The 113651-nt window shown below is 39.9% G+C and overlaps 6 protein-coding genes and 6 non-coding genes across 22 annotated transcripts; 9 read left to right on the top strand and 3 right to left on the bottom strand.

Annotated features, from left to right (window-relative positions):
- Window positions 1-254: 254 nt before the first annotated feature.
- Window positions 255-12037, bottom strand: ZWILCH (zwilch kinetochore protein). Of its 3 annotated transcripts, none has more exons than XM_014277062.3 (18): window positions 11905-12037; window positions 11429-11480; window positions 10139-10234; window positions 9912-10030; window positions 9042-9238; window positions 8470-8549; window positions 8007-8162; window positions 7694-7765; window positions 7257-7350; window positions 6338-6393; window positions 5056-5158; window positions 3898-3977; window positions 3525-3681; window positions 2479-2507; window positions 1945-2081; window positions 1555-1650; window positions 1347-1465; window positions 255-655 (listed from the first exon to the last, which is right to left on the bottom strand). In XM_014277062.3, exons 3-18 carry the CDS (start codon window positions 10160-10162, stop codon window positions 564-566), a joined length of 1611 nt encoding a protein of 536 aa, XP_014132537.1. In that variant the 5' UTR covers window positions 10163-10234; window positions 11429-11480; window positions 11905-12037; the 3' UTR covers window positions 255-563. The 3 variants fall into 3 exon arrangements, with proteins under 3 accessions (XP_014132537.1, XP_055573336.1, XP_014132536.1); XM_055717361.1 differs by lacking the exon at window positions 11905-12037 and adding an exon at window positions 11684-11853; XM_014277061.3 differs by lacking the exons at window positions 11429-11480; window positions 11905-12037 and having other exon boundaries at window positions 10131-10240.
- Window positions 11997-18080, top strand: RPL4 (ribosomal protein L4). Its single transcript, XM_055717364.1, has 10 exons — window positions 11997-12230; window positions 13684-13855; window positions 14715-14821; window positions 15261-15399; window positions 15941-16065; window positions 16458-16587; window positions 17014-17170; window positions 17334-17417; window positions 17646-17766; window positions 17859-18080. Exons 1-10 carry the CDS (start codon window positions 12228-12230, stop codon window positions 17997-17999), a joined length of 1179 nt encoding a protein of 392 aa, XP_055573339.1. The 5' UTR covers window positions 11997-12227; the 3' UTR covers window positions 18000-18080.
- Window positions 13512-13612, top strand: LOC114014909 (small nucleolar RNA SNORD16). Its single transcript, XR_003558612.1, has one exon. It is a non-coding gene; the product is annotated as a small nucleolar RNA SNORD16 (small nucleolar RNA).
- On the top strand, window positions 14563-14634 carry LOC114014906 (small nucleolar RNA SNORD18). The gene has a single exon (XR_003558609.1). It is a non-coding gene; the product is annotated as a small nucleolar RNA SNORD18 (small nucleolar RNA).
- On the top strand, window positions 15096-15195 carry LOC114014908 (small nucleolar RNA SNORD16). Its single transcript, XR_003558611.1, has one exon. It is a non-coding gene; the product is annotated as a small nucleolar RNA SNORD16 (small nucleolar RNA).
- LOC114014907 (small nucleolar RNA SNORD18) lies at window positions 16320-16387 on the top strand. The gene has a single exon (XR_003558610.1). It is a non-coding gene; the product is annotated as a small nucleolar RNA SNORD18 (small nucleolar RNA).
- LOC114014904 (small nucleolar RNA SNORD18) lies at window positions 16633-16703 on the top strand. The gene has a single exon (XR_003558607.1). It is a non-coding gene; the product is annotated as a small nucleolar RNA SNORD18 (small nucleolar RNA).
- Window positions 18081-18199: 119 nt separating the features above from the next.
- On the top strand, window positions 18200-20232 carry SNAPC5 (small nuclear RNA activating complex polypeptide 5). 2 transcript variants are annotated; one of them, XM_055717365.1, is made up of 3 exons: window positions 18200-18444; window positions 19055-19141; window positions 19385-19709. In XM_055717365.1, exons 1-3 carry the CDS (start codon window positions 18355-18357, stop codon window positions 19502-19504), a joined length of 297 nt encoding a protein of 98 aa, XP_055573340.1. In that variant the 5' UTR covers window positions 18200-18354; the 3' UTR covers window positions 19505-19709. The 2 variants fall into 2 exon arrangements, with proteins under 2 accessions (XP_055573340.1, XP_055573341.1); XM_055717366.1 differs by lacking the exon at window positions 19385-19709 and adding an exon at window positions 19716-20232 and having other exon boundaries at window positions 18257-18444.
- A 2397-nt stretch (window positions 20233-22629) lies between these two features.
- Window positions 22630-62752, bottom strand: MAP2K1 (mitogen-activated protein kinase kinase 1). Its single transcript, XM_055717363.1, has 11 exons — window positions 62418-62752; window positions 44775-44985; window positions 42607-42753; window positions 39407-39484; window positions 38823-38874; window positions 30885-31009; window positions 27814-28021; window positions 27261-27325; window positions 25553-25614; window positions 24515-24560; window positions 22630-23550 (listed from the first exon to the last, which is right to left on the bottom strand). The coding sequence occupies exons 1-11, from the start codon at window positions 62495-62497 to the stop codon at window positions 23437-23439; spliced, it is 1188 nt and encodes a 395-aa protein (XP_055573338.1). The 5' UTR covers window positions 62498-62752; the 3' UTR covers window positions 22630-23436.
- Window positions 62753-69947: 7195 nt separating this feature from the next.
- TIPIN (TIMELESS interacting protein) lies at window positions 69948-79540 on the top strand. 8 transcript variants are annotated; one of them, XR_008733124.1, is made up of 9 exons: window positions 69951-70519; window positions 70907-71066; window positions 72297-72384; window positions 73217-73292; window positions 74381-74503; window positions 75069-75132; window positions 76786-76998; window positions 77375-77671; window positions 79176-79540. XR_008733124.1 is itself a non-coding variant. In XM_055715889.1 (8 exons), exons 2-8 carry the CDS (start codon window positions 70934-70936, stop codon window positions 77527-77529), a joined length of 843 nt encoding a protein of 280 aa, XP_055571864.1. In that variant the 5' UTR covers window positions 69948-70258; window positions 70907-70933; the 3' UTR covers window positions 77530-78011. The 8 variants fall into 8 exon arrangements, 7 of the variants coding, with proteins under 7 accessions (XP_055571864.1, XP_027656031.1, XP_027656030.1 ...); XM_055715889.1 differs by lacking the exon at window positions 79176-79540 and having other exon boundaries at window positions 69948-70258; window positions 75069-75123; window positions 77375-78011; XM_027800230.2 differs by lacking the exon at window positions 79176-79540 and having other exon boundaries at window positions 69950-70258; window positions 77375-78011.
- Window positions 76044-76180, top strand: LOC114014905 (small Cajal body-specific RNA 14). The gene has a single exon (XR_003558608.1). It is a non-coding gene; the product is annotated as a small Cajal body-specific RNA 14 (non-coding RNA).
- DIS3L (DIS3 like exosome 3'-5' exoribonuclease) lies at window positions 78896-97382 on the bottom strand. Its single transcript, XM_055715888.1, has 17 exons — window positions 97199-97382; window positions 94424-94577; window positions 93487-93615; window positions 92698-92833; window positions 91517-91693; window positions 90067-90145; window positions 88928-89107; window positions 87764-87933; window positions 86835-86996; window positions 85903-86150; window positions 84985-85077; window positions 82916-83449; window positions 81933-82087; window positions 81648-81826; window positions 81157-81302; window positions 79498-79672; window positions 78896-79421 (listed from the first exon to the last, which is right to left on the bottom strand). Exons 1-17 carry the CDS (start codon window positions 97326-97328, stop codon window positions 79116-79118), a joined length of 3153 nt encoding a protein of 1050 aa, XP_055571863.1. The 5' UTR covers window positions 97329-97382; the 3' UTR covers window positions 78896-79115.
- Window positions 97383-113651: the final 16269 nt, after the last annotated feature.

Here is a 113651-nt window from a genome sequence, read left to right on the forward strand (position 1 = left end):
TTTGCATGAAGGAAAAAAATTAATTTGAAGAGGAAAGAGAAGTATATCCAAGAATACTCCAAAATATAAATACAAGGACAAAGAAAATCAAACTGTAAGAAGTTCAAAATGCCCTGCACGAACACTTCCCAAATATATCTGGATGATGAAATGTCACTTGACACCAGGAAAACATGACAATATTGCTTGTTTTGTTAAGATAATTCACACTTTGAACAGTGTCTGATTGCATTCTTAATGAATAAAAATAAAACTTTAAACCCCAAAGTGCAGAACTTTATTGAATGATTGTAAATATATGAACAAAAATATCTACTGTATTTTCAGGATAATTATACTGTACAGTTATAATTGCACAACCTTTATAAACAAACTAGGTGCGTACGGATGAACTATGGCTATTTATGTTACACTTCAAGCATACTAAAGCAAGTAACTCTTTTTAAAAGATACATTGCTCTTCCAGTCACAGGGTGTTCCTAAATATACTGTTGGGACACAGACAATACTGAACCTTCCCCTTTACTGTACCTTTCAAGTGCCTGCCTGCAGAGTAACATGCATTATGTGAAATGCACCTGACTGCACTTAGCCATTGTAATAAAATACATTTTTTCTTCACTGCTTTCTTTAACCGTGGAATCAGAAAAGAGACCTGCATAAACAAAAGGAAAAGATATGATGAGCCACTCTTCTTAGAAAGAGAAATTGCAGTGATTAGTTCACACAGCAGCTTCAAGAACTGGTTTCAAAACTTCAGGTTTACTGTAAGTAGCACTTCATTAAAAAAAACTAAGAATGACAGGAAAGCTTTACTAAAGCATTACCCTGTATCAAACCTCACCGCAAAAAGGCAAATTATTTCTATACCAGTCTGTATGTTTAATTCTTCCCCCTTCTCATGCTTTTTCACTTGTTCTACATTTGATTGCAGCAAGGCATGTCTTCTCTCTTTAGCACCTGCTTGCTTCTCTGACTAGAGACCAGCATTCAAAACCAGGTAAATTTCTCTTCAAACCCATTCTCAGATACACTGGCAAAGATTTTAGAAATAAGTTCTAAGTCAGCATAATGAATGCTTAATCATATTGTATTTGGAACTATTCCAACATTTTAACGTTAAAAACAACTCAGCAAAGGTGAGAGGGCAGAAAGTCACCACTTTCTGAAATTTTTTTAGTCTCTAAATACCACCTCACCCTTTTGTTAAAAGGCAAAACATCATTTCTCTTTTGCTGAAAAGTGTAAGTACGAAAACATTTAGACCCACCAAAACCCAGTATAAAAAATGAATTTATTTGAAGCATGTACTTTCACTATTTCATTTCACTACAAATATTCCTCACCTGTATTGTTTGATAGCTTATGTTCAGCTGGAGGATTAGTACTAACTTGCCATGTTGTTCTAACCTTCTGCAGTCCATGCCCACTACTTATGTCCACCTTCCATACTTCTGGTTGATCACTGAGAGAATAATCAAAAAATGTCAAAACTCAGTCATGTATTCTGTCACATCTGAATTTTAATGCTACAAACATTGAAGTTTCTCTTACTTGCGATAGAATTTCTTGACAAGAGCTGGTCTGATCGGCAGTTGAAATACATGTTTCTCATTCAGAGGGTTTTCCTTATAATACTTTATGCAAATTCTAGAACAGATATCAACTAGTTACTTTCGTTGGAGAAAAATCTGTGCAACATTGCATAAACCTTGTGCAAAATTAGCTATACTCTCTGATTTCAGGATTTCCTTTGGTTTACAGATTTTAGTCACAGAGCAAAATTTAGCAGGAAGATATAATTGCTGCTTCTCCAGTCTCATTATCATCAACATTAAGCAGGGCTGCTTATTTTTTTTTATAAGAGAGTTTCTTTACAACTGTCAAAAAGAATCTATTTGGTTTTGTCATTTAAAGAGCAAGAAGTAAAAAAGCAATAATTACTGTGTCAAAGGGAAGAGGTTCTCATGTTTAAACTCAAGTAAGACTGTACAGCTGAGCATTACTTCCAGCATATGGTGAAGCTTTTGAACACGATGAACTTGTTCTTGTAGATCTACTGATGTGGAAATGAAGTAATCCTGCAACAGCAAACAGCTTCTGCTCTTAACTGGACACTCAATTTCTACAGACACACAACACATCCTCAGTATACTGAAATAATTTTCCTGTTTCTTTTGAGAAGCTCGAATTTTAAGAATGGCCCAGCAAACTCAGAACAAAGTTCCATGCTATCAAAGTACAGGCAAAGGTTCACTGCCTTGCCTGACAATGACCCATACCAGATACCCAGGAAACAATATACAAATAAGGCAACAACATAATGACATTTCTGCAGTATATTGTTTCATCCTTACGATTTGCAATTCAGTTTCTCAGCTTATAGGAATGATATGACTTGCATCCCACCATCAGCCAGGTGTGCTCTACTTTATACTACTTTCAGAGTTAAAAAAAAATAAAAATAAAGCATCTCACCAAGTAGGTTAATGTTGCAAGTTCCTGGCCTGTAAAATGAACAGGGGCAGGGGGAAAATATTAAAATTTACTATATAGCATCTGATGAAATATAAGCAACTTTCAGGTAATCAAACAGGGAATTCTACCAAAGAAAAGCACAATGTCACTAGGACTGTGATACGATTTATTGACATGATTACTCACTCAAAACAAGAAAACACCTGTAAAGTGGCATGGCTGTATAGGCATTATTTTATTTACCACCAAGGCTGCACAATGAAGAAACCCACCACATACTTGGAGACAACCACCCTCCTTGGGACATAGATTTACAAATAGTGAAAATAAAAAAGCAAATGAAACCAAGAATGAAAACAGGATGAAAAGCAAAAAATAAATGAAGACATGAAGAGACAAGTGATGCAGGTAACAACAATGATAAACCACAAACCCCTTGCACAGATTAAAAAAAATAATAATATGAAAGCTGTAATACTGAAAACAAAGCCATGTTTTCAAGAGAAAAAACATGTAATTTACAAAAAGCTTTCCACCCTAGCTTTTGTTTCCAATATTATATATATAAGACTAATTAAAAATATCATTCTAAATACTACAGACTGTACAGACACAGCTATTACAAATAAATACCCTCGCCTCATTTCCTTTTAACCCATGTAGACCATAAAGGAAAAGACAGAAAGAACAAGAGAGTGCTATTTTTTCACCTACAGCAAACAGATAAGGAAACAAAACAATCCACAGTTATATAAATCTGATATTTATTTTATCTGAAGGTCAACTTAAAGGTTTTTTCAAATTGAAAAAGAAATACTGTTATGCAAGCTATAGTTATTTTGAAACAAAGTAATTCAACAAAAGTAGTTTTTTTTTCATTTCAAAACTATATACAACTTAGAAGTATAATTATTAAGGAGGCTGGAAACAGCATTTCAGCAGATGGGAGCAGAAGTGAGATCAAGGTTACCAAAACCTTCATTGTTTCCTGCATGAAATAACATGATTAGAGATTTGAAAGAAAAGGTAACAGCTATCAGGCTTACCGACGAAAAAATTGACATAATCCTTCTTCACCTTATCCAAACCAATCTCCAGGAGCATTTGAACTGGAGTGATGCCATCGAGGGAAATGACCTCCATCTTTCCATGATAAGACTGCTGAATCAATTTACTTAGCAAACTGCTACTCCCTTGATGAATCTAAAAATTAGAAAAGTTTTCTTGTGGTGTTAACTGTGTACAAAACATCATAAACATTGTTTAGAAGTACAACACCACGGAAACCGAGGCAAACTCTGATATGTGAGTTATTTACAAAACAATAAACACAGAAACGAGGAGCAGTTAAGTGACAAGCTATATTCTACTTCAAACAACTCAAAATTTTAACATATATTGTGAAATACAAATACATACCCACGGCTGCATCTCACCATGTTCCAGGGATTTTATGATCAGTGTGAAACAATCTATCAACTCTTGATAGGAACTGACACCTTAAGAAAAAAGATGCAGTATTTTATTTATCAGTCCAGGCTCTCTGTCTAGCTGTTAAGTCAGTAACAATAGGCCAACACATACTTGCAAGAACAAACCCCCTCATTTAAAGAGCGATAGCTGAAATGAGAGATTGCACTGCTTTTTGTTAAGTTTTTCATATCATGATTGTAAAAAGGGTTACTCTAAAGAAACAATGATCAAGAGACCACTGAACTGCACTTGACTGTTGAAGAACAGCACAGGGCAGAAGCAGATTGTCATGTAACACATTTTGGCTACATTCTTTCTATATACATTGAAGCTCGGCACATTTCATAAATTTAACTGAACATCTATCTAGAATATGAACTATTAGTGTCCATTTATCCAACTAACTGCTTCCTAAGCAAGAAAAAAACCTTCAACATTGTGCAGCTAACACTGCCTTTATGCAGGACACACTGCTGCAATCACAGTACATTTTCGCTATCTACAACTAAAAGAAAACCAAAAAACAATTGTAGCTATCTACAGCTAAACACAACAGTGGTCACACTAGTAGAAATGCAAGGGATTTAAAAGTTGCATAACTCCACCCCTCAAACAGAAAGAAGTTGTTCCAAATTCTGGAACAGCTTAACAAAAGTTAATTAGCAATCTGAAAATAAATTCATAAAAATATATTTTACTGAAGGATTGTGAGAGGTATTACAAAAATGATAAAGGTTCTGTCCAGCTTTATCAACTTAAAAATCGTCCTTCAGATCTAGAAACACAAACATTTGATAAAGTTTTCAGTCTTAGAGCAGATGAGTACTACCGACTCTTTATTACCTTTTACAATAAAATGAAATATAGTATCCCCTGCTAGATGCTGGTCTACCTTTATATGTTGTAAGGAAGTATATCATCTTACAATTCTAAAACTAGCTCTTTTAGAAAAAGCCTGTTGATAATTTTCTGAAGAGCTGACCAGTCCTTAAAACTCAGAGAAATTTATATACATTTCACAGAGAAAGCAGTACAGTATAGTAGATACACAGAACAGAAGAATTGAAGTAAAACATATGAGGCAAAACCCCACAATACACTTACTTCTCATTTTGCACCATAATTGTTCAGCAAAATCCAGGTCTTCTCGCTCACTGAAGACTGATTTTATTGAACTGTCCACCGCAGCTGTGTCACATTTGATTTTCTGAAAGTATTCGTCTTAAGTAAAAAAGGATGCCTAAGATTCAAAGACCTTATGAATTCAAATTTTCTCCAGAGATCAAAACCGGGTACATCACTAATTTTTCTCCTTTTCCAGGGAAACTACCACACAGAAACCACTAGCGCACAGTAATTTGGAAGCATATTTTTATTTAAACATGAGACTAATCCTCTTCAGAATGATCACACTGGATCACTGCTAGCTTTGGACCAGGAAGTGAAGCCTGCTATCAGAAAGACTTTCAATCATAGCCAAGTAAAGCTTGACCAGACTGCCTAGCAAAACCCAACTGCTTAGCTCAGGATGGTCCTTTTTGCCTTACAATAGCACGACACACAGTGCCCTGGGACGCCAAAATTCTCAGAACACAAGACTATCTTCCTGTTACCCTGATCCTAAATCCTTCTGGTTTAGCTGATACAGAAATCACTATATTTTTAGCTTATCAACAAAACGCAACTTCCCTCTCAATAGCAAAAAGACTCAAAACCTTTCCTCGTAGACTGAAAGGGAAAAAGAATCTTAATATAGCTGAAGACATTTTTCTAATTTGTATTTGTCCATTGCTTTAGAATATCATATGGCTTTAGACAAATAGAGCACATATCCAATTGATACTATTAAATTGGCCCCAAATCATTAAATTAGGCAAGAAAAGCAAATTAGCGATAGAACGGAATAGTGTAAAGATCAGAACTCCTGAAAGAAACTAGGACATCAGGAGACTGATAGCTTTAGGTGATGACAGACAATGGTGTGTGATTGCAGCTGACATAAACAGTTCAATTTGCAAGCTTTTGGTAGCAAAAAAGCAGGGTAATGAAGCAAATCAAAACAGCTCCACGCCACTAAGTTATATAAAGAATAATAGGCACTGGTAGATCATTCAGATAAAAAAAAAAGGGGGGGGGGAGGTTTTCTGAAGGTAAAAATTACGTGGACTTTCTATTAGAGAATAGCTACGGAATTCCTAATTTTGCCGTAAGGCCTTCTTCCCTTATTTTGACACAGCAGAAACAGAAAGCAAGAGATCTTTCTTTCTTTACATCTTTGTCTATTTGTATATATACCTAAATAATATACAAGACAGTCAAAATATGAAACAATTACAGTTATAAGGGAAACAAGATAACACAGCAATCAGTAGGAAATTGCATATACCTCCGTTTCATTCTTGTTCCCAGATATACAATATCCATCCAGCTTCTTCTTTAGATCTAGCAGACAACAAAAATAAATTTCATCATTATGAAAAAAAAATACCATCAAACCCATTGTATAAATCCCCAGACACATCATAATTAACAAATACACTGACTGGATGGCTAATAGACAAATTTATCCACTTCAGAATTGGTTTTACTGGGTAAGAATAGAGTCTGAAAAGATAATTTCTTCAATATTTTTTATTATAAGCTATAGATTTTCCCCATATACCTTTACTAAATTCTAAGTATTAACTTGTTACATTCCAGTGTGGAAGCAAAAAGGGGTAGTAAGTGGTCTAGTAAGTGTCTCTGGTTTTCTTCCATATGTATTTGTCAGAGTTTTAGCCTGTTGTATCTTTTGCCGAAATTTCATCCACATACTAAAAAAATTTACAGTTGTATTTGAAAATCTCTTGGTGCATTCCTACATATGATTCTCTTTTTAGACTTGTGTTCTAGTATCTTAATCTTCTGACAATACACATATTGTTCACAACAGTATTCAGAAGGAATCAGTAATTCACTTCATTTTAAGATGTCATCAAAGTATTGTTTTCCACCAGCAAAGGGACACTTAGCACATTTAGAAGCTCATATGTGTGCCAGATAAACTTGAAAGATGCATCCAGAAATCTCTCAATTGCTTTTTAAAGATAATTGTGTCATTTTATAAAGAATTACTACTTTTATAAAAGATATTAGGACAAAGAAAAATGACAGAGATGTACTTACCTATTTAACTACTTTGTGTAGGTAGTTATAGCATAGAAATTAACATGTCTAATTCTAATACTTTAAAAATTGTATGTGGAACTTCTTTTTTTTTATTTCTATGAAATGTGACATCCCCCCAAGTATCAAGCAGCAATTACCAGTCAGAAATTCCTGTACCAGTTTGACAGCTGAATCGGACTGTAAGGGCTGAGGCCACTCAGTCACACCTGTCTTCAAACCCTCGGCCAAAGCCTAAAGGCAGCGTGAAAATCAAAATAACACAAATCAGTTCTTGTTTGAGGTTCCACATGTGTCATACATCAAGATGTAGTTAACTTCTCCAAGGATCATACAACTCTCTCTGTACAGCTAACCATCAATTTAGAAACTTCTTGAATTTCCTGGCTTTGGTGTTCATGAGTTGTCCTCTTGGTCTTCAAGATTCCTAAAATTGAACTCAAAGTTTATTCTAAAATAAAAGCCTAAAGTTATCTTTGAAACATCTGATAAAGTTTTAAATAAAGTAAATTAACACCAAAAAAATATATCACGATTCCATGTAAATCTGAAATTGGAATTTCTCACTTATACTTACAAGAAGAAACTGCAGTTCCTTATATAGCTGATATACAGGACTTCGGGGGTCCCCGGACTCCACTGCAATATTCTGAAAGTTCCAGAAGTTTGTGTCAGTTTCAAACTTTCAAAAGCAAGAGTCCTAAAATCTTCATTAGTAAAACTCTCATTAGCATAATTTATGAATTAGCTTAAGAATACATTGTGTTGCTTAAATAAAGAATAATAAACACAAATATCAGGAGTCAAACTTACTTTCTATCCTTTACACTACTCATGATGTAAGCCATGGAAAGAGTTTGGGTTTGTTTGCTTTTTCCTTCTTGACTTACCAGTGTGGCAGCTGAAATTAGCGGGGGTGTCTGCAGAATCTTATCTATAGGATTCCAGGTAATATCAACATATATATTCCTTTCATATCGTACAATTGTGTCCCCTACTGCAGCAGCTCTACTAAGTTCATACTGAACAAAACCTTTTGTCATCACCTAAAATGAACAGATTAAATAAATTTAAAAAAAACCAGCAAAAAATGCCCAAGCCAGCACAACATCATTTTGTACGCATGCAAAATAATTTTAAAAGCATTTCAAGCACACACACAAAAAGGGCTAGTATCCGACAAACGCATTACAACATAGGGAGTTCAAAAGATACTTCAAACTATTATACTATAGAATCATATGAAAGTGAGCTTCTAAATAGATCTATAAAGCTTCCCAAAACCAGTATCATACACCCAAACCCAGAGTTTTGAAACTTAGATTGGAGTCATGACAGACTGTAAAAACCTACATTAGATGTGTGATGGGTCATTTTATGTGCCATTTTGAGCTCTTCCAGGTTTGCAAAATTGGTTTTATTAGCTGTAGGACCTAGGAAAGGAAAAAAGTAAGAATCAAAAGAACATTTGACAGAATTCAAGTTTGGTGCTTAAAATTAATTCTCAAATACTCCTTTCAGGCAAGTACAACTTGTGTTGCTTTTTAGAAGGCAGGCATTCTTCTTGCGTTTGTCCTATTGTTAGTAAGAGCTGGTGTTAACATATAAATGTTCTATAAGAGTCTGCTTGTGTAAGAAGTTGAATGGCAGCAGTTTAAGTCTGCTAAGTTACTGCACCTGAGTGAAGGTATCCTGCAGTTACTATTGCATTATGTTAAAAAGTTATCTCCACCACACACCATGGGTTAAAAACATCTTTTCTTTTCTCTATCTTTCTTTCCTACCTCCCTGTTTTTTTTAAAAAAGGACGATAGAGTAGTACCAAGCCAACATCACACAAAGAACAAACATAGCAGCACTACATCAACATTCCTACATTTTTAATCCTTCCTTATGTAATTGTATGTGTAACATTATAAACTTACTATCACATGTAACCATATACAGATTGATCCCTGTGATTTTGTTTCCAGCTTTCAGAGGTTCAGCTCCAAGCCAACAAGTATGTTCAGGATCAGAACCATCACACCTTATCCAGAGGGGAGGGAGCACAACCAGTTCACCTATCTGCAAGTGCGTCATATTTGGATTTTGTGCCATTGTATATAATGAAATCAACTGCCTAGAAATATGAACAGAAAAAAAATATATAAAGATGCCAGAAAGTATAGCTAAATCTATTCCTTACGTAAGACTCCTATCTACTATGCTTCATTAGCGGACATCAAATCATTTCACAAAAAGAATGCAGTATTATAATCCTCTGAAGTCACAAAGGAGGAAAAAAAATATCATAACTGAGAATATATTTAATATAATATTTTAATTTACACTGAAGATTCTGAAGTTATAATTTAATCTTACATTTTAAGCATGTTAAAAGGATAAGGTACTTAAGCAAACTAGTCACCATGTTTTGGTACCATGCCTTGATATTTTATTAAGAGCCAAAGATCCCAATCAGCTTTATTTATTTATTTTTTTAACAGAAGCTTTACAAAAACAAGCACTGAAGTCTTAGTAAGCTTTCTTTGCTCGCCTACACCCAGACAGTCCCATTAACCTAATGGGACAGCTCACAAGCACTTTTCCAGTACCTTGACTTTAGCTACTTTGTTAGGAATACTTTTAGCCAGGGGAGACCATTTTGAGGATGAAAAGTATCTACTCCCTAAAATAATTAGTAATTTAATTTGGGGGGTCTAGAAATAATACAGATTCTCAATATTAGCAAGAGAAACAAAAGTTGCAGAAGAAAACTACATCAAAAGGGGAGGAAGACCTTTGACACTTACTTTGCTCTGCTGACAGAAAGAGCCACTGGCCCAGAACTCTCCTTTGGTGAAAGCTCAGAAGCATAAATAGCATCATCAGTTTTTGATTTTTCCATTGGGTCACCTTCTTCATTGTGTCTCTAAGCAAAATGCATAGGTAAGTCAAAAAGTGCAAGGTATGTGAAAATATTTGATGGGAATTCAAAAGTCTAGATTACATGAAAAAAATCAACAACATACACACTTACTGCTTTCTGCAAAATATATATCATACTTTTTCCATTCCAAAATCCTCTGATGGGACTTTTGTGACTACCACCAATCAAACAGATCTCTACATCAGTCTGGAAAAAAAACCCAAAAGCAAAAACTTTTTAATACACTACATACAAATGCTCCATTTCAGCATTTTTTTTACACCAGAAATTGCAAAATTAATAACTAATTCCACAAACCATTTCCCAACCCTACTGTAACCACTCGTAACTCATAAGGCTTTCCTACTTCAGGAGAACACAGTTGCTGCATGCCAGAGGTGGAATCAAATCAACTGAAAATGCAACAGCTTTCAACTAACCAACACAAAAAAATTAATCTTTAACAGTTTGATTCTTTGAGAAACTGAGGTTTGGTTTGACGCACAAAACTTCAGATAATCCGAGACGTAAGGGATCATTGCTGTCAAGTAGCGACTGCAGTCAACAGATATCCTTGAGATGGAGATTGCTCGTTTAAAGTAACATTAAGTATCAATTGATCATTTCTCTGAATGTCTCATGAGAGCTCTAAGCACTGTTTGGAGACATTAAATAAATCAAGCCTGTTCGCGAGAACGAAGGGATATCAGTCTTAGGTTTTTCCATGCACACAGAGAAGTATTGCTTGATCCCTCACATCTAGTCTGTTTTTCACATTACTGTATATTTAAACAATCACTTGATTTTATTTCCAAGCTATTATCAAACCTACACAAATCCCAAGATTAACACAACTAAATAGCATTAGAGATTTTCCCGCCATTCCCATGTTCCAAAAGCCACTTGAAGCAACCGCTGTTCTCATACAGTTATCTTACCCCTCATAAAAGTACTTAGATAAAAAGCGTGCCACCAGAGCTGCAAGTGAAGCACAAAGCTCCCCCCCCCTCCCCCCCCGAGTGCAGGCCACAGCCGCGCAGGGGCTGCAGCAGCTCGTTCCGCTCCCACCAGCAGCCGCCCGCCGCAGCCCCACACTCGCTGGTGTACCTGATCATCACAACAGTTACAAACAAGATAACTGTTAACAGGTGCCAAAAATATCAGGTGGAAGGCGGGAATGAGCAGGGAGGTGCAGGCTGGTGCCGGCCCCGGGAGGGCGGCACTCTGGCACCGGGTCTCCTTCCCCCTCCTGAGGCAGAGGCAGACCCAAGGAGGTGTTGCTGAGGTAAATATTCTTTTTTATGCGATATCCCCACACATAATTCAGCTGTCGGTCAATGGCTGCGCATTTTAAACACACACACACAGGTTACGTGACTGTATTTTCACAGATATACTTACCTCGAAGAGATACGGATGTTCAGGGGTGCTTCTCCCCGCTTCTTCATATATTCTAAAAGAAAATAAAACGTTAACGTACGTAATATCTTTTCCTCTGCATTCCTCATTAAGCACTAAGCTTAATTGCGTAAACTACACCACCGCAGATCCAGAATCTGTGCCTCGGCAGCTTCCCCACACGCCGGGGCGCCGCTGCCCCAAGCCAGCCCCCTCAGCGTCACGGCAGCCGCCACCCCGCGGCGGGCCCGGACCCACCGGCGCAGCTGCCCGTACAGCGCGGCAGCCGCCCGCCACCGCGCCGCCGCCATCGCCGCCCGCCGCAACTGAACTGCGCGCCTCGCCCGCCCCCCGCCCCTACATCCGGGGCGGGTGCCCGACGGAGACAAAATAATTATTCTTTACTCTCCTAGGAGAAATTTTTATTTGTATTTATTCTCTCCGCACGCCTCCTCGTGGAGGAAAAAGAAAAAAATTACCTCAAAAATGTTATAATTTCTGTGAGACTGAGTGACTCGTCACGTTGAATCCCTCCGCCAGAAAGGAGTTCCCCGGTTTGGGAGGCGACTGAGAGCGACAGAGGGGCCGGGAGGGAGAGAGTTGGGCACCGCGCGGCGCGGCGCAGCCGGAAAGGCTCGGCCTAAGGCCGGGGTCCGGAGCCGACCGGCCAGCGCGGCAGAAGGCGGCGGGCAGGGTGCGGAAGGACATCGCTCATCTGAGGCGAGAGGAACGAGTCCTTCCTTTTCCGGTCGGGGCTGCGGCGGGGACGGGCGGCAGCACGAGAGGCTCTGCCGCCGCCACCATGGTGAGGCGCGGGCCGCGGGAGCGCGGCGGGCCGGGGGGGGCTGGGGCCGGGGCCGGGGCCGGGCCGGGTAGCGGGTCGGGGCTGGTGGGAGGCAGGCCGTGCCGGCGGGCAGAGCCGTGCCGCGGGCAGCCCGAGGGCTGGGGGCGTGGGGCGGCCGGGCGGCCGCCATTTTGGAGCCGTCAGCGCTGGGCCTGCCGCGTGGAGCGGTGTGGGGAGGCCGGGCCGGCCGGCGGGCTGGAGAGGGGCCGGGGCGGGCCGCGGCGGGGGTCGCGGCCGAGAGCTCGGCTCGGGACGTTAGAAGTCACGCTGTCCTCGGGCAGCGTGGGACGTGGGGCCCGCGTCACCTCCTGGCAGGGCTTTCTTATTTTGCTCACGTGTTTCTCTAAAGCAAACCCAAACGGATGCTTTGCACCCATGTAGAGTGAAAAAGAGTGATTTCTGTAAAACCCCTTTTGTTTATTTTAACCTTTTTTTGTTGTTCCGAAACAGGCTTTTTAGAGGCCTTGGTCTGGAACCAGGTCGCAAATGAACAACGTATCTTACCAGTACAACTGAGGTTTTGATATGGTTCCTTCACCCTGATCAAGTTTTTTTCTTGCGTTGGGGTCTCCACACTAACTGCAGCAGTCGGTGCCTTGCTAGTAACCAGTATTGGATACACAGATAGTACTTTGCTGTTAGGTGGTTAGTTCTGAGTCATGTAATATTTTTAATACCTCTAAAATGAATTGTGGATGGGAAGGGGAAGGAAGATGCTTTGCCTGTGCTATTGCCACGAGTTATTAATTAATAACAAATACAGTATAATGCTAAAAGATTATTTTTTTAAAGGGTGTTGGTCGTACCAGCAGGCGATTATTGGACATCTCTTCAGCTTTTGGAAGGGAAGCTGGTACTGCTAGCAGTTAAATTTTTCATCTCAAATTTTGAGGCATCAGGGATTGTTCAGAGTGCCCAGGCTTTACAATCTTACAAACTTCAGTCTGATGCTAAGTTTGGTTGCTTGTAGTCTATATTGGAGAAGTCGCTGCACCGTTTCAAATGTTAAACACAATCTAAATAACAAGCTTTTGGTGAACTGGATAAACACAGGTGGATTTTATATAGGCTCTTTTAAATGGTAGAAGGGAAGTAATTTAGAAGGTGTTTCTAAAGAGCCCAGAGTTTCACTTCTAGGTTAGTTTTGCTCAAATGACTTGGAAATCGATTGAATTTCAAACCTCAGGTACAGTTTTCTGAATGTGGATTGTGCTGTGGAGTACGATTTTAAGTGAAAATTATTGCTATGATGATGTAATTTGCGTCTTATCCAGTGTTCAGTGACAGTTGCCTGCTGTCAGCATGCTGGCACTGTTGAACTGAAGACCCCTTCATTCTGAGCAATATTTGATGAAACTGAGTGCTAACAATTGACCTTACTTGTGCTTCAGAGCTGGGTTTTTTTCTTTTTCAGGCTTGCGCTCGACCGTTGATATCAGTCTACTCTGAGAAGGGGGAAGCATCAGGCAAAAATGTCACCTTGCCTGCTGTGTTCAAGGCTCCCATTCGCCCCGATGTTGTGAACTTCGTTCACACCAATTTGCGCAAGAACAACCGGCAGCCCTATGCTGTCAGTGAACTTGCAGGTATGGCTAGACCACAAAATGGAGAGAAAAGCTTGTGTTAACCTTTGACTTTAATGTAGGTGAGCTAAAATTGAAACTAATTTAGAACTGAAATAAGAGAAGCTCTGTTCAGTGGGGTTCTGTATAGAAGGAGAGGCAACTCTTCTGGTTATTCAATCTCATTTAAAATTGTATGAAATTTTTGTAATATTCTGGGGAACAGCATGGTGATGTAAGTTCTTGATGCATCTGGGCTTTTATCTGAAATGTTGTTACCAGGAGTGCTGTGGTGCCTAGCTCCTTGAGTGGAATCTACATTCTTTGCAAGAAAAACAGAAAATGTCTGAAAGGATTGATCAGGCGCAAAACTGTGATGAAAAATAGTGCTTTATAATCCCTGCTCCGGGTTGACCACATGGCACTTCGCTGAGGCATTTGCCAAGAAGAAACCTGTGCAAATGGGCGTAAATAAAAAGAGTTGCTTCAAAAGCTTGCAGGTGCAGAGAGCTTCTGCTTCCCAATAAATTTGTGCTAGGAACATGCATTATCAAGTTTGTTTCTGATGGTGTTTCACGTAAACGTTTTAGCTTACTAGGAACAGCAGTGCCACTTTGGACCTCCAAATTGAGAATCAAGCTTAGAAGTTCATGTGTTAATGTACTTGATTCTACCAAAACACATCTTTAATGTGGTAAGAGTTAGTTTACCCCTGATCAGGATTAGTTTTGCTGAACTGATGAGATTCCACTTCATTGGTCCGTGTTTTTGAAACACATGATAACAGTGGAAGTTCTGATTGGTGTTCTTGAACTCAGTGTATCTGTGACTTTGGGAAAATTGCAGCGATGTCGCTATGTGAGTTAAAATGTTTCTGTTCCAGGTCATCAGACCAGTGCCGAATCTTGGGGTACTGGGAGAGCTGTTGCTCGTATTCCTCGAGTACGAGGTGGTGGAACTCACCGCTCTGGCCAGGGTGCCTTTGGAAATGTATCCTTTCATAGCTGCTGCTTGCATTGGGTGCACTGAACTCATCAAGCAGAAAAATTATTTTTTAAGTATGTAAATGTGAAATGGAATCTTCTACTTGAGGTAATGGCTACCTGCAGGGATCTAGACCACCAGGCTTGAGAAATTTGTAATGTGATTAGAACCTTCTGAATGCAAATTCAGACTTGCTTTAATGAACAGCAGCTGTCACTGATTTCACACACACACTGCAAGAGCCGTGGATGCCTTGAATCTCATGTGATGCATATTGTCTTGCCATGATGTCGTAATTTGCGTCCTACTCTGTGCTCAGTGACAGTTGCCTGCTGTCAGCATACTGGTACAGATGGTTGACGAACAGTTAATGCTGAGCAAGGACTAAAGAGTCTCACTAGAAAAATAAGCTTCAGAAAGGTTATTCTTAACTGTAGATACATAGATGTGTCGTGGAGGACGCATGTTTGCCCCAACCAAGACTTGGCGACGCTGGCACCGTAGAGTGAACACGACTCAAAAGCGTTACGCCATCTGTTCTGCTCTGGCAGCCTCTGCTCTTCCGGCACTGGTCATGTCTAAAGGTGAGAATTCTGCCTCTGGAAATGTTTGCTGGTGGTTCTGCGTTGCCTGGGCAGTACCAGTCACTATGTGATTACTCAAAACATTTCTCGTGGATAACTAAATTCTTTTTAGAGGCAGTCTGTTCCTGGGTGGCAGGGTATTACTGTTACATACAGCTCGGGAAGGTAGCGGTTACGCGGTGTGGGAAGTTAGGTGATGCTGGGGCGCTTTTGTGTCTGTTGCTGATGTGAATCTTGTCTGTGCAGTTTATGGAAAGGAATTGAATTTTGAATTGCACGGCAGTTCGGCTTGATTTCTGTTCATGGAAGCCAAAGGTTTGCTTAATACATACTTGGGTACGTAAAGTGCTGTCAGAGGCAGACCCATGAGTCCACTAAAATGTCACTGCTGCGGTGCTACTAGGCCTGAATATTAGATCATTAATTTAATTTCCACCGTTTATTGTTTTGTATCATTTCTGACTATGTAAGACAGTAACCCTGAGAAATGCATACAGCTGAGATCGGTGGGTAACTTAGTGTCTTGTAAAATCCTTGCTAGGCCACCGCATTGAGGAGATTCCAGAACTCCCTCTGGTCGTTGAGGACAAAGTCGAGAGTTACAAGAAAACCAAGGAAGCTGTTCTCCTTCTTAAGAAGCTTAAAGCTTGGAATGACATCAAAAAGGTGAGTTGATGGGGATGTTCTTAAAAGCAAAACCTGGGTGATTTGACTCTGCCTTGTCACAGTAGGAACTCAAAATAGTGTGTGTTTTGATGCTGCCAGTAATGCCTTGGTAACAAAACTAGTAGAAACTGTAAAAAAAAGAAGAGTTTAAGCAAAGTAAATTTCTTACTACACTGCTTTACTCTGTCTGTAATGGTCTTCATTTTGGTGTTAGTGTAACATTAATAGCACGCTTTTTTTTTTTCTTTAACTGTAAAGAATGATGAACTTCTCACTGGTCCGTGTTTCAGATACGCAGTGATGATTGTGAAGTTCTGACTAAAGCAGTTTTACTGTGTCTTACTGGTGGGATTTGGGCTATTTTGAATATTCACCGTGTCATTTTTATACAGGTTTATGCCTCCCAGCGTATGCGGGCCGGAAAGGGTAAAATGAGGAATCGCCGTCGGATCCAGCGCCGGGGGCCCTGCATCATCTACAACGAGGACAACGGTATCATTAGAGCCTTCCGGAATATCCCAGGTAATTTTAACCTGGGACACACTTGCTTTGGGGTTGGGAGACTGCCTAGAATGATGAGATTCCACTTCACTGGTCCGTGTTTCTGAAACACATGATTTTGTGGAAGTTCTGACTTGCTGAAGTAGCTAATATGTTCTAAGAATGTGTTCTGGTGATATGGAGGGTGTTTATGACAAATGTTACAGCCGTTGCTGACCCAAAACTGCATTTGGAGCAGTTAAAAATGAGGCTGTCAAGTTTGTTGCTGGTAAAAGGCTGATGATTATTTTTAAAACGTAATAATTTTTCATACATAGGTGTAACTAATGTCGAAGCTAAGAAGTACACTTAAACAGACAGGGGCTTTCTCATGTGTTTATTGCTTGGTTTTGCATTCCTTTATTTTAATCCCAAACTAAAGGGATTGGTTTGCCTGTTTTCCTACAGGAATCACTCTTCTCAATGTGAACAAGCTGAACCTGCTGAGACTTGCTCCCGGGGGCCACGTTGGACGTTTCTGCATTTGGACGGAAAGTGCCTTCCGCAAGCTGGATGATCTGTACGGCACCTGGCGCAAAGCCGCTACGCTGAAGAGCGACTATAAGTAAGCTCGGACAGCATGGGCGCGGCGGGGCTGTCACGGGCTCTTCCGTTGGGAGGCAGAATATTAGTGAGATGAATACGAGTACTTCTTCCTGAATGCCAGTTTTCATTGAACAAGCCATATTTTTATCACCCAACTTAACGCTTTGGACGTTGTTTCGCAGCCTGCCGATGCACAAGATGACCAATACAGACATTGGGAGAATCATGAGAAGCCAAGAAATCCAGAAGGCACTGCGTGCTCCAAAGTAAGAATTCTTACTTGAGGAATGTGAAGTGCTGTGCCCCTTTAGTAACTGCCACGCCTGAGGCTTTGTAGTGAGTTTGGCGATCTCTGCGCTGGGACGTTGGGTAGAGCTGGGGTTTCTTTAATTTCTGGGTTTAAATAGTAAGAGATTATGGTGCTCCAGACTTCAGGGAAAATGTAGCAGAATGTGAATTGTGAAATAAGATGGTGACACCTGTTTTCTTCTCAGGAAAAAGATTCGCCGTAGAGTCCTGAAGAAGAACCCACTGAAGAACCTGAGAATCATGATCAAGTTGAACCCATACGCCAAAACAATGCGACGCAACACCATCCTGCGCCATGCGCAGAATGTGAGTGAGCGTGGAAGCCGCTGGCAGCCGAAATAGGGTTTGGTGCTTCAGATTATGTGCTGATGATATTTTTGTCTTCTTTTATTTTTTAGCATAAACTTAAGGAGGAGAAGAAAGCCAAGGCCAAGCTTGCAGCCAAGGCCCCAGCCGAGCCCAGGGCCAAGACCGCAGCCAAGGCAGCCAAGCCTGCCAAGGCAGCCAAGCCGGCGGCCAAGGCCAAGGCTGAAGCGTGAACCCTGCGCGGTGCGCGCCCGTTGGGGCTGGGAGCGCGGTGCCGCGGGTTTGCAGCCAATAAATGCTGTCGGAGCAGGGAACTGCCGTCTTGTGCGTTCTTCCCGGCGCGGCCCTGCGTTTTCGAGCCGGTTTTCAAGTGGAAACCGAAGAGCAGGGCGGGGCCGGGCTGCCCGGGGCGCCGCTGGGGCCGGAGCGGGGCCGTGACGCCAAGCGGCCACGCGGGGGCAGCCGCTGCCCGGACACGTGCAAATGGCGGCGGCGTGACGGCGGGCGGGGGCGGGCGGTCCGCCCTGCCGCAGGGGGCGCTGCCGCCGCCCGGTGCGGTGCCCGCGGCGTGGCGGGGCGCGGCGCAGGATGCTGAGCCGCCTGCAGGAGCTGCGCAAGGAGGAGGAGACGCTGCTGCGGGTGAAGGCGGCGCTGCGCGACCAGCTCACCCGCCTCAAGGTCCGCGGGCACCGGCCGGGGCGGGGGCCCAACGCGGGGCGGGGGCGGCCGGGCCCGGCGCGGCGGGAGGCGGGGAGGGGGGGGCGCGGGCTGCGGCGGGGCCGCGCCTGCCTGTTGGCCGGGGCCTAAGGCGCGGTGCGGGTACAGCCTCCGCGAGCACCGGCGGCGCGGGGGTCCGCCACCCCTCCAGGCGCTTAGAAACCGCGCGGCTGCGGCGCTTAGCGGCATGGCTTAGTGGCGGGCTTGGCAGAGCCGGGTTAACGGGTGGGCTCCGTGGTCCCAAAGGTCTGTTCCAGCCTCGGTGACTGCGCCCAGCACCGGCGCTGTGAGCCAGCGGCTGCCGCGCTCGGGGGGGCCGTGCCTGCTGCTGAACCCCCGTGGCTTTTCACCTCGGCAAAATACACGCGAAGCTACACACAACTGGGGTGTCCCGTTAAACGCGGCTGGTGCGGGGTCGTCACCGTCCTGCCGTGTATTGAAGCTGGAAAGTGGTGAAACGCGATTTAAAAGCTTTCTGTTATTAAAAAAAATAGATTTTTTAAATATGTAGTACTTGAAATACAATGTCCAAGAAATAAAAGCAAAGGCTTCTGTGTTCCCTTGTTTGCAGGTGGAAGAGCTGGCGCTGCAGTCCATGATGAGGTCCGGGGAGGAGAGCGTAGCAGCCTCGTCGTCTGCTGCGGAGGAGACACAAACGGTAAGAGCAGCCCTTGCCGGGGGAAGGCGAGGCACTGGCCTGCCCTGCGCCGGGGAGAGCCAGCGCTGTGAGCAGCTGCAGGTGCTGCTGTGGGTGGTTTGCATTTAGAGTTCTTCACACTGACTGTCTTTATGCTGCTTGTGAACTGAAAAGCTCAGCTGCAAAACCTGTCTGGTTTGGTGCTGGTTTATGTTTCAAGGCTTTTGCCTTTTCCCATTCCTGAAAGCAGCCTGTTGTTTCCAGGGAGGTGGAGAAAAGCCTCCTTTCTGCTGGCGTAGCTTCAGTTTGCCGCTCATTAAGTGTTGTGCCGATACTCTTCAAGTGTTTAAACCAACCAATGGTGGAGGCACAGCTTCCATCTGAACTTACAAAATGTATGGCCAGCCTGAACTAGGCGAAGCTCTTCTGTGAACCGGTGCTTGTCAGTGTGATGGGCTCTTGCAGTCAGGCAGCAGTTCTAGCAATGAGGTTCTAAACGACCCTGTGACTGTGCAGTTTTAATAGCAATTGGAGAAGCATTCAGTATCGCTGCTCGTTTTGATAATTTGCAAGATAAACTTTTTTATTGCAACAGACTCTTGGGCAGATGGACAATGAGGCTGCTATCAATCAAACTGAATTACACCTAAGTCTTAAACATCATGAAGAGGAGGAGGAGGAAGAGGAGGAGGAATCAGATTCTTGAGAGAAGGAAAAAGGAGAGAAGGTTTTTAATACAGACTCAGGAATTTCTTCATCAACTGTAAAATCACAAACAGATTTTTGTTTTGTCCGGTGTACGAACAGTGTGATATGCCAGGCTCTTGGAGCCGAGGGAGGTTACTCTTGAACACATGAATGTCACAAGCTTGGCACATCTTGGCTTACATGTTAAAAGAAGGAAAATTTGCTGCACAAATACGTAGCATATAATCTGTTCCACATTTACAATCTAATGTAGCTTACCAAGTCTTTTATATGTGGATGGGAGAAGCTGTTAATCAAGTCTGACTAATTTAACATGTACGCTAAAAGCAATAATTTGTCTGTTCTTATTTGCTGATGCTGACAAATAAAACCAGGCCGTGGAGGCTGGTTTCTTGAATCAATGATTATATTATAACCTCATTTGCCTGAACTGGGAATTTTAAGATACACGGTGAGAAAAGATGTGTCCAGGATTGACTCCAGGCATTCAGCTGCTCTGTTCTCTGTTACGTGGAAGACTGGACTCGTGATGGAGAGGTAGGTGTTCCTACACGGGAGAAGCAGGTCCTGCACCGTCAAGCCAACTGTGATTGCAGTAATGAGGTGGCCTCTCTTCCTACCTACTGGTGCTCTTTACTCTCAGCCTGACTGTAGTAGTGAAGGGTTTTCTACTTTTGCTCTTTCCCTGTAGCAGCCACCTAGCCTTTTACTTGTCCACAAATCGTACAGTTAAGTTCTGTGTTACTTGTAATACAGAACTAATATTTTTAAATCAGTGTTATTTTCTTTTTTCCTCAAAGTAATTTCAGAAATCTACCTTCTGCTTTCAAAGTATCATCAAGGAGGACTAGCGGTAGTTTAGGAACTTAGCTATAAAATGGAAAGTGATGTGAAGTCTCCTCTGTGATTTCTTCAGTGGTTAGGTGATGAGCCAGTGCTCCTCTTACCGACAGAGAATACCTTCTTTCATCGCGCAGAGTACAGACACCATGTGGTGCAGGGGGTTATTTTATCAGTTCTTAAAGACTTTTTTTTTTTAAAAAAAAAAAGCACAGAAACCTAAACTGTTAAGCCAATAAAAAGCGAACAATAAAAGTAATATTCTAACTCAGCCACTTTGTCAGCTGCCTTACCAGTATCTAAAGGTGCTGTTGCTGTCTCTGGCATCACTCAGAGAAAATAAAAGCAAACTTCAGAAGAGTGTTAGTATTCCAAGAACAGGAAAGGAATGTTGAAAAGCATCAGGCACGGTGGGTGTGATCAGACTTGGATTCAACTTGCAGTGAGCACCTGCCATTGTCTGAGGAGAGATTGTTTATTTGGCTCGGATTCGGTTTGCAGCGATAGAAACTGAATGTAGCTTGATCCTGTACTAAAGACTAATTGTTCTTTGACAATCCTGCGCGTCTTAAAGGAGCTTAGAGCATGAGTGCAAAAGATGTAGCAAAGCTTTCACAAGACTGACAGGTAGTAAAAAAACCCTCCAAAAGTCCAAGGTGAAAATGTTACAGCTTCAAGCATGAAATAATTCTTTGACAGCATGTGTGCGAAGAGCTGGTTTGAAGGAGCTCAGCAGCCAGGCTCTCCATCCTTCACACGTTTCAGCTCCAAAGGCTAAATTTGACTGTTGAAAAACATTACTTGTCCCTAGCAGGGTCCAGAGTAGTTTTCATGGATATACCTCCTGCTGCCTTCTGTGAATGAGTCTTTTGGATTAAAACAGACCAGTTCTATTGCACATTGGAATAAAGTACTTTTCCTGGTGTCCTACTACGTATAACTGCGTAACAGCGCTTGCAGCGTTCCAGTTAACTGCCATCTGTGTAACAGACCAGTAAAATGGGAGTTAAATCTCTGAAAGCATATTTTTCACATACTGCATATTTCTTTGACAGAGTAGTAAAAAGTACTGGTGTAGTTCTTCTGTGTGTTAGTGTAATTCACATATAAAACCCAGGACAGATTTTAAATCAAGCACTGTACAGCTGTGTCACTACCACCACCAGTCACATTCAAGTGAGGAGGAGCTGAAGCAAACCTTGGATGTGTCAATGAGTCATTTCCTCTGTTGATGGGTTGAGGGCTACTCTATCCCTCTCTGCTACTCGATACAGTAAGGCCCAGTGGAAGTTCACATCTAGACTGATGGCGATTCCTTTTAGGAAAGAACTTCAGCCATTTCCTTGTCTGAAACATCCTTTCAAGGAGCTGAACTTTTTATAGAGTGGCTCAGCAAGGCTGTTACGGGAGCAGGGCATTGTGCTGAGGACACAGCTGCGCCTGCCTCTCCCCAGTCCGTTGCTCATAGCTGTTGCTGTACTGCTGCTGACAGTCTTCTGAAAAAAAAATAAGCTGAAGAAATGAGCGCAGTACAAACACCCGTGGTTAATGAGATGCAGGCAAGCAGGCCGTTCCCTGGCTGGGCAGATCACACCATTCCCATGTTCTATGCCACAGTGCTGGCTTGCCCCAGGGAAATGCCTGTCACACCCCACGTGGGGGTTCCAGCACCGCACTGAGCATCAAGTGCTGCTGTACCAGTTGTACAGAACAGAACCTCTGCGGTCTGGCTTCCCTCTGACAGCCCACAGACACCCACTGCGCCAGGTATGAACACACTGAATGGCGACCGCCTCAAGCCCCATCTCACACTGTCATTTTACACACACAATCTTGTACCTCTGGGAATGGGGGATGTTGCACGGCTGTGGAAAAAGACACAAAAGGGTGTGTAATGCAGCAATGACTTTGGACTAAGGCTTTGGTGAAGTTTTCCAGTTCTAAAAAAAGGCTTTGGCAAGTTACATGATAATATATTTATTAAGAGAACCCATTGCTAAACATCCGAGAGAATAAAACAATAGAGAATCTTCATACACTTTAGACACCAAACACAGTTGTCATGAAACTTTAGGTTAAAAGAAAGCAAACTGCCTGGATCTTTGTCTCGATTCCGTAGGACACTTCCAAGAACTAACTTTTAAAAATCAATTAGAAAGACATACATCACTAAATCCAAGTATGATGATATGTTTTAAAAATAAATATAGAAATATGAACAAGTCTACAATTAGAATATTGCCCTGTACATTCCAAGAAATGCAGAGCTCTTTTCTTCTTTACTTAGAAAGAGAGATCTCTAACAACAGCAAAACTGGAACCATTTAGGCCTAACTTTCAGATACAGTTTGGCAGCAGCAGAAGCATGCTCGACAGATACAGTTTTAGAGCATCCCTAACCCTTTCTGCGTAGGAGATCAGGTAAGCATGATTGAAGTACCAACGATTTACAAAGAATCTCGATAAAGTTCAAACAAGCTGGGGGTAAACACCCCCAGTGATATTTTCATTAAGAAAGAATATCCATAATCACTTAAAATCAGCAAGCACTGTAACTTAAACATCTTACATTTTTGGTCAGTAAACGCAGGTAATCCAATACAATACCAATTAGTTTATGACAAAATTTAAAACCATTTGGCACATGCTATAAAGACATTCTTCCTTAAGAGGTGAAATACATGTTTGAACAGGTACAAGCTGAGGAAATAGGACCAAAATAGCATTGTTGTTAACAGATGTACAGTACAGGATTTGCTCTTCCATATTCAGACTCCAGCAGCATGCGTGGGTGTACTCGGTTGGTTAAGGCCTATGGTTGAACAAAGCCACCCCGCAAAATCCACCTCCTCCGCTTCAGATCTCTTAATGAAAGCGTGAATCTGAGCAGAGGAGAACAACAGTATTAGTCAAGCACTCAATCTGTTAAATAATTATGTGGAAGAACATGAAATACAGTAAGTCCAGTTCACTTTCGGTATTCAAGCCAGCTATAACATCTGGCAAACCACATGAAGTGCCCAGTAGAGCTTTTCTGCAGGATTCCAGCAATAACATAACGTAACAGCATAAGAAATGTACACATCGCAAAGTATTCCAGAGGAATACTGCCTACACAGTGCCTATTGCAGAATACTCACACCGCAGTATGCGATAAGGATGTGACTCAGCCACCTAAGGTAATACTCTGGAAAATGTTTGCCTGTGCACAGAAAAGCTTTTTGTCATACAAGTCTGATTGCATTTTGCACCCATATTGTACGGCAGGGTCAGGGCAGGGCAAACTTGATTTTCTGCAGTAAAACTTAAGCCTTAGCATTACACTTAAGGCTGTGAAAAGATCCACTGAAACAGATAAGGTCATTTCATGCAGAAAAGATGCAGGATTTGTTTGTGTCTAGTAGTTCTAAAGATTTTGCAAGACAAAGCTGATGAGAAAAAGGCAAATAGCATTTCACAATGGATAATAAAAATGTATTTAACTAGTCCATAAGGTATGGCGAATTTTCTTCTTCCATCCTCCTAGAAGTAGTAATCTATATACTTTATTATTGGCTAATAAACTCAAGAAAGAATTATTTTGCTAATTAATTTAACAGCATTAGGTCATATACTCACTGTAATTACCAAATGGCAGACTCCAACCCACCACTTTTCATCTCCTTGACAGCCCCTGTTCTAGGAGTGTGTGGAAGCCTGCAGCCCCTCCTCAAACGGTTTGAGCTGCTTGTGTCAATGACCACAAATGACACCAGGCCATATGCTCCGATCCTGATCTCAGGTCAGCTGAGGAACCCACCCTGCATGCAAGAGTGCTCTTAGTTCAAGTTATGAGCTTTCACTTACCATCAGCTGCTTCAAATCAGCTCTCTCAGCAGGATTTTTAATTAAACTGGGAAAACAGAAAGTGTTACACAAGTTACACGCTATTATCTTTCAAAGTTGTCTCATGCTGGTGTACTGCCCTGTCCTGAAGCAGCTACCACTCTAGATAAAAGCAGCAGGTAACGTAGTGCCTCGCACACACGGATTGGGGTCTGTACGCAGTCCCCCCCTGTAGGTTTCACAGGTATGGCTAGAGGTATGAAATCCTGAGTTGTCCAGTACTGGTCGGTGGGGCAGGAAGGAAGGTCTACAACAAACTGCAGAGATCCAATTCCTATTTAAACAAAAACTCAACCATATGAACTACTTTACTCCTCAAGTTTCTTTTACTCAAGTCTTCTCAAGCTCAGTATCAAGCACAGATATTGTGTAACTGTTATTCCTTTTGGAAACAGTAAATACACATACATAGCTTTTAATATATAAACTAACATTTCAAACTGCAATGAACTGCCTCCCTCAGCACTGGATAAACTGGTTCAGTGCTGGTACCACTGAAGTACAACTGGAAAAGTACACAGATGGGAGAACGACTGCTGTGATAAAGATGTTAGTTCAGGGAAGGACTGGGAAAGAACACACATCTGGATCCTGTAAGACTTCTGCATCATATGGGACAGTCGCTGCAAAGGTTAACCTTAGAAGTAAGGATTCTGCTTTAGAAATGTGCTGTATGATCAGGGTCCCCAAGTACTACGGGGCCTTCAATACTGAGGAAGTACTCCAAATTGCACAGAAGCAGACATTGCATCTTAAAAAAAGCGGAACATCTCTCAGCTTTGGGATTCTCTTTGGATGTATATGCTGTCAAGCTGGTGCCTGTAAAATGAGCTTTAGTCACATCAACAGTCACAGAAAGAGGATTATGCTAATTGAAATGACTTTCCATTTGCCATGGCCTACAAGCAGGGACTCCCACTGATTGATATTGATAAAGTAATGCAGCAGGGCTGATCCCAAATGTGCCCTTCACAACTTAGCCATAGAGAAAATACTCACCATTTGTTAACAAAATCTTGAAATTCAGAGCCAAACACACCATTGGGCAGTTTTGGAGGTGGCTAAAATTAAAAAAAAAAACAAACACAAAACACAGCAGTCATTCAGCATAACTAATACATGATGATGCACAACCTACCCAGAGATCTACCAATAATATGTCCTACATCTGGGTAAAGCTGCGAAGCCCTACGCTACCCAGGCCGCCTTTTAAAGCTGAGCTCTGAAACAGAAGTCAGGCAGGCTTCAGCCTCCATACTTACGAATAAAGGACATGCTGTCACAGGATTTATAAAAGTAAAGATGCTGAGTTTATTACTGACTAATTTGGGTTATTAGTCTCACAGCTGGTGGAGTTTAGGTGTTTCAGTAACAAATCAGACCAGAGCTAGTTTCTACCGTTTTTGTTGGGTTTTGTATGTGGTGGGGTTTTTTTCCATAAACACACCTGAACAGGGTTAACAGCCTTGAGCTGTCATTAAAGAAGGCTCAGAGCAGCTGGCAGTGATTAGCACTGTTATTCTCTTTGCTACTAATCTCAGGTTTGGGATCGGGAAGATGCCCTGCACATCATTAGCTTCATAATCCTTTTGATCTAAATATGCTGTCCCAGGGAATGAGTTTGTTCAGGTTCTGAATTGAAAAATAATTCTGATGAAGACAGGAAAGATACTGTGTAGAACTGTGTATTACTGTCTTCTGCTCCATGACATTTGCTATATGGTCAAGAGTTAACTTTTCATGCTTACACCATGGGTCCTGCAAGCACTTACACACCAGTTACTTGTATGTACAGAGTTGAGATGTGGCCTGCTTTCCGTTACCCCTGCGGTACAGGCTTTGTTGGATGCAGCAGTTCATGCTGAATATTGCTTGCCCTACAGTAAAGGCTACAGAAGATAATCGTGCCAAATTCTCAACTATCACAGCTTTTCATCTTAAACTGCCCCCCCCAGGGACGCTCCAAACACGGGACCATAATATTTTAAGTAATCCAATGCTAACTCTATTAAATATATATCAAAACAGGTTTGTAATGTGAGAGGAGAATTGTGCAAGGAAATGAAGCAATTTATCAGTACATGTACAGTAGCATAAGCAACATTATTTGCAGTGACCTGCACACCAACTGTGCTTTTTAACTAGGTGCATCAGACTTTATAATTCATTCACCTGGAACAATGTTATCCAGCTGTTACAAACCACAGCTAACATAAGCATGCTTCCCCCTGCCCCCGCAAAGGACAGAAGCAGGGAAGTCACATCAATTTCAGTAGCACTTGTGAAAATACTGGAAACAGACTGGTATTTTAGAATTGATAGTCTTTGTTAACTAGCCTTGCAGCTTAACTATTTGAAAAATACAGTATTATCACTTAGGCTGTTCATAAGACTAAAACAAGTTAAAAAAAAAAGTTTTGTATATGCTTGACCATACTGTTTGCTATTGAGTTGCCTAACAGGTTGCATGATGCAGGCTGGACAAATGCATATAAACCTACTTAACTGACGCAGAACAATGAACTAGATTTTTCCTGGATGTAATTTAAAATCAAGCCAACACAAATAACAAGGATGTCTCTCTCACACTGCAGCAATAAAAAGAGCAGAAGACCTGGCTTATCCTAACACTAACCCCATAGCCCCTCAATTCTGGGATACTTAAAAATATACAATTGTATTAGTACAAGTGCAAATCGCCAATTACCTCATTGACGATGTAATCAAGAAGTTCAAAGATTGCCATTGGGGGTCTGCTGTCTGGTCCATAGGCTAAGAAGAAATTGTAGAAGTGAAAAAATACAGCGTTACTCTCCTTCCATGGTAGGGGTGTTTTAGGAAGCTAAGTCAGATACTCACTCTATTCCTACATGGCATCCAGTAAATTTACAGGGGAAAAAAGGAACAGCAACAGGGAAAGACTTTAATGCAAGACGACATCGTTTCCAGGTCTGATCCAAACCATAACCTTCACTAGGAATCATCCTACTGTACTTTGATCAGCACTGCATCTTAAGAGACATGAACCATTACAATAGACTGGGATCTTAATGGTGCTCGCGAACACTCAGTTATTAACTAAAGGATCTCTGGTCCTTGACCGTCAGGTACCTCCTCATAGTGAGACTGAGCCAGGTGCCCAATACAATCCTGATTTTTTTCTTTTTTAAAGTTTAAAGCCACACTGCAGACCAGTACTGGGTAAGGAAGACCTTTAACCTGACAAAGGAGGGTACTGGAAAAGAGTTGTTGTAACTTACAGCTCACTGGTCGACCAGGAGTTCTTTGCCTGGGCGAGGTCTCTGTGACTGGAGAATCTCCCTCCACTGGGCAGCCAAACATTAACTCAAGCTCCTTCGAGTCAGGAGGAGGAATCGGGTATCTGCCAATAGCCATTTCTACCAGTGACAACCCCATACTCCATATATCCGATTGCACTGAATAATGAGTTCCCTGTAGTCTTTCCGGCTACAAAATAATAATATAAAACAAATGGGAGGAGAGACAGTATTGTAACAAGAAAGCAAAAGACTGCATTCGGCAACAGCCTAGATAAAATGAAGGATGAAACCCCAAATTGTTAGCGTAACATTCCAGTGACTTATTGATCTTTTTCTTTAAAATATATCATCTGGAGTTCCAAAAGTTCCACAAACACTGCATACCACCACTGCAAATTACTTTGAGACTTTTTAAAACTGATGCTATTATGTTGATGTTTTATTTCTTTAGCATAATATCTAAATGTTACAACTATTAATGATGGGATAATTAAAAAGCAAAAAAGCAAAACTAGTATGGGCAACTAAAGATTCACCTGGTTTCTCTGAGAAGCTGTTCTTGGTTTTCTGCTGTGGGAAGGAGAGGGAAAGTAACTTTATTGATTTTATATGGGTCTAAAAGTGACCCAGTACTCTAGTAATAATCTTGTGGTTTGTGACACTTTCCAGCCAATACCGTTCGCATAGCTCCCTATAGCAGAAATGCATCGATGCAAGGACTATTATATGCATGCATACTGCCATTTTAGATCCATAAACAAGTAATTTCTAAACAAACTGTTGAGCTCTATAATCCAGCAAAATAATAATGAAACATAACATACAAATTGAATGATAAAGCATTATGTAGGGCACAGACCTTTCCTGGAGGTATAATTATTGAAAAATATATGTACCAGATAGGAAGATAAACATGTGTTCTGCCAGCTTAATCGCTTGCACATTCTGGCCTGACAAACAAAAAGGCAACAGGCTTAAATTTTTTTCTCAGAAAAAAAACCAAAACTGAAAAGGAACAAACAAATTCTAGATAGATAATAAGCACATGCTGATGTAAGTATCACTAAAACTTATGCAGGTAAGAGACAGCTAGAAGTATATTCTGTATCCTCTTTAGGAGACTTGAACACTGGAAAGATATTCAGGTATGGGTTTGGTTTTTTTTTTGGTCAGCTGAATCATGATTAAAACCATATGTGGATATTCCAATCACATTGTTCCACAGATACTCAGTTTTGGTCAACACAACCATTTTCTGTTTCTGCCTAAAATATAACACATAAGATTAGTCCTTAACTAACTCCTTTGGCTTAGTTTTTGCTCTTGCTTTATCAGTCCTACACTGAGTACTGAATGGTTTCTGCAATACATTTTTTAATACATCAATCTACATCATCCTTGAATCTGTTCTAAGGCTTCTCAAAGAAAACACTAACTTTGCTTTTCTGTTCTCTTTTAAAAGATCAAGCTCATATTTTACCAAAATGATGGAGATTCTTGCCAAACTATATGTGTACATGTATGTAATTTGAAACTTGCAGAACGTAAGAATACAGCATTACTGTAAAGCCTCTTCCCTCTGCCATAATGGGTGATAGTGTTGTTACATTAATTTTTTAACAATTACCGAGATTATATTTGAGCTTTCTTCAGTGTCCCACCTCAACTAGTTCCAAAGCCATCTGGATAAACTACACAATTGCTGAACAATGGATAAAGATACCCAAAACCAAAGACACACAATACATTTTCATAAATATAAGTGTAAAGGAAGAAGTGAGTGGATGAGAAAAAGCAGAACACACACACAGAGTACTAGTTACACAAAAATATTTTAAATCTAGAAAACACGTTCAAGTTAAATGTTGATTGTACACACCTTCAGATGGTAGCACAGGATGTTGTTCGGCACGTAACAATCCTATAGCTGTTATTTGAAAAAAAATGCTAAGGGACATACTACAAGAACAGGTATTTGAGACACTATCAAAAAGAATAAAGTCTCCATCGTGGCTTGGTCTGTGACATATGATGACAGAGAGCAAAACTAAATCTCAGTCTGTAAAAACAATGAATTGAAAATGGAAGGTAGAAAGCACTTTGCTCTCATTCCTTCTACTAGAAGAAAAAGGGAAAGCCAGCTGGATGTCAAGGGCCTAAAAGAGATGGAGCTGTGATTTTTTTGCTAAATAACAGCAGCCCCTAGATGTATGTGGGAACATAAGCCACAGTTTTACTTCAAGTATCTCACCAATATTAAATGACAAAAAGAAGAGATGTTGAAATGTAGGTCCCATGCTGAGCAGAAGCAGCATTATTATGCTTTTCTCCTTTAAAGTTTAAGCCCACACGGTTTCAATCAGAGCAGAACCTCTGAACACTCTGATTGCACAAGTTAATTGGCTGTATGCTGAACAAGGCGTGCAGTTTAGAATAAGAGACCTGTTATTCCATTAACTCTGACTTTCACATAATGCGTAGTTCACCTGAGGAGCAAGTTTCAAGGTATTCCTCCTATACAGGAATAAAGAACACCCTGTAAACAGTCTCAGATTAGCTGCTGTGGCCTTGTCCACACTAGCCACTCCCATGCTTTCTCTTCTTGCTGCAGCTGTGTTGGATCCCAGGGAGAGACACAACAGGATCGCTAGTGAGGCAGCAGCTTGCCTACGTAAGTGACTGCAGCAAAATGCTGAAGTGGAAGGAGAACCACACTTCACAAGGAAAGCAAGCTAAAAATACTTGGCTTTTTTGCAGACACATGTACACAAACCCCAAATGCATTAACCGATTTGATTCTGCAGTGTAGACACAACTGCATCTCTCTCGTAATGTTATAAAATATTCCACACGTTGCTTGTCTTTTCTTTCAACGGTTCCTTACCCCCACGCACAATCTGATATGACACTGGAATATTCCTGGAATGCCGGAAGCACTTGACTATGACAGCAGTAGTAACGGCAATAGTTGGTTTCTTGTTTGATTACTGGAAATGTGATAACTCTACCATAATGTATAGTAAACTCAAAGCTATAAAATCTGTACTTACAGACATGTAGGAGCGTGTGCCAACAAACGAGTTTGCCATAGAATCTATCAGTTGTCCACTGACACCAAAATCACAAAGCTTGATTTCACCTCTAGAGTTTACCAAAATGTTAGATGGTTTAACATCTGGAAAAAAATGAATGGATGATATATATTTATAATAGAAAAAATGGGAAGTTTGACAATGAAAGTAACATGAAAGGTGAGAATTACCATGTGTCTCCCTTTGTTTCCCTTCTAACTACGGCACAATTCTATCCCTTCTCTGGGAATACTCAGAGAAGAGATTTGGTTCCCTACCCAGGTCCATTTCACAGGCTCTCTATTTAACTACAGATAAATAAAAATAAATTTATTAAGTTAAAAGTGCAAAAAGCCTGTTAGTTTTAAGTTTTGATTTCATCCTGTTTCTTGGCTTTCAAATATTATGGCTTGGGCATCTACACCCTCTTTGCAGTGACTAACATTTGAGATAAATCTGAAAGCGTATGTCAGCATAACTCCTCTTTAATGATGTTCTTTTGCCTAGAAATGATCAGTAAAGAGGCCCTACACATTTATTTTTAAAAGGTCAATGAACTACAGCAGCCACATAATCAGCCCTAACTTAGTCTTCATATATATATACAAAGCATAAATCATCCTTTAGCAAAACATTGAGTGTGTGTTCTTGCTGTCCTGGGTTTTGCTTGTTTGCGTTTTTTTGGGGTTGTTGGGGTTTGAGAGTTTTTTTGGGGGGTGGGGGCAGTGAGTGATCTTGGTTTTGTTTGTTTGTTGTTGTTTAAAGCTCTGAAAAAATAATCATCTTATTATTGAAATTCTGCAGTTAATATACTTAGAGATTTTTACCTGTGATAGAACCCCCTCATGATTTTGAATTCATCACTTTTTCTAAATGGAAATTTAAGAAGGGTCACTGGTAGCTAAGCAACTAATAACAGCTCTTTGTGAATGCAAAGGTACAGAGAACAGTTGTTTAGTATTTCTTTTATAGCTGGAAGAAGTTTGGGGTTCTTTTAAATACAGCTTGTGGCTTAGCTGGTCATTACCAATGCATTATTGAGATAATTAATCAACAGCTCACATTTGCAAATTAATGCTACAGAAAAAAGGATACTATAAATCGGTTTTGAAGAAAGGTCAGTTCAGCCTATTAGAATTTCACTTTAGACTCTGCTGTTTGAGAGCAGAGCCAGAAGTCTGTAGCCTGTAGCGTATTTTCATTTGCTTTTTAGTTTTTAATACTTCATTTCAGCAGCTGAGGAGCTGACCTTAGTTTGTGATGTCAACAGGATGTCCCTGGAAAGATGATACTAATGTGACTCCTCATCACTGGAAAAAGATCTCCATGCAGAAAGCTATGCCTCACTGAACAAGATCCGTGGAGATTGGAAACAAAGACAAAACTGTATTTCAGCTGTTCCTCCCCCAGCCCCCTTTTAAAGAACAAAACAAAGCTGGACTGAAGTTACCTACTTTGAGAAACTGCAGCTGCATTTTCTGGTTCCTGACATCACCTCTCTAGGTAACTGAAACTGCCCAGGCACACTGGAAACAGGGGTTTTTCGTGATTATCTGTTCATATACAAGGTCTTCGAGTCTACAGCTTGTCCACTTCGCTTGGAGCAATCATCAGCCCACAGAAAATCCACACAGTGATCTAACACAAACGACTCCCTGGCCCTTAACGCTGAAGAATTCATGCCTGCGTACATCTTCTACCACAAAGAAAATCCTAGCTGCTTTTGCAAGCGGAATCTCACGGAGGGGTAAGAATATGGGCACATATTTTACACATACCCTTAACTGCCCATCCCTAGGAAAGTAACTGGCTTACAAACACTGCTCTGCTCAACAGACTTCCCTCCTGTGCGAGCAGCAGAGGTACTGGGCAGTCTGTGGAGCTGTTTACTAGGCAGGAAACAGAACGTTACGTACTGGTTAACTCAAAATAGGTCCTCAGTGAAGGGATGTTTTGGAGGCCTTCTGAGCATGCAGCTGAACCTTCTGCAAGTTTTGACTACTTGTAGAGACTTCATGACAAGTACAGTTCACAACAAAAAGGAAGAATCCAGTCCAGAAGTTTGATTTCCCAGTTTAAAATCTTAGCGGGGGCTGGGGGGGTGTGTGTGGGGGGAAGCCAAAACCAGAAAACAAGCAGATGGTGCAGTGAAGCAGTCAGCAGGGATTAGAGATTCCCAGCTACACAGGAACCTGCGCCTGAAGTTCTGTGTAAAAGCAAGGTGGAAAGAATGAGGTTTGCAAAACACACTGGAAGCACTGCACAGCCTGAACAAATTATTAGATACGGCCTCTAGATTTGTACTGCTTATCTATGCACATCTACTAGTTCTCAACTGAGAACAAAGACATAAATCTTTGCTTATCTCTACAGCTCATGAATACTTCAAGTTCACAATTAAATGGCAAAAAAATAAGGTTAGCATTCCACTGTCAGTGAACCAAACGACATTTCTCTTTATAAGCATCTTATGTACTCTAGAATCCACCTGGTCTTTTGAAGATTTAACTTTTACCTTCAGTGTTTCTACAGCTGATAATCCCACACTGTACCTTTCTTACAATAGCACAGCAAATCATGACTCCTTACTGGAGTTTTATATAAACTTGCCTTTCCCTCTCCATTTTCAGTTTCCTCTCAAGGTGCCCACTGCAATCAGAGCGTGATGTTTAGAAGGCTGCTGTCTTTCCACACCTCTAAATGTAGCACATTATGCAACTCCAGAGTGTCTGAGCACTTAAGCAGTTCCTCTGGAAACCAGGGATTTTTATTACCAAATGGAATAGGGATGCCAAGGCATCCTTCAAAACGTATGCTGTAACTTGCAAGAAACTGACAAATCTAGAAAGGAAAACCAAGTGTGCCAGGTAAGTATTTAAGTGTTAAGTAAAGTGAAAGGACATTTCATGTATCATCCCAGACAACCCAGAAACACGAGCAGTGTAATTCTAGAGAAGTCCTTAGCCGGTCCAGAGGGATGGATACATGACCCTAAAAAGGGAGCTAATTAATACAAAGAAGTTCCCAGGATTTACAGGATGCCCTGTAATCTCTGTAAGAGGCACGCCTCCTCTGCTGAGCCCTGCTCGCCCCCACAGGCACAAACCTAGCTCATTCTGAAAGAAAGGTGGCCCTGGACTTCATCGTAACACCATCAGGAAGAATTTCTTTTTGTACAAAAGTTACTGGCTAGCCAGACACTTGAGAACATATTTGTCTTGCAGCACATTATCGGAATCTTCCAACCAATTTCAATTCCCCTAAACCAGGATCTCCTAAGAATACTCCAGGAATTAACACACTAGAACAGACCACTGACAGCATCCCTGCTGCAGGGTACCTCCTGCCCTGGAGTTGCAGGCTGCAGCTGGAATTCAGAAACCTTACAAAGCGCTTCCTGTGCGAGACTAGGATTTCCAGAGGAAATCCCACTCCAGACTGTGCACGAAACCAACTAAAATCATGTTCTGATTAACTTTGAGGAGTTTTATTCAACCAGAGACAAAATACAGCAAAAAAGTTTGTGTCTTAACTTGCAGGACTATACTTTATAATTAGTTACAGGACATTTCTTTCCTTATTTAGTGCCTTCTGGTATTAACCACAAAGGTAAATAGGACCAAAGTAGCAGCATTTTCAATGACTTTCCCTGATACAAATATCTTTCACAGAATATGTAAAAATATCTACCACAGTCATGCTCCTTGCCCCTTCCTTTTCTATGCTTGCTTTGTATCCCACCAGTTTGTTTTCCAGAAGTTTTGCAATTTCTATCATGTCTTTTCTGGGAGGACCAAAACAAAGCGTGGCGGTCCAGATGAGCTAATGGTCTGTAAAACCACCGTATTTTCCATTCCTTCCTTAAAAAGCCCTAATGACTCCTTCCTTGAGCTGTCCAATGACAAGTAATGACATCAACTACACCAACATACAGAACTTCACAACTCTCTATTCAAAGAGGATACTCAATCTCTGATCTTAAAAAATAGTACTTTGATGAAGTTGCATAGCCTAAGAAAATTAGGTTGTCTTAAACTGCTCTGCGTGCACTTAGCCTATTGAACAGTTCATTGCAACACTAAGAGCTAGAGAAACAAAGCATTACCTGAAGCTCCTGACAACTTGATTTAAACTGATTTTTCTTCCCCAGGTTTATATACAGTGCAAAAAAAGCAGTGACACGAACACTTCAGTTAAAATCTACATTAATGGGTGAGACTAGTCCAGGAACCAAAAACCAAGATGGGTACCTATGTGTTTCAAAGTAGGGATCCCATACACAGATTCCTGCCCCTGCGCAAGTCTTATATTTTGTAGCATTACATTGCATCAAAAAAAAATAATCCCCAACCAAAAATATTGAGAATGGTGTGTTTATTTACTGGGTAGGCAACACAGCTGTTTTCATGCTAAACAGTTCCTTTTTTAAATAAAAGCATATAAACTCAACATTTTGCATCTTACTGTTAGAAGATGTTTTACAGCACCATACTTCTACTTTTCCTGGTAATCTCAAAGGCCAGGTCAGTATTACAAGCTTGCTGGTATTGCCATATCACACACAAGTAACAAAATATAGTAATGGAATAAATTCCTCCCTGAAAATGAGTTACCACGAGCCTTGCTCTCTTTACACCCGAGAAATTTTTTTGGCCTTATGTTGCTATGCACTTATGTTTAGTGAGGACATAATTTGTTTTTAAGTCTCCCACACTCAACACAACACAACCCCAAAAAACCTTTATTAAACCAAGCTCACCAACTGCACACATTTTTCCCCAGCAACAGGATGAGGGGGAACAAAGAGTACATGTTAGATGTTGGTCACACTATGTCAGTGCAGTGCTAGATAATCACCGAGGGCAAACTATAGGGGCTAAAGAAAGTAAACCACAGAAATCTGATTATTATAGCTGTGTCACCACAGTGACGCTGACCCGGTTATACCAGGACAAATGTGCTTGTACTAGTACTATTTATTTCAGCTGGGATTCAAGAAAGAGACAGTCTGGAAAAGCGTTGACTTTGCCAAAAAAAGCTTCACTTACACTACAAGGGTTTTCCTAGTGTAACATATTGCTGTTCTTGTACTACAGACCTGGCTCCATTTTGGCTTCACTAGGCAGCATCCTTAACCCAAGGCCACCTGACTTCAAGAGCTCTTAACACATCAGAAATTTAAAAAAAGCCTAAGTAAAATTATAGCATAGGAAGCTTTTTTTCTTTTTTATTACAAAAAGGCCAAGCATCTAATATACACTGACTTCTCTGTTATTTGGTATCTACAATGGTATTCTTGTATTTTGAAACCACATTTAACGTGCAGGCATGCATTATCTAAGCATGTTCTGACAATGCTAAACCCTACTGGCACCATTTCACTCTACATACTTTTCATGTATTACATTTTTTCCACTTGCCAATCCGTCCTTAATCATGAGTACCACACAACAGTACAGCCAGTAAACAGCTGAGCATCAGCCAACCTCCAGGAGAGAGCTGCACACAGCAGGAGAGCATCTCACTCAAATCTGATGTGCGAGAAGCTGAATCACTGCCCTCCTCAAACATAAGTTGCAACAGTCTAGTGTGACAGCTTACACATGAGGTCCAGCCTACATATGGGAGGTCTATGAATAACACACAAAGGGCAACCTGTAACACAGAAGCCAGCAAATTTGGCTCCATGTGTCAAGAGACATAAATGTTGTTCTGACTGGTTTTCCTTTTAGCTGCTAGCACCAGCCATGACCAATTTCCAAAACATCATTTTAGCTCCCACTTTATCAGACAACACATATTTCAATGTCAGCTTCTGCAAAAAGTATAAAAGTCACGTATTCCTGATGTTGTCAGAGCATACAGCATGAAAGCTGAGCTGAAAAAATGAGAATCACAACTTTTACATGAAACTACACGCTGCAGGACACTTTCAATCCAGTAACATTGGAAGCAACATAGAAGAGGAACCTTTGTTGGTCCATGCAGTTAAAGTATAATCTCTGATGCTGCAAATACTGTGAGTTAAGCTGCACCTAAACAAGATCAGGAGAACTTTATTTTGGATTTATCAGATTTACACGCTGTAGAACTGGAAAAAAATTTGCTGTCTCAGCAGCCAGCTGAATAACAACGCAAAAATGCCAAGTGACCAACATGGGAACAAACCACTGCTATGGCTGAATTGAGAACTACAGAATACAACAGTAACTCTTCCAGTACGCCCTAAACCAATATTACCTCCTTTCCTAAGAGTCTCCTTTATGCAAAGACAAATGACTTCACAACTACCACCAGATATCTTCACAGCCTACTCCAGCCTCCTTTCTCTGGAAAAGAGCTATATTTGATGGTTTAAAAAAAATAAAACAGGACAGAAACATGTAATAAATACAGTCTACTTCAGTCTAAGGTGATCCTACAACAGATTGTATAAGCTAGGATTGCCAATTACTCTTTTTGGTCTGCCCAACAGATGTAAACTCAGACACATATTAGTGTCTGATGAAGATATTTTTATCATATGAAGATTGATCTCATATGGTACAAAACTCACCGAACAGTTGGCATGGTTTATACACATTGCACGATCACCGCAATGAATAGTGCCATTCAAACAGAAACCATGAAACTCTCCGTCTCCAGCCTTCAACTTACACTCATGTCAGGAATAATATAACTTATTACTTTACCATATCAAGTGTCATCTTTGTTTGATGGAACATGCAACAAATTAATGAAAGCTGGATTTTAAAAAGGATGACTACGCTGAAAATAAGGTAGTGCATTTATTTTACGGTAAACTAACTAAAGACTGCAGGAGTATAGCAGCAACACTCATTTTACATAGCTTCAGCATGTTTTTAAAATCATTTAAGTATAAAAAGAGATACAATTCTGCATGACAGATGTCTATAAATAGCATGTCAATGTAAGACAGCTGGTAGAAAGACTGACTTTCTTTTAAAAGTTTTAATGGCAATAGTAAGTGTTGAACTGACAAATTAATTTTAGGCCAGAGGTTTTAACTTTGAATATTTCCAAAGATTGTTGTTGCCATCCTTATTAGATCTGTACTACCAAAAAACTAGCAGTTGTGATGAAGAAATAGATACAGTGGGACAATGCTTTTTAAATATACTTTTCTTCGTGAAGAGTTAATTATGCCACTACAAAACCCCATCTATAGGTATCTTAACTGCCTTTGGCTTCTCTGTCTCAACTGAGTACAGGAATGGAAGCTACATGAAGAGCTTACCTCCATACATGTTGCCTCATTTCAAGTGCTCTTTAAGAAAGATACCCACAACTGTACTACACAGAGTATGCCCTCCCTGCAGCTACACTCGGCAATAGTTAACTTGGACCTAGTGCCATTGCTGCAGGTAGAAATGTTTGAGAGCTTCTCCAGTGCATACTATTGTCCACGACTGCAGCCTGTTTCTGCACCTGTCTGTGTTTACCTAGAAGTTTACCATGTACTTTTTTGTGTGGAAAAAACATTCTTCTCTTCCCAGAAAACGCAGGAAGGCTTATTTGGTAATTAAGGGAAATAGAGACTGAATCACTCTGGTCCTTCAACATATTCCTATCCTGACTGCAGAGGAAGTACCTCTTTCTGGTCTCAAGTTAAGATTGCCAGCTCTAGTGCATGCTGCCAAACCAGCCAAGTCACTCTGCCAGCAAGCAAACTGGCAAAAAAAAAAAATATAATCCCAGATAAACCACAGTAAGATAGCAGAAGTTGAAGATACATGATAGTCATAGTAAGAAATTCAGACATTGCTTACACCCAAGAAAAACCCTCTGAACCAAAGCCATATTGAGCCATAAAGAACCAACCACAGAAAAAGCATGTATTGTAACTTGAATAAAAATTATATTCAAGAAAAGTTACAATGTAAAATTTTATCTCACCTCTGTGCATTATTTTATGCTTTTCTCTCAGATACGTGAGTCCTTTTATTACCTAAAGACAAATAAAAAAATTAATTTATGAAGCAGAAGACATAATTGCATGCTTTGTCTATAGAAGAATTCCAGCTGAATGCAACAGGACAGAAATCCCCAAATGTAATCATTGCAAATCAGTATGTTGTTTTAATCTGTACATCTAGCTCAGACTAGAAAAAGATAGTCAAGCAACATCTTGCTGGAAGTTTTGCATACAGAGTTTGTTGCACAATAGATATGAAGAGATAACCATGTAATTAAAATTTTAATGAAGTGCTAATTCTGTTCTTATCCAGAAGGATCAGCCGATACAAAAGCAGAAAATCAAAGCAAACACAATAGAATGTGTTACACATTCCAATGCCCTGATCTACCAAATGACATGTTACAAAGACTGACTTTTTTAAAAGCAAGTGACGTACTTAATCCGGTAATATTTCTCTCTCCCACATCCTTCAGTCCTGAAGTGGCAGCTTCCTGGATCTGGCATTACCACACAAAGACACACGTACCCGCTCCCAGCCTTCAAGAGCTACAAACACACTTACCGCAATGCTAACTTTGCCCAGTATCTGCTCTGGAATTCTTCCAGCCTTTTTCAGTACTTGATCCAAGGATCCACCATCCTAATAATAAATGTTTGAATAGTCAAGCTTTAATCAAATTACTCTCAAACATTTTAGACAGGACTGAAGCTTCAATTTGGTGAGGTAAAAAGCATTGATTTTCATGTTTAACATTGTTATGGTGCGTATCTGAAAAAATAAGTCACTTCAACAGGAAATAGTCAGGTTTATGTTTATTTTAAACAAACATTTAGCCAGTAACAACATCCTCTCAAATAAACACTTCACACAATGATCTTTCATACTAGCATTTCCATGGTTTGGAACTTGTTAAGGAAGTACTGTCCACAAAGAGCTGTCAACCAAGCATGAAGAATCTTACAACTGTCTGTAACTTTAGGTCCACTGCAATAACATACAAGTTTTTTTCTTGTCACAGCCATGCCATGACACACTCTCCCCATCCAAAAGTCAGAATTGATAGATTTTATGATCCTGATTACAGGGATGAAAACTGGAAAAAACAAGAGTTCTCCTCCTGAATGTAACATGTGCTAGTGGCACCCCATGATCATCATTAAACCTGGATCCCTGTTCCCCTCATCTCCCAGATGAGATCCCACACAGAGAAAGTTGGCCTCTTCGCTCTGCATATCGGGCCGACTGTCAGCTTCCAAGGATGGAGGGTTGATTTGGCATGGCTCTCAGAGCCAAAATAGGAAGATACATTTTTCAAGTTTAACAATCTTGCTGATCTTATTAGACTAAATAAATAAATGCAGGCACACACACCCCCAAAGTCAAATACACTCCATTGTTGCCAAGAGCTTTTGAGAAGGAAAACTGTAAAAAATGCTTTTTTAGCAACTAATCCAACAATAGGCTTGTGCATAATTCTAGAAAATCTAGAACAGAGAATGTACAAAGAAGAAATTAGAAAATTATCTCTCAAATTAAAAAAAAAAAACCACAACAGTATCCTGTTGTCTGGATCAGCATTTGATACCTCCTAGTACTCAAAGACAAAAATCCAACTAGAGAAAAGTAACTGTCTTCTACTTTAACCTAGCTTTTGGAAGTTTTCATCATCATCTGTACATGTAGAGCAAAAAGCTAGAATGCCAAGTTTTATTATTTGAGGACTGAAGTATAAAACTCTTAAGAGAAGGAAAGTATGTAAATACTTATTTGATCATGTATTTTTGTAAAAAACACACCCACATACACTGTACTCGATTAAAAATACACCAACAGAAAAAAGTCTATATAAAACACTTACATAACTAGTCTGTATTTCTGGACAGCTTTCTCAGCAGAGACCCCAGTATATTAACAAAGATTTCATGCAGAGAAACACACCATTATTTCCCACCCCCCTCCTTGAGGACTAGCTCCAGTCCTGGAAGAGGCCGAATACAATTCGACTGCCCAGTGCTGGCTGCAACCTTCAGTGTCCTTTGGAAGGAGACTCCAAACCTTTTGCCCGTTAAATACCTGCTGCTAAGCAAAGTTATGCACTGCTTTTGAATTTATATAGCTAAAAATATAAAACGCTCAAATCTTCAAGTTCCAAGCTTTTTCCACCTCCAACTTTTTGTTCATATTCATACTTATGTTTTGTAACTCACTGCTAAAAATAAGAATTTTGACTGACAGTAATTGAAAGATAGGTACAAAAAAAGACCATGGAGATTCTCATCTAATCTTTTATCCAAAAGGAGACCAAAAACTTCCACATAATCACCTGCATTAAGCTAACAGCTTAACGGCTTAATTAAGACTACAGTTTAAATAATCCACCTTCTCTTTATATTTCATACCTTACTGATCAACTGTTCTATGTGTAAAATCTTGTATCCAGTCCAACCTACATCAGATTCAGCACTGAAACACCAGACTTCATACTGCCTTCTCTTCAGCCTAAAGAGATGTCTATTGTCAGATGTATCATTCCCTGCTTAGCAACTTCCAAAACCCAATTGCTCCTGTTAATTTTTCATTGACAAATTGAGATTCTTTAGGCCTTTTATTTCAACATGTAATTATATGCCACCATCACCTCTCTTTTGGCATGCATTAACATATGCGCTCTTTTAGCAATTGCAGAGGTGCACACCTGGGACATTTAATAGTGTATTCTGAAGCAATGCTCAGGCATTTTTAACATTTATTTTCCTATTTTTCACTATTCTTTTCAGTTCTGAGAAACTAACTTCTGTATAATTCCCAATAGTCATTTGTATTTTGGGGTATGCACACCTTCTATTCGGCTAGCACATGCTTAAAAACTGGATCATGATCACTCGTTTCTAGGCAACCATCGATTTCTTCTAAAAATTTCCGTTAGAGAAGACCAGAGAAGCATTAAAACAATCACATGTACTTTCCAGAAAAAATAAGGTTTCTCTCCAAAGAAACATTTTTTTTCAGGGAAAAAAATAGAAAATGTCTTCAGCCTTGCTGTATTTCATATTGTTAAAAACATCCTCTACTAAGCAAATGAGGCAAAAAGTCTGACTGACCTTTAATTACAGAAAATTTACTTTTAGTGTTTGGCTCCATATGGTTAGAGAAAGGCAAACAGAAGTCGAGAAGTACGTGTACTTTTCTATTAAAATGAAACACAGTTAAAAATATTGTTGCTATATTAAAAAGTTGTGTAAGATCCTTCTGGACTTGTTCACTTCCTGTGCACTATTCTTTGTTTGCATTTTCCACAAAATTTGAAAAAAGGAGACAAAATATATGGATTCATCTAAATAAGAATAAACTACATTCTTATTATAATAACTACTAAGGACTATACAGCTGTAGTATCAGAGTGATTTTGTTCACTCTGCATAAAAACAAAACTAACCCCAAATCAGAACAAGTGTCTAAGCAGCAGAACTGGGTAAAATTTTTAAATAAAACAAAAGAAAAAGGGCCACGGATAAAGGAGAAGCAATTGGGAGGCTACATTTGTACAGCTTTGACTTCTGCAGAAGAACAGATACTGGAGAAGGGGATAAAACAGACTACCAATCCCAACCTCGGATTTGCAAAGTAAATCCAGAACACAGTATTTCATTCTTTATTCATGCAGGAAGGTCTACCTTGTTAACTTCAGTCCTGTTGAACTCAGGTTTTGCATTAATGGGCTGTTACTAGCTGCAAGCTAAGACAGATTTATATGTACTTACCATATGTTCCATGCAAATGCTGATTTCTCCATCACTGTAAAAAGCTCCATAAAAGCCCACTATGTATGGAGAGTTGCACTCATGTAGAACTTGCAGCTCACGAATGATCTGGTTTCGAATAGCCGGCTTGATCTCTAGATGAATTAACTGTAAAATAAACCACTATTATTTTCTGAAGTGGCAAAGTGCCATTCAGAAGGAACAGGTTGTTCAGAGAGGTTTTCAATACATAGCTGGATAAGGCCTTGAGCAGCCTGCTCTGATCTCACGACTGCTTCGAGAAGGTCAGATGCATGACCTCCTGAGGACCCTTTCAACAAGAATTATTCTGACTTAATTATAAAATAATTCTTGTTTTCTTAGTGGCAAAAGGAAAAGAAAACACTACAATACAGCATAAAGAAGGTTGAAACATCAGCACCCATGAAAAGGTGGGATTTCTACCTCTTCTTTTCCCAAAAGGCTTCTTTACTAGTAACTTCTTGTTCCAGCACGTTTTCTTCACTTCTCTGTTTTTCATGGGTAGTTCAGAAACTGAAGTTCTTTATGTTCAAGAAAAGCCATGAATAAATGTCTAAAGGAAATGTGTCAAAGACATACTGACTCAGAAGCAGCTGCTGAAAACTAATTGCATAGGTGTTTGTAAAGCCTTAGTAGAAGGAATGAGCTGAACCTTGAATTAAACACTCTGCAAACTGAATCTAAAGGGGAAACTAAATACTTTGTTCTACTAGACTGTTTATCTCATACAATACAAGTGTATTTCTTTTGTGAAAGGGAAGACTAACAGACATTATGGAAATCAGATTTTAGTCAATATATGAAAGAAAAATTGCAGTTCAAACACCTCAGTTGCATCAAATATTAATGAACTGGGGCAACACTTCCTGTTAAGCACACAGTAGGTGGGAAAAAAAAATCAATTAAATTGAGTTAGTTGAAGAAAACCTCAGTGATTTGCGTATTTTTTTTAAATTCTCACACCTCAAAAATGGGCATTTTTCTATGCTTCTCTTCAAACTGTCAGTGTACTGAGCATGGTTTATTCTTAAAACTAGTACATGCACATTTGCCTTTAGTTTTGCTGAAGATAACCGTGTCTTCTTAAGAGATACCTGAACTCTTTCAACTTCTGAATTTACAAACACAGAAGTATAACAATGCAATCTGGGATTTGAGCACAACCTGTGTTTTATCCTTCTGAAAGGCTGGGTGAACCACAGTAACCTGCCTGCCACCTCACCCGCTGCAGTACAATGACATACGTGCTGGCACACTGCCTTGAAGTGCCACCTGGGCAATGAGTTTTGCTTCCGGAAGGAAGAGGTATGAGGTGTCCTAATGAAAATAATCAGCCAGTATCAGAGATGCATGTTCCCTTACTATACTTGGTTCTGAGGGATATTCAGAGAAAGCAAAAGCTCCTCACAAACAAAATGAGAATTAAAACATCAAGCTATTTCAGTTAAAAAAAAATAAATCTCAGCTCTCTTACAAACTAGGTCACAACCACTATTAGTTGTAAAGCATAAAGCTGAATCATTGCAAAATAATCTCACCAGAAGGGCAAGCACCTTTTTGTACAGAAGCCACCAGCACCCCATGATGAAACTATAGAACAGGAGATGTCACTGTACTCCAATGCATTCCCTCATTCTCAGTTTTTTTGGGTTTTCTTTTTCCAGTATCATCTAGAGGCCCTTTTCTGGTCTACAGCGGTGAAGGAAGATCTTAGGACAGGTGATATCTTTTCCATTCCTCTAAACTTATGGCCCAGAATACAAGGTATTATCCCTTTTCTCTAATTTATACCTTTCAGCAAGTTTTTAGGCCTTCTACTCACTATAGAATCTACAACATTTTCTTTCAAAGACATACACTCACCTGAAAAGATAGTATTGTCAAAATGGAAAAAAAAAAGGGGTGGTGGTGGAATGAATGCCTATGCTTTAATTACTGACATATGGAACAATTTCTGAAAATCTGGGAAGTTTAGCATAAGCAAATGCAACCTTTCCTACTTTTTGAAACGCAACTTTTGTGAAAGTTTGCATTAGTAATGTTCTTGTGTTAACACCACTTACTTCTCTAAATAAAGTCACTGTATTTCATTGAAGACAGCCTCCTTTATAAGAGTAACCCCTACATTCCTATTTTTAGGCACTCACCTTTCTTGCCATTATGAGACCAGAAGGCTTGTGAGATACTTTGAAGACCACACCACCATTTCCTGCTCCCAGCTCACTGATCTTCTCGAAGTCATCATCCTTCAGCTCTCCAACTTTTTGTTTCTGGGTAAGGAAAGCTTCAAGGCGCTTTCGTTGCTGTTCGTCCAACTCCAGTTCTTCCAGCTTCTTCTGAAGCGCTTCCAAATTTGTCCTGTACAACACAGAACAGCTCTGTTACTAAGCTGTTTGAGCATACCCAGCAGTGTTGCAAGAGAAAGAGCAACAGAGTACTGGGGTCAGATTAAATCCACATGTTTGCACCTATATATATCTAGAAGGATCCAACATGCACAGTCATCCCCATGAGACATATTATTGGAATTCTGATTTAAGTAAACAGTATTTTATTCAGATGAAAAATGGCAAATACGAACAGATGATACCCAGTTTCCCCATCTTTGAGGTTCTGTCCCAATTCACGCATGTTAAGTTTCACTACCTATGGGAGTGGTTTAATGACTCAGCACTTATGATCAGAGATCTCAAGAATCACAGCACATCACTATTTTTAGTTTCGCATTTTCAAGAATAATGTTGTAATTTCCTACAGAGTTTGTCTAAATGTTTTATCTACTGATTTTCATATAACTGTGTAACTAATAATCCATTCAGAAGCTTCTCACTTACGTAGGACAAAGTTAGCAACCACAGCCAAACAAACATGTATTAAAAAAATACAGCCACTAGAAACACAGACGTTTCTGTGGGGTTTTGTCATTGTCGTTGGGGGTGGTGGTTTTTTTTTTTGTTTTGGTTTTTCTGTCTTTTTGTGAGGGTGCAGGGTGGGGCGTTGGTTGTTCGAGGTTTTTTTGGTTTAACTGGGGAGAAGCAACAGCCCAAAGGCTTTAAGCTTCCTTTTTCTTTTCTTTTCGGGCACATCTACTAGAAACCTAGGTTTAATATTATTAGGAAATACAAAACAGAAACACAAAACTTTCCACAGTAGTTAAATTTGGGATTCCAGGCAGAGGTTCAGTTTCCCAGGAAGAGGTTTTTTTTTTTTTTTTTAATAACTAAACTTCAGATCCTATGGAAACAATTCCAATAATGTAACAGCTTAAAAGCTCATTTAAAATTTTCCTGCTTTCAGCTGCAACAGTAAGTTGCTGCAAGAGTAAATATTTAAACAGCAAATAGCTGTTCTGCTTAGCAAAACTTAATGCAATGTTCCTAGGGAGTAACAGTGTTGCTAGGATGAAAAACTTGAGGAACAGAAACTACTTCTTCAGAGCCTAAATCACTTTCCATTATCAAAAAAAACTCTCAATGCCAATAATAAAAAAAACCACCCTATTTCTATTCATCACTTCATAAAATGCCCACTTTCAAAACATGCTTACAAGAGATCTCCCCTGAAAGCCCCATAAAGTGCCAGTCAGTTGAGAAGATACAAGGTTGATGCTCCAAGAAGCAATGACAGATAAGCCCCAGACTCAAGAGGAAGACAAAATTAGAGGATGAAACCCTCAACTCATTTATTAGACAGCCTGCACTGCCAGGCAGGATAACAAACTTGGTCTGACTGTATGTAGGGTTTAAACAACGCAAACAGAAATAATATAAATATTGACAGCTTTTTCTTACTACACAATCACTATGAAAGTTCAAGTGATGATGTACTCCTACTTCATTTATCAGTTTAAATATTAGACAGGATGCAATTGCTAAGCTAACTTAGGAAGTTATAAAGCTTAGAAGAGCTAAATAGAGGAAACAGAATGACACCTGATGGAAAGGGGAGTTCTGTTCAGTCTGTTATTTTGATGTTTTAACAGTCCAAGCGTAAAGATTACCAGGCAACATGTGTGAGCAATTTTCACAAACACTCACCCCGGGCAATATAATTTGGCAACGCTGTTCAAAACCAGAGCAGTCTTACATAGTAAATTTTTATGTACTTATTCTACTGTAGTTATACTACTGTAACTATCTTAGTATAAAAATCATTGCATTCTGGTGCAGATAGTCCATTTTCAGACTATCCTGCAAAGAGAAACATACTCTTATTTCTGTCCTTGTACCATGCTTTATACCAGTATGATTACACTGGAATATAATCATACAACAAATATCCTAGAGTATCCACAATGACAAGTTTCCTTGTGTAGATAAGCACAGCTTATAACAACATTTAAGTTAATCTGACTTACAGACTCCCTTTTAAGGAGAAGCCATTAAGAGAAAGACAGTTTTGAAATCTGATTTCTAAAATGCAAAACAAAGCAGATTAATCACTGGATTCTTTTTTCCCCCCTCAAATGTGCCCAGTAAAAACAAATAAATCCTAGCCTGAAGTCAAAGTAACATGTGTCTTTTCTAGGACACAGCTGAACTAGCTCTTCTTACACTCTGATTGCAAGATAAAAATTGGAGCAAAGTTAAGCACCCCTTACTTTCCTGCAATAAACTCTGGAACAACAAACGCCCGCCACAAACTCTGTCTTTTACCTTAGATTACTGTCGTGAAAAGACAGAACTCGTATTTTTCAAAGAAGATAGGCTGGCAAACTCTGCCCGTACAGCACTCTGATACGCTCCCCACGCCAGACTGCCTGCGGTCAGCAAGGAGGGGAAGTGCTCTAGTGCATGACTTGCAAGGCCAGGAACGCACCGCCGGCTTGCTCAGGTGGTTCGCTCCTGTAGTGGGCTTGAACAGAAAGCTTTCTACACACACTTGACAGATACATAAATTCAGTGTTTTTCTCTTGAGCACAGTATGTTAAACTGATTAGGGAGTACAGATTATTTTTCTTTATTCTATAAAACCATACACAACTAGCAGAAATGGGTAACAGATTCCTGGAATTTTTAGGGCCACTACCAAGACAGTATCCTTCAATTATTTCTCTGTATTAGGAGCAAAGCAACTTCATAGTTCACATTACTCAAAAATAAACTCTCTCAATAGTACCGTTTACCTGCTTTTACCCTGTGCTTATACGAAAATCATCACTGCCCAGAACATATGGCCTGCAAAACATAATCAATGAGGCAGTTTTATTGGATGTGACTTTTGCAGAGATAAACCTACTATTCTGTATCACTGCTTTAAAGGAGTCATGACCACGTAGAAAAGAGCTCAGCATCTACTACCTGGACCTCTTTCAAAAGAAGCCAAGCCAATTCAGGCTATACAGCAGATTTTGAAGGAACATCCAAATAATTCAAGAAAACTGTGGCTGTGAAGTTAAGTTAAATATCTCTGAAATACAAATATATGAAGCTCCTAAATGTACTATTTCAATATTAAATGCCCTTTTGATATATAGGGCCACATTTTCAGAGAAACTCAGCAAGCAACACCTTCAGCTCTCTCAAGTTTGCATATGGAATTAATGCCAAAATGGAACAAAACTCTCCCCTCCCCCCCAAAAAAATCTACCTTTACAGAAAATTTCAGTTTCCTTTGAAAAATTTGGTCCAGTAAGTCACAGCAAAAAATTATCTTTATGTGCAAGTTTTGAGAAGGTGCTTGCTGTCGTTTTTGGGATTGCTGAAGAAGGTAGGGCTACTCATTTGGAAAAATAAAGAAACTGGAGACACAGAAACAGGATGCAACACGCTTTTCTTGGTCTGTTTTGAAGAAAAAAACCCAAAAAGCCACTATTCAGTTTTTCCTCTGAAGCAGAAGGGGTTTTCTAGGTTTAGACACACCACAGAGATGCTTGAGCACCTGCCTTAGACCAGACAAAATGTTAGTGTGATGAAACAAAACACTCGATCATGCTGACGCTTTAGTAACAAAAAAATTTGCTAGGATAGCATTTATCACATCTACGTTAGTCTACATACATCTGTAAAAAGCTTTTTCTTTCCTCCCCTCAATAAACTTGGCATCCCCTTGCTTGAAAGTATAAATTATTATTGGGGTCCTTGCTCAAACACTAGTCAGAAGATTCCAAAGAGTGTCACAGATGGAAAAGTATTTCTCCCATGAATCTCAGTACCTCACATTTCTCCATCTAGAATGTGGCCACCAGCAAACATCACCAGAATGTTCTAAGATCATACAGTAAAACCTTCATTAGTTGCAGTGATGTGCAAGACAATGACAGCAATGAAGTTCTCAGATCTCACTTGAATTTTTCACAGCCAATTCTCTAACTGTAAATTAATCTGAAGACTTTTTGTGAAAGTATTAACCCAATAAATGCATTGTCAGAATTACTATTCAGAATGTAAGTAACATCTCCAGTTAGTTTTATGATAATTGAATGACAGACAGCAGGATAGATTTAATTTTTTTTCATTCTGATCCTTTGCTTGAAGCACTAAATTTTAATCAACTTAAAATGTGAATAGTTAAAACAAAAGAATAATTGTATCATCAAAACTGGTGGTGGTAATTACTCTCAATATTTCTAGGAGGCAGGACTTCAGTAGTTTTTGTTTTGAACTCAAACCACCATAAGAATACTATCCCTTGACCAATAACTATGACTTATCTGGACCCTCACCACATAAAAACATCACAGCCAAGATGCAGTGCAAAGCACATACAGGAATAGGTGGATAAGTAAATTACTGCACACCAAGTTTTACAACTGAAACTAAATCAACACATATGAAATACCGAAGAGGGAAAGCTTAAGTCAGTTCATCACTAGACCACCATAAAAACGTTAAGGAAGCTTTGGCAGCTAAAAGTAGCAGCACGCGAGTGTGCTCATGTCTGCCTCCAAAAGGAGCACTAGTAGTTAATCTTATATAAAACTTTTATTTGGAGACAAAGATTCCTATTAAAATTCATAACCATTACCTGCTGCAGTCTTGGAGTTGTTTTTTCACTGTCAAAGTGCTATGCCTTTGCCAGAGTTCCATCAAAGCAGGAAATCATCAAATCACCTCAGTGCTTCACTATTCCAAGCACTACTCTAAAGCAATAGGTTATCATTTAATTTATTGCTATCAGTTTTACAGCCAAGCACATACTAAACATATTGCACTAGGGAAAGAATCCAGCTTTCGTAATGTGATCATATGAATGAAGCCAGGGGGAGGTCAGTGCTGTTTTCTCCATTTGTTAAAGGAACAGTGTAGCTTCACAGGCTATCAATAAATACATTCTTACTCAGCTAGCAGAAAGAAGAAAGCATACCGTCTTAATTGTATCTGAAGTCCAGCAGTTATTACAAGATATCTCTTCCAGACTAAATGGAAAGTTAAAGATGCACACTCAGGACTATTTTTTGTCCCCCCTGCTCAAGTGCAGCACCAGGTGCTCTAGAGGAGGAATTATCCCCACCCACACTTGATCAGGTAGGATATTTCCTATTCCTAAGTCAACACCACTTCTTCCTTTTTGTACACAAGCAAGTATGCTGACAAGTGCAGTGTCCTCCTAGCCACACAGCACTTCTGCTTTTTTTTTTAAACTTCAGTTACAGAACAGAATGCACCCAAACACAGCCCACCTCCCCACAAAACAGTGACCCTCTGATGTGTGCAGAGAAACTTCACCTCTGCTACTGGCAGTTCACACTTTGCAACATCCCCGTTTTAGAGGCAGGAAGACAACTGCAATCTGACATCCTGGGGGAAGGCACATCCACCCCTTCTGCAGCCAGTCTGCAGAATATCACAGAGGGGAGAAAGGTTTTCTGAGGAGAATCACGGCATGGGATGCTGGGAGCTTTTCAGATTCAGTGCCACCCCCTCTGTATGGGCACTCATCTAAGACCTTCAGAACCATCTCACCTATCCCAGTACCTTACCTCATAACAACAGCCAGAAGCAGATGCTTAGATAAAAAATACTGGGTGGCAACAACAACAAAGGAAAGTCAGTACACAGCAACACCTCTAGTTACTGCTGGTGTACACGTTCTGTTTTCTGCTTCCCAGCGATGCACAGGATAAGCTACATCACAAGTACCATCACTTCCCAGGTTACCAGGTCACTTTCTGAGTATCATACTATTCCCTTAAGGTTTGGTTGTAGGTTTTTTCAGACTTTATTAAACATCAAATCCCCTGTGATTTACAACCACTGTAAACATGCGTGTATCACACACAGGTAGGCAACGTAGATACATATTAGTGAGTTTGGGGCTATTGAGCAAACCTGTATTTCCTACACGCAGGTTGGGCAGGGAGGAGCAACGGGTTCTGCAGAGTGCTCTCACCCTATACACAAAGGTGGGCAGAAGGCAGGAAGAGACTTCTCAGTTCGTGACTTTGGGGGCAGCCACCCCAGCACAGAAGAAAGGGCACCTGGCAGAGATGCATTAACATTTTAGAGCATACTAGCTCTCTTTGAACCAGTAATGAGAAGAAAAATGCTACTTTTAGTCTGCTAGTACATGATATAACAAAACCAGAAAATAAATCGTTACTCTTAATTCAGACTAATAATAGTCCAAATCTTTGAGAATTTTTGAATTCACACTAGTGATATTAATCATATACTCAACCCTACAGGCTACATTGAATTGTACTCAACCATGAAGTCTACTTTGCAGAGAAGAAAAAAAATGCAGTAGAAGGAAAAAAGTCTGATACAGCCTTTAACAGTAACTTGTCAAATAGTTGTTCAAAGTTATTACTATCAGTTTTGCAAGCTGAACAATTAGTATGAGTGAAAGCATAAAGAAGTACATTCACTTTCAGATCTACTGTCACATGAGGATACAGGCTTGGGAGTTGTTTTCCAGAACAGTGACAGTAATGCTTTCCCCAAGCCTACACAGCTGTCAATTTAGAGAAGAAAGTAGGCAGTTCACTACATAATTTCCATGAACCACCTCAATCAGGGAGCTGAAATAAAGTATCAGGAACATGGAAGACATTCTGTGGTTTTGAAAAGACAGACTAGTATTTTGTATGACTATACCAAACCTGGGCAATAAGACAAATTTATTTAACTTTTCCTTTAACCAAGATCAGTTCACAAAATAGCATGTAAGATAAACGTAATTACAGTACTCTCATAGCTTACTGCACACTTACAGGTGTGTCTGTGTCTGGACTAACTTCAGTGCAGTCTCATCAAACTTGCAGTTAAAAACTCAAAAATATCTAAGCTCACTGTAAGTGCAAAGGTGTCTTGTTTGGGAAAACCCCCAGTATTTTTCAATTCCTGCTTATTTCCAATCCTGGCAACATGTTAGAGGTCCTTCATAAGCAACCCTTACAATGCAGGTGGGATATGATTGCCCCACTCACCTGCTCGTTCTAGCATGAATTTTAACATCTGAAAATACAGTTTCACTTTCATGATGCAATAAGACATGGCAGGGCATATTTTGAGGTTTAATACTGCCAGAAAAAGTTACCCAGTAAGAATAAGAGGCAATTTGATTACGATCTGGTTCTTCGTAAACAGTATGTAAAATAAAACTATTAGAAAAGTATTGCTCTATCCAAAAAAGTATCCTGCTAGACTAATTCAATTTAAGAATTCTCACGTTTCTGGAGCTGAAAAGCATATACTTTGAAGAAGAAATATGCAATACAACTTCAAGTCTTGTGTTGAATCTCCAATCAATAGGAAAGCTTAACTTCAAAAACTCCTTATGGGCTGAGCTGCTGGGTAGGAATCTTTGCTTTAAGCTTCCTCTTTTACTTTAGCCTAAACACCATCCCATTAAACATTTCAGACTATTTTTTTCTTAAATAAGCTAAAGCATGCCAAAGAACGTGTTTGAACTGAAGACAGTTCACCCAAGAGAGTCAAGCCACAGATGCCGTAGCACAAATGGACAGCTATCAGATTCACACCCACGGTGCCTCTTCCTACCAGATTTCTCTGCAGCTGTTCCCAGCCACCACTTGGAGTTACAGCCCTTTATCCCAGGTGGCAGGCTCAGGCACCCCTTTCACATATTTAGCTCTGTGGCTAAACAATGCAACTGATAAGTTTTGTTGGGCTTAGGGCGTGGTTTTTTGGAGGTTTTTTCCCCCCCTCAATTAAAAAGGCCTCCTTAGAACTTACTGTAGCACTGAATTCAAAGTTTGCCACAAATGAACTCTGCCATCTCAAATTAAGAAATTCAAAAGGCAAACCTCCAGAACCAGAAATCCAAGTTTTCAATCTGCCTTTCATAAGTATCTGTGCACCTACCACTGACTTTTCCTAGCCAGCACTAAACACAACCAGAACAAGTAAACCACAGGGCAATTAACACTTCCTTACAGACAGAAAAAGGAACTTATTTATTGTTTATTTAAAACACAAAGGATAAATAGAAGTTATAAAATTCTGACTTTGCCAACACTTTTATTTATAAAGTCCTGCTTTTCCATTGTTTTTCTCTGAACTGTGTGTTAAAATTAATGATAAAAACAAGGCATGAACAGGTGCAATAGTAATGGTAACAGTATCTTCACAACTCCCTTATGTGGTGGATACACAGCTTTTAAGAGACTACAATAGTAAGAAAGATGAAGTTACAGTATCAGTTTACAAGGCCCGTGAAAAAGCTGGGATTAGAACTGAGATGCCTTCTGTGCAAGAGCTCAACAAGGAGCACAGGATCACAAACTTCATCAAAAGCCACAGTCAATACATCAGGGACTGGGAAAGAAAATTGCCAGAACATGCAGTTGAAAATATACAACAAAACCTCCGTAACTGGGACTGAGATAAAAGCCATGGATGGAAGGTTTGGATCCTTGCCTGTATTTCAAATGGAGGGACTGCATAACAGAGAACATTTGCCAGTATAGCCATTTAGAGGAATAAATTAATAATTTTTACTTAATATATGTATAGACTGTACCAACACATATAAACACACACATCTATACCCAGACAGAATAATTTTCCCAAAAAAATGTATTCTTCAATTATTATATTTGCTACATTATATCTGCTGATTCATCTTCCCACCACATTGAAAAAAGTTCTAGAAAAACACAGAACAATGCTGAGCTGTAAAAACAACACTGAAAGAAAGAAGAGTTGCCAGGAATTTTCAACAGTTCGTTTTAAAAACTCGCAAGTAGATTTTTAAGATATTTGTTCATCCAAAGAATCACACACTACTGGAATATCTCTGCCCTAGTTCTGAGGGTGTAAAGTAAACAATCTGCTTTTGTCCTTACTCCTCTTGCATGTGTCACCCAGCCAGGGACACCACTTTACACCTCCTTCCACTGGGTGCTTGTGAAGCGACCAAATCCAGCTGAAAAGAGCATGTCAGTAGGTAGATGTTCTGCTGGAATTCAACTCTCCTCTTGTTCAGACAAGGCTCAGGATGCCAACAGCTTCTCAACAGATGTTTGCAAAGAGATACTGAGCAGTGAATTAGTCTTTCCCAGTTGCTCAACTCCTGTGGGCACTAACTGGCAGAAAGCCTTGCACATTCATTCCAAAGTATAATCAAGATTTTGTCCAAGTAATATTGAACATACATCAAATCAGAAGTCATCTGATTAGTAATTTCTACCAACACATTAGTAAGTTTAAAAAATATATATTCCATTCTTCCAAAGATTACTTCATTTTTTAAATTTTTTTTTCAAAGGAAGCAAAGAACCTGTTTCCAAAAAAAAAAAATCAGCAAGCTAGCAACCAATGCTGCCAACTAACATTGCTTCCTCAAAGACACATTTTTGTGCTTTGGCAGTGGAATCTGTACACTTTACGAATCCCAGTCAATCCCCAGGGCTATTATGGGAGAACAAACGCAGCTGTAAAAAGGGTAACATAGGCAAGAAGGGGTGGGGGAAGCCTTTTTTACTGGAAGATTTAGAACTTAATAATTTAAAGGAAACATCTAGGTTTACCATACATAAAAGAAAATTCCTTCCTCAGTTCATGTCACAATGCTTCTCTTGTATACACTGAAATAGTCAATATCCACTGAAATAACCTGTCTCATGTAAATTCCCAATAATTTCCCTTTTTTTTTTTTTAAGATAGTGCTAAAGCAAAGACTCTTTGCTCAGATTAACAACAGTAGCACTGTTGTTATGCCAAATAAATAATTCAGCTACATACTTGGTTTACCTAGCCCCTTTCAACCTTTTTTTTTTTTTAAGTCTTTGGTGACCAGGTAATACTGCAAGGTCTCAGAGGTAATCTATTCCTCTTGAGAAAGATCTGAGACTATTCAATTAAAAAAATGTGCTACTCATTGTTGTAATTACTGAATTTCAACATATCTTAGTAGTATCTCTCAGGTTCCAAGTATACTGTCACTTCATCCTGCAAAAGCCTGGACTCCTGCCAGAGGAGGTGGCTCTGCCTTACTTGTACCCCTAGCCATTCATTCCTAAGCAACCAATTTGGGTAACAGACTCATTTAAAAGTTAACTAAAAAGTACTGCAAATTCTCAGCCAGATTACTCCCCTGCTTAAGTTCACTGTGCAGCTACATCAATGCTGCTGTGAGCAGAAGAGGGCAGCCCTCCAAAAGCTAACCTGGGCTTCTTTGGTGGGCAAGTCCTCAAATCCCTATGCACATCTGACTCACTGTCTGTAAAAGTTAATACAAGAAAAGCATCGCGAAGCCACAGGCACAGCAAAGAGAGGAAGGGACTTCTTCAGAAGGTGCAGGATTCCGCACCTGCTTAACTGTGAAATCACATCTTCGTAATTATCCGCAGAATGGATGTCGTAAAGGTCAGAAAAGGAAAAGTGGCTGGATTCTATTTAAAGCCTGCTTCCCTTACCTTTCATTTCATTGGAATACAGCAACATATGTTTTTAGACACAGTTTTTATTTAACTGTCCTAAATGGTTTAGGCTTTTCGGAAAAAAAGACACCATAATAACTAAAGTATACCTCCATTCCTATCATTATATTTAAACATACATGTAAGTACGTAACATTTGTTATGTACTCAAAGATTTGTTATTTACTGTCACCTCAGCATTAAGTATCTTAAAATCTTTCCTACATCCATAATTGTAAACTAAAAGCTGCTTATCAGGTAAGAAAACAGCACAGGTCGATTTGCCACTTGCATTGATTTCTATACTAGTCACATATACTTCATTATTGACTTCCTATATTATTTCTGGATGAGGGTGCTGAAAATTTATAAGGTGATACAGGCTCTTACTTGTCACTATTGTAACAGATCATATGTTCTACCAGCTTCTTAAGTATTATTAAAACCCTATTTATAATTCAATAAAGGACTATGCCAAGTTCATGCACATTTAAAGAGAATGCTATGAGCATGTTTTAATCTAAATTTGGAAGATTTAGTGAATAACAAAAAGCTCACAGTTTCCTTGGAATTACCTAGCATTTACGATTGCCTGACTAAAATGCATTCTCTCATTCCACATGTATTTGTACACTTGGTTAATCCTTCATTAGCAGGGGGATGAAAACAAGTTTCTGATATTTTTTTTTTCTTAAAAATATTTACAAGGTCGCAGTAATTCCACATGCATATTCAATGCAACCGCAGTCCTGCCAGATCTGTCAATAAAATTCCAGGATCTAATCTTCCTGAACACTACACACAGGTCCAAAGCTCCCCTGAAGCCAAAAGAATTCCATAGAACAGCTGCCCCTCCTCAGAGACTTTGTGGTTTTAGAAGGAAAGAAAAAAAACTCTCCCCAGAACAAAGGCAGAAGCGACCCAGCAAGCATTAAAATTAAGAACTCTGAAAATCTTCCTTCCATTTAATCTAAACTCACACCCAAGAAAACTCACAAAAAAAATTACTTCACGGAGGACAAATCCTCTTGGAACAAGGTCTATGGGGAAACAGTCCACTGGTTCTGCTGCTCCCTCATGCTACTCCACAATGCCAACTTAAAAGACAGAAAACCCCAAAACCACACTACAGATGATGGGAGTTAATCCCCCTTTCTACTCCTAAAAAGCCCAAAGTGAAGTTCCCTTGAGAAAGATATTGGAAAACATGAAAATTACAAGATGCATAGTAAGCAAGCAACTATTTATTTTGCAAGTTGTAATATAAATTGAAGTTCAAACCAGTTTTGCATAATGCCCAAGTTCTTCTTTGACTATCAAATACAGGCAGCTGTACTCAGAGGTCATGCCAGCTGTTCAGGGGCTTCTTTAAATGCAATGTAAAGAGAGCAAACTGAAAGAAACATCAAGAAAAAGCTAGCAAATTAACACCACAGTTCTTAACCTGTGATTGGAACTTGCCAGTCATCTATTTCTACAGAATTACTCTTTGGTTTGAACAGTTCTAAGGCACAGATGTACTATAAATTCGAAGTTTTTACAGAAGAAAACCCAGAACTGCCCATCATGAGCATAAGGACCACCAATAACAGCATCATGCCTCATGACCTGTTTCCACTCACAGTTGTTGGACTTTCAGGCCTTTGAAAAAAATAGTTCCTAAGGTGGAAAAGACCCATAGACAGTACCTTCTTAAGTTCCTCTCATAAATCTCGTTCTTTAGAGAATACTAAAGGAAGATGCAAACGCCACTATCTACTTTTTTTGTTTACATTTTTACCTAACTAAACACAAACCAGAAGCCTTTTTTCATACCATCCTCACTCCTCCTTGCCAAGAATATAATCTTACTCTGCTCATTCTACCTCACAGTATACCTCGCTGCGTCACATTTAAGATTTGCTTGGCCCCATCTTCCTAGAGCAGAGATGGTAGCTGAAGCTTGATCTGGGAAGACACTGGTTGTTGCTAAAACACATACACGGTTTGTATACTTTATAATTCTTTAAACAGAGCAAGGGGGAAAGGACATTTCAATCCCAACCACCTTCTCAATGTCAATGCTTGTACAACAAGAAAAAGTCAGTGGCACTCAATTTGAAAAAAATTATTTCATTTTTATATTTAATCAAAGTCCCAGGCACTTCTGGAAGATTCAAGTTATAATACCAGAGACAGGGAAGTTGTCTTTATTTAATGAGTCAAGGTAAAAGGTAAGGCTTTAGAGCAGTTAGTTTGTAAACATATTCAAGTGTAACTGATGTACAGGAAAAGGAACCAGAAAGAGTCTCTTCTGTAATTATGAGTTTTAAGCAGTGACAAACATTAATAGGCATTAACTGCAGCAGTAAACTCTTCCAATGTAGACAAATGAACTAAAAAAAATAACTATAATGCTCATTTGGTGGCTTGTTGGGATTGTTGTGCTCTATGACAAAATATGTTGTATTGACTATTACACTTTTTCAAATAAGTTACAACAGGCTGTGAATATAGTCTACATTACAGGCCAAGATATTCTATCTCATTAAATATAATTTAGGATCTCAAGGCACAGGCTCAATCAATTTTTTTTTCCCCTATATGTGCACTTCTGGACATGGGCATTTTAACTAGTAAGTTTTAATACACTTTCCTAAGATCAGTGCAACACTTCAAAGCTCATTATGCACTCTAACTTTTAGACATTAGGTTTTGATCAATAAAAAAGTACCAATTTTTTTAAAAAATTATAATATAAGACTAACTACGGAAGTCTTGGGTTTTGTGCCATCTCAGTTAAAAGCAGTTTAAGTAAATTAATCACGTTTAGATATTTGGTTTGAATTAAAATTTATATTTAATGAGAGACAAATAGATGCTTGATAATTTTTTTGTTTAAGACAACAAAACAGTTAAAAATCAGTAAGAGTTTGACAGGCTCATAATGGATTACTAATAGCATCAGCTGTTCCAGCGTTCAGTGATGAGCCATTATAAGACTAGTGCATCAAAGAAAGCAAGAGACCGAAGCTGGAGAACAATAAGGTACCTTAATTCTGTTCTGCTATGCAAGAGAATCGTTAGGTGGCTGTTTAATATTATGTTTTCACCCAGGAAATAAAATCAAAAATCCACACATAAACACTATGCACCTCAATATAAAATGCTATTTGAGACAAGACAGTGGAACATCTGTTTCAGCACAGGCTGTACATAGGATGATACACGTCCTTATCCAGCATTTAGTGGAATACCTACAGCAAGCTAAAAATCCACTTGTACCTTATCTTCACTGGCATTTTATATTAAATTACCTTTCTCAAGATAAATATGATCCCTCGCTTACTTTTTTTGTAAAGACACAATTAAAGAATGACATGAAGCAACTTTCTTTTCACATGAAGAAAAAAGGTTCTGTAATACAGGAAGTGGCATTATCTTGAAACCTACCCCTTGGTCCTTTGTAGAGCTTCTGCTTCATATTCTGGGTCTAGTTTGGATTTAGGGAAGACAGAAATTGGGTAACAGCAGTCAGATATTCAAAGGGACGGGGAGTGAGAGGTTTGAAAGGAACAGAAAGTGGAAATTTTGTTCTTGTTTCTTTTGGCTATTAAAACAAACTATCTGAGCACGTTCAGTCAAATGAGAAGTATTCCTTTTCTTAATTTTCTTTCAGGTTTGTTTGGTGTTCTTCCCCCTGCCCCGATTTTCTCTGCAAAATCTTTGCACAGGTGTAACTGTGCAGCTCCAAAAGTAGCAGAATAAAATTAAGCCTGCAGCTGGCCAACGTCATCTTGGTTTCATTCTGACAATCTGAAGCAACACAGAGCTCAAGAACAGCAGCACAGGTTCGACTCCATGCAACTGCTTTTCAGCGGGAAGCATCAAAAACAGAAATGAAGCTCACAGCACAGGAAAATCTTTCATTAAGTTGTCTCTATTGTCCAGCAGGGTAGCTAGGGATTTGGATGGCCCTAGAGAGAACCACAACATCCTGTACAAATAATTAACCGCTACAAATAACAAAACCTGCTGTCAGAGAAAAGCATTGTGAAATTTTCATTAAGATATTTGGTATACATATATTTAAATTGCAAGTACTCTAACTCTCCTTTATACAAGCTTGCTAGGGAAAAAAAAAGAAAAAAGGGGGGGGGAAAGCATCAAGCAGGTGAAAACCAGGCCTCTTATGCATACTTCTTAAAGCCCTACACCTCATGCTATAAGCTTTCTCCTACTCTAGTCAATGAGTTCCTATCACCAAGGATGAAGATGGAGGGCAAGACATGAATAGAAAGCACAACATCCTGACTCACCCAGCCCCTTCTTCTTTCATTTCCTCCCTTTCCCCTTCCTTTCTGCCAGGAAGTCAAAGTATCATATGTTCTCATTCCTAAAAGTATTAAGCTTCAGTATTTTAAAACTAGCAAGAGATTCTGGGGATCAAATACCCATCACAATATGTTCTAGAACTTTCCACCATGACAGCTAGGAAGTTTCTGAATGCCAGTGTACAACTACTGATGGCCAATATATATCCATTGGGTTTTGGGCCTAAATAGCTTACTTCCTTCTGGATGTTTAGGTCCTTCATGCATTTACAGATGGTAATCATATCACCTAGCTAAGTAAAATAACGATTCAGAGTTTTTTTTCATTCTTTCTCTTGAGAGGTTCTCTCCTCTGAAAAAGAACAGGGAAGCATCCAAGATCATTTGCAAAGTGACAGGTTTGTATACAGTGGAAGCAAATGAGTAACTGGAGACTCACCTAGCCAAAATTCCATTATACCAGGAACAGAGCTTTAGAAAAGTGTTAATATGGTAGCCCACAGATGCATAGCATACTTGAAACACTTGACAATGTATACAGGCTGACAAACACCTCTACTGTTGATCCCAAGCAGTAACCAAAGGAGGAAAAAAAAAAGCACAAAGCAGGAGAGGGGGGAAAAAAAAAGAAACAATCTTACAGATGAAGAAAAGAAAAAAGTTTTCAATTTAATTCCAAAAACATTTCCAAACTCTGATGCAACTATTCTTTGCTATTTGAAATCTTTCACAATGATGATTTAATGTTAGCAGGATGAGGGGATATTTCCATGATTAATTAATTCTGGCTTTTTATAGGACAACAGATTGCTGGATTTACTTTCACTAAGCTACTTCTTTTAGAAATACTTGACACATCTCTAAACCTGGCAAAAGCTGAGTATAAGGTCTTATATATGACAAAGAGCAGAAGTCTAGGAGACACACATGCCAAACAAATCAACATAAAGAGAAAACTGAGCAAGATAATTCAAAGTAAACAAGATTCAACATTCCTATGAATTTCCAAAGGTTTCCAACAAGTAAATGAGTATCACACATATAAAGGTGATTTAAACTTAACATTTCTTGAGTGAAGAAACACAATATTTAATATATTGCATGTTTGGTGATTAACTTCAGGTGCTAAAATCAGCAAGTGATAGGTATGTCTGATTTATTTGAGAACACAAAACTAATACGCAGTAGGGATCCCTGAAGACTAAATCAACATATCCCCAACTACCTTGCAGAAAATAAACTAGAAAGTGCTATACAGGCAAATATAAAAATAGTATTTTCCCCCCATCAATCCAGAACAAAAACTGCATAATATTCAGATCATAATGCTTAGATACAATCAGTAACTCCTGCCAAAGAATAGTTTTTAAACAGCTCATCTCTCAGTTAATCATCAAAAGAGTTTGCTAGAAATGTCACAGCTGTTAGATGCTGAATTTTTTTTTTTTTTTTTTTTTTAAGGTGTTTGGGTGGTTAAATGAGATCGGAGCCTGTCTGAAAATGTGGCAACAATGACACATGCACAGCACTTTAAAGCCCAAGCCTTGTACGTCTCACTGCAGCTCTGTCTCGCACACCCTCTGTCAGGGTGGTACACCAGCTTATGAGAGCTCAGTTTACATACCCAAGAGAAGACCGAACTAACCATACAGGGGCAAGAATCTGTTCTTCCAAGACACATCCTTCTTTTGTTTCAAGGCTCAGTTAAGAGCTAGCCCATCACCTTAATCTAAAAATTAAGCGGCAAACACAAACCTGTTAACCTCAAAGAAAAACCTCTTATGACACCTCACCACTTTAAGGTGCTGGCACTGTACCTGCACAGCTGGAGCCACCACGCTCACCCAGGACCACAAGCAGCCTGTAACAACCCAACACTCAGTCTTCCCCCCCACAGAAGTGCACCCATGATTAGCTCAGACCTACCTTCCACACGTCTGTACCATGTAATGTTTGTGTTACACGTAGGAAAGCTCAGAAGCAGTTTCTCCAAACATTCACTCATGTACCTAGCACAAGGTGCTAATTACTGAAAAACAGATTTACTGAAACTAGCATTAGTTTGGTTTAAAGCCAAGGACAAGGAGAAAAAAAAAACGAAATACCACAGGACGCCTTTTTTACAAATCGGTGATTTACCATATGAATTCTCCCACAGATGCACTTATGAAAGACGCTATCGGAGATGTGTAATTTGGCACTTACTAGGTAATTATATAATCTAGGAATTCAGTGGATACCAGCACGGACTACGAGAACAGAGTTACCCAAGTTTTCCCCTATTTTTTCCCCCGGCTTAATTACCTCGCGCGTCTGACAGAAGTTCACCATCCGCTTCCCCGGCTGCAGAAACTCATAGCAGCTACCGCGGCGGGGGCACGCACCCCCGGGAACCCACTATCTGATTTTTCTGGAAACCAGGCCGGGCCGGTTTACAGCGAGGGGCGAAGGGGAAGCCGGCGCGGCGGGGCCGGGGCCGCTCCGCGGGTGGGACCGGCGCTCTCCCAGCGGGGCCCACCCCCGCCCCGGCCGGCGGGAGGGCTGCGGCAGGGGCGGCCGCGCCCCGCACCTCAGGGACGCAGGACGGCGGCGGCCGCAAGGCGCGGGCAGCCCCGCCGGAGCCCCGGCCACCCCCGACCGGCTGCACTCACTCTGCGGAGCTGGTCCCGTTGACGGCGGAGCCATCCGGAGCGGGGTTCAGCTGGATCGGCCCGGGCTTCTTCTTCGGCATTCTGGCCCCCAGACGGCGCAGAGGCTAGCGGACGGAGGCGCCCCGGCCCCGCTCCAGCCAGGTTCGGGGGACTTCCTGCGGCGGAGCAAAGTTGGGGGCTCCGCTTGCCGCCGCTCCCCCCGCGGGCTGCGTGGGGCGGCCTCCTCAGCAGGCGGGCACCCCTGCCGCCGCCAGACCCCGGCCGCGCCGCGCCGCCCCCCCCCCCGCCCCAGTGCCGGCCTCCCCCGGCAGAGCACCGCTCAGCTCCCTCCCGGGCAGCTCCCGGGCTCAAAATGTGCCCTTCTTCGGGCCTGCGCCTGCGCGCACCCCCCGGGCCGCCCGGCGCGCAGGCGCGGTGCGCAGGCGCAGGCGCGCTGCGGGCAGAGAAGCCGCCCCGAGCCGTGCCCTCACGGCGCTGCCCGCAGCTGCGGGTGCCGGGGCGCGGGCAGCGCGGGGGGCCCTCCCGCCGCCTCGCACGGCCAGCGGCGTGGTGACAAAGTTTGCGCGTTGTTTGTCTTGTGCTTTGGAGAAGTCTCACAGCGGTTAATTAAAACAGCCGCTCCCAACCAGCAGTATCGTTTTGCCCGCAGAGCCCCCCTCCCCCGTTGGTAGAACGGGGGTTATGGAGCGGTGCATTTATCTCCCTGTATGCCATCGCTGAAGTACCCCGATGTGGAAACTACTGCATTGGTAATTAAAACATAAGCCTCGTCTGGGGTAATAACGGCTGCTAAATTTTTCCCAAAGTAAATGCCTGAATTAAAAATGGAAACTGAGGACTACAGTTACAAAACTGTGAATTATAAATAGTAAAACGAGTATGAAAATTAAATACCCGAGCTGCGTTTGTTAAAGCGTTGCTGTAGCCTCACGGAACGGCCGGATCTGGTCATGTACGTTTCACACATTCGCACCATGGTGGTGTGTACATCACTGTGATGTTCTCACTTGCATCGCTCTGATTTTGGGGCTATCTAGGATTTTGTAATAACATTATTTTAGTGAACCTAAAAATATAATTTTATTTTCCAGGCACTATCATGTTTTAGCATACAAAAGCAAGAATATATGCCTGAGAAAGTATGATTTATAAAATAATTTTTAAAAATCTATGTTGTATATGAGGATTGTACTTTATGAACCTGCTGCTTCTTTTACAGTTTTAAGGTTAGATGTAAAAGTCCTGAACATGCAAGTCCTGAACTATTAGAGTCAAGGCTGTGCCCCCATACCATGGAAAGAAAAGTGCCTCTTTTATACGGGTAATTCTGGGGAGGAAAACACTAACATAAATAGGAGGTTAAAGTTTCAATGAACAAAAAGCCACCTTACTGCTGAAAAAAGCTTCCACGCTGGGATTTAAACCGAACGCTGCATTGCTTTAACAGCTTGCTTCCACACGTCTGTCCCGGGCTGCAGGTCAGGGGAGGTGATCCCTCCACTTCTGCTCCGCTCTGGTGAGACCCCACCTGCAGCACTGCGTGCAGATCTGGGGCCCCCAACATAAGAAGGACACAGACCCATTGGAGTTACTCCAGAGGAGGCCACAGAGATGATCTGAGGGCTGGGACACCTCTGCTGTGAAAACAGGCTGAGAGATGGGGTTGTCCAGCCTGGAGGAGAGAAGGCTCCAGGGAGACCTTCCTGCGGCCTTTCAGTACTTCACAGGGCTTAGAAGAAAGATCTGGACAATTTTTTTAGTAGGTCATGTAGTGACTGGACAAGGGGTGATGCCTTTAAACTAAAAGAGGGTGGATTTATATTAGATATTAGGAAGAAATTCACTATGACAGTGGCAAGACACTGGCACAGGTCACCCAGAGAAGCTGTTCTTTTTCCAAGAGGGAGAATTTAAATGTAAAGATTCCTGTTATTTAGTTGTACATCTTGGCATCTACCAATGGCCCAATTTGGATCAGCAAAGCCAGTCTGGACATTACACATGTGCAGAGTAACTATGACATTTATATGCTAATTATATGATAAAATTAATGAGATAAAGGCAATTACATGTATTTGACTTTCATTAATAGAATGACATTACAGTCATGCCTCTGCTGCTGAGATCTGTGAAGAAGTTTGGTAAAGGCTGGGCTTCTCTGGAAGATTAATTTCTCATTGTCTGAATCTGGTGGAAGTTAAGATGAAAACTCCTGTAAGGAAAGGCTGGGCTTCTCTGGAAGATTAATTTCTCATTGTCTGAATCTGGTGGAAGTAAGATGAAAACTCCTGTAAGGCCTGTACCCTGAGAAGTTAAGCATTAAGAAGGGCTTGCAGATTCCTTCTGCTTTCTGACACAGCTGAGAAGTTCTTTCCGTTGCTACTCTTAAGTTTTTGTACTGTACAGCGCTCTGTCAACTAATGTGACACATCTAGAAGGAAAGACACTACACTTACTTGTAAATTTGCTTAAGGGGTAAATTAAATCTCTCACAGAAACACGTCAGCCAAGAACTGAAGTAGTACAGAATAACTTGGTGCTAAGGTGGTGGTTAATGGTTTGATACTGGGTAGAAGAGTGAAATACCCGTTTCTTTGGCAGTTCCAGCACTAACCACTATAACTAGTATTGTATTTCTCTGCTTTATTTCCTTTGCCTGAGAGCAGAAAAAGATCAATGCCCAGAAACACCTTTCTTCCTTGCTAGGCAGCTGCTCCAGCGGTAGCTTCAGGACTGTGTCTCGAGGCTAGGAGTGGGAACGGCTCACGAGCTCCCGCAGCATTCAGTGCCTGTAACAAACACTACGCGTGGTTTCAGTGCAAAGGCAGTGACCTCCATCTTGCGAAGCAGTTCTCGGTCACACGCTCTTTATCACTCATTCCATAAACCACATATTTTGCTGAGGTTCCCTAACTTTTGAAGCAATGTGGTCTTTTTTCATATACAATGCAGACATATGAATACAGCACTTAGATCAATAACTTCCTTACAGCTGTGGACAGGTTTTATACTCCAGTAAGTTGATTCGTCCACAAATAAAAATATAAGAAATCGGGACTTATATAGTTATTTGAGAATTTCTAATTATATGTTATTTTCCTTTCTTTTTTGCCACAGTACTAAGGTGCTACAATAAAACTGAATGACTATCACGGTAACTCATGAAATATCAAGTCCTTCTATGTTAATATCAGACTTTTTCTGAAGAAGACATTGAGTTGGAGCTGAGGGGGTTTTATCTTTTACACAACTGTGTGCGGGGAAACACAAGGACTCCTGTGTCTGAAACACTAGACTCCTTTGCAGAGAACACGTGAATATCAGACAGGTATCAAATGCACAATTACTATATATGCTCCATATAATTGCAGTTGCTCTATGCCGTAATTGCCCACATGAGTTATGCAACTACAGTTATTCTGCTGTGTTGCGAAGTATGGCCTCTTTTTCTCTGAAAAGATTATTGCAAGGAAGTTTTCATTTAAATATTTGGACTAAACAAAGAAGTATTGTAGTCGTAAATTGTGAATTTTCATATAGAGTTTGAATTATTTTTCTCCTTGTAACATTGCTTGGTTTTCTCCATCAGAAAAAAAAAAAAAAAAAAAGCAGATTACATAAACAGATGAATGACTGGACATATCTACCGAAAACAGAGGTTTTGGTATGCAAAATTTTTGAAACACAGCAATGAAGAAGTGTGGATCACGTTGATTCACTCAGCTGACAGTAAAAACGCAAAGTAAATTCCGTAACAAAAGTTATATTGTAAGTATTTTGCATAAAGAAACACTCTGAATTCCACGTTTTAAATTTTTGTGCTTTGCAAAAAGTAAAAGTGTTTTTAATCAAAGTAGTCATTAATGCTTTTATAGAAATAGAAAATACAAATTAATTTCCCTATATTATGCAAAAATGCTGTATTGTTCCTAAAGTAGATTTATAAAGTAGAAAATATTGAATTATTATTTTCACAGCTTTGCAGTTCAAGGACACACTCCCTCCATCCAATTCCAGTTATTAAGAGATAGCTCCCCCCCCCCGGAGCACTTCATATCTGCACTGCAAACACCATACTGTGGAATCTTTGGAAAATTACGGAATTCACTCATCTCTTTTAAAGTCACTTTGACCTACAGCACAAAAACAAAGATATTTTGAGTTGACTGAATATAGAAATAAAGTCATGTGCACATGGATTGATGCCACTGCAGGAATCATTTCTGTCTAACTGCTGCTGCCACCACCAAGTTGCTCAGGCGCTATCGTACACCCAGAACCTTTGAGGGACCCAAGAGCAGGGTGGCTTCAGGGCTTTGCTAAAAGCCTAGCAGGACACCTTCTTGGTTTTGTTGTGGTTGATTTTTTTCAAATGGTTGTCACACTGATCTATATAGACATACCGAATGACCAGTTTTCATTTATGTGATTATATAGCACATTTAAAGTGTTTCGAGATCGTTGTACGTTGGTTTGAACTTCTTAACTTCAGTGCATTTGCAACTAAGAATTAAGCACATTTCCCCAGCCAAAACAAAACACATGTTCTGGGAATTTGAATATTCTCTGTGGAAGGAACTGTGTTTTGCTTTACAGACAGGTGTTTCTGAAGGTGGATCACAAAGGAAAAGAAGCAGAAAAAATAAAAGGTAGCGTAATTTCTATGAAAGACTTCTGAGCAGGGAGATTTTCTGATTTATTGATTCCACCGCTGCTTGGACAAAAAGAACTGAAATATGTCTGTAAATAGAAATGGAACAAAGAAGCTTGGCTTCATTACCACTTTCTTCCCTCATGGCAACCTGATTTTTGTCTAGTTTCTTGCAGGAAAAGGAAAACTTGATTACTGTACAGATAACTGCGTCACTAAATTAACCCAAATTCTTAAATGCAATTGCCACATAATGCTGCATATTTTACTGCCAAAACATATACATGCAAACTCATATTTGTAAGATTCAATACTTCTTAATCTATTTTGTGGTTAAAGCAATTTAAGGAAACAGTCCCATAATCAATTGAATTTAAGAAACCTGATTCAAATTTGATTGAAACTGGCCAATAGGATCAAAAATTATCAGAGAAGCAGACAGATGGACTTTCAAACAGCCAGAGATCACAACCGGTCTTGTACATTTTGTCTTCTTCAAGAAGCAGGGATTGAAAAGAACGCTGTGGATCAGAACCCATTCTTAATTGTTTAGTAATATTCTAAAAGCTTAGTAATGTTTAAGATGATTATATAATATAAAATTTACATTAGATTAGATAAATCACAAATAGCTGAAGTTTGCTCAGTCCATCAGATGTGATCTCCAACTAGCACAGCTACAACAGTACCCATTTTGCGTAGGGTTTATTGCATGCACAGCTTTGCCAACATAAGTGGCTTTTTGCAGAACAAGTACTGCTCCCATAGGAGCAAAACCCTTCAAATGTGGTAGCAGTCAATTATCCATTTTACAGATTTTCTTTGTCATATGTTATGGGTAACATAAAACAGGAAATGAGACTGAAATAATAATTAAGTGCTAATTTTCTAGAGCTTTTCTAATGAAATTACACTATTCAATACAAAAGCGAGTACCATTACCATTTCACCTAAACTAGAAACCAGAAGTGTTTTCTAGAATAGAGGCAAGGGGTTTGTTGGTTTTATTTTTTTCCCTGAGTTGTTATTTTATCAGCATGTGGCTGGTTATTCATTTCCTGAGGAAAAAAACAATAATCAATGCCTGCCAGCATATGCTTTTCATTTAATTAGGAACATAGGACTGGAAAGAACCACCTCGGTCATCAAGTCCACTCTCTAATTAAACACTCTTCAAAAATATTGATTAATCAAAGTTGCATAAATATGGTAGGTTTTGTAACGCTGTACTCCTCTGCAGAGACTGTAAGTAGTCTTCTGCTTTAGCCTTTGTATAGTATTTTTATACCTTTCCAGCACTTTTTTCGTATCTGTTATCAACCTATTCTGGCAAAGACCAGACACCACAGGACAGAGCTCTGCTTGTGCAGACTGGTTGACCTGGGTATACAGAGACTGGCCAGCCACATAAATTAATCCTGCTTTCTCGCTGCCTTTGCTCTCAGAGAGCCCTACTACGCTACTTCTTTTCACTTTTTTCACAAAATCACTAGTTGATTTTGTAGAAAATATGAAGGGACTTAAGGGAATTTTGAAATCTTGAGCCTCCAAGTTCAGTTGACATTAGCAATGTATTTAAAACCAATTACTTCACATATAACACCCCCCCCCCCCCATTAAATATTAAGGAAAACATTTACATGGAAAGATGTATCACACTAATAGCTATGAATCAGATACTTAGATTACACCCCCAAAACCTCAGTGGCTTGTAAAGATTTTTTTAATATAAAGAGTGACTAGTATTTTCAATGCAAAGACCTTACCATGTAGACATTGGATTTTCAGTAACTTTAACAAAACTTTAACAACCTGTTTTGAACTGGAAATCAGCAGCCACTTGCTCTACAATTATTAGTATGTCTTTGTGTTTATTTTCATACTTGACGTGGCTGAGTCAATTGAAGAATTGGCCATATCTAAAAAGTTAAGATAAATGGATTCAATGCTAACAAATCCATTAAAGTGTTCTCCCTATATTTAATGTATTCTACTCTATAAAAGATGCTGCTTCATTTGGGAGTACACATTTTAAGCAGTATCTGTTAAAATAATTTTGACTAGAGGAAAATACATTTTGGGTTTTTTTTAACTGGAAAGTAACGGTGATTGATTTTCTTTGTCATGTTAGAAGGAATACCTTACACTACCAGAAACATTGCATGTCAAATGTGAATTTATAGAAATAAAGCAAAACCAATTCCTTTAATGTGTAATATTGGACATCATTAATTTCTCTCATTTTGCTTAAATGAAGAGCCTATAATTTCAGTGAGATACACTTCCATGGACCAACCTGTCAAAATAGGAAAACAGCTTTCTTCAGATGCAACAGCACTGGAGACCACAGCCCGGAGCCTCTCCTGTTGTCCCTGCAGCCTGCAATCCAAGTCCTTAAATGGCATTTTATGCGCACAACTGCCTCGTCTCAGAGGGTTTGGTGTGCTTATTACAGCCTGGAAAACTGCAAACCGTTGTCTTAAATCACCATAAGGCTTTAGCCAGCCTCCGTATGGAGAAAAGCTTGGGATCGCGACCTGGGATGGCTCTTTAGTGAGCCTTTTCCTAAGAGGCAGGGAGCGAGAAAAGGGCTCAACATAACTATTTTGAGTGCCATGCTTAGGGTTGACTTGTCGTGCCACCTGCCAGCCTTAGTGCTTCCAATAAAACTCTCCCGCTGCGACCTTTCCCTGAGGACGCGCCCCCACCCCGCCCGAAAGGCCGCTCTGGAAGCGCCTCAGCAGCGCCGCCCCGCCCGCCGCGCTTTGGCGCCAAAACCCGCCGCGCACGCGCCCTGGCCTGGCCGCGGCCGCTTGACCTCCGCTCGCTTCAGCCAACCCGCCCGGAGCTCGCGAGACCTGGCCCTCTCGCGGCACCGGGCGGGGCGGGGCGCGCCGGGCGCCGGGGCTCGGCGGGGCGGGAAGCGCGGGAGCGTGAGGCAGCGGCGGCGGCGCGGAGCCGCGTCCCGAGAAGGCGGGCGGGAAGCCCCGCTCCCCCCCGTCCCGCCGGTGCGAGGGGACAGCTCCCCCCTCAGTGCGCAGCGCGCCGCCGGGCTGCTCTGGCCGTGTGCGGGGAGCGGGGCCTTCGTGGCGCCCGGCGGGTGCTGGGGCGGGCCCTGGAGACGCCAGCCGCCTGCCTCAGTGCCCTCCTTCGGCTCCCTCAGCCTCCGTGAGGGGTTCGCAGCCCGCAGGTAGGGAGCTCACCTGCGAAGGTCGGTGTAAGACGGACAGACGCGTTGTCTTCTTGTTACTAGAACTGTCTGAGAAACAACTTTCCCTTAAGGAAAAAAAAAAACCAAACAAAAAAAGGTGTTCCTGACGCCTTGGGAACGCAGCCGTGGCGAGACTGGGCCGTCCTAAACCCGGTTGTGCAGATGTGGTAAAGCCGGGAATTGGATTTGTGTAAGGAGCCGGGAAAGGGGAATCCTCCAGCGTTCTGCGTTCCTACGTGGGTAAGCTGTAAATCAGAGAAATTACCACCCACCTCTGCCCCGTAGTTTTTGATTACCAAGGATGTGAGTGGCAAACAGCTGTCTTGATAAGTGCTGGGGTTAAACATCCGTTTCTTTTGTTTTATTCCTGTGACCCGTACCTGCCACTCCCAAGTGACTTTGAGGAGTTTAAACATGACAAACCCTTATTTTATTCGGCCTCCTGAGGCTGGATCGTGTCATCCCTCTGTATGGTATCAACTCTTTAATTTCTGTGATGCTATTTGTTCTGGTTGGCAATTTTTTTCTGGTAAAGCTGTGGACATACTGTATACAGCCGATGCCTGTGCTTCTGCAGCAGCTTTTTCTTCTCACTAGTCTTCTGAATGCTTTTGGTATTTCTGGCAGGAGGGGATAAAAAGCTTATCTGCGGCAATGATAGATCCTTTAGAGAACAACTTGTTTGAACTTCCTGATTATGAGAATACAGAAGATGAAACGTTCCCGCCTCTTCCACCTCCTGCCTCTCCAGGAAGAGATGATGCTGAATGGGCTCAAGCTAATGGAGGTGAACACTTGTGACCCCTACAGATCCCATTTTGCAGTATAGACAGTGAAGTGCTGTGAAATCAGTCCTGTTGGTGTTACCCTTCACTACTGGAGTTTACTGCATAAAGATAGTCTTGTGTAGATAAGAAAGCAATCTGTAGAATTTAAATTGTTATTGATTCTACATTTCCAAGCTTGTGGGAGAAGTTTATTTTTGTAGATTCCATGCAAATGTGTACACAAATGAATCTTTATAAAATTCAAGCTCTTCGGACCAAATGCTGCTAAAGATAATTATACAGTGGTGATCTATAGTTACCCTTTATGACTTGGATTTTGGAAAAGGTAAGTGTTGAAGGTAGTATTCCACGGGTATGTTGATAGATTTTGTGGAGTGTGTGACCTAGGAAAAATCCAAGATTCTTCAGGACAGTAAAACTCAGAAATATTTGTATTTGGAAAGATCTCACTCTATACTGAACAAGCTAACAGGAAGTATAAAGATTTTCTTTTAACTATTGTTTACTTCTACTCATATTTGCCTGTACTGTTAGATGTATGTTTTCCTTGATCCCTGCTCTGCCTGTTCACTAGAAAATAGGAATTTGAATAGATTTAATTCCTTGATATTTAATTCCTGATGTTTGAACAAAAAGTACACCAAGAAATCACTATGATACCTAGCTGCTAGCTCTGAGATGAGTGGTGCCTTGTCTTTTGCAGTCAAATAAAATATATGCGTGATAATCAAAAAGTACATGGACTTTGGTTCTTAAAAGACGCGCTAATTGTGGTCACACATCACCTCTTTCTGTTTCTTGAAGGCGATGCTGGTGGTTTAGGTCTGTCTTTCAGATCTCTTGGTGGAAATTTTGGGACCTATCATTATGTTTATTGATAATCTGAGTTTCTTAACTTTTAGAAGCATCATCTACTCTCGGTACATATCTCATCAGAGATATAATATAAAAGTTCTAAAATTAGGAAACGTCCCTTTCAACGAACCTACTTTGCTACAAAAGTTGAGTCGTCAGTATTACTATTTTGAAGAGATGGTGTATTTCTAACCTGTCTTGTGGGAGGAGCAAGGTGAAATAGGCAGGCGTTTGTTTGGACTACTGTACCTGCAATGGAATACTTGTGATGCTGTCTTTGATAGCGTAGAAATTTAAAATTTGCATGATGCAATTGTAGTTGATATCGATTGATTTTATACTTAAAGTATGTTATTTTTCTTTATTGGAACCAGATGGAAACCAGCAGTCACAAACAAAGGATTCTGCTGTAGCTACACGGAAAGCAGTCAAAAGGCCAATGCCTAAACTAGATGCCCAGAGGTAATTTTTTACAGAGTATTTCTTTCCTTGATGAATTTGGTATACGGCTGTGGAGAACAATTAAAGTTACTGTGATCCCTGTATGGTCATGGCCAAGTCAAAGATCAGGAGTTTTGGAGATAAAAGTGCCTTTTGCGTGCTGTATCTCAGCCTTTTTATTCCTTGCCTACCTGTATAATGCTGTAACTGGTCAAACTTTCTTGAGTCTCCTTGGGACTTTGTTAACAGATATTTATTATTTATGCATAGGACTCTTCCACCGATGTTTTTAATTTTGCTTCAGATATAGTACGGTAGATTTCTTTCTTTAATTAAGGTCTGCTTCAAAATAAAAACTCAATATAATTGTGATTGTGGGGCACTACCTAAAATAGACTTACACCTGACTTACATACAAACTAGATAAACTGTATAAAGGATTTTAATAGTTTCTTTGCTGTTATCAGTAAAACTGGTGTGAAGTTCTTTATAAGTAATGGAAAGAGTCTGAACTTTCGGTTTCTTCCATTTTAAATAGTCTGATGAAGTTAGTGATACCACAGCGATACCAGAGGGTCATGTGTCTAACTAGTTTTACTTGGCCATTATAGACACTAGAACTGACCATGCAGTTTAAAAGTCCTGGTTCTTGCAGCAGTCCTTATCCTATTTTGTGCATTTTAGTAATGACTTCTAATTCTGTAGATCTTTCAAGGAGAGCTCTGTTCAGAGGAATGTGAGGTATTTTTGTTGGCGCGCTGGTTCTTTTTTGTTTGTTTGTGAGGGTTTTGTTGGTTTTGTTAGAGTGAGAAAGTATGAGTTTTAAATACCTTCCCCCATTTCCTATTACCAGGTTAATTTCGGAAAGGGGACTTCCAGCCCTAAGACACGTGTTCGACAATGTAAAGTTCAAGGGTAAAGGGCATGAGGTAAGACATAATGAGCTTTTGTTTTGTTTCCTGGGAGGTCAATCTAGATTTTGTAGATTGCTGCCCATCTGATATGGGGAAAATTGATGTTACGCACTGGGTAGCCAGCTTTCTAGCAGTGTTTGAATGTACTCTGATGTGGTTTGTAGTTGCAAATTTAAAAAATCAAACATACATGAATGTTTTAACAAAATCTATGTTTTGGTCTTAAAACTGTTTTCGTCTACTCCGAAACTAGAATATCACATGTGTGACTCTTTGTATTGTTCATAGAAAGAGGTTTCTGAAGTTGGAGCAGGCTGGTAAGACTGTCTGCTATGTCAGGAATGCCTTTACCATCTCACTTCGTGGTCTGTTTCCTCTCAGTGAAAATACTTGGCTGTTGTGACACCTCTATCCCAAAGCTTTTAATATTTAAAAAAAAAGTGTGAAATACCACTTAAGCAAAGAGGAAGCAGTATTTTCTCTACAAACTGTCTATGTCTTGGATACACGTATCTTAAAAGATACATTTTAAAGAAAAATAAAAACCTTCTTTTTCTTTAAATATCATCAGACTATTGGCGCACTTGCAAGGATGCCTGTGCATCACTGGTTTACAGAGAACAGTCATGGTATAAATTTTCTCTTTACAACTGGAGGCACAAAGAGACTAGGCAATACTGCAGATCTGACCAAGAATCTTTATTAAATAAGATTTTTTAGATGTACGTTTTTCTGTATGTTCTAAACATTTAAATAAATGCCAGCTGTGGCCCTATGGGGGCCACATTTTTATTATTTTTTTTTCAGTCTGGGTTCAGACCTAGGTTGCTTAAGGGTAACTTGAGAAGCCTGTCAGATACTTTACAGTATATGTAAATGCAGCTCCTGAACCTGAATTGCTGTTTTTCTTATAGCTTGAAATTGCACCTACAGACTTGGCTGTGGGAAGAAAGATTACCCATGCATTCATATTACTTAAATTTTCAAGAGACTTTCAAGCTGCAGATGTTTAATATTTTTAGAAATGTTACTGTCCCGTTTCCCTCGGCAGTCTACTGACTTAGTCAGCTTTTACTAGCTGGATGTCTTCCTTTATGCTCTAGGCAGAGGACCTGAAAACACTCATACGACACATGGAACACTGGGCTCATAGACTGTTTCCAAAATTGCGGTTTGAGGATTTTATTGACAGAGTAGAGTCTTTGGGAAACAAAAAGGAAGTTCAGGTATGTTTTGCTCTGTCAGTTTCTCTTCATGTAGTATGTGAATATCCATGAATAGTCTAAAAGGTAGATTTAGGAGAGCAATTACACACCAAAAGAGGCCTTTAAGTTATGCATACTGCTAAGGAGTATTATGTTATTCAAATTAATTTATCTCTTTTTAAAAATGGCTCTTTTCAATATTTAAGTTTACATTTAGCTATAACCTTAGTACTTCAGAGAATTGGCTTCAGCTTTTTCAGGACATCTTCAACCAAAGTAATTTGCTTAAGAGTGCTTGAACTTGTTGGATTTAGGGGGGTGGGTTGGTTGGTTGTTAATGTTTGAACCTCAGAAAGAAGACTTAGGACAAATGCTGCTTCATCTGGCTAGATGGTAGGTGAAGAACTAGGCATATGATCCACAGCTTTAAAAGTTGTGGGTCAAACAGACATGTAGTGAAAGGAATATTTTTTTTCAGAGTAATAAAGTGTAAAAAGAAATTTGGAGTAGTGTTAAAAACATATCTGTAACAAAATCTTTTGTGCAACACTGCTGAAGTATCAGTGCTTTAACCTCTCATTTGCAGACCTGCCTAAAGCGAATTAGACTTGATCTTCCTATTTTACATGAAGACTTTGCAGGTAACGAAGGTATGCTCATTGTGCTGTTTGTTGAGTAGTTCAGTGCTTAAAATTACTTTACTTTCCCTCCTACTGACCAGAAATGAATGAATCATGGTATGTTTTTGTAATGTAGAAGAAATTCTTGAGTGGTTCTCTATTTTAAAACCAAGCTTCTGTGAGACTTCCAATAACAAAACTGAGCTGGTTCTTGTATTAAAATGCTATATATAAATATAAAATAAATAAATGAATTCGTGTGGTGTACTGAAAGGAAATGGAAAGTGGGTATTATTACCAGCATTGTTAGAAATATGCTTCAAAAAAACTGCTAAACCCACAATTATTAAGTGAACATACTGGTTTGTATTGTACTCATATGAGCATGCTGTCTGAAGATTTCTTGGATCTTGTTAATGCAGAAATCAAAGACTCGTGGTACTGTTTATACTACAAGCTGTTGCTGTGCAGTCAGGCTGTAGTGCCTTTTACAGAGAAAGCAGTTATTAATGCTTGTGGGCACCCTTGTGTCTGTTTGTCAGTCTTGGCATATAGCAGCTATTGAGCATTTCTTCTTCCAATATAAAAATGCAGCCACTTAACAAGTAGGTAATTTAACAGTCTCTTGCAATCAGATTATAGTTTTTAGACTAGAAGGAAATAGTTTTTTTAAATTTAAAAAGAGCAGAGTTCATCTGGTACTTTGAAAGAAACTTTATTAGCAGAAATGAATTTCAGTTGTTCCTAAGATCCTTTGTAGGTGTTCACACTTCCACTGTGAGTCTCTCTTGGAAAATTATCTACCCGTTGTCCAGTTTGTTTTCATGTGAACCTCAGCCTCCAGACAAGCCAGTGCCTGGGGAAGGTCTTCTGGTGGATGAGTTAACAGATGGTGAAGCCTTGCCTCACCTGTGGGACCACCTTTGGGCAGTCAGTGAGATGTGGCTGCCTTCACTGTTGGCTGCATTTGCGAGCGATGGAATGCAGCCGTAAGCAGCCACAAACAGTAAAGCAAATGGTTCCTGCCGACAGTGTCTGTAGAGCTATCAGATTTTTCTGTGCGATGGTTCCATACACTTGTATTTAAATGCGGTTCTGATCTGTTCCTGAACTATGGTAGCGAGAGTACTGCTACAACTGGTCAGTCTTCAGTTGAAAAACTTGTCTTGCAGTTTTGAAATAAAAACTCAAGCTAGAATATTGTATTAAAAACCAAATCCTTGTTGTCACCTAACTTCTGTATTCACAGGCTTAAAGCGGTGGCAGAGGCACAAGCATGCTTGGCCTTAGGTACTCTTTCAGAGTGCTCTGCTTCTCTGTTGGTGGGTGAAGTTTGAATAATGGAGTTGGACAGCCTCTGTTTTGCATGTGTTATGTGGCAAATGAGTTAATATTCCATAACAGTAGCACACTGAATTCAAAACTGACTATTCGGTGTCAATGTTTGAACCTCTGTCTGATTCTGGTAACTAGTCCTGTGGCTTCCCAACAGACAGTGTCCTGTTGATAGGGGTGGGAAGAAAATTATCTGCCCTTTCGGTAAGGTTTGCCTGAATTGACTGCTTTTCACCATCAGGCACAGCTCATGATTGCTAACGTAGTAGACAGAGCTATGCCTCTCCTAAACCAAGGCTTTTATGGTTGTATGTGTGAGATCTCCCACAAGTGTTTGTTTCTAACCAGGTGGTGGAGGGGAGAGCAATGGGCTGGACACGGCCATTGAAGATGAACCTTCCTGCCCTGGAAATGCAGAACAACAACTCGCTTCTCTGTCTGGTACAACTCTTACGGAAGAGCACCAGCAGCGAATGATGAAGAACAGGCAGCTGGCCTTGGAGCGTAGGCGAGCAAAGATGCAGTGTAACAGCCACTCGCAACACAATGGTAATCAACTAGGTAACTTCGGTGTGTAACTTAAGTGGTAATGTTTTAAGGTCAGTAGCCTGGGAAGCTCATACAACTGAGCTGCTGAGTGAATTTAATGGAAATGGTAGTGATTGCTTTTCTAGTAAGTAGCAAAATGTGTAACTGAAACTTAAACTGTTACTGTAGTTGGACAACTCCAAAGCCAAGTCAGAACTGCTCTCCCTACTTAGTTGTCATGCCCAGTTGTGACAGCTTGGTCTCTGAAATGAAACTCAGCTTGCTGGGCATCTCTGGGGCTGGCTTTCCCGCAGACTGATTCTGGTGGTAGAAGCTGCGGTTAAAGACACAGAAACAATGTTTTCTCATGGTAGGAAATTGATTTTTGTTTTGTTTGGGTTTTTTTCAGCAGAGCTCTCCACTAGTTACTTGGCAGAGGAGATTAATACCCCAGGGGCTCAGGATCCTGCTGACTTTATTGAAGACATGGAAGGTACCACAGCTGAGGGTGCGGTTACAGATGCTGAAGATGAAGAGTTGGAATATGCCACTGAAGAGCAGTAACTGTTCCCCATACTTTGGGCCACTTTCTTGACCAGAAGACTTTGAAGTATTATCATTATATTGAAATGTAGCTGGCTCTTTGCATTCTGACTCCGGAAGTCTTCACTGTGACTTCTGTATTGCACAGAGCTTCAAACTGCAGGTGAGCAGCTCTGTACACTGGGAAGCAGAACAAGGCTCTTCATCTGCATTGGAGACATCTTTTCCACCTCCTGCAGTGTTCTTCAGGAAACGTTAATGAGTTTTTTGACCTACTTTGAATTTTGTTTACAGTTGATTTCAGACTGAATTAGCTGGGATGTTGACAGGTGCTGTTTCTATTAAAGTTGTATTGTTTAGGGGGGGTTTAATAGAGGGTATATATAATAGCAGGTGGTGTTATGTCTGAGCAGATGTCCTGGATTTTTTAACTTGCTTATCAAGTACCTGCATCTTTTTCCTATAAAATGGAAGCTATTAAATTTCAAAAGTCAAACGTGAAATTCTTGTACGGAGCTGTTACAGCTACAGGCCCTGCAGCCTTCCCCAGCCCTTGTGCCCGTCAGACATCTCCCCGGGGACGGGCACAGCCCCTGATACAAACATGCTTTGGCTTTGACCACATGGGTTATCTCCTTGGGCTGATAGTGCTCTCTGCTTTGAGGCTGTTATCCTCCTCTTACAGCCTTGCTTCTCTTGCACACACTCAAGCTTTTTTTCCCTTTTGTGGAATGAACAGTCACTGTGGTAATGGTAAAGCCCTGCGCCACGAGCACAAGGCAGACTGCTGTGCAGAACAGAACCTACATTTCTAGAAACTTAATTAAGACAAGAGCAGCACTTGGATGAAGTAAGTTTGTCACGGGTGTTATTTTATGCTAGATATTTTGCCTGTGTATACAAGTATCTTAAGGGTGAGTGCTAAGAGGATAGGGCCGGGCTCTTTTCAGTGGTGCCCAGAGGCAGGACAAGGGGCAGTGGGCACAAACTGCCTCCCCCGGGGGTTCCACCTGAGTGTGAGGGAAAAATTTTTTACCTTGAGGGAGACTGAGCCCTGGGACAGGCTGCCCAGAGGCTGTGCGGTCTCCTCCTCTGGAGCCATTCCAAACCTGCCCGGCCGTGACCCAGTGCAGCCTGCTGTAGGGAGCCTGCGGCAGCCCGGGCCAGGGCGCTTCCAGCCACCATGATGCTGTGATACGCAGCTGGGGGATTTCAATAAACAAAATGCTGTGTTCTGGTTAGTATGAAGGAAACTGCTTTTTATATCATTGTAGCTATGTGTGCAAGGTTGCCGACAGCTGTTGGAAATCCTTAGGTAACTTAATTTTTGGACAACACGGGAAAGTCATTTTTGGAATGATAAGTTAAAAGAATTCATGACACAGTCTTTAGCCTGGAAGTTGAGATTTATCATGTATAAAATCTTTCAAAACTCATATATGTTCATCACAGTCAGATAAAAATAATTCTTATTTAAAATAGACATTTAATTTCTTATTAAAAGGACTTGAATCTTTTAAATAATGCTTTTAAAAAAAAAACCCCAACTTCATGATACAAAGTGAATAGGAGCAGAACATGAACAAGCAGATGTGCTAGGTTATAGTTCAAGTTCTGATGTCAGCTGAAACATCTAATAGTGCCAAATCCCTGATCTCCTCCAGCAGCTGGTACAGGCTTGCCCCCTTGGTCTGGCAGTACTCCTGATAGTCTTCGTCAATTGCTTCAACCCTTGCTGCCTCTTGCGCACGCTGGGCTTCGGCAGACTGACTGACTTCTTTTACTAAGTCAGACTTCACCACGTGAAAATTCTGGGAAACCTCTGCATCTGGAGTCTGGTATGGTGTGTTCCTGATTATTTCCAGCTTGATCGTGTCAGCATGGCAGCGGGAAGTCTGCACAAGTATTTTCACCTTAAAAGCAACATAAAAAATAATTTTATTTCTGATAGCGCTATTTCCTTTTACTTCCCTCAGATTAAATACTCACTGTAATATGATCAAAAAGGCTTAATGTAACTGATTCTCCAGTAGTTGTAGTGGAAGTAATTTTGTTCTGAAAACGATGGAGTGATCCAGGCTTCCACTCACAGCTCCTATCACCTTGACAGGAGATGACTAAGCCTTCTTTGTTTTTCATATATGCAGCACCTTTGATTCCATATCTACAAAAGAGCAGGTGAGTACACAGAAACTGTTTTAATGATTTTTACCGTTACCAGTTCTTTTACTTTTGAAACCAACAGATGGCTACCTACGATTATATAAAAGCAACATCAGGGGGTAAACACTGTAGCCTGATAATCTTGCTTCAGGGTCGGTGATGCGCATTGTCAAAGCAAGCCCCAGAGCATGAAGATATTGACTGAAGTGTTTTGAAAGCAGCGAAATAAAATATAGTCAGTGATCCATGATCTTGTGTGTTGGGTGGAGCCTGGAATGCCCTGATAACAGAAGAGAAGCAGCATTACAGGTTCTTCCAGACAGCACGGTGAGGAAAGAGTTCTCTGCTGAAATTACTTGAAGACCAGCAGCATGGCTGCAGTGGGTTGTCTGTAAGGAAGCCTCTCCTGGTTAGGTTCTGGCTCTTTGGCTGTGCAGCCAGCCAAGCCATCTGGAGTGCTGCAGGTGACAGGCCTACATCGAGCTGGTTTATATCCAAGCTCAGTCTGGGGCCAGGATCGAGCAGCCCCTGGCGGTATTCATGGAAGCTGAGGGTATTCGTGTAATGGTTTCCTTTACCTAACACCGCTCTAGAATGGTTTTTAGTTCGCTTCTGGGTTTGTTTTTTTAAAGGAGAGATCTTGTGCCTTATTTCTCATACCTGTTAGCCAGCCAGGCAGACAGTGTTGCTACAGTAACGCACACACACAAAGATCATTAAGTAATCCAAACTGTGCAGAGCCAGCAAGGGAAAGGCCAGGTAGTTCTCTTCCCCCAAGGCTGGGGAGCTGGCCAAGGCTTAGGAAGGCAGCACTCTCCAGTTCTGTGGTGCCGAGTGCCTTCTTATATCACTCACTAGTCATTTTTATAACATAAACAGTGCACTTTACAGATTTAAAAGCTCAGAAATTAATAGGTAATGTTAGCATCACACAAAGAGTTGCTTTCTACGACAGAGGCTGAGCTGAGGTAGAGGCACTTCTGGGAGCCCAACTACCATAAACAGCACCATGTAAACATTTCTTCTGTTTCCCTGCTGCCTGCAAGGAGTAGCTGTTGAAAAGGTGCTCCCAGCTGCATAACCTGCAGTCTGTACAGAAGGGAAAGAGTGCTGAAGAATGCATGGCTTTGTGATTTGGAAAATCACTTTCTATTGTGTTTCTTTTTTTAAAAAAGGGAGAAAAAAATATTCCAGTCCTTGTTCTGCCTTAGCAGCTGCTTTGGCAGAATACGGCCTTTGCCCTTTTAATGTTTTGAGATACATACTGTGCAGCATAGTCTTACCATTTCCTCATAGAAACTTTTCTTCAGAGTCAAAGCACAGAAAAGCACTGCTTATGATTTACAACAAAAATCTAAAATGCAGTCATCTGTCAACACCAGACCACGCTGCAAACACTTCTTTTCTCAAGGACTGGTGATGTCCTGACAGCATTCTAGTAACACTTCTTATTTTTAAGCTCAGTTCAAGCTCCAATGAACTCACCTTGGTACAAAAACAAGGACACCGTTTGTTCGAATTGAGTAAATAACACCATCTGCTATGCAGCGCTCATCTGTTTCCGGGGTTTTGTCTTTGAAGTACATGCACTGGAAGAGTTCAGTGGACTGTTTCTGAGCACGCTGGGCTGCCTGCAAGCACCCGCCACAAAAAGGAGACAAAAAAATTCTGAATAAATATTTCAACGAGCTTGTTTGGCTTCAATTTCCATAGTTTCTTTTTCCCATTACTTCCTTATCTGTGCCCTAGAAAAATTTTACCTAAAAGGAAATCCTACAGGTAGCACACGTGAAATATGAAGTCACATTTACTACCACCCTCAGAAGAAAACTGACATTTAAGTAAAAAAACCCCAAAGCATTACAAATAAAAATGAAGCGATGCTATGTCATTGTAGAACCCAAAAGGTCAGGACTGCTATCCCATCCACTGGGCAGCATACAAATGTACGGAGACACACTCGATGACCATCTTACCCGGTTTCTGTTATTAATGTGTCTGCACAGCTCCTCAAGATCCTTATTACTGAATATATTACTCTTCACATCTCCTTTAGTTTCCTTCAGAGTTGCTGCTATCAAGAGTCTGTGGACAACCATATCAGCATATCTTCTAATTGGAGAAGTAAAATGAGTGTACTTCTCTAAGGCAAGTCCTACAAATAAAAAAGCAGTGATAAGGAATCAAAGCAATGAACTGCCTCCCCCCAGCAGTTCAGCAATAATAACGGGAACAGCATAAAAAATGAAGTGACGAGATACCATAATGATGAAACTCTTCCTCAGAACAAGAGCCGGTTGAGAAGTACAACGCGTTAGACATTGCCTGAGTGGCCATAGATCGCAACAGCTGATTTACAACTGGATCCAACGGGTCATTTGCTTTATCCAGAGACTCGGCCAATGTTTTGTTAGACCTGTCAAAAAAAAGTGTTAATTCTGAAGATTATGCCATCTTTGATCAGAATAGCTTATAGGTAAAAATAGCATACAAAACCATGTAAAAATTGATTAATAGGTATTAATGGAAAAATATGAGTGACAAGCAGAATGATGTTAAAACTTTTACCACAGTTTACTAACAGCTCTGCTCTAGAAAAATGTTTACAACCCCTCCAGTTTTCACCAACAGACCTGTCTCCTGCAACCTGGAGAAGGAAGGACAGGCACAGAGCCCCATTCCATGCAGCACAAACCAGACGGTGAGCTGCTCCAAAACCTGTTCTATGGGGAGAAGGTGACATCCAAGTAAACAGAGCCACTACTGATGCCTCTCACGCTCTGATGTCCAGAAATGATGCCTCCCAATGTGATGAAGCTCATAGCCTTCTATCATCTTGAAAAATTAATTCTGAATTGAGTCATTTAAAATTACTATATTGCACAGAATTAACTTGATTTAAACAAGTACTGTATTACGCTGCTATTACAGGAAATACGGTGCAAACAAGGCTATTGCAGAGCTTAACCGCTCACAGTGACTGAACAAATTATTTTTGGGTATGTCTGAAATTATCCAGATACTGCCATTTTCAGAACAGCTGGCAGCGTGCAGGCAGCACCTCCTGCTTAGATGATCATCTCCTGCTCACAGGAAGGTTAAGGTAGCGGGTATTTTTAAGAATTGCTATGCAGCATCTATGAACATTGATACTCAGAACTGTAATGATTTGTAATGATAAGATACCTCAATAGTTAATTGCTTAACTTGAATTAAGTGCTTAAGATAAATAATAAAAAGATACCGTGTGTCCATTGAGAAACCTTTGGCACTGGCACATTCTCGAAGTTCAGTGAAATATTCCTGCCGTGGTGGGGGGTGTTGACGCAATAGAGCTTGGTGAGGAAAATTTTCTGAAATCTTTTTTGCCACCCAGTGGTTGGCAAGAATCATACATTCCGCTACAGTCTCATGCACCTCCAGCGGCTGCTTAGGGATGAGATCGTGGATATTATGTTTATCATCCAGTTGCACTCGGATTTCTACCCCTTCCAGTTCCAGAGCACCACAGCTGTTCCGCTTAGCTCTAACGTGTCGGGCTATATCGGTGAGTTTTGATATTGCCCAAACCAGTTCAGCCACCCTGGTCTGTCTTGTTCTTTCATCCAAGTTTCTCAGCTCTGGGATATCACCAACAACACTAGTGTCTCCATCTAATAATCCCTGTGCTGCTTCATAAACTAGCTTGTACGCAGATCGAATGATGGTTTTGTTGTAGCAGACACTCAGAATTTCGTATGATTCTTTTTCTAGCTCCCACAAGACACTTACAGCATACCTGAAAGATAAGATCACAATTCTATAAATAGTTCTAGTTGACTTAAACTAGCATTTCAAGCACATCCAACTGTTACACATTTACAAGTTCAATTATGGGGGTTTTTTTTACAGGAAACATCTTTTTCTTCATGAAACAAACCAGCGCTCAGCAATGCCACTAATTAATGCACTTCCCTCTCTCTCTCATGTATCATAACTTAAATGAGGACCAGCTACATCAGCAGCATTTTCAATCCATCTGTTGAAGCAGAGTACCCCTAAGATATAAGGCCACATCTATTTTAAAGCACAGCTACACTGCAGCAGTTATTTTTCTTCATTTTTATTTTCAGTCTGATGCATTCACAATGAGTATCTGCACCCTGCATATCTTCATGCCAGCCAGCCAACTAACCCTGTAAATTGTAATAAAACAGGCTAACAGCATGTTTGAGGAATAGGACAATAGTGAAAAAAGCAACCATTCATATGGGTACATGCCCTCCAGACCAACACCCATGTCAAAAAACAAATGAAACACAAAGATGCCTTCACCTTTAGGCTGCTGTTTAAAAATAATGCGAATTGCTAAGGGTATAGGTAAACATTATGGGAGAATGAGACAGTCATTGTATAATACTGTATTTCTGCTTTTTGTGACTCCTTACTACTTCGCTTACAAATAGTAACAAATAATTCAAAGAACAAGTGCACCTAACTGCAAAGAGCAGTTACTATGGAATAGGTTAACACTAATGTTAACATTTTTGGGCACCCACAAAGTGTTCACAATGGGTGGGAAACTCACCCTCCACACACAATTCCCCCTCCCCCAGCCAAATCAGTTTCTCATACAGTGACACGACTGCTAAGGACAGCCTAAAAGCAGCACTGGGAATCTGCAACTGGGGCAGAATTGGGGAAGACTCACCCTCACTCTCTCTTTTGTAGCAGCATGGTGAGAATATAAAACTGATCATAGAATTACAGAGGTGGATATTCAGTATTTAGAGTTAACTCCCCCTGAAAAAAATGTCTACATAAAAAAAATAATTTGTGGTGCTCTCTGGAAACCTCAACAGGGCTAATGTAGGTATGAAACCTTGCTTTTGCATCAGAATTAATCTGTCAGTAGTTAATTTAATCCAAGAAAAGATTTAACATTGATGAAAGGTAAATATTACAAGAGTTCTTCTAATGGGGCGATGTGCCCACAACTAATGATTTCAGGAATGCATTTATCTTGTTTAAAAAAAAGGTCCATGCCTCAATCTTCTCAGTGATCTCATTGTTTGAATCTTGCATGCACTACCTCTACGTTCAGCTGGACTGTCCTGCTCAAACGAAATGCTTCGGCAGGGTAAAGCATTACAAAGTGTTCACCCTACCTAACTATCGTAGATTGAAAAGTATTTTTTAGTGTACGCTGTTCTTTCAGTTGAGGATTTAGTAATAACGCAGAAACGTCCAACCAACTGATAAACACAGAGACTGGCAGTGATAATGAAATTACTTCTAAAAATCTCCTTCCTCAGAAATATTATAAAATCTTACCTATCAACTCCACTAAGAAGAGAGCATATGTCAGCACTCAAGACAGAGGGCAGCATGTCATAACGACGATCCGCTAAATAGTAAGTTGTTGCCCTGAGGAATAAAATACATTTACTATTGTTTTCACAAGGACTCATTGGTGCGTATCTCCCAAGCACTTTGGGGTATAAGCATAGCTTCACCAAAACAAGACACAGCATGATTTTAAAAGGTTATTCTTACAGAACAAACACATGTGCAATACCAAAGTCAACTTATTAAGGCCAGAACTGGGGCTGTACAAAACAGGCTCAACTAAGAAGAGATCATTTAATGGCTATACCTAACGTCTCTGCTCTACAGTTTACATTTCTTTGCATCTACAAAGAATACATTTCATAAAGTGATTCAGCAGTTTAAGTTCAAAGCAATGGCAATGAAAGTAAAAAAGGAATGCACTATCTGGCATATTAAAACACAAGGCTGAATATTACAACATAAGCCTGCCAACTACCTCTAGAATTGAATTCATGTAAGACTTAATTCCATTTTGTGGGTGTTCTGTGTGAAGATTCACCCCCCTTGGAATGCAAACACGTGGTTTGTAAATACTTCAAATCTCAAATGTTGAAGTAGACTATAAAGCAAACAGTAGTGATTAGTGAAAGATAAACCTAAACTGTAACTCTGTGGAAAAGAGCAATTTCATAGCAAAACAGCAAAGCAGTAGGTCAGATAGCAGTTTCTTCCCCAGCAGGCCTATTTTATCCAAATAAATGCAGAATACCATTAGTTACACATTAGTTTTAATATGCTGTTTTCATGACGTGAAAGAAGAAATAATGTTTCCTTCCTTCCAATATTTCTCAATGTTTCCTTAAGGCAGCATCACGAACTTCTAAGCTAAATACATTTTCTAATTTTTAGAAAATAATTTACCTTGCTCTGGCCTCAACATCAGTGTAAGAATTTGCTGCCACAAAATGGGTTACATCTGCAATGTGGACACCTAACTCCAGATTCCCATTAGGCAGAGTTCTAAGGGAGAGTGCATCATCCACATCCTCGCAGCCTTTTGGGTCAATGCTGAATATCAAGTGTGTATCTCTCAAGTCAAGACGTTTTTTTTCCTCCTCAGGATTCACCTTCCATGGATTCTTTGAAGAACTCACTGGCATTTCACTCATCTGTATAAAAAGATGATTGATGACTATCTTCTCTACAAAAACAAGCCAGCCAACAAATTAATTTAGCTTTTCTTTTTCTACACTTTTAATTGTTTTGCATGCTTTTTCATCCCTGACAAATTCTTCTTTCCTTCCATTTTCCACGTCAGTCTATTACATGTACTTTACGGAAAGTACAAAACAGAATTGAGAAGAATGCTACAATATTGTGGTGATATTGCAGCTCTGGCAAACATAACCACTGCATGCTGGGTTTTTTTACATTCTTTCTCTTTCAATTAATTGTAAGTATAATCAAAGTAAGTTATCTATGAGAGCTGGTTGCTCTCCTGGTTGAAGACAAAAGGATTTAAGACAATGATTTCAGTAGGACCAGGCCTTTAGGATCAGTCACATAAACACATATTGAAGACAGCAATATCTTAAAAGTCAACCTCAAATTACAATTAAGAATTGTCATCTCATAGCGAACAGATTATCTTAAAATCACTCTTGATTTGAAAATTTGTAGTACCATAGAACCACTGATCCAAAAGTAATTTCAGAAAAATTATCTATAAATAGTTTTCAGCTTTCAAAAACCTGTTGGCAACTAAGGCATTCAGCTCTAAGAGGGTCCCCCTCTTTGAGAAACAAGACCCTGGAAATCAACAGAAGAGAATGTATCTAATCACAAAGACTAACCTGCATTTCTGAGAAAGGGGCAACACAAATGCTGTTCTCCACCAGAATAGCTGCAATTTCTCCCTCAAGATCTCCAATTCTTCCTAGCACTCTCACAAAGTGTCCATTTGGATATACGGAAGTTGACTCCCAAGAATCAATACGCACGACAACTCTATAATCCTGCAGCAAAACAATTGTTAGAACAGCAATCTGTTCCTGACAAGCAATCAGGGGAAAAAAAATGCTATCCAGAGTCTAGCAACTCTAAAACCTCTATAGAAAGGAAAAAGAAACCCACACAATGAGAAGCATAGAGGCAAATACTGAGAATTACATTTCTTTCCTGTCCAAGACACACTTGAGGTCATTACATGGAGAATCTCTATCTTAAAGTATAAAGAATGAAAGCAAAACCAAGAGGTACACAATTATTCTTATACCAGAAAAGACACAATTGGAATTTACTTCTTGGCCATGAAGAAGTACTTAACACTACAAGGTAAAAGCAGACAGGAATGAACAAACTTCTCTCTACAGCAATGGCAGGTTAATCATCGTAATACATTATCAACTTGTTGAAAAGCTCTCCCTACTGCTTTCATGAAAGTTATGTATAGTCACAGCTCCAATAAAGCCACAAGAGCTATTACAATTTACACCCCCAATATGACCTTTAATTTATCAGAAAAAAAACAAAGCAAGTAGTATATAAATGCTCAGGGTACCTGGACTGTGGCCCAAACTCAGAACTCAAGGAAGCTTTAGTACCTGAAGCTGACGTGGTTTTCACCAGAATTGAACATGTTCCTTCAAGGCAGAAATTGAACTATTCTCAGAGACTTAACTTTATTAATAGTTTTACCCATGTTTTTGCCAAGGAAATCATTAGAGCATATACACCCACACAATTTTGTAGGAACACAGGATAGAGAAAGACTTCAAATTACCTGTAATGCTTCAGCCTGCTGGGTACTGATCCGAATTTTGGGAATTCGGTAGTCCCAAGGTGTAACAAGGATTTTCTGAGCATTTCTGCCCTGGGACTGGGTCTCTTCTTTAGAGGGGAAAGTGACCACATAGTCCCTCCAGTTCTTCTGAAGGATTCCAACAACTTTACCTTTTAATAGGGGACATTGTTGGCTGTACATTAAAGAGTTAAACAGGAACATGAAAGCAAGTATGTGGGAGGTACAGAAGATTCATTGCTTTGTAATATGAACTAATGTGTCCACAAATCTGTACTACACTTGCTAACAACATATGGTATTGCAGACAACAATACAATAAATTATCATTGGCACAGCTAGAATTTAATGAGCTTTTATTTATGCAGACTAACTCACTGTATAGATTTCAACTGACACAGTACATAAAGTATTCAGAGAGATTCCCACCACGACTGAAACGTGGCCAATTCTAGTAAAAATTACAGAACATTCTTAACAGCAAAAATCAAGATCAAATAGCATTTTCTTGCAGGAAGAGAATTAACCTCCTAAAACTTTTAACTCTGACCTCAGCAAACTTTGAAGATGTAGCTATACTTGCAGAGTAATATTTTCAAGTCAGGCTCTAAGTTTCCATGGTACACAGGCATGTCACATTTTAACGGGAGTTCGATACTTCACCTAACAAAATTTTTTTTTCATCTTGAACATTATTTATCATCAAGGAGTTAAAAGGATGCTGTTATCTTTCTGTGTAATCAACAATGACAGTTGAGGATTCGAGCACACCCTCTGGTAAATTAGTCTGTATTAGAATGTTAGTTCGTCTCTTGAAGAGCTGTGAAGAGTGACAGCATGCATTTGGGTAGCAAAGTATTCCAAACTCAGTATTTCTGGAAGAGAACTACAATAATTCAGCTATTTCTGAGAATGAATTTGAAGGAAAACAAAGGGGTGGGTCACATATAGAAAGAATTTAGTGGCCTTCTTGTTGGGATATGTTAGAACGCTTTCATTTGGGATAACCACTTCAAATTTACTAAGGTGCAAAAAATGTGACAATCACAGAAATCAAGGGGACTATGTAATAAAGAGTGCAACACAGCTTGGACCAAGGAAGTGAGGTAATCTTAACAAAGCATTTCATCATGCTATCTACTTTACCTGTGGGCATAGGGTCACCAGTGGTGTCTGCAGGTGCTTTATCCTCACTCTCATTTTCACAAAGGGCAACAGTCCTTCCTTTCCATTCATGCAAAGGCAGTAACTCAACAGCTACCACATCACCATGGATTGCACGGTTTCGAGCTCTGGCCTCATAAATAAGGATGTCACTTTGGAGTTCTAGATTTAAAATAAAAAGAAACAGAACTATAAATTGTTAATTCTTCCACTCTTGGCAGCGTTCTGCTGAAATAACAGAAAATGACATTTGCAATGTATTTTTTTTTAAAAAGGACTATTGGCAAGTAATTAATATTTCAAGAAAATTAACCCCCCCTTTTTTTTAAAAGGAGATATTACACAATTCTGTAAGCCAACTCTTGGATGAAAAGCAGCATAGGCTGGCTGAGTTCATTGTTTTTAAGCAGCAACTTTAAAAACACACAACATAGTTAAAATTGTGGAAACCACTGCCACAGGATTCTGAAGAGGGTCCAGAATAAAGCAAGTTTTTAAAAAACTATTAGTAAATCAAACACTGGTTGACTGCAGGGCCTGTCATGGGAACATTTGAAAGTACTTATTACTGAAAGCTGAACTAAGTACTGCACAAAATACTTGCACAAAGATCATGGGCTGTTCCCTCAAAGGTATTTATTACTAACTCATACCAGAAAGACAGTACTGGTGTTCCAATCTGCTCCAAAAGGCATTTTTCCTATTATGTTCACAATGACCAACTTCCTAATCCTGCCAACATCTATGCAAACACTTATTTCAGTCAAATGAGTGGTCACCTGAAGGCAGAACAAAGCACAGGGATAATAAATTTGCATCAGTATTCAACCTCCAAAAAGATCTAGGGAAACCTGTTAGCAGGACAGGAGTCCAAAACACAGCCGAAGGTACTAAGAAAGATGAAGCAGGACATAAAGGGTATTGCTTTCTCAAGAGGCCCACCCTCTGGGTTATCTTCAGCCTCCTTTCTGGCCCACGACAATAACTCAAGCACTGCAGTATCTTAGCTTTCATCTTGTTTAGTAACCGGACAGCTACATATGTATGGCTGCACAGCTTCATGTAAAAAGCACAGACTGTGTCAAAAAGGCATTGAGTACATCCTCTCATTGTCTTTTCACCTGTTTCTTTGCTGCCAAATCCCTGAAGTCGAACAAAAGCTTCCAGTTGTGCTCTATGCTTATTGACATTCAGTGTACCCTAAAAGAAAATAACAAACCAATAAACAGAATGAAACAGTCACACCTCTAAACTGCCAACTTCAAAATATAAAATGTTGGGGGTTACGATTATTTTTACATAAAATAGTAGTCATTATTGATAAGTGGGGTATTTTGAACACAACTGTTCTCTCTATAGGGGGAAAAGATACGATGCAGAACTTCCAAGTACTTGCTTCTGGAAAAGAAAAGGAAATTCTTTTAAATGCTCAATTTAATTGTGAGATGGTAAAGATCCTTTCATTCAAAGCATAGGCAGTGTAAGATTACTTTTGCTGCCTGCCTTAATATAGAATCTGGAGTTACTCCTACAAGAAAACCCTCATTATTTTTGTTCATATTCTGTTCTTGCCTCGCTGCTGAAATTGTCAAGAAAGAAGGAAATTACTACCCTAATTCTTTAAAGTATTTTTAAGACAAGGACACTTGTCCACCAACAATCCATAGTACAATGGATCTGTAGCTGGTACAGTTCTGTGGTTTGGATTTAGCATGAGAATAATGTCGAGAACACACAGATGTTTCAGTTTTTGCTAAGCAGTGCTTACTCGAAATCAAGGACTTTTCAAGTTTCCCATGCTCTGCCAGTGAGCAGGTGCACAAGAAGCTGGGAGGGAGCAGAGCCAGGACAGCTGACTAGAACTAGCCAAAGGGATATTCCATACCATAAAATGTCATGCTCAGTATATAAACTGTGGGGAGTTGGCCAGGGGCTGCTGATCACTGCTGGAGGACCGGCTGGACACAGGTCAGTGGGTGGTGAGTATTGTGCATCACTTGTTTGGTTTTTTCCTCTTGAATTTTATTCCTCTCTCCCACTCTCCTCTTCATTACAATTATAATTCTTTTCAGTTATTAAACTGTTCTTATCTCAGCTCATGGGTTATACCTTTTCCTGATTCTCCTCCCCATCCCACTAGGGCAGGAGGGGGAGTGAGTGAGTGGCAGCGTGGTACTTACTTGTTGGCTGGAGTTAAACCATGACACTGACCGAGAGATCTCTGTACAGTATTATTTATATTTAAGAATGAGATCTAGCTGCTAGTTTCTCAATTTAGAGGTGTATCACATATCAACCTGAGGAAAAATCCATAGCAAATTTAATATTCTAAATTACTAATTATGATTTTAACTTCTCCAAGACAAAAAAGAATCCATGTGTTCACAAGATGAAGTAGGGGAAATACGGAGAATCCTAATGCCTTCCATCCTCTTACTCCTGTTTTTTTTATTTTCTTTCCTCTCCCCACTATAGCAATACTTCTTCAGGTAACCAGTCTAATTCGGGCAACTAAAGAGACCAAGCACAAGACTGCACTGTTCTCTGTATGCTCTCTATATAGCAAATGACCTGTATGTATCTTCCAGATTTGATTCCAGCTTCCAATATTTCCACAGGTAAGTGCTCAGGATATTCTTTCCCATTGTTTTCTTGGCTTTCACTCTCCCGTTCACGCCGAGCTTGAAGTATAGAGTCAAAGAGCTCATGGGCAGCCTTTAAGTCAGGCCAAAAGTTATCCAAGTAATTCTGTGTGCACATACATAAACAAACATGAAATATTTAGAGATCTGTTCTTTGAATAATGCATTTGGAAAGCCCATAATGGACAAGAGCTGTCTCAAACGCTAACTCAACTAGCACTTCCAAGTGGTAATGGTGTGTTTGCTCTAAACACCACAGATTTGTTCCAGGTTCAACCTAACTCATTTGCTAAGTACAACAAAGGAGGCATGACTGTTAAGACAGCATCCTAGACTAGAGATTCAAAAACTTTTTCTACCAATATACCCAATTCAGGCCACATACTTCTTGCAAAGTGCCATAACAGAAAAATCAAACTGGCAACCCACTATTATGTTTACACTTCTTACATGACTTTTTATGCTACATTTGCTCCACTTCCCATTGTCTCATAGCAGTTAAAAAACTCAAGCATCATCATTTAATATAGCTTTAAGGTAAATCTGTTTGGTCCTGTTTTTACTTAATGTCTTTTCCCAGCTAAACATAAACATGCCATCCATATAACCTACTGAATACAAGCAGTATCAGAGATCAACAACTAAATGCAGAATGAATTATCTTCTCATGCACCACTGTATCCTAAGTAGTCAAGGCTAAAGTAAACTGGCAGAATAACGCTGATGGATATTTATGCTACAGCTGTTTATGGACTGCTTGCACTAAAGATTTAGACAGCTGGCTGAGGTAACTGATCATTGTTCACCAATGCCAAATTCTTTAAAAACAAGGAAAACAACGAGAAGGGCTCCTAAGACAGATGAACTCTAGCTTTAAAGCTGCCATTTTTCTTTTCAGTTCTCTGGTTCGCTCACTGCCACCATTTTTTATGACATTCCCATGACTGACATCTTTGCTTTCTTTGATAAATGAAGACATGAGTTACCATCATAGTTTTCTTAAACATAAAGTCTGAAATGATCCGCACCATACATTGGGCTTTAATGTACTTGCTTCATCCATTTGATATAGCATAAAGGAAACCACCTTCTACTTTTCTGGCATGTTACCTTGAAGGAAATCACAAACACTCCTTCTGTTTCATTTCCATACTGCCTGATAGCATCTTCATCTTCTGTAACCATAACAACTGGCATCTGACCCAAGCAGTGATTATAGTACCAGACTGCTGCATTGTAAATACTCCTAGAAAAGCAAAGTTTGAAATAAGGTTTCCGATATATCTCATTTGCTACTTGCAAGACATTTGCCAGCTTTGTGTGAACAAGATTTTGGTTTAACACGTATACTCTTGAGATATATACACCAAGCTATATAAACCTTATATCTGCAAAAATTTTTATGCGCAGTACATAAGCACCAAGAGACCAGAGGAAAATGAAATGTTTCCTCTCCAATATATCTGCTTGTGCCCTAACTGCAATGTAACATACTGTTCCTCTGAGGGAAAGTTTGTAAAAAGCAAGCTGGCACTGCCAAGACTCCAATGCTATGGTGTTTACAGGCTATCAGATATTACATCTAACAGTCCAGTAAGGTTCACGTGATATATTTATTATGCTAAAGCATCCTTTAAAATGGCTGCGCACCTTGAAAATGATCCAGCATTTTTTAATTCAATTGCATTGAATTAAGTACATTTTTGTCTATGTTTCTAAGAAAACAATGTTGACACTTTCTTAATCACAAATGGACAATCTAGACTTTCAGTTATTGCCAACTGTTCCGGAGCTAAGCAGAGCAAGAGTGTGAACTCTTATGTACACAATACATGCTAATATTCCTAAATACATTATCACAATGTTGTCCAGTGTAGTGCTACATAAGTTAAAACAAACCTGGTCTGCCATTTCTCCATGGATTCTCCCTTCTCTCTTGGCAAGTAAGAATGCTGGTGGAACTCATTAGCAAACACAATACAGTCATGACGGGCATCCTTTACTAGATTTCGTAACTTGTTGTACAGTCTGTAATATGAAAAAGGTAAATATTGTCTTGTGCTTTCTTTTGCTAATGTTATTTTAACTCCAGATGAAAATACAGCTGAAAAACTCAAGGAAAGGTATTGTCACGCACAAAGAAATTATCTCATTGAATTACATCACTGGTGACAAAACCTAAAACATCATCTGTAAGTGAGCTTTTCATGATTTCCATTATCAATGCTTCTGACTTTTAAACATTTGTTATTCAATGAGCCCCACAAAACACTGTAAGTATTTAGGAACTTATTTTGTCACTGCTGGGACAAGAGCTATTTCTTCAAAGGCATTTGTGTTTTAGAAATGTAGGAAGACTTTGGTAACACTCTTAGAGGCTATGGCAATACATCGGTTAATGTCTGGTAAGGTAAATACTACATAACAGTATTAATTGCTCCCCATAGACAAGTGCTCAGTCTTTAATACAGCAAACCAAAACCATGTCACAATCTGGTTGTGGCACATGATCCATTGCTACTGCAAAGTGTCCTCAATTCCTATCATAAGCTATCTGACTAGTTAATAATGCTACAGGTTTAATATTGTTCCTATCAAGCAAAAACTATGACACATTGATGTCCATGGACCATAAAGGATTACAGCTCTTTCCCTTCTGTAAAAGTATATTATAAAGACACTTGAAAGACCCAAAACCAAATTAAGCACAGTATATTTGCTGACTTTGGGTTACTGACACTTGCTGACTTTGGGTTACTGTGCTTAAACATACACTTCACAAGCTAGTATCTTTTTTTCAATCTGATTTTAAAATAAGATATAATAGGATAAGTACCTGCGTCCTTTTTGATGTTGCACAGCTTGACATGCTGTCTGCATGAAAATAGTACCCTTCAGCTCTGGAAACTCGAGAATCTCAAGGTAATCTTGAACAACCTTGCAGTCGGGGACAACATAATGTGTAACATCATCTGATAACAATTTGCCATCTAAAAAATAATCCAGAATTTAAATGTTTAAACTTTCAGTGGCAATACTGGTTTCTTAAAAATACTTTCAGATGTCAGGAAATTAGAGTTGTGTAATCTCAACAGTATACATACCTCTTTTCTGAATGAACAAAACTATGACTACTGTGGTACAAGCTCTAAAATTTATGAGATAACCCTTTTGCATCCACTGATGCCAAAATTTAGTGCAAATTCTATCCAAATGAGTGAAAAAGATCCACTTGCTTTATGAAAAGGACGGAACTTAAAGAGTGCAGGTAGCAGTCTTTTTTCTGTACTTCCATACGAAGAAAGACAATGTATACCTGCCACAGAAAATCTTTTCATGGCATTTTCAAAGGGTATAGAATTATGGATACTTCTGTTACACTGCTTCCACAGATATCTCTATTAAACACTATCCATTTATAGCAGGCTCTTTTTATGTATCTTTACAAAAAAGAATACAGATAAGGGTGTATGTGGAGAAAAGCAACGCTACTGCAAAGAGATGTTATTGAATCTAAACTATTAACCATCATTATTTATTTCCTCTAAAGAGATTCCATCCCTTAGGAACACACCATCAAAATACCACGAACAACCATCACAGATGACATCTTAAAATGTACCTAAAACCTGACGAGTTTAATTGCTTTAGATGTTTCAAAGATTACCCAATGAACTTTTGGGCGGGAGGGGATCTGTATTTTCTCTCACTGCCTATTCATCCCTTATGACTTTATAAACACTGAACTGCTGAACTTACCGCAGTGCAGGCAAATTATATATAATAAAAGTATATAGATTTTGACAAGTTATGTTATTTTCACGTATTTCTCAGAAGCTGATGCAGGACAATCTGTCTATTAACTGTGATCACTAGAAGTGTGAATCCAGTAGGCAGAACTCTGCATACAGTAATATGGCTACATCTCACACTGAAGGCATATAATGGATGATGGCAGAATGCATACAAGAAAGGTAATATTTATCAATAATTCAGAAGAGCATTAAAAGTGAAATGTCACTTGAAGATTTATGTAATCTGCCCATATTAAGCTATCCTTGCCTAACCTATACATCTAGATCAGAATAACTTCTAAGTAGGCACAGCACACTACAAGTATCTGTAGATGTGATTTATGCAGGCAGTCTCTCACAGTGCATGAAATAAGTTTGCTCAGCACACTGTGTAGAGTCAGGAATGAAAACAAATGTTCACCTCACTTCTGAGTTACCTAGAATAATTACAAAGGGACATATCCTGACACTTGCCTGCAGCACAATTTACATTTAAGTCCAGAAGAGGGGAAGTTAGGCATGGCAAGAGAGGCAAGACTTTTTTTCTGGTATGTGCCTGTAACTTATCCTTAAGGAATTAATAACTAAATGCAATACATTGGGGAGCAGTAACTATCACTGGCCCTGACATCCTGGATAGCAGTAATATACTGCACTACCTTCTGCTCGCAATTACCATGGGCACCTAATTCAAAAGTGACAACATCTATGTCAATCACAGTTCAGAAGAAGGAAAAAAACCCCAAAACTATAGAGTTGAAATTCTCCACCTTTTCTTTTAGGTAAGCAGTTAAGCAAACAATTTGGTCGATTCAAATAGGCTGGATATTATGTTATTTGCCAGTTTCCTGCATCAAATAAATTGTGTTATTTAACAAAACCAAAAAAAACAACCCCTTAAATATCAGCCAAAGGTCACATGATGATCTATGATGCACATAATAGCACCACGGTATGTAAAAACAACAACAAATCTAGACATCACAGGGACTGGCAGTCTTCCCGTGTCTGAAATGACCGGATATAACACAGGCAATTACATTTAATTACTTAACAGAAATCACTGCTGATGCAGAGTTAGTCGCTTCAAGATAACGGCTTGGCCCCACTGCAGTACTTAACAGGTATGTACAGCATTTAATTAATGGTATAAACCACCACCCTGAAAAAACTAATACATTTTTTAAAGATCTTTGTAAAACAGGGAAGTGTGAAACTTGCATAATCCTTTAGCCTTTTATCACTGTCTGTAAACTGCTCACAGTTAAATCCTGTAACAATCAACTTCTCAATTCCTTTTTCTCTTAATGCCTGGTTTATTTCCGACAGGTTTTGCTTTGAAAGGGTACTTTTGCTATAGCCTTGCTTTGGTACCGTCTGTTTTTTCCACGACTTTTACGCCGCTCTTCCGCACCGGTGGTGGCCGGCCCGGGAGGGCCATGGGGGGCCTAGGGCAGACCCCAGCACCCCGCAGCCCACCCCGGCCCCCTCCCGCCGTTCTCTCTCTTTTTATTCATGGCTCGTCCCGCTCGCTGCCCCCCCTGAGCTGCTCCCCGCGCCCGCACCGGGGTCCTGCCAGCTCCAGTCAGGCCTCCGCGTCCCGGCCCTCCCCGCCTGTCATGACCTCAGCCCAGGGATCGCCCTCTGCACCCAGCTTTGGCCTACGGAACCTGAGGCACAACGGCCCCCCCTCCCGGGGCAAGCTGCCCACAGCTGCAGCTCGCCCCCGGCGCGACCGTGGGTCTGGCGCCCCGGATCCCCCCCCGCCTTTCCTCACAGGAGCCCCGACCCCAGCCTCCCGCCGCCGGCCCCCTCACCGCGAGGACAGGCGGCCGGGCACAAGGCGCTGCGGCACGGCACGTCGGGGCGCAGGTAGTGCTCCCGCACGACGCGCACCGAGCGGCCCTGCTGGCCCCGCAGCTGCAGCACTTTCTCCGTGCGGAGCATTGAGATGGCGGGAAGCGGCAGCCCCTCGGCCAGGCCCGCCGCTCCCAGAGCGCTTGCGCATGGTGCGCGGGGCGGTGCAACCGTACGAGGCAGAGACTCGGTGGAGGGGCGGGAAACGAGCGGGCTGGCGGTGCTGGGGCGTGTTGGGCTGAGGCGAGGGAAGCCTGAGGGGAGGCGGGCACTTGCTGGGGGGACCGGGGCTGCGGCGGAGGGGAGGCGGGAACTTGCTAGGGGCAGACGGGCACTCGCTGAGGGAACCGGGACGGCAGTGGAGGGGAGGCGGGCACTTGCTGAGGGAACCGGGGCGGGAGCAGCAGGCGGGTGGGAACTTGCTGAGGGAACCGGGGCTGCAGCGGAGGGGAGGTGGGCACATGCTGAGGGAACCGGGGCGGCAGCGGAGGGGAGGCGGGCACATGCTAAGGGAACCGGGGCGGCAGCGGAGGGAAGGCGGGCACTTGCTGAGGGAACCGGGGCGGCAGCAGCAGGCGGGTGGGAACTTGCTGAGGGAGCTGGGGCTGCAGGGGAGGGGAGGCGAGGCGGGGACTTACTGAGGGAACCGGGCGGCAGCAGCGGGCGGGCGGGCGGGAACTTCCTGAGGGAACCGGGAAGCGGGAACTTGCACTTGCTGAGGGAAGCGGGGCGGCAGCTGAGGGGAGACTCTGAGGGGCTGGGACCAGGTGGAAGCTGAGGGGGAGACTGGCCATTGGCAGGTGCTGAGCCCTGGGAGAGCCCTAGCTTGTGTGAGTAGAGAGGACAGATGCTCTTTTTGATGAGAAGAAAACCGAGAGATATGGAGGACAGTGGAGAAAATGCTGAAAAAGTGGCTGGGATGTCCATGGAAGGCAAATGGGAAGCTCTGTTAGGCTGCAGTGGTCTAAGGATGGGGTGGTCATGGTGAAGATAGATGCAAAGGTTTTCTGGTTTTAGGTTTCTTTTTACAAGGGTGGGTGATGTGGGGTTTTTTAGCGTTAGAGCCACTGGAGGATCAAAAAGTGTCCAGGGAAGAGCAAGAACAGAGCAAGGCTGTCTTGCTTTGCCTAAGCTGTAGTCTCACATAAATTGATATGTGTGAACCTCAGTGGTCTTTCATGGCATCTTCTAGGAGAAATCCCAGGTCCTTACCTCAGATCATCTGGTTTTGTGTAATCACCTGCCAGCACTTAGGGAGTTGAGATGGGGAACAGGGCTAGGGTGTGTGAGGAGTGCAGGCAAACACTAATGTCAGCTAATTTTACAGTAGACACCAATATTCTTCGCATATATGTAGGGAAAGGTAAAGGTACTGAAAGATTAAGTCTAGCTCGAGATCAAACAGAAAAGTAGCAGAAGGTCATGAGTGCAATGCACTGTTTCTGGGTCTGAGTAAGTGCTCTCTAAATAAGGCTGTAATTGTGTAAGCATGGCATTTTGGGATTATTATTTTGACTATTAGAAAAGCATTCATACTTACAATATCAATTAATTGCCTACATCATAACCTCACTTGAACATAAATACGTGCTGCAGACTAGCTAGTATTTGTCCTTATGAGGAAAAAAGACTGGCAAAGAGCCAAGGCAGTATGTCACTGTATGTGCCTGTTTATTCTACTTCTTATTTTTCACATGTTTTATGAAATTTGTATCTCCAGTGACTAATACTTCTAAGTAACCAATTGGTGCCAGTAAATGGAAGTACCATCTGTAAGAAACTGATTTGCAGAAGCCAACTTCTCAAACATATGAGGAGGAGGAGGTGTTATAACTTAGTGAGAGACGACCAAAGTGTAGACTTGGTTTTGGTAGTCAGGATGATTTTAGACATATTATGTAAGCAGGATGTGAGAGGAAAGGAGAAATGGAGACGAAAACGACAGAGCTCTTGTTCAGTAAGAACAAAGATGAAATAACCAGTGGTGATGGGAAGAAAACCACAACATTTGGGAGAAAAGATATTTAATTCAGTTTGAAATGTAGCAGGTGCTGATTGCTGACACAGTGAAGAACACAGACCAGTGTGCTTACTCAGTTTCATTCAATGACTGCAATAGCGTGAAGGTTAATTAAATAAAAGTGACTGAGATCACTGCTCTCATTTTATCACTGTTTCACAGAGAAAAATCTAAGACCTGTGGGCTAAGTTCATGCATTGTTGGTACTGTTGAGTAGCTGCATGATTATTTCTAATGTCCTAGTCAGAATATTTTTTTTTTTTAATTCTCAGTTTCCCCCTTCCCTTCCTTCTTGTGGAGAGCAACCTCCTATAAGTAAAAGGCAGAGAGAACTGTTTTTGCTTTATCTAACAACAGTTTTTCCCAGTGACATCAGAGACAAAACTTCATGCTTGTCTGGTAATTATCCTTATACATTGCAAGAAGTTTGTGTGTGGACAGCCAAAACTAACAGGGTAACAGAGCATCTTTAAAATAAAGCTGCAAAAATGTTCTAAGTATCAGAAGATTGTATTAAGTGTTGAGGAATGAAGGTGGAGCGCAGCACAGCTGCAGGATGGTGGGACATACATTTCCTCATGCAGTTTTCCTTCATTAAGTGCTTGAGAAAAAAACCATGGTAGAACAGAAAGCAAGCAGTACAAATATTCTTTTCATAGAGTATTCCTTACTTCATACTGTGCTCCCTTGGATAACACCACTGAGTGCTAGAGAAGCTTTTATTTTAAATGAGTGAGAAAGTATCTTTAAAGTTCAATTGCATGTTTGTTCTTGTTTATGTTGTGAAGTGTGAGCCTCTCAGGAGGTCTCCCTGCTTGGAAAAGCATGCTAGGAGATGCAGTACGGAATTTCAATGTAGTACCTTTTGATAGAAGTTGCTCAATATTTTGGCAAATGTTTCAGGTCATTGGAGAATACCAGCTTTTGGCTCAAGTTTCCCAAGCTTGAAGCCTGACTCATCTGACCAGTGCCTGAAAACACTATGACCTAAGAGACTAATTTTGAGTGCAGAAGTGTAAGTTTATTATGTCGATCATTAGGCAGCTATACGGGGAAATGGAATGTGCACAAGGCAAAAACAGGCATACAAATATAGGCGTAATACATTGTTCAGCATTTAGTGTTCACCTGCTTACCAGTATTTGTCAGTTGGTACCACATGGGTATGTCTTTGCTATGCCTCACTTCCGCCTTGGCAAAGCAACTGCTGTTTTCTTCTTGCAATGGGACTTCTTCCTTGGATTTGTAAAGCCTGTTACTATACCCACCTCCCTCCCTCCTGTTGCGAGATGGGCTGCATAGCTAAATTTGGCTTAATTAGCCAAGTTTAAGATGGTGACAGAAAAATAAGTAGAAATGTATATAGCAAATTATATTCTGGTCAGCTACTGTGCTTATAAACAACTCTACAGTAAGGATGGGGTTATGTAAACTATGAGGTCTAATGCAGGCTGTTTAAAGAGAAGGAAGATGGAGTAGCATAAATGAGACAGAGTATTAAAGTCTGGGATCCACACAGCCATAGAATCAATAGAAATCATATCTTTCCATTTGAAAAAGCCCTTTTTTTTTTTTTTCTCCAAGAACTCCCATTACTGAGGTAGAGGGTGCAAGATGTGATTACCTTACAGCATCTTTGAAGTTGGTTCCTCCATTCTTAAAGCAATTTTGAAGCAACTGGCAATTCAGCATCTGCTTCTAACTCATAAAAAACTAAATAAATGCTGTCTTTTCTCTTGGAAATTCCTTCTCCAATATTGCTGGCTCAGTAAAAGTCAAATATTGTAAAAATACTACTCACATCTGGAATGTTCTCAAGATTAATATGCCATTCCTTGCACTCATAAACAAGTGTAATGTACAGTTCTTGCCCGGTCGCACTCTGGATGCCAATACATAGTGACTTTTAAAGCTTTGGTCTCCTTCCTACTAAGCAGCAGAGATAAAGGAAGCTGTCTGTATTTTCTGAACGATAGAATGTAAACTCAAGATCAGTATCCATGGCTCCATTACACTTAGCTGCATTTATGAAGTAGAATTCTTTGCCTTCATTTGTGAGAAAGCATGTAAAAACCCGCTGCGTTTGTTAGGAGTGATGAAATATGTGGTGATGTCATAGCTGAAGGTCCAAGAATTTTATTACATGGTCAGAATGGTCAGCTTGTCATTAACTGATGTAGCACATGCTTTTATATTGTTCTCTTTATCAGCAATATTCCAGTTGGAAATCTCTTTCTACTTAAAGGAGCCGTAGCAAGGCTAATTATTGTTGGAAAAAAAAATCATTTCTAGTCTGGGTTTGCTAATTTGGTTTTTGTCTTGTGATATATTTGTAAAACTGGAAAGCTCTCTCCCATCAAATTTATTTTCATCTTCTGCTTTTATGTTGTCTTCTAGTGATCTCTTTTGCTTTTTGTTTGATAACTGAAACAGGTTGAACTCCTAATTTTTCATGTTTTGCAACTCTTTACTGTTTTTGTGTTTTATTTTTGAAGAAGATTCCTTTGCTTAAAATCCTCATTGCATTGTTGTGTCCTAGAATTGAAAACTGCACCATGGCCTGAAACAGATACTGTGTAAAAATCTTCCTACTTGTTCTCCTGTACATGCATCTTCAAATTCGATGGGGTTTTTTTCCTTTTTCAAATTAGCAGTGTGCTGAGGGCTCAAGTTCAGTTATTCATCTATCGCTATTTTCAAATATTCTGAAAAGTCAGTATTTCCTAGACAGGATTGCTGCTATGTAAGCATGGTTTACATCCTTTTGTTGCTTGAATTTTAAACTTTAAATTAATTTATATCTATATATGTTATTTGCTGGGACCCAGTTTATGAAGTGATCTAGGTCTGCATCTGTCCTCTGGTGTGCCACTCACATGAATATGCAAAAGAAGTCTCCACAATGACCCTAGTAGGAAATCTGAAAATAACATTTAATTATAAGACCTACTAGTTAAAATTTCCTTAGTCAATTTGATATATGCCATGCTGATTTGCAGCTTTCAAAGAAACTCTGTGTATGCTAACAAACAGCTAGTTTTCAAAAAGCTTTAAATTCCTAGCAGAATCCTTGTTATAGTGGCAATATTGCATTTACTCAACAAGACTAAGAAAGATATCAGGTTGTTTTAATAGGGTTTATTTTCTCTAATCCTATGTCAATTGGAATTAATTATATCACCCTCCTTTAATTATTGTTGAATCCCGTATTAAACTTTCAGTTACTTTGCTTGGGTTTGCACTTTGACTGACAGACCTGTAATTATCTGGATTATCCCATTTATGCTTTAAAATAATTTTATAAAATATTACAAAGAACATGCTAATGTTATTTTTATTTTAGTGAAAAGAAAATGATTTTTTGTTCGTACATTAGGCTTTCATTTTTTCTCCCTGGATTTCAGTTAGTCCTAAACAATTTTACTACTTTTAAGTTTGCAATACCGGTTATCACCACTGGGAGACACTATGTAATTGATTTTGGGTTTAAAGGGTAACTTCCTTCTGTTACCGTGTCTAATAGGCTAAAATTCAACCTTTCAGCTTTTGTGAACAAACTGCTTTCAGTTGCTTATAACGTAACTAGACAAATTTCTTCTCAAAATAAACTTGAAACTGATGCTGTTCTGTAATAATAATAATAAAAAAAGTCCTGCAGGTCTCCTCAGTCGTGTCAGGAATATGAAACAACATGATGTTTACAATTCTTGGAAGTATATCAGCAATTTTTTTATCATAATACCTGATTTTTACTATATTATGCATTGATTTTCTTCCCACCACCCTTTTCCTCCTTGGATGCAGTTCAAAAGTTTACATCATCACTGAACTGCAAAGTTGTATGATATTCCATTTCACTTATTTTCTATACCTTTACTTTGTTTCCTCCAGGGTTTTTACTCTATTTACTGACGAGAGATCTCAAATATTATTTAAAGTAAAAGAGCCTTTATACTAACATCATTAGAATGTCAAGCTTTAGCTGATTAAGGAGCTTTAGGTTATTTGTACATGATAACAATTTGGTGGATTCCAGTATTTTTGCTTTCATAAAAGGTGTTTATATTCATTATGCTAGAAATTATGAATCAATTTAGTTAGATCAAAGGAGTCCTCCATATCAATCTTTTTGTCATCAAAACGTGTTTGATTTGGTTGAAATCTTTGCATTGAAATGATGCTTTGTGGTGCCTTGGCCTCTGGAGTAGCTCCTGTGTGATTCAAAAGATAATCGCAGGTAGAGATGGAAAGACCTAACAGGTCACCCTTTCCACCCACCACCAAATTGGGATTGCTCCCTGTAGTATACGTAGCTCAAGTCTGGGGTCGGTGCTGCACAATATAATGTTCTAAGGTTTATTTATTTATATGCCACAGTAAATAGAAAACAGGATTGCAAGGGTGACTTTTTTTTAGCCCTACTTTCAAAATTGCAACTAGAAGTTTCTGGGTGAAACTGATTAATTTCCTTTTAGGCTCCTATCATAAGAAATTAAATGGGGTTGACCTGTAGAGAACCCTGCTGTTGTGATTTGCTCTGCAAATGAGATACAAAAGGTTTTCCTTGAGAGCTCAGAGATGTGTATTAAAACTAAAAGGAAATATATCATACTGCATTTCTGGTCTGTAGCTGCATCTTATGTGCTTTATATTTTTCTCACTAAAAGGCACGAGTAAAGATTTTATACCCATAACTGCTCTATCCTCTTGCAAATCCTATTGCCTAGCTGGGCGGGTAAATAACATTTATTCTTTTAAAAATTATTTTTAATTTAAAATTGCAAAATTTCAAAGTACCTTCTTTTGTCATTATTATTGTAAAGAACTAAGTCTTAGCCACAAAGAATTCAGGTATGCCGTAACTGTATATAGCAATACTCTGACCTATGCTGCCAGGTTCAGTATGTAATGATATTACATTTGTGTTTCCTTCTGTGAGTGTGTGAAAATTGACCAACAGTGACTATTTTGAATTTAGTGTAAAAGTCATAAAATGACATATGTTCTGCCAACCATTGATTGTGCAATTTGAGGTTTTCATTTGGCAAATATTCAAGCTTAAAATGTGTTTTTCATGATTATTCCCCTTATTAAAGCTCATTTGCTATTCATGGAAAGTGAGCACAAAAGGGATGTGAACAGTCAAAAGAAATCCATTTAAAAATTCAAATTAATATCCAAGGGAAATGGATTGCAGTATTTGCTCAACTCTACTGGGTATACTTTGCTGCTGAATGTCTTATTAATGGGTGTCTTTGTCACTGTCCTTAAGGCTTTCATCACAAATGTTAGCTAGTTTTGTTATGACTTCATGTTGCAGTCATTATGCGAAATTTGTTCTTGATATTGTTAAAATGGTTCTGTTAGAGTGATGCTAGGTAAGAGTGTGTTTACCATGTGGCTGCTCCTTTTTCAAATCAGTTAAAAACTTATTGTTGTGGTACTAACTACTGAGTTTAAATGTGGTGGAGTCAAAGAAACTGAGGTCGTCATCCCTTCCTAAACGATGAGGCATGACTTCCAATAGCCTTGCCCATACCAGCCTCAGGGACTCCAGTTCTCCCTCTGTAACTGCCTATAGAAATACCATAGTAGAAAATATAGTATATAGTAGAAAATATACTTAACTAGTGATGGGAAGAATCTGGGTCATAGCTGTGAGAGCAGAAATTAGTTAGCAATGTGATGGGGTAGTGACTGTGGCTGAGGTGTCAGCTTAAGGCATACCAGTGTTGTCTTCACCCTCTGTGTGCTGAATCATGGAATAGTTGAAGGTAGATTTCTAGACCCTCCTTGTTGAGCAGGTTGACTAGGACCTTGTCTAGTTGGGTTTTTAATATTTCCAAGGATGGAGATTCCACAACCTCTCTTGGAAACCTCTTCATGCCTGACCACCCTCACAATAAAACAGTTTTTTCTTAGTTTTAAGTGGAATTCCCTGTTTTTCACTACTTTGCATCCTGTCACTGAGCATCACTGAGAAGAGTCTGGCTCTGTCATCTTTACTTCTCTGATAGGACTATATACACACTGATGAAATCCCCCTTGAGCTTTCTCTTCTTATATTATGCCTTAAGCTAACTCCTAGAGCTTTCTGGAGGGATGGACTTGAAATGAGAAAAGACTTTTTTGGGGTTTTGTTCTTCTGGATGGCAGTTAGGGATTATTTTCATTACACATTGGTATAAATATAGAAAGGAAATTGATTTGAAGTCCAATGGTAAAGAACAATATAAGTAGTTGCTCTTTTTCTTTATTTTTAAATAAAGCAAATTGAAATAGCCTTCACATGTGAACCTACAGTAACACTTGGCTTACTGTAATTTCTGAATGAAGTAAAAATGTTAAAATGCGGGCTATAAGCTTTATACTATAGTTAAATAGTGCAACATTTATGTGTCATAATTCCCTATTATGCTGGACAGTTAAAGTTATGTGAGCAAAGGCATGGTTTCCAGGGGTAGATAACTGAAAAAGAATTTGCTGCATCATTCAACCTGAGGTTTTGGAGATGCATTTATTCATGCAAATTGAGGTCAAATGCTAGTGCTTTTCAGAAAGGTCTTGCTTCTTAGCCAAATTTATAACTGCTTGAACTAAAGCAAAGAAGATCAAATTATTTGCCTGGGATCATATGCCAACTGAGTGGCTCTGCCAGGATTTGAGCCAGAGATCCATTCCCTTGGTTCATCACCCTTGACTGTAAATAGTAGATTTCATTCTGGTTTATGAAGATATTAGGCAGGTAGCATAATGTTTTATAAGCTTCTGAAAGAGACTGAGCTGCCATTATAATGAGGAAATAGTCTAATGGGCTAATAAAAAGTTAAGAAAAAAACAGATACAGGAAATACTAGAGGAAAAAATTAAACCTTGGACCAGTAGTTTACTCTTTTGTTAAATAGTCTGAACCAGTGTACAGGGTTTCCCTGGGAAGGCCAGTATGGGTTGCACAGCGAGGCACTCTGGCTGTCCCTGAGGCCTCCAAAGGGAGAACCCACCATGGATATTGTAAGTTACATCACTTCAGGTAGATACCTAAAGTCAAGGATGTAGGCTGACCTAGCTTCTTTCTAGTGAACAAGGAGAAAAACTGCTGTGCTTAGAAATGGGTGACTTTCATACTCCTTCAGGTACAGCACTGCCCACTCTGCAGTGATCTTCTTCTCACCCAGAGTTCTGTCCAGATCTGTGGAACTGACAGTGTATAAAGAGATGGCCAAATACATTGTGTTTCCTCCCTTTACAGGTCACAGGGAAGAAAGTGGCTGCTGCTATGCATAGTGCACACAGAATCATTTGAGTGTGTGCTCTCCTGGTATAAAGAGGCTTTTGTAGATTGCCTAAGACATTATAAATATAGATCAGTAATAAACCAGCATTTCAACACATACTTTTCAGAAGATTTATGTTTAGCTCTAGGAATTGAGCTACTTTACGTGGCGGCTGATATGATGTGGAACTTTCTGGGGATGCAAAGGACATGAGAACGCCCATCAAATACTAAGATGCTCATTTAATCTAGTGATAGACTGCCTGATATTGTATATTTTTCATATTGATGCTTATTTTAGGGTTTTTTTCCACTCTTTCTCTAGTCCTGATTCCACATTCCAGTACATAGTGTGTGCTACTGAGGAAGTGCAAAGCACCAGCGTGAGGAGGTGTCCCACATGTTGGACTAGTGTGTGCAGCTGCAGGTAAGAGAAAGTTTTTCTTCTGGTGCAAACCGAAGGCAAAAGAGCAGACCCAACTCTGTGGCAGAACAGTTCTATGTTTAGATTCAATGTGACATGTATACTCTTTCAGACATGACAGCTTATACCTTTAGAAGCATGTAAGAAAATGGAGGGACAATCTTGGATTATTTAAGTCTAATATTTTTGCTTAAAGTTGAGTTTAGCATGTTATTTTCTAGCTTATCTCACCACCCCTGCTTTTTTTTTTTTTTTTTTTTTTTTCTCTCTCTCCCCTTCTGGTATGTCCCATTCCTTCAGTTTCATTTTTGGAATTTAATATCTCCCGTTGATGATTTCTGTTCCTTATCTTCCCTTGATCCATTTCTGCTTCTCTGTTAGATTCTGTCCCCTTGAGTCTCCAACAAATGTCTCCCCATATGTCAGATTAAAAAAAAAAATTACAAGATGCTAGGCTGTGAAAGGAACTAGAGAATGTTTATGTGGTTGCAGCGGGTTGACCGTTAAAATGACTTTATTTCTACAGCATTTCACATGCTGGGCTTGACAGTTTCATTTCCGAAACAATTTATACTCACTAAAGTCCATAACAGCATTTCCATTATTTTCTTATATGATTTTTGTTTGCCTATATATTATCAAGTTAGCTTCTTCTATTCAGGCCTGATTTCAGACAATAGGAATACAAAGTGGAAAAATCCTTTCTAAAAAAGACTGTAGGTTTTTATCTGTTAAAGCATCTTTCTGTCTCCCAACACATTTTTATCTCGGTCGTCTTTTCAGCTTCTCCTGTTTATTTGATCCAATGGTATGACATGCAGGGGAGAGTTAGATGAAAGTTTCACCTGAAGCGTATGCATGCTCATAGCTGAGGAATGTTACTAAAGCTTCCTTCCTCATTATTCACCAAAGTCCTCGTGCTGTTCCAGATACTGCTTCCAGAGCATACCATATTAAAGCAAAGGCTAACTAGAACTGTTGCTTCAAATTAAAACGTAGGGGGAGTAGTTATTTTACTAAACTAGTACTAGTGGACATCACAATAGGCTAGGATGAAGAAGAAAGGTCAATTTTATTTTCTTGCTTTTCTAAATATAACATTGTCCAAGCAGCTATATATGTGAAGTTCCATTTTTCTTCTAGTTAATTAAAAGGAAAAAAAAACCCCAAACAACACACAGTTTGCAGTTTTGAAAAGGAAACTACAACTAGCATTATATATTCTTGAATATCATCATTGTATTAAATTCTGGCACAGTTTGCATAAAGAGATTGTTAGAATATCACGCACTGGAAATTTGTAAGAACAAGTTAAATGTTGGGAATAGTCTAGGTGTAACTTGCTCCTTGCCACAGTAATCAGATCAGTAATTCCCAGGCTTTCTAGTCTAGCAAACCATTGTCAGCTCTCAGGACTTCTCTACAGCCCAGCAGATCCCCTTAGTTCAGTGGTTGCTGAAAACATAATAAAGACAATGCTTGCTATGATTTCATAAATTACAGTTTGGAAACCACTAGACATAATGATGGCTTTGGTTCCTTCCAGCTTTATATTTCTGTGGTTCTGTACTGCTGCCATAATTCCAGGGCAATGGTAGAATAAGTTTGTGATTATATATGATAATAACAACTGTCTGAGCTACAGTTCTTACTACAATCTCATTTGCTTGCCTCAGAGAGACTGCTTGCCCAGGGAGGTCAGCAGGTTGTTTGCTTCCTGTTGAGCTAATTGGCAGGGTGACAAACACTGCATGCCAAGCAAATGCATTTGTTTAATCTCTGCTGGTTGTGGATAAAAACCTCCAACAGACAAGAGAGGCTCTTTTTTTTTAAGAGCTGATTTAAAGCTGGGTGAAAATGGGTTGTCCCCTTAAACCCCAAAGTATCAGTATTAACTGCTGTAGATGTGTACAAATAATACACGTCCAAGCTCAGTTTGGATCCCTTTCTTTATCTGACAGTGCATTACTGGGACAACTACTGATACCAGTGTAACATGAAAAGTTTATCAGAACCAGGTAAGTTTGATGTCCATTATTATGTACTTAAAAGCTAATGCCAATTGTTAAGTGCAAGACTGAATGGAATATGGGAGAGATGAGGAGCTTCCTGAATTGATTTAGGTTGCATGAAGCCAGTGGTCAGTACCTTTCCACTTCTGTATAAAGGGCATGTGCAAGGCCCAGGGGAGTCAGCGCGAAGATTCTTTTTAATGTTCATGGGTTTTTGATCAAACCCTAAAGACAATGTCAAGATTTAAGATGTTTTGACTTTCAAACAAATGCTCTGGTGCAATTACATAATTTCTATTATTCTCATTTAAACTGATGTGTATTATTCATCATGCTGATCAAAACATGTTTTGCATCGCTGTACTATTTCTAGTTTGATGATTGTGATAAACTGAGTAACCTTTTCCAGCCTCTGAAGTTGTATACTTCCTTCAGATCCTTCATTTAGCTTGTAAAAGTGCTCTTTAAGTTTTAAAGGACAACATTTGTGTTTGTTTTCACCAATTATACATTACTGGGGGCTAATGGTATTAAAAAAATATAGGAATACTTTTAGGCCTGATTCTTCTTCACCTCTTTCGGAGATTTCCATACTCTCCATTTGTGTGTAATGTGCCTGTTGTTGCCATCTCCCTGTAGTAGAGGGCTATCTGTTTGGTATCCTTAGGATTTGCAGGTTTTAATTAGAATGGATTTATGTTGATTAGAGCTGATGGGATTGAAATGCCATGTAGTTATTAATTTCCTAGTTTTAATTTTGCTACTTAGTCATACATTACCGAAAATATCTTAGAAATATTTTTTTCCCCCTTGTAAAGTGGCAAAACAGACAAATAAATGCATTGCAGCATGCTGTCATTTTGCAAATAAACTTCTGGCAGATTCTGACTTTCAAAATTCTATGAACGCCTATTGAGTGGATGAAAATGAAAAGAAATATTTGCAACCAAGATTTCTTAGATTTTTTATGAAAAATGAAATAAAACTTGTGGGAATTTCTGTTAGGATTTGCTATTTTCTTTTAAAATTTAAAATGTCAATGAACATAATTCCTTGAAATTCCAAAACTTGAAAATGTCCGTTATAATTTTTGTGTCTGTAGCATGTGCAGTATAGACCTAGATTCTGTACAGAAGTTAATATTAATCAGCACATGGAATGCTATTTCCATTTTTGCAGGTAGGAAAACGAGGCATAACATAATCTGTGGTCCAGTCCAGTAGTCATTACAATCAATCTAAAGGTGTATCTTTAGATCTGACTGTAGCAAGATAAGGTCTTATGCAGAATGGACTAGCTTTGTAGGCTGCTCATCTCTGCAATGATGAAAAAAAGCAGTAACAAAAAATCCCACAGCAGATAAAAATTCAGATTATCCTCTTTCCAAAAGTCCCATGCTGAACCCTTTGAAGATTAAGATAGCAGACCACGGCATTGAAATATGCAAGACCAATTGGCAGAGTTTTGGACTAGGAATCAGGACTCCCAGGTTTTATTCCCTGCCTTGTTGTTGCAACTGTAGCAGTTGCTTTTCTTCTATTTTGCCCTTACTCTTTCTTGCTTGTGTGTTTGGTGGGGTTTTTGGGGTTTGGTTGTTGTTTTTTTTTTTGAGATTGCATATTAGTATGTGTACATGGAAATCAGTAAGTCCTGAGTCTTGATGAAGAACTCTGGGTGTTACTTTTCTACAAATAAATTATAATGGCTAAAGATAAATATGGTCATAGAAAATGGGTACAGTTAAGAGAATGCTTATATCCAGTGTTCACATTCAACTAGTTCCTAAAACGTCAAGGTAAGAATTCATGCAGAAATCTATCATAAAGATAAATTCACAGCTTCTTTCAGCTTGTCTCTTCTTGCTGTAATAAAACCCATTCCTCACTGAATAAAAGACTAGTGAACTCAAAATTCCTTTTGACAGAAACATAGCATAGCAATGTGCATTCCACAGTGTGTCCAAATAATGCCAATTGCTGTAACAGTACATTTCATACAGATTTAAGTTCTGTCCTTAATATTATGTCTATCTGGAGACAGCTGTTTTGAAGAAAACTGGCTAAGCGTGGTGATAAATTTGCCACAGCATATTTAGAAGTACTTGTAAATAAGGTATAAAAAAGATATCATATGGACTTGTTTCAGAATGTCAATGGTAGGAATTTCTATCTGCTTCAGTCCTTATTTTAACTTTATTATCTGGTTTGCTATCACTTGGAGTTCTGGCCAGCTTTCTCCAGAGAGGAATTTCCTAAGGGAGAGCAGTCTCTTGCATTTCTGTGTGAAGGAGCAGAACCTGGGGGACCTCACTGTATTGGTGTAGGCAGATGAAGTGAATCACCATTCTATTCTTCTTTAGCTGCTGATTTTTTGGTCTGTACTTGCTTATGGCTGTTCCAGCCTTTGGGTTTTGGTGAAGGAGAAATTCTGGTTCTTAATATCACTGCCTTTCTTCACAGAAGATCTCTTGCAATATTACTACTTTATGTCAGTGCCAGCAGGTTTCCAAATTGATCCACCTCCATTTCAGGAAATGTAGATGTATAGTCTTTAAACAATGGTGCTCTGAATGATGGGACAAACTCAAGAGACTGGTAATAGTGTATGCAGCTTTTAACTCAATTACAAATACAGCTGATAACATTCAACCTGTAGATGCCTGTTTGGTGGTATAAAGTTGGGAATTGGTTAAATTCCTCTCATGCCCTTGATTCTACCTCAGCCAGTACTACGAGGAATGTCCTGTAGACACGCAGGAGGCTGACCGATAAATTATCCTTTAACTCTCAAAAACAGAAGGTGAAGATGTGGTTGGAAGCAATCGGTTTCTTGCTTCAGTTGCAGTATGTGTTTTCTTGATAGAAAAAATTGTCGTCTTGGAGGCTATTCACATTGGAATTTTCACTAGAAAGACAATGGTTGCTGTTGACCTATATGACATTGCTATTAATTACGCATTATATATGCTGCTTTTCATATTTCTTTTTCATTGTGAGGAACCTCTTTGCTTCTCAGTTCATAAGCGTAACTCATTAAACTTAATAAGAATTCAGGTGTTCTAGAGTGATTGTCAATCTATTTTGATATCCTTCTCCACGCTTACCAGTCTCATGTGCTTCAAATAAAGGCAGAATGTCATTCTTGTTGCCAGCATGTACTTGAGTATCCTGATGTGTTTCATACAGAATTACACACTGTAACTCCTTTTCTATGCTCTGGACAGCAAACCATTTATGCTGCAAGACTGTAATATACCCAAGCCATTTTAACTGCTCAGGCTACTCTGATTCATCAAAATAGCTGATCTTTTTATACAGCAAAGCTGTCACAGCTATCCTGCAGCAGGGAATTCCACTCGTAAATTCTGTGAAAATTTGATCTTTTATCCAGTTTCCTTTATAATAAAAGGAGTAGTAACTGTGTGTACAACTGACTTCCTTTTGCTATTTTTGTTAGTAGATCAAATTTCTCCTTGAAATAATCAGCTACCGTTCACTTGAATTAGTGCTTTTTCTTCCATTTTCATCAGTGCACAATTATTTTGTTCAACCTTACCAATTTTTAAATTTACATCATGCTAAACAAAAAATAATTTCATGCCCTGGTCCAGTGCAGAAGCCTTGATTAAGAAAAACAGTAGTTACTAAGAATGCTGGTCATACGCACATGATTAATAGCAGAATTTGACCTCACGTAGGATAAGATTTACACAAATCCCTTAGTCACTGGCCAGTTCTTAACTCATTTTGAGTGCCCTTTATATTGTGTATGGGGAACAGACTTAAAAGCTGTGTTAATGGAAAAACCAATTGATGTGATTGAATCAGGCGCTATATGCTTAGTGTCTATTTGAATTACGTGAATAGCTTCTGTATACTTTTGGTGGTGTTATGCAGGATTAATGTTTTCTTTTATTTTGTTGTTGTTGTTGTCTGTTCATTAATAGTACTGGGACAATTTGAGTGAACCTCTGTGTTTGAGAGAATGGGTCCATGATATGGAAAAAGGTAAATTAATGTTGTCTCTGGAGTAGACCCAAACTCTTGAAGGGTATCAAAGCTTTTTCACCCTTTGGATTGAGGTATTGGACTTCTGCAAACCTGGTAGCTTAGTCAACAACTCTGACTTAGAATAAAGTGAAATGCGAGTCCTGTGAATGCAGGAGTTGCCTTTCTAAATGAGAGTAAATTCTTGAAATCGTTATTTGGATAGATCAGGGAAGTCAAACAAAACATATGCAGAACTGGCTCTAGTTAAGACTATTTTCTACGCTGCCTACAACTAAGATGTTTGTATTTGATTTGGACACTTTGTATTGGTAGAAGGGAGTCATGCATAAATGAGGCCAACACTTATTCAGTATTATTAATGATGTTGTCTACTCTTAGTTTCTCAAAAACCAGAAAACTAATAAATTTTACATATTGGAAAAAAATCGCAGATAAATCAAACAAATATATAAATCCTTTAAAGTATTTAATATGTGTTAAAAGGACAGAATGATGAATTCAATATTGAAAACCAATATCAAGTTTACAATTATGTACCATTTATCATCACTGATTGCACAGACAGCATATTATTGCAGGGAACAGAATGATGCATAAACTAAAACCCTGATTGGTTTTATAAAAAGTTAAAATTCATGTTGTGTCTGAAAAGCTTTGTTTTTCTTTTTCAAGCA

This window comes from Falco cherrug, chromosome 7 (assembly GCF_023634085.1).
Source record: "Falco cherrug isolate bFalChe1 chromosome 7, bFalChe1.pri, whole genome shotgun sequence".
NCBI lineage: Eukaryota > Metazoa > Chordata > Aves > Falconiformes > Falconidae > Falco > Falco cherrug.

Excerpts from the sequence above, each read along its gene's own strand:
- ZWILCH (XM_055717361.1), bottom strand. The coding sequence starts at position 11,736 with ATGGCGGCGGCGCGGTGGCGGGCGGCTGCCGCGCTGTACGGGCAGCTG. Across the intron at positions 9,239-9,911 it reads CTTTCTGTCAGCAGAGCAAA|GCAGTTGATTTCATTATATA; the intron begins GTAAGTGTCAAA and ends TCATATTTCTAG. Across the intron at positions 5,159-6,337 it reads GGAACAAGAATGAAACGGAG|AAAATCAAATGTGACACAGC; the intron begins GTATATGCAATT and ends GAATACTTTCAG.
- RPL4 (XM_055717364.1), top strand. Across the intron at positions 14,822-15,260 it reads GCCAGGGTGCCTTTGGAAAT|ATGTGTCGTGGAGGACGCAT; the intron begins GTATCCTTTCAT and ends GTAGATACATAG. Across the intron at positions 15,400-15,940 it reads GGCACTGGTCATGTCTAAAG|GCCACCGCATTGAGGAGATT; the intron begins GTGAGAATTCTG and ends AATCCTTGCTAG.
- SNAPC5 (XM_055717365.1), top strand. The coding sequence starts at position 18,355 with ATGCTGAGCCGCCTGCAGGAGCTGCGCAAGGAGGAGGAGACGCTGCTG. Across the intron at positions 18,445-19,054 it reads ACCAGCTCACCCGCCTCAAG|GTGGAAGAGCTGGCGCTGCA; the intron begins GTCCGCGGGCAC and ends CCTTGTTTGCAG. Across the intron at positions 19,142-19,384 it reads CTGCGGAGGAGACACAAACG|GGAGGTGGAGAAAAGCCTCC; the intron begins GTAAGAGCAGCC and ends TGTTGTTTCCAG.
- MAP2K1 (XM_055717363.1), bottom strand. The coding sequence starts at position 62,497 with ATGCCGAAGAAGAAGCCCGGGCCGATCCAGCTGAACCCCGCTCCGGAT. Across the intron at positions 31,010-38,822 it reads GCATAAAATAATGCACAGAG|ATGTTAAACCATCTAACATT; the intron begins GTGAGATAAAAT and ends ATTTTTTTCCAG. Across the intron at positions 25,615-27,260 it reads TTGATTACATCGTCAATGAG|CCACCTCCAAAACTGCCCAA; the intron begins GTAATTGGCGAT and ends TTTTAATTTTAG.
- TIPIN (XM_027800230.2), top strand. The coding sequence starts at position 70,934 with ATGATAGATCCTTTAGAGAACAACTTGTTTGAACTTCCTGATTATGAG. Across the intron at positions 71,067-72,296 it reads ATGGGCTCAAGCTAATGGAG|ATGGAAACCAGCAGTCACAA; the intron begins GTGAACACTTGT and ends TATTGGAACCAG. Across the intron at positions 76,999-77,374 it reads ACACAATGGTAATCAACTAG|CAGAGCTCTCCACTAGTTAC; the intron begins GTAACTTCGGTG and ends GGTTTTTTTCAG.
- DIS3L (XM_055715888.1), bottom strand. The coding sequence starts at position 97,328 with ATGCTCCGCACGGAGAAAGTGCTGCAGCTGCGGGGCCAGCAGGGCCGC. Across the intron at positions 92,834-93,486 it reads ATGGAGAAATGGCAGACCAG|GAGTATTTACAATGCAGCAG; the intron begins GTTTGTTTTAAC and ends TTGCTTTTCTAG. Across the intron at positions 79,673-81,156 it reads GTCCTTGTTTTTGTACCAAG|ATATGGAATCAAAGGTGCTG; the intron begins GTGAGTTCATTG and ends GCTCTTTTGTAG.